This window comes from Anomaloglossus baeobatrachus, chromosome 2 (genome assembly GCF_048569485.1).
Source record: "Anomaloglossus baeobatrachus isolate aAnoBae1 chromosome 2, aAnoBae1.hap1, whole genome shotgun sequence".
Taxonomy (NCBI): domain Eukaryota; kingdom Metazoa; phylum Chordata; class Amphibia; order Anura; family Aromobatidae; genus Anomaloglossus; species Anomaloglossus baeobatrachus.
In genome coordinates this window covers 107,485,794-107,629,972 of record NC_134354.1, presented here as the reverse complement: position 1 = coordinate 107,629,972, position 144,179 = coordinate 107,485,794, and positions in this window count along the sequence as shown.

Sequence of the window (144,179 nt, the reverse complement as noted above, 5' to 3'; positions counted from 1 at the left end):
TGAGTTATAAATTTGAATTCCCAATTCCTTAATTAAACCATATATATGTTATGGCGACACACAAAGCCACTGTCACTTTGAAAGTATTCCAGAAATGCTCCTTTTCTAGATAAAAAGTAGGATACCTTTGCTCCTTTTTCAAGCAAGTGTTTCTAATGCAGTCTTGATGCTAGGAGTTCTGAAGCTTTTTCTGATAGTCCCAAATTATTCAACTCACGCTGGTCAAAATCCTTACGAACTTAAGAGATCTTCAATTTCAAAATTCTTCATCATTGCTGTCACTTTGTTCTTCACCATGATGCTGTTCTTTAAAAGAGGTTACTTCAAAGGAAAACGAAGACTGGGCCTTCAGCTGAATGAGACACTGGACATATAGCTGATGGTAGACTAGGATACTCTATTTTATGTTTATTTTTCTTGTTGTATCCTAAAATTTTGACTATACAAAAGTAACAGTCACTGGAATGATCTCTTGGCTCTCGTGAAACCATAGTTATACCAAATGGCACCTTATCACGTGTTCCCTTCTTCCACATACAGTACAGACCAAAAGTTTGGATACACCTCCTCATTCAAAGAGTTTTCTTTATTTTCATGACTCTAAAAATTGTAGATTCACATTGAAGGCATCAAAACTATGAATTAACACATGTGGAATGAAATACTTATGAAAGTGTGAAACAACTGAAAGTATGTCTTATATTCTAGGTTCTTCAAAGTAGCCACCTTTTGCTTTCATTACTACTTATAATAATATAATAATAATTTTATTCATTTATATAGCGCTCTTAATTCCACAGCGCTTTACATACATTGGCAACACTGTCCCCATTGGGGCTCACAATCTAGAGTCCCTATCTGTATGTCTTTGGAGTGTGGGAGGAAACCGGAGTACCCGGAGGAAACCCACGCAAACATGGGGAGAACATACAAACTCCTTGCAGATGTTGTCCTTGGTGGGATTCGAACCCAGGACCTCAGCGCTTCAAGACTGCAGTGCTAACCACTGAGCCACCGTGCACACTCTTTGCATTCTCTTGATGAGCTTCAAGAGGTAGTCACCGGAAATGGTTTTCCAACAGTGTTGAAGGAGTTCCCAGAGATGCTTAGCACTTGTTGGCCCTTTTGCCTTCACTCTGCGGTCCAGCTCACCCCAAACCATCTCGATTGGGTTCAGGTCTGGTGACTGTGGAGACCAGGTCATCTGGCGTAGCACCCCATCACTCTCCTTCTTAGTGAAATAGCCCTTACATAGCCTCGAAGTGTGTTTGGGGTCAATGTCCTGTTGAAAAATAAATTAAACCCAAACCGGATGGAATAGCACACCACTGCAAGATGCTGTGGTAGGCATGCTGGTTCTGTATGCCTTTAATTTTGAATAAATCCCCAACAGTGTCACCAGCAAAGCACCCCCATACCATCACACCTCCTCCTCCATGCTTCACGGTGGGAACCAGGCATGTAGAGTCCATCCGTTCACCTTTTCTACAAAGACACGGTGGTTGGATCTAATGATCTCAAATTTGAACTCATCACACCAAAGCACAGATTCCCACTGGTCTAATGTCCATTCCTTGTGTTCTTTAGCCCAAACAAGTCTCATCTGCTTGTTGTCTGTCCTTAGCAGTGGTTTCCTAGCAGCTATGTTACGATGAAGGCCTGCTGCACAAAGCCTCCTCTTAATAGTTGTTCTAGAGATGAGAAAGTGTGTCGACACTTTTGGTCTGTACTCTCGACACACTGCTTGCACACCTTGTGAGGAACCGAAATCCTATCTTGATCACCAAGTTTTACTTTGAAATATGCAAAACAAGCTTGTTTGACATACAGTTAGGTCCAGAAATATTTGGACAGTGACACAAGTTTTGTTATTTTAGCTGTTTACAAAAACATGTTCAGAAATACAATTATATATATAATATGGGCTGAAAGTGCACACTCCCAGCTGCAATATGAGAGTTTTCACATCCAAATCGGAGAAAGGGTTTAGGAATCATAGCTCTGTAATGCATAGCCTCCTCTTTTTCAAGGGACCAAAAGTAATTGGACAAGGGACTCTAAGGGCTGCAATTAACTCTGAAGGCGTCTCCCTCGTTAACCTGTAATCAATGAAGTAGTTAAAAGGTCTAGGGTTGATTACAGGTGTGTGGTTTTGCATTTGGAAGCTGTTGCTGTGACCAGACAACATGCGGTCTAAGGAACTCTCAATTGAGGTGAAGCAGAACATCCTGAGGCTGAAAAAAAAGAAAAAAATCCATCAGAGAGATAGCAGACATGCTTGGAGTAGCAAAATCAACAGTCGGGTACATTCTGAGAAAAAAGGAATTGACTGGTGAGCTTGGGAACTCAAAAAGGCCTGGGCATCCACGGATGACAACAGTGGTGGATGATCGCCACATACTTTCTTTGGTGAAGAAGAACCCGTTCACAACATCAACTGAAGTCCAGAACACTCTCAGTGAAGTAGGTGTATCTGTCTCTAAGTCAACAGTAAAGAGAAGACTCCATGAAAGTAAATACAAAGGGTTCACATCTAGATGCAAACCATTCATCAATTCCAAAAATAGACAGGCCAGAGTTAAATTTGCTGAAAAACACCTCATGAAGCCATCTCAGTTCTGGAAAAGTATTCTATGGACAGATGAGACAAAGATCAACCTGTACCAGAATGATGGGAAGAAAAAAGTTTGGAGAAGAAAGGGAACGGCACATGATCCAAGGCACACCACATCCTCTGTAAAACATGGTGGAGGCAATGTGATGGCATGGGCATGCATGGCTTTCAATGGCACTGGGTCACTTGTGTTTATTGATGACATAACAGCAGACAAGAGTAGCCGGATGAATTCTGAAGTGTACCGGGATATACTTTCAGCCCAGATTCAGCCAAATGCTGCAAAGTTGATCGGACGGCGCTTCATAGTACAGATGGACAATGACCCCAAGCATACAGCCAAAGCTACCCAGGAGTTCATGAGTGCAAAAAAGTGGAACATTCTGCAATGGCCAAGTCAATCACCAGATCTTAACCCAATTGAGCATGCATTTCACTTGCTCAAATCCAGACTTAAGACGGAAAGACCCACAAACAAGCAAGACCTGAAGGCTGCGGCTGTAAAGGCCTGGCAAAGCATTAAGAAGGAGGAAACCCAGCGTTTGGTGATGTCCATGGGTTCCAGACTTAAGGCAGTGATTGCCTTCAAAGGATTCGCAACAAAATATTGAAAATAAAAATATTTTGTTTGGGTTTAGTTTATTTGTCCAATTACTTTTGACCTCCTAAAATGTGGAATGTTTGTAAAGAAATGAGTACAATTCCTACAAATTCTATCAGATATTTTTGTTCAAACCTTCAAATTAAACGTTACAATCTGCACTTGAATTCTGTTGTAGAGGTTTCATTTCAAATCCAATGTGGTGGCATGCAGAGCCCAACTCGCGAAAATTGTGTCACTGTCCAAATATTTCTGGACCTAACTGTATGTGCTGATGTTCTTCCTTTGTGAATAGTGACACTATATATATGGAACAAAATGAATCAGGGCTGTTTAGGCACTTATGATGAGAAATAGCAGAGACAGACATGATCTGAAAGAAAGGAAATAACTGTAAATAAAAAAATAAATTCTGCTAACTCCCTTGTATACAGACTTTCAGAATATGTTTCACTATATAGTGACACAACCTTTCACCACACTGTCTCACATGTAACTGAATAGCCTAGACCAGGGCTGGGCAATAAATTTTCCCAAGTGGCTACATGAGACACCATCAGTGGTGTAGAGGGTCAAACCAAAAGGCTGAAATTAATTCTGCTCAATATTAATATTAAAATATTAATTATTATTTTATATTATTATTAATTGTATCATTTAATAGTGAGCAGAATTAAGTATGTTGACATCCCCCTATATACAGTATGAGTCCACACACAGCACCCTAAATACAGTATGATTCTCCAGATAACTCCCTATATACAGTCCGAGCTCCCCACATAGCTTCAAATATATCGTATGAGCTCACACACAGACCCCTATATACAGTATGAGCCCCCCATTGCTCATTATGCACAGTATGAGTCCCCCATAACCCCTTATACACAGTATGGGCCCCTACATAGCCCCTCTATATATACAGTGTGAGTCCCCACATACCTCCTCTATATACAGTATGATATATGATACCCACATAGCCTCTCTACATACAGAATGAGCCCGCGCAGACTCCTAAATACAGCATGAGCCCTACATGACCTCATATACTTTGTGAGCCTCCATATAGCCTCTTATATATATTATGAGCCCCACATAGCCTCCTATATACATTGAGCCCCACATAGCCTCATAGACTTAATGAACCCCCAGACTCCTTTATCAGCACAATCACATTGTTGACAAATAGACACATTGAAAAATTACACTCCAGGATTATTCATCTTTTTTCTTCTTGTCCACTGGCAGCGAAGGATTAACCCCTTCCTTTCCAGTCTGTAATGTTAAAGGGGTGGTCCACCCATATTTTTTATTGTCTAGTTCGATATTAAGTTGAGAAACAATGTTTCTCTCAAATACCTTGTGTGCTGCACACGTCACATCCATGCAGCTGGCTGCATTCTTCCAGACTCACTGAGCTGTGGGCGGTGTTTCACCGCTGTCACAGCCCATCTGCTCCCTCCTCTCTCCTCTCTCATATCTCACAGCAGAACGCTGCAAGCAAGAGACGTGACGCTCTGTACTGTGAGGGAGGGGGGAGCATGGAGCAGATGGGCTGTGACAGTGGTGAAACACCGCCCACAGCTCAGTGAGTCTGGAAGAATACAGCCTGCTGCACAGATGTGACGTGTGCGGCACTTGACGGTGACATCACTGCAGCGGGAACAGTGGTCTGCAATAGCGACTCTCACAGGCACTATTGCGAACACAAGGTATTTGAGAGAAACATTGTTTCTCAATATAATATCGAACTAGACAATAAAAAATATGGGTGAACCACCCCTTTAACTATTAATCTTTGGAACAGCTGACCTCTGGAGCTGGTCAATGGTTTCAAAAAAACCTCAGATGATTTCTTAGAAGAAAATAACATAAATACTCATGTAACTGTGTAAAAATCTTTTTATGAATATTGATCCAGTCGATCAACACTCGGGATCTGGAGAAAAAGTAGCTCATTAAGAGAGGATTGGTTCATGCATTAAAGTTGTACCTACAGTTGAAACCAGAAATTTACATACACTATCTAAAAAACCACATCTGCATGTTTTCTCTTGACTTGAAATCAGAATAAACATTTCCTGTTTTAGGTCAATTAGGAACCAAAATTATTTATTTTTTCCAAATGTCATACTAATAACAGAGAATGTTTTAAGGAATTTGTATGACTTTCTGCAAAGTCAAAAGTTTACATACACTAAAGGCCGCTTTACACACTGCGATATTGGTACCGATATCGCCAGCGTGCGTACCCGCCCCCATCGGTTGTGCGACACGGGCAAATCTCTGCCCGTGTCACACAACATCGCCCGGACCCGTCACACTACTTACCTTCCCTGCGACGTCGCTGTGACCAGCAAACCGCCTCCTTTCTAAGGGGGCGGTTCGTTCAGCGTCACAGCGACGTCACAGCAGCGGCACTGAACCGCCGCCCAATAGAAGCAGAGGGGCGGAGATGAGCGGGACGAACATCCCGTCCACCTCCTTCCTTCCGCATTGTGGCCGGGAGGCAGGTAAGGAGAGCTTCCTCGTTCCTGCGGTGTCACACGGAGCGATGTGTGCTGCCGCAGGAACGAGGAACAGCTTCGTTACTGCTGCAGTAACGATATTTGAGAATGGAACCCCATGTCACCGATGAGCAATTTTGCACGTTTTTGTGATGATGCAAAATCGCTCATAGGTGTCACACGCAACGGCATCGCTACAGCGGCCAGATGTGCGTCACAAAATCCGTGACCCAAACGAGATCGCTGTAGCGATCTCGTAGCGTGTAAAGCCCGTTTTAGAGTACTACTATGCCTTTAAACAATATGGGACAGCCCTTATGATGATGTCATGTCTTTGGAAGCTTCTGATAGGTTTATTGGCAACATCTGAGTTAATTAGAGACACACCAGTGGATGTATTTTAATGCACACCTGAAGCACACTGCTTCTTTGTGTAGCATCATGGGAAAGTCAAAAGAAATCAACCAAGATCTCAGGAAGAGAATTGTAGACTTGCACAAGTCTGGTTCACCCTTGGGTACAATTTCCAGATACCTGAAGGAGCCTAGTTCATCTGTACAAACAATTATACGCAAGTACAAACAAGATGGGAATTTCCAGCCATCATACCGCTCAGGAAGGAGATGGGGTTTGTGTACCAGAGATGAACTTGCTTTGGTCAGACATGTGCATATCAACCCAAGAACAAAAGAAAAAGACCTTGTGAAGATGCTGGTGGAAGCTGGAAAGATTGTGTCATTATCCACAGTGAGACGAGTACTGTATCAACATGGGTTGAAAGGCCACTGTGCCAAGAAGAAGCCATTACTCCAAAAGAAACATTAAAAAAAACAGATAATGTTTGCAAATGCACACAGAAGTAAATACCTTAATTTTTTGGACACCTATCCTGTGGTCTGATTAAACTAAAATTGAACTGTTTGGCCAAAATGACCATTGTTATGTTTGGAGGAAGGAGGGAGAAGCTTTGAAGAAGCCTAAGAACACCATCCCAACTGTGAAACATGGAAGTGGCAGTATCATGTTGTGGGGTTATTTTGCTGCAGGAGGGACTGGTGCACTTCACAAAATAGATGGCATCATGAGGAAAGAAGATTATGTGGCAATACTGAAGCAATATCTCAAGACATCAGCCAGGAATTTAAAGCTTGGGCGGAAATGGGTCTTCCAAATGGACAATGACCCGAAGCATACTGCCCTGATCTCAATTCTATTGAAAATTTATGGGCATAGCTGAAAAGGCCGGTGCGACCAAGGTTACCTACAAACATGGCTCAGTTATACCAGTTCTGTCAGGAGGAATGGGCACAAATTCCTTCCAACTATTGTGAGAAGCTTGTGGAAGGATATCCAAAACACTTGGCCCAAGTCATACAGTTTAAGGGCAATGATACCAAATACTAATGAAATGTATGTAAACTTTTAACTTTGCAGAAAGTAATAAAAATGCCTTGAGACATTCTCTCTCTCTCTCATTATTTTGGCATTTGGCAAATATAAATATTTTTGGTTCCTAATTGACCTAAAGCAGCAAAGATTTATTCTGATTTCATGTCAGATAGTGAGAAAAACTTGCAGATGTGTCTTTTTAGATAGTGTATGTAAACTTCTGATTTTAACTGTATATCCTTCCCTTCTTGCTCTCTCATCCCTCAGTGGAACTTGATGAACATATGCCTTTTTTTCGACCCTTCTATGTCACAAGCTATCATTATTCTACCACTGGACAACGGTGCATATTTCCTATATGTTTTGTCTACATTTTTTTCATACATCCCTATGGAGATAACGATTGGGTGTAAACATACTTTTTCATTTTTTAGAAATAAATATGTCAGTTCTATAGAACGATGTATAAACACTGTTTCTTATTACAGTTGCTACTTGAAATGTCAAAATGTGTGGGAATTGCATTATATATTATTCTTAAAAGGAAATACTTGATGTCCCCTTGCTGTCTATACATATTTAATGATAGTAATGTAAAGATATGTAATGATTGTAGCCAACTGATTCCAGTGATATATCACTTATTGGGCTGATTGCTGTAGTTTTGCTAAAATCATTGTTTTCTCTGCTGCAGATCTACCAGTTCTTTGAATACTGAGCTCTGCGTAGTCCCCGCTCACATCACCGATTAACGGCTTTTTCTGGTGTTCATTGTGCATAGGCAAAAAGCTGCCAATCAGTGGTGGGGGCTCATGAATATGGAAGACTACATGACAGCAGGCTTACTAGTCTTTTTGTGAAATTCTCCAGTGATTTTATCAAAACCACAGGAAGCCACCCTGTAAAGCAAGTGTCACTGTTAAGCCCGCTTTACATGCTACAATATATCTTACGATGTGTCGGCGGGGTCACGTCGTAAGTGACGCATATCCGGCATTGTAAGGTACATTGTAGTGTGTGACAGGTACGTGCGATTGAACGTTAAAACGTTCATCGCACGCACGTCGTTCAATTCCTAAAAATTGTCAGATTATTCATCGTACTCGGGATAGCACACATCGCAGTGTGACACCCCGGGAACGATGAACAGATCTTACCTGCGTCCTGCGGCTCCCGGCCAGCAATACGGAAGGAAGGAGATGGGCGGGATGTTTACGTCCCGCTCATCTCCGCCCCTCCGCTTCTATTGGCCGGCTGCCGCATGACGTCGCTGTGACGCCGAACTTCCCTCCCACTCCAGGAAGTGAATGTTCGCCGCCCACATCGAGGCCGTATGGATGGGTAAGTACGTGTGACGGGGGTTAATCGTTTGTGCGGCACGTTCAACAAATTGAACGTGCTGCACATACAATGGAGGCGGTTACGATCGCATACGATATCGTTTGCAAAATCGTAACATGTAAAGCAAGCTTAAGAGTGATGGAAAATGGAGGTCACGTTCCTATCCCTGAACACACCAATTGTGTCATGTAATGTAATGTGAATAATTTCTTGCCTCTTTTGTAAATATTGTGTAATATGAATTGTAATGAACGAATGAATTGTAATGTATTCTATTGTGATGTAGAGTGTGATAAGCATTAATAACGTGATATGTTCCTGTATAATGTATGTGTATTAGGATAACATGTATTGCTATATAACATGGTATGGGAGGCACGGTGGCTCAGTGGTTAGCACTGCTGTCTTGTAGCGCTGGGGTCCTGGGTTCAAATCCCACCAAGGACAACATCTGCAAAGAGTTTGTACGTTCTCCCCGTGTTTGCGTGGGTTTCCTCCAGGTACTCCGGTTTCCTTCCACACTCCAAAAACATACAGATAGGGACTCTATATTGTGAGCCCCAATGGGGACAGTGTTGCCAATGTATGTAAAGCGCTGTGGAATTAATAGCGCTATATAAATGAGTACAATTATTATTAATTATAATGCTTAGTGTATAATGTAGGATGTGATGGTGTAGTAATGTATAGTAATTTATAAGATGTAGCAGTGATGATAATGTAATGTAATGTAACTATTCACATGATAGTGTGAGGTAGCGTGGTCGGCTGCGCAGCAGAAGACACGGGATCCAGGCATTAAGGTTCACAGCACACGGTTTAATGTCCAAACAAAAGTCCACAACAATATACATGTGCCTCTCCAGCAGAGAACTCAGGGAGTTCTGTTCACTCCCTCACACCCGGCACACCTGCCCTTGTTCCTGATTCCATTTAACCCTTCCTTCAGCCTGTAGGGAAACAGCATTAACCCTAGAGTGGATTTACTTTCTATCATGGAGTGAGCACAACCGGGGCGAGACATACCGGCCGTCATAGATAACCCCGGTCACAGTCTCACATACCCCCCCCCCCTCAGTTCAAGCGTGCGGGGTTGAACTCCCGCCATCAAACACGGGCCGCGGGACAAGGCATCGGCGTTGCCCTGCAACCCACCGGCCCTATGTTCAACCGTAAACCGGAAGTTCTGCAGAGAAAGGAACCACCGGGTAACCCGGGCATTCCGTTCCTTGGCGGACCTCATCCAGACCAGTGGAGAGTGATCCGTCACCAAGCGAAACTGCCGTCCCAGCAGGTAATAGCGTAGGGGCTCCAAGGCCCACTTGATCGCCAGGCACTCCTTCTCCACTACGCTATAATTCCGCTCGGGAGGGGTGAGCTTCCTACTCAAGAAGGTGACGGGGTGTTACTCCCCCTGAACCACCTGAGACAGCACTGCCCCCAGGCCGACCTCTGAGGCGTCAGTCTGTACTATGAACTCCTTCCGGAAATCAGGGTGTACAAGAACGGGCTGTCCGCACAGGACCTCCTTCAGGGCCCGGAAGGAGTCCTCGGCCTGCGGAGTCCAGCGCACCATGACGGACTTCTTGCCTTTGAGAAGGTCCGTCAAGGGGGCTGATAGTCCCGCAAAATCCTTTACAAACCTCCTGTAGTACCCCACGATACCCAGGAAGGCCCTAACCTGCTTCGTGGTCAGGGGTCTAGGCCACTTCTGGATCGCCTCAACCTTGTTAATTTGGGGCTTAATCACTCCTTGGCCTATCACGTAGCCCAAGTAGCGGGCTTCCGTGAGTCCCAATGCACATTTCTTGGGATTGGCTGTCAATCCGGCTGTTCGAAGTGCGTCCACCACCGCTTGTACCTGTTCCAAGTGGGTCTGCCAATCGGAGCTGTAAATAATGATGTCATCCAGGTACGCTGATGCATACGCCTGGTGGGGTTCCAGCACTAAGTCCATCAACCTCTGGAACGTGGCCGGAGCGCCATGTAACCCAAAAGGCAAGACAACATAGTGGAAGAGACCCTCCGGCGTAACAAAAGCGGTTTTCTCCTTGGCGGACTCCGTCAGTGGCACCTGCCAGTACCCCTTGGTCAGGTCGAGCGTGGTAAAATATCGCGCCTGTCCCAGCCTATCAATCAGCTCATCCACCCGGGGCATGGGGTAGAGATCGAACTTGGATATTTCGTTCAATCTCCTAAAGTCATTGCAGAACCTTAAGGAGCCATCGGGTTTTGGTATTAGGACAATCGGACTAGCCCATTCACTCCGGGATTTTTCGATGACCCCCAGGCGTAACATTGCCTTTTCTCCCTCCGATATGGCTTGTTGTCGAGCCTCCGGTACCCGGTATGACTTCAGGCGTACCTTCAGGTGGGGCTCGGTGACAATATCATGTCGTATCAGACTGGTTCTACCGGGCAGCTCGGAGAAGACATCGGGGTTCTGCTGAACCAACCGTCTGGCCTCTCGCCTCTGAGTCTTGGTGAGGGCTTCTCCAATCCTTACTTCCGGTTCGTCCTCTCCGGAAGTCGCTGGAGCCGGATGTGAACGACCCGAAGAGGAGGGAGGTGGGGAAGAAACAGCCATCAGGCTTTCCCGGTCCTGCCAAGGTTTTAATAGGTTGACATGGTATATTTGTTCAGGTTTCCGCCTACCGGGCTGCAATACTTTATAGTTAACCACCCCTACTCTTTCCTTTATCTCGTAGGGGCCTTGCCACTGAGCCAGGAATTTACTCTCCGCCGTGGGGATTAATACCAACACCCGATCCCCGGGTTTAAAGGTCCGCACGGTGGCTTGTCTATTGTAGCGGCCGCTTTGCGCGGCCTGAGCCTCCTGTAAATGCTCCTTCACAATTGGCATGACCGCGCTTATGCGGTTCTGCATACCCAAAATGTGTTCAATCACACTTTTATGGGGGGTGGGCTCTTGCTCCCATGTTTCCTTTGCCAGGTCCAACAATCCCCGGGGATGTCGCCCGTATAACAATTCAAAAGGCGAAAACCCCGTGGATGCCTGTGGCACCTCTCGTATGGCAAACATCAAATAGGGAAGCATCATATCCCAGTCTTTCCCATCTTTTGAAATCACCCTTTTGAGCATGGTTTTCAGGGTTTTATTGAAACGCTCGACTAAACCGTCCGTTTGAGGATGATACACAGACGTACGCAACTGCTTGATCTGGAGTAGCCGGCATAGCTCTTTGGTCACTTTAGACATGAATGGGGTCCCCTGATCCGTAAGGATCTCCTTGGGCAACCCCACACGGCAGAACACAGCAAACAACTCCCGAGCTATAAGCTTTGCTACAGTATGTGTGAGAGGTATCGCCTCGGGATACCGGATGGCATAGTCAACGATCACTAGGATGTGTTGGTGCCCTCGAGCGGACTTTACGAGGGGCCCCACCAGATCCATCCCTATCCGTTCAAAAGGGACTTCTATAATGGGTAACGTTACCAACGGACTGCGAAAATGGGTCAGGGGTGCGGTAAGCTGACACTCCGGGCAGGTTTCGCAGAACCGTTTTACCTCCCCAAAGACCCCGGGCCAATAGAACCTTTGCAATATTCGCTCCTGCGTTTTCTTGACCCCTAGGTGGCCACTCATCAGGTGTTTATGAGCCAAGTTGAGGACCCGCCGGCGATACGGCTGGGGCACCACCAACTGTTCTACCCCCACGCCCCGTATTTCATCTACCCGGTAGAATAAATCTTGCTTAAGAGCGAAATGGGGGTACCTTACCTGGGCACCGGGCAGCTGTGCCACCCCGTCAACTACTGTCACCCGACTCCGGGCATGTATTAACGTAGGGTCCTGGAGTTGGGCTGTCCCAAACGTATCCGGGGACGCCTCCAACTCCGGGATGGGCTCGACCATCTCAGCCTCTCCTGCCAATACCTCTAGGGGTGACCTATCGGGTTCACACTCTGTCCCTATCATGGGGACCCTTACGGCAGGCGTCCCGGATTCAGGATTGTAGGGCTCAGGTCCCGGACTGACCAATATCTGAGGGGACTTAGGGGGTCCCCTCCATAAAGTCCAAAAATAGGGCAGATCCCTTCCTAGGATCACGTCATAAGGAAGAGTGTTAAGAAGTCCCACCTCATGTTGCACCTGACCGCAAGGTGCTGTGATGGTGACAATCCCCGTGGGATAGTCTCGGCGGTCCCCATGTATGCAAACCACCCCCACGGTACGTCCTGTGGCCTTTACTTTAGCCCTCAAGGTGGATCGCACAAGGGTCACTAAGCTTCCGGAATCCAACAATCCTGTAACCGGACATCCATTCACCTGTATTTGGCACAAGTGGGGCTCCGTCTCTGGGGAGACCAGGTCAGCGGTACACACCACCTGAGCATACATTGAACCCCGCCGGGTAACCCCACAATCCATGGGCTCCGTGGTGAGTGGACACTGGGCTTCCATATGTCCCACCCGCTGGCACCGCCAACATCTAATGGGGACGGAAACCCCCTTGACGGGTTGTCGTTTAGGGTACAGAACCTTCCGGACCTCAGGAATGGCGGCCTCAGACGGGACGGTAGGGGACTCCTGCACCGTTGTCAGCGGTGGGTCCTTGGCCCTAGGCTTGGAGGGGCCGGACCGATGGGCGGTACGCAAAGTCTCAGTGTCCCGTATCAAGTCCTGCGTAGCCACATGCCGCTCTACCAGGGACACTAATTGGTCCAGGGTACTCGGGTCACCCTGTCCTACCCACCGTTGAACGGTGACGGGTAAAGTGCGCACAAAACGATCCACTACTATCCTTTCCACCATTTCCGCCGGGCTCAGAGTGTCAGGCTGCAACCACTTTTTTACAAGATGCAACAAGTCATAGGCCTGGGAGCGTACGGGTTTGGCTTCCTCATAGAACCACTGATTTACCCGCTGAGCCCGTACATAGGTATTCACCCCCAACCGAGCCAGTATTTCGGCTTTCACATAGTCAATGGCGTCCTCGGTACAGAGGTCCAGGTACGCTTTGTGGGGTTCCCCCGTCAGATAGGGCGACAATACCTCAGCCCACTTGGGGGTCGGCAGCTTTTCCCGCTCGGTCACCCGCTCAAACACCGCCAGGAACGCTTCCACATCATCCCCCGGGGTCATCTTTTGCAACGCTTGTCTCACCGCTTTCCGGACGCTGCCGTCGTCATCCGGTCCCGGGGTTGTTGCTGCCGGTCCGGCACGGATCGACTTGGCCAGGAAAACCATCTGTTCTTGGTGCCTTTTTTCCTGCACTTGCAAGGATTGCTGCTGACGTTCCAAAGCTCGGAGCAGGTGTGCATTGGTCTGCTGCTGCTGTGCATTAGCCTCTTGTAGCTGTGCATTAGTCTGTTGTTGCTGTGCATTAGCCTGTTGTTGCTGTACATTAGCCTGTTGTTGCTGTGCATTAGCCTGTTGTTGCTGTGCATTAGCCTGAGCCAGCTGCTTTAGTATGTCCTCCATGGCGTCGCCGGGTTTGGATGCTACACCTCACCGGCTGTCATGCCCGCATTCTCCACCATATGTGAGGTAGCGTGGTCGGCTGCGCAGCAGAAGACACGGGATCCAGGCATTAAGGTTCACAGCACACGGTTTAATGTCCAAACAAAAGTCCACAACAATATACATGTGCCTCTCCAGCAGAGAACTCAGGGAGTTCTGTTCACTCCCTCACACCCGGCACACCTGCCCTTGTTCCTGATTCCATTTAACCCTTCCTTCAGCCTGTAGGGAAACAGCATTAACCCTAGAGTGGATTTACTTTCTATCATGGAGTGAGCACAACTGGGGCGAGACATACCGGCCGTCATAGATAACCCCGGTCACAGTCTCACAATAGTGTGAATCTTGAGAGTGGACGGAGACACGGGGTGTGAACAGTGTTGTGAGTAGAGACCGATCCTCGAATGGAGTGGCCCCAAACGATAGGAGATGAAGGAGGAAACCCTAACATCCAGGCCTCTTAACCGTCAAGCTACCGGGGGACTTCTACTGGTGCAGGACTCTAGTGTCTAAGCCCCTTTCCGATCATTATGGGACCCCTGAGTTAGACTAGATGTGGGACTGCAGAAAGGAGAGGTGATCGTCACAGTGTACACTATAACGCTGTACTGGGTTACACTGAGATTCACCGTCCCAGTTAGATTGGACACAACCCAGAGGGAAGCTGAAATGTGCCTGTTAATGTAAAGTGAAAATGTAATGTACTGGAAGATATGTGCCCACTTTCTTAGTGTAAAGTTGTTAACGACAATGAACCATCCAGTGAAGAGTTGTGATTTAACACTAGAACTACTGAGGTAGTCATTTTGACTACTTTGCACCATGTATTTCTATATAGGTGTCACGAGTCCAGTAGTTCTAGTGTTAAAGTGTACAGTTGGTCTTGTGCATGTGTTATCATCTGTTAATGAACAGATGACACCAGCGGCAGTATGCGGCTTACATGAGTTCCAAGCCCCCATGTAAGCCGCATACCGCCGCTGGTGTTATCTGGCAATGAACGGATGGTGACAGGTATTACATGTAGCATGCTGGGGCATCCGGATTTAATCTCTCGCCCTTGACTACAGCCAGGTGCTTCTCTACTTTTGGAGTAGTCGGTAGGATCAAGCTTTGCTGATGGAAGATTTGAGTGTTGCAGGGAAGGCACGATTATTCTGAAGATTGCGACTACAGTGAGATCAAAGATGGCGCTAAGATAGAGGATGGTGGCACACCTCTAAAAGGAGACCCTGCCTGTCTTGGGTGACAACGGAGCAGAAAGGAGCAAAAATCTGGCCAACCCTCAAAAAGCTACACCCATTAACAGGAGAATCACACTTGGAGATACCATAATAATGTATAAGATTTAGCAGTGATGATAATGATATTCATGCTAGAGATAAGTGTTAGTAATAATATGTAATGCATATCACTGTCGGTAAGGTATTAAAATGTTTGTATAGAACTGGGTAAAAGCTAAAGTTTGCGCAGCAGTAAACAGCAGGGACAGAAACAGTTAAGTGTTTGGAATAGCCTACCCTGAGAGCGGTCAGATGACAAGGAAAGTGATGGTTTATTCTAGAAGTGTCAGTGAAGGCTTGAATCTTGAGAGTGGCTGGAGACACAGGGTGTGAACAGCTTTGTAAGTAGAGACTGATCCGCGAATCGTGTGCCCCAGATGATAGGAGCCGGAAGACGAAACCCTAACATCCAGGCCCTATAGTTGTCTGGTCCCAGGTGGCTTCTACTGGTGTAGGATTCTAGTGGCCATGCCCATTAACCATCAAGGTATTGATTTAACCTCTACTAGCGTGTGACGTAGTCAACCAAACAAGCAATGTCCTGCTAGACGTTTGGGTGTGCAAATCTTTACTCCAGTCATTATGTGAGCCATTGTAATGCCTGATAGGAGCCACAGACTCAGACTGGTTGTAAGGGGAATCTAGTGAAAAGCCGCTCACAAAGCAGGACTCCAAGAACTCTGCAACCCTTTAACCCCTGTACAGGGATTTGGATTTACACAGAGCCTCAGAGATCGCTACCTGTGGTAGGTTGTAGTCCGTGGTCGTCAGGCAGGGTCAAAATCCAGGAGATGCAAAACAGGAACAGAATCGGCAGGCAGGCAAGGGCGTAGTGAGGAGACAAAGCAGAGGTCAAATCCGGAACTGGCATACAAGGTACAAAAACGACAGGCAGGAGGGTAGTCAAACACAAGCAAGGTCAGCGCACAGGAATCACAATACAAACAGCACATGAGCAAGGAGAACAGAACTATCACTGGCAGTGATCATGTGACAGGAGAGGGAATAAGAAGGGTGTGGTGTCTTCCCATAGGCTGCAGGTGAATGTTAGCCACTTCAGCCGGGAGACACACGCCACCTACAGTCAGCCAGTGGTACTGCAGGTTCCAGGGAAACCCAGCCTAGTGGATGAGCGGTGCCTGTGCTCCGCAGAGCCACGGGCACCGACTCCTCTCCCATCACCACCACTATCCATGGTGGGAACATGGCGTCATCTGGTGATCGGAGCAGAAGTCACAGGAGCGGACTCCGATGGGGACATGACAGCCATGTGAAGACTGGACCTGGAACTGCAGAAACTGAAGGTGATCGTCATGGTGTACACTGTAACGCTGGACTGGGTTGCACTGGAACTCATCGACCCATACAATTGGACACAACCCCGAGGGAAGTTGAACTATGTCTGTTAATGCAATGTGAAAATGTAACGTATTGGAAGATATGTGCGCTCTACCTGTGGAGTGTAAAGCTGTGGACGACTATGAACCATCCAGTAAATAGTTGTGGTTTAAAGTATACAGTTGGTCTTCTTGTGCGTGGGAGTCACCATCGTTCCTGGCCAGCTGATATCAGTGGCAGTATTCGGCCTCCATGGGATCCCAGTCCACAGGGCTGAAATCTACACACTCAGCCAGGACCAGGTATTTTATGTAGCATGCCGGGCGTCCAGAATCAGTCCCTCGCCCATGACTACTGCTTGCACTACTCTACAACACCACTGGAATCAGGGTCTCTGCTGCTACATTATGCTGCTCTCATATTAAGTAGCAAAAACCTGCTGAAAGATTCCCTCTAATAACACATAGTTTACAAATAACAATGTGCATTAAATGTAAAAACAGATAAAGGGGTACTTTCCACACTACAACATCGCAAGCCGATGGTAGCGATGCCGAGCGCGATAGTCCTCGCCCCCGTTGCAGCTGCGATATCTGTGATAGCTGCCGTAGCGAAAATTATCACTACGGCAGCTTCACATGCCCTTACCTACCCTGCGACGTCGCTCTGGCCGGCGACCCGCCTCCTTCCTAAGGGGGCGGGTCGTGCGGTGTCACAGCGACATCACACGGCAGGCGGCCAATAGAAGCAGAGGGGCGGAGATGAGCGGGACGTAAACATCCCGCCCACCTCCTTCCTTCCTCATTGCAGCCGGGACGCAGGTAAGGAGATGTGTGCTGCCGCAGGAACGAGGAACAACATCGTAACATCAGTCCTTCCGAAATTATGGAAATGACCGACGCTACACCGATCATACGTTTTCGACGCTTTTCCGCTCATGTAGTAAAAACGATTCACATACGCCGATGTCGACAGCGACGCTGGATGTGCGTCACTTTGATTTGACCAAACCGACATCGCACCTGCGATGTCGTAGTGTGCAAAGTACCCAAAACACTTTGTTAAGGATCAGGTATGCAGTTACATAATCACTGTTTGTCATCTTCATCTGGTTTCAGACCCCTCCTGACAAAATACTTAGAAAGGTGCCCAGGTGTATTTTTAGCATTTTGATTGAATGTGTTGTAAAATACATTTTGTTTAAAACTTTGCTCCTTTGAAAGACTGAAGCAATTAGAAGATGTCCAAAATCTTGAACATGAACAGCGTCGTTTTCCAATACAAATTAATAAACCAATATTTTGATCATTTGTTTGTGCTTTCTAAGCCACTTTTTTTATCAGACCTGACAAAAATCGGTGGAAGAAGACATCATGTGAACATAATCTTAAAACAGAAGATATTTCACATATTTTCTGGAGTGTTTCTGATCACTAAGGTGAAGAATAGGGAGGAGGATTTACCCTCTGAATTTCAATGGTTCTAGCCAATGTCAATACTTCATAAGAAAGGACATTGGAGGTGGAATACAATGGCGCCTTCAGAGGGCACTAAAAGAAACAAGTTATGACATGTTCAGGCCACAACTTGCTTGGAGCAAAGAAAAGCACAATGCCTGCCCCTGGGCACGCTGGTTTCACTGAGACAGCCAGTTTGCCTCTATCTAGCATGCGTGATATGTAGGAAGACAATAGACATGTTGTGTTCTGATCACCACCCCTATATCTCAGACAGGCACATAAACAATGAGGAAATGGTGCTTCAAAGCTCTTTGAGGCTGCAGATCATTTTCTACAGGTTGTCACTGAGTTTTCAGTCTGCGGCCCGGGTGCAGTTTCGTGACATCTCTGCAGTTTTGGTCCAGAATATATTGGCCAAATTTCAATAAAATATCTCCACCCCCTTCCGAGATCAGGGGTCGCTGTTAACGTTGTAAAATTATGCAGCCTGACAAAGGTTAAAGTAGTTTGTCGAATACTACATCTGCATATCCAGCATAAAATTAAATTTATTGAATATTTTGTAATTTGTTTTTTTTTTAGCTGGCATATGTGTCCCCCCTCCCCTAAAAAGATAGAAGGATACAGGTCAAGGAACATGGCTTCTGGACACACTTTATTAGGCAACCTGAACGGGTCCCAAATATATGACTAGTTGACTACCACTAATTATATAATAATAATAATATTTATTCACTTATATAGCGCCAGCGAGGAGAACATACAAACTCCTTGCAGATGTTGTCCTTGGTGAAACCAGGTCCCCAGCGCTGCAAGACTGCAGTGTTAACCATTAAGCCACCGTTTCGCCCATATGCACTTTATCACCAAACGTCCGTGAACACCTGAGCATCACCCCTAGGCGATCTTGATTGACATTTCAATAAAAAGATGTGTTAACATGGACTTGACTATACTCTTCTTGGAAGGCTTTCCCCAAGATGTTAGAATGTACCTGAGGGGGTTTGTACCCATTCAACCACAAGATCATTTTAGAGTTGGACATTGAAATTGGATAGGAAATTGGACTCAAAATATGCATTGCAATTTATCCCAAAGTCATTTGATGGGATTTTAGTTCAGGGCTGTGTGTGGGCCACTCAAGTTTATCAAAACCAGGGCTTCTCAAACATTTTTATAGAGACCTTGTAGCGCCCCTGAGGCCCTCAGGGCACTACAGGGAACTGCATCCTCTTGGGGATGCAGGACCTACCCCCTCGGAACCTGAAACACCAGTGCCAGCAACACACAACTTAACTCCAAGTTGCCACTCACACCAGGGCTAGTGGGAGGGCCACCCAGTGGGCAGAGCGAACCTCGAGACTAGACAACCTGGTGGGAGGGGGGCAGAGCAGTCTGTGAGAGAACAGGAAGCAGTCTGTCAGAATGTAGTGAGGACGGAGAGCAGACGTGCCTCTAGCTGGGTCTGTGTAATGGTGACTCAGGAGCACAGGAGTCAGATTGCCAGCAAGGGCAAGCGAGTACCTCTGGGCAGGAGTAAAGACCCCAGGGACGGTACGAGGGAGCCCCACTGGGATCTAGGCATGTACAGGGCACCTGGACCCTAGGTCAAGCGCAAGTTTTAGACTGGCAAATACCTGCAGTAAACTAGGATAGGGGTTCGGACACTTACCTCCCCGCAGAGTCCGCACTGCCAGCCAAACGGACGGACTGCTGTCTCACGCCAGAGGGATCCCCAAAGTTCCAAATTTCGGGGTCTCAAAAGAGCAACCTGAGTCACTATCTGGCACTGGCAATACAGGGACCGGAACCAGCAAGCCGAGGGTCCATATGAGTAGAGACTGTTAAAGTTAACCTGGTGTGGTCTCCATCATTATACATCATACATCTCCCAGACACAGTCCTACCTACGGAGAGCCTACCACCATAGCTGCCACTATCACCATCCCTGGGAGTACCCACGTTGAGCAGCAGCGGTTCTCCATTCTTAACCGCAACCCACAGGTGGCGTCACGGACATTAACTCTATTATCCCCTGTAAATATCCCCCTTTTCTTAAGCGTACTCAGGGCACAGGACCGGGCAATGGCCGCCTGAAGTGACATTCCCGTTTGCAACCGCCCGGAACTGAGTACCCCCTTCCCTGGGCGACACAACCTCACTAGACAGGGAATTCTTCACCAAATAGGCACAGTAAAAGCATTGGCATAACTACCTATTGTGGAAGTCCATGCCCTAATCTGAAATATTGCTCAGTTTACCTTTGGTTTGTCTCCTAAACACCACGTTAAAATGACTACAAAAAGAGTCAGTTGTGCCGGTAAACATGAGAGTGGTGCAGCCATATAAATGATTGTGCAGCATATCACTAATTCTGTGAATACTGCCTCTTTAACAACTAGGAAGTAGTGAAGCCCCCACAGTTTGGAAAGCACTACATTGCTCATGACATGTTTTATGGATCGCTGTGAGCACAAGGTCATATTCATGGTGGAACAGTAAATGAAGATTTTTGGTACTCACTGTAAAATCTCTTTCTCGCAGCATCATTGGGGAACACAGGAACCGTGGGTCTGTCTCCACCTGGAGAATGACACTACTAATGCTTTAACAAAAAAGATTGGCTCCTCCTCAGCAGACTGTATCTCACCTGCAAACGCAAAACTGCCACACTATGCATTCTGGTAGGTGTCATTCTCTGAGCAGCCACCTGAGTGTCTCCAAGGAGCTTAGCCATGTCCCTTCCTGTAATCACTGTTCTGTGTCAGTGGCTGTAAGACAACTGGCTGCAGCAGAAGACTACCTGCTGTACTCTGCAGGAGGATAAAAGATTTCTACACCCCTTCCCTTATTTAAGTATCAGATCCTCAATAAGCTATGAGCAGAATGTAGAACTAATCAACAGTAGGTGAACCCCTATGTTCATTGTAGGGTTTCTATATGACTGATTGCTGTAGGATCATGCAATACAACCCGTGGACATGTGTGGCACTGCTTTTGAAAGAAGGCACCTATGTTTTTCTAACCTTGACTATCCCTTTCAATATTCTTTACCCTCTCTTGTTATAATGTTCTTTTTAAGATGGTGTAATTAAAAGGACTTATTTAGACATCAGTGATATTTCTCATCCGCAAAAAGTCAGTATTTCATTGGTGTTCTTGATCAGAATTTGAACAGTTTAGTCAGAGGGTTAAAGGGAACCTGTTACCAAATTTGGTGACTATAAGCTGCGGCCACCACCAGTGGGTTCTTATATACAGCATTCTAGAATCTATATATATAATTGCCTTATTCTGTCTGTCTGTCTGTCTGTCTGTCATGCTCCAAAATTGTGTCCTTACGGTGACACAAAGCTGATTGGCCGCTGGGCTCGCCATGGCCCCGGCCCCCCACACGGATTGGCCTCTCGCCCTGGCTCTCTGCAGGCCCCGCCCCCCTCACGCAATGCACGCTCGCTCTGGCCCAACTGACACGGAGCTCCGACTCCCAGGTGAGTACACACACACACATCAGATCACACTCACTCTCACACACACCTCACACATCACATCCACACACTCACAACATCCTGGGATATCGCAGACATAACCTTGCGATGCTGGGATCTTGACGGAGCCCGTGAATGCTGGTAACCATTATACACATCGGGTAACTAAGGTCCCTTGGTTACCTGATGTGTATCATAGTTACCAGTGTACACCGGCTCCGTCACGATCCCAGTAGCGCCAGACATAACCTTGCGATGCTGGGATCTTGACGGAGGCCGTGAACGCTGGTAACCATTATACACATCGGGTAACTAAGGTCCCTTGGTTACCCGATGTGTATCATAGTTACCAGTGTACACCGGCTCACACTCACTCTCACACACACCTCACACGCACATCACATCGCATCCACATACTCACAGCATCCGGAGATATCGCTTGCTTCTCGGCCTCGATACTGTGCTGTTGTGACCTTCCAGGACCTGCCGGAGGATCACATGGCCAGAAGCATGTGGTATCTCCGGATGTTGTGAGTGTGAGCGTGGATGTGCGATATCGTCAGTGTGTGTGTGTGAGTGTATGCGATTGGGTGTGTGTGAGTGTATGCGATTGGGTGTGTGTGAGTGTATGCGATCGGGTGTGTGTGAGTGTATGCGATCGGATCTGTGAGTGTCGGCAGAGGAGCACGGCGTGCTGGAGGAGGCTGGGAGGAGAGAGGCTGATCTTGGGGAAGGCTGGGAGGGGGAGGCTGATGCTGGGGGAGACTGGGAGGGGAAGGCTGATGCTGAGGGAGGCTGGGAGGGGGAGGCTGGGAGGAGAGAGGCTGATCCTGGGGAAGGCTGGGAGGGGGAGGCTGATGCTGGGGGAGGCTGGAAGGAGAGAAGCTGATGCTGGGGGAGGCTGGGAGGAGAGAGGCTGATGCTGGGGAAGGCTGATGCTGAGGGAGGCTGGGAGGGGAAGGCTGATGCTGAGGGAGGCTGGGAGGAGGGAGGCTGGGAGGAGAGAGGCTGGGAGGAGAGAGGCTGATCCTGGGGAAGGCTGGGAGGGGGAGGCTGATGCTGGGGGAGGCTGGGAGGAGAGAGGCTGCTGCTGGGGGAGGCTGATGCTGGGGGAGGCTGGGAGCGGGAGGCTGATGCTGGGGGAGGCTGGGAGGAGAGAGGCTGATGCTGGGGGAGGCTGATGCTGGGGGAGGCTGGAAGGAGAGAGGCTGATGCTGGGGGAGGCTGATGCTGGGGGAGGCTGGGAGGAGGGAGGCTGGGTGGAGAGAGGCTGATGCTGGGGGAGGCTGATGCTGGGGGAGGCTGGGAGGAGAGAGGCTGATGCTGGGGGAGGTTGATGCTGGGGGAGGCTGGGAGGGGGAGGCTGATGCTGGGGGAGGCTGGGAGCACGATGGGGGGTGCGCAGCATGGGGGATGGAGCACATTTGGGAGTGCACAACATGGCAGATGGAGCACGTTTGGGACTGCGCAGCATGGCAGATGGACCACGTTTGGGAGTGCGCAGCATGGCGGATGGAGCATGTTTGGGAGTGCGCAGCATGGCGGATGGAGCACGTTTGGGAGTGCGCAGCATGGCGGATGGAGCACGTTTGGGAGTGCGCAGCATGGCGGATGGAGCACGTTTGGGAGTGCGCAGCATGGCGGATGGAACACGTTTGGGACTGCGCAGCATGGCGGATGGACCACGTTTGGGAGTGCGCAGCATGGCGGATGGAGCATGTTTGGGAGTGCGCAGCATGGCGGATGGAGCACGTTTGGGAGTGCGCAGCATGGCGGATGGAGCACGTTTGGGAGTGCGCAGCATGGTGGATGGAGCATGTTTGGGAGTGCGCAGCATGGCGGATGGAGCACCTTTGGGAGTGCGCAGCATGGCGGATGGAGCACGTTTGGGAGTGCGCAGCATGGCGGATGGAGCACGTTTGGGAGTGCGCAGCATGGCGGATGGAGCACGATGGGGGGTGCGCAGCATGGGGGATGGAGCACGATGGGAGGTGCACACCTCCCCCCAACACACACACACACAACACACCACACACACTGGGAACCACAAACACCGCCGTACACAGACACCCACACACACAGACAACGCTGCACACACACAACACCCAACACACAAACACCGCGGCATACATAAATATACGCACTTACCACGCAACACACACACATTGCACAAAACATACCTCCCCCCAAAACACACCACACCCACACAAACCGCGCAACACACACACACAACGCTACAAACACACAGCGCTCCACAAACAACGCAACACACGCAACACACATACAACACCGCTCTCACCCCCCGTCACACCCAGACAACACCCAGAACATGTACAGCGCCCTACACAAACACTTGGTAACTACATACAACAACATCTATATATATATATATATATATATATATATAACAAAAATCATACATTAACTACACAATACGTAAATTCTAGAATACCCGATGCGTAGAATCGGGCCACCTTCTAGTACTGTATATAAGAACCCAGGCCGCTATGTAGAGCGTAAAAATCACCTGAGCAGGGGAAATCAAAGTATTGTAGTGCGCATGCGCGGGACCTCAATGCTGGCCTGTGTGCATGACGTAGGACGCATTAAGTACCCAGGCTTATGAAGAAGGAGGACAAAGATGGCTGAAAGAGGAGGCCTCGGACCTGGAGAACGGAGACACCAATCTGACCAGTCGGCACCACACCGACCGTTTAGGTGAGTATTATAAAGTGATTTTTATGTTCTACACAGCGGCCTGTGTTCTTATATACAATATGTTAGAATGCTGTATATAAAAGCCCACAGGTGGAGGCCGCAGCTTATAGTCACCAAATCTGTTGACAGGTTCCCTTTAGTTTATACCATTTCAGTTTCAGCAATTTTTCTCATGTGCAAATAAAAACTGTTGAGGATTTCTCAAGCTTCGAATATAAAATAATCTGTAGAAAAAAAGGGGACAAAACACACATGGCATCTCAGTGTGGTCTAATTTTTTTCATGTACTCATACACTTGCATTGGCGAGTTTGAACCTTGACACTGATCAAAATCGAACATGTATCTGACCAACTGATCTGCAAAGAAACATACATGTGAAGAGTCACATGGAGTCTAATAGGTACAAGTTCTAGCTCTGAAAAACTGACATCTGAGTCCATACTGTTAGTGAACTCACAACTCAGGGATACCATTTTCATTAATTTTAAAGGGGTTGCCTACTACTACTACTAGGACAATACCTTCTGATTCCACGTTTCCCTCAGGCAATATTAAAAGCCTATACTCACCTCCGGTGCAGGTGTTGTTCCAGCGGTGCTACGGTTCGCGTTCCCGGGACTCACATGATGTTATGACGTCACATGAGCCCTGCGTTCAATCAGCTTCAGCTTCTGTCTCCCTGCCTGTGGACCAAATGAGTTAATCAATAGAAAGTGTGCGATGCAACTGTGCTCACTTCCTGTTGATAGCTTGTTTAGTCAGAAGGCGGGAAGACAGAAGTCGGAACTGATTGGATGCGGGGCTCACTTGACGTTAGAACATCACGTGAGCCCCGGGAACATGAATCGTGGAACCTGTAGAACTGCGCTGGTATGGGAGGTGAGTATATTCTTTTTTATTTTACTTAGGGGAAACATGTGGAATTAGAAGGGGTTGTCCTAGTAGTGGACAACCCCTTAAAGCTTTATGCAATGTAATGTATCCATCATAGATTATGTACAAAAAAAACAAACATAAAAAGATAGTTCATCAAGTTGCACCATAACCAAAAATAGTTAGATAATAATAGACTCCATTATAGTCAGTAGGATCCTTCTGCGATTTACTTCTATTATTTCACTGCTTCTTGTTGTTCTGTGGAATATACTATCTAGATAGCCTAGAGGATTTACCCTTATTTCAATAATGTATATTATTCATATGCTTTAAGTTGTCCACTTTGGAGGTTGCTGACAGTCCTCCGGGAGCTAGAAGTTCTCACACATCGAAATGAGTCACGGTATAATTTAGTTTGCGCCGTTATTAATTATATCGGTCCAAGTAAGCCAACATTTTAGAACTCTGTTGCACTGGGACAGACTGCTGAATACTTATTACATACGCTAGTCTGGTTCTTTTTATATTAATGCTAGGTGTAGTGGCAAGAGGCATTAATATTTTATCATATCTGTATTTATAAAGAATATATAGGTCAGTCCTGTTAAATACATGGTCCGTAGGGAATTTGTCACAAATCAGTTTTTGTGACTGTCAGCAGTTTTGAGATAATTGGTTGAAGCTCTTCTATGTAATAGAAGCTTATATAAATTGCATGTACATTATTTATCTATGACATATATACATATATCTCAAAAGCTCACACCTATGAGACGGCAATGCTACACCATAACAACTGGGGTTAATGTGCATCACACATACAGTGGGGAAAATAAGTATTTAATACACTGCCGATTTTGCAAGTTTTCCCACTTACAAAGAATGGAGAGGCCTGTAATTTTTATCGTATGTACACTTCAACTGTGACTGACAGAATCCCCCAGAAAATCACATTGTATGATTTTTAAATTTTTATTTTGTATTTTATTGCATGAAATAAGTATTTGGTCATCTACCAACCAGCAAGAATTCGGACTCTTACAGACCTGTTTGTTTTTCTTTAAGAAGCTCCTACTCTGCACTCATCATTACCTATATTAATTGCATGTGTTTGAACTCTTTACCTGTATATAAGACACCTGTCCACACACTCCAACTGCTCCACTATAGCCAGGACCAAAAAGCTGTCTAAGCTCAGGACACCAGGGACAAAATTGTAGACCTGCACAAGGCTGGTATGGGCTACAGGACAATAGGCAAGCAGCTTGGTGAGAAAGCAACAACTGTTGGTGCAATCATTAGAAAATGCATGAAACATAAGATGACTGTCAATCTTACTTAGTCTTAAGCGGGGTTTACACGCAACGACATCGCTAACGAGATGTCGTTGGGGTCACAGAATTCGTGATGCACATCCGGCCTTGTTAGCGACATCATTGTGTGTGACACCGCAGGAACGACCGTTAACGGTCAAAAATACTCACCATATCGTTGATCGTTGTCCAGTCGTTCCTATCCCGATTATCATTGCTGTTGCAGGACGTAGGTTGTTAGTCGTTCCTGCGGCAGCACACATTGCTACGTGACACCGCAGGAACGAAGAACAACATCGTACCTGCGGCCGCATGCAGTGAGGAAGGAAGAAGGTGGGCGGGATGTTCGTCCAGCTCATCTCCGCCCCTCCGCTTCTATTGGGCGGCTGCTTAGTGACGCCACATGAATCGCCCCCTTAGAAAGGAGGCGGTTTGCCGGCCACAGCGACGTCGCTAGGCAGGTAAGTATAGTGTGACGAGTGTTAGCGATGTTGTGCGCCACGGGCAGCGATTTGCCCGTGATGCACAACCGGTGGGGGCGGGTACGCTTGCTAGCGATATCGCTTGCGATATCGCTGCATGTAAATCCCGCTTTAGGCTTCATGCAAAATCTCACCTCATTGGGTAAGGATGATTTTGAGAAAGGTCAGGAATCAGCCCCAAACAGCACAGGAGGACCTGGTCAATGACCTGAAGAGAGCTAGGACCACAATCTCAAAGATTACCATTAGTAACACACTACGCCATCATGGATTAAAATCCTGTGGGGCTCGCAAGGTCCACCTGCTCAGGCCAGAACATGTTCAGGCCCATTTGAAGTACGACAGTGACCATTTGGATGATCCAGAGGAGGCATGGAGGAGGAGACCAAAATAGAACTTTTTGGTATCAAGTTCACTTGCCATGTTTGGAAGAAGGAGAAGGATGAGTGCAACCACAAGAACACCGTTCCAACTGTAAAGCATGGGGATGGAAACCTCATACTTTGTGGGTGCTTTTCTGCAAAAGGGACAGGACGACTGCACTCTATTGAGGAGAGGATGGATGGGGTCATGTATCACAAGATTTTGGCCAACAACCTCCTGCCTACAGTAATAGCATTAAAGATGGGTCGTGGCTGGGTCTTCCAGCATGGCAATGACCCAAAACACACAGGTATAGCAATTAAAGAGGGACTCAATAAGAAGCATTTCAAGGTCCTGGAGTGGGCCAGCCAATCTCCAGACTTGAATCCAATAGAAAATCTTTGGAAAGAGATGAAACTCAATGTGGCCCAGCGAAAACTCTGAAACCTGAAAAATCTGGAGATCTGTATGGAGAGTGGGACAAAATGCCTGCTGCAGTGTGTGTAAACTTCGTCAAGTTCTACAGGAAACATTTGACCTCTGTAATTGCAAAAAAAGGTTTCTGTAGCAAATATTAAGTTCTGTTTTTCTATTGTATCAAATACTTATTTCATGCAACAAAATGCAAATCAATTATGGTATTTAAAAATCATACAATGTGATTTTCTGGATTTTTTTTTTATTCTGTCTGTCACAGTTGAAGTGTACCTACAATAAAAATGACAGACCTCTCCATTCTCTGTAGGTGGGAAACCTTCAAAATCGGCAGTGTATCAAATGCTTATTTTCCTCACTGTAGGGGAGGAAGATGGAAGACATCCTAGTGGTATTTGGTGCATTGGTTGAGCAGTCACATTTTGTTGTTGCTGTGGTTATATACTGTAATAACTACACGGAAGTCACAGAACCGTATACATATTTGTTGGGAGAGAATTCATACAGTACTAAGGCAGACTAGTTTGAAAATGTATTAGTTTTCTGTCCTCATAAAAGTCCTATTGGATAAATTACAGTGCCTTGCGAAAGTATTCGGCCCCCTTGAATTTGTTGAGAATGAGACTCAAGCGGTCTCTCAGGATCTGACTGCTGTTCCAAATTATAAAGTCATGAGTGCACACGAGACTAAAATAACGGACTACGAGTCAGTTAGAACTATCTCCATGACAGACGCTGAGCAACTGGCTCTCTTTATTGTTTGAAACTTTATACAGTTCAGGAGAAGTAAGGGGTGTAGACAAAGTATAGTCCAATCAAGTATCGCCGGCTGGACTCAGGACGTATAGGAATTTGCATAATCTCTGTTGGATTGGTCAGTCTAAACTTTAGAAATTCTCCCTTGTTCATCATCTTGGGTGTAGACAGGATGTGGCAGCCATCTTCAAATTACATGTGCTGGTATATACTGTGTTAAGGAAAATCACTAAATATGCAATATACATATATACGTGTTAGTAAGAAACAAAAGCATTCATAAATATGTGTGTTAGTTTACATCTACTAAACTATATACCTGAGTCTATGAAATGGCTGAATTAAGTATTTCTGGTTACTTAATTCTTATCCCCAACAAATTTTTCAACCTTTTCACACATATCAGGCTTCAAACATAAAGATAAAAATTTGAAATTTTATGGTGAAGGTGTTGAAGTGGGACACAATTGTGAAGTTGAACGATATTTATTGCTTATTTTAAAGGAAGGACAACATCTGCAAGGCGTTTGTATCTTCTTACTATGTTTGTGTGAATTTCCTCCCACACTCCAAGGGCATTCTGATTAGGGAATTAAGATTATGAGGCCCAGTAGGGACAGTGGTGATAATGTCTAGTACAGTGCTGTGGAATTAATGGCGCTACATAAGAAAAGCATAATAATAATTGGTTTCCTTGGATTTCATATTAATAATCATATACTATGGTGCTGGTGAGGAAGTTCTTGATTAGCTGTCAGGCTCTATAAGTTCTAATTAGTACAGTCATAAGAAAAAGAAAGTACTTTTATTTAACTCTTGTTCTACATATGAAATAATAAAAAAAACCCTGGCCCTTACACGATCTTAAAATTAGATAAATATAACTTCAGATGAGAAATATCACACCACAAATCACACCGTCTAATTTTTATTTTTACAAAAGATAAAAGCAGCATTTGAAACATTAAGCACACCCCTGCTTCTTCCATACGAATTAAAGCAGCCAGGCACTAACAAACGTTCTTGACTTATCCACAAGTGTCACTGTCTCTAAAAAGGCAGACGTTTTGGCAGCTTCCTAAAACATTTAGGTGTACCAGAAAGGAAGGACTTCAGCAATGGTCTTAGAGATGCAATTATTGCTGAACATTTTCCCAGTAACCAGAATATACAAAGCTCAAATAAATAAATAAAAACCCCAAGAGCTACAGCTCAGACCCTAAAGGCATCAATTAGCATGTTAAAAATTGTTAAGTCCATGAGAGTGCAATTAGAAAAAGATTGAACAATTATGACTTGTTTGGAAGGGTTGCCTTGTGAAAGCTTATTCTAAAAAAAAAAAAAATTCCTTTATGGCTAAAGTTTGCAAAGCTGCATCTGAACAAACTGCAAGAGAAGTTAAAGGGAACCTGTTACCAGTTTTTTGGTCTATAAGCTGCGGCCACCACCAACGGGCTCTTATATACAGCATTCTAACATGCTGTATATAAGAGCCCAGGCCGCTGTGTAGAACATAAAAAGCACTTTATAATACTCACCTAGAAGGTCGCTCCGGTGCCAACAGTCAGATGAGTGGCGCCATTCTCCGGGACCGGCGCCTCCTCTTTCGGCCATCTTTTTCTTCCTCCTTCTGAAGCCCGTGCGCATGACGCGTCCTACGTCATACACACAAACCGGTATTGAGGTCCTGTGCAGGCACACTTTGATCTGCCCTTAGCAAGGCAGAGCAAAGTATTGTAGTGCGCCTGCGCGGGACCGGCGAGTGTGTATGACGGAGGATGCATCATGCACAGAAGCTTCAGAAGGAGGACGAAGATGGCCAAAAGAAGAGGCGCCTGCAACAACGGAGACGCCCATCTGGCCCAACGCCACTGTAATGCGACTGTTTTTTATGTTCTACACAGCGGCCTGGGCTCTTATATACAGCATGTTAGAATGCTGTATATAAGAGTCCAGTGGTGGTGGCCACAACTTATAGGCCGAAAAACTGGTGACAGGTTCCCTTTAAGAGAAGAACTAACCCGAATTGAAGTTGAAAGGAATGGGGAAAAACAATATAACTTCAGTGTGCGAATCGATAAATAGATATAATCACTATGAAATAAAAATACAAAGCAGGTAGTATTCTTGAGAAATTCTTAGAAATGGGTGACTTGCTCAAAAAATATGACATTTATGACATAATGTTCAATAAACAGGAAGGTGCAGCAGACCGGTGCATTCTTACAATAGCATTTTCGAGAGCTGTCTGTTACTACGCATCATATCTAACCTCCGTGGGAAATGGACTAATAATGACACCTTGAGAACTGGGAATGAGAGACAGTACAGAGAATTGTCTCTATCTACACTCAATAATCCTCTAAACATGCACGTCTGCAAAATAGACAAAACAAAGCCAAAGAGTCGAATGTGTTTAATTAGAAACTGTGACGTGATTGTAAATGTCACTATTATTTACTGCATCTAGTCTCAAGCTTTATCTTGACAGTTTATTTTTGTCTTCGGGTTCGGTTGTCAACAATCTTGTATCGAAAATGTATTTGTGAAGGTAAGGGACAAAGATGGGAGAAACAAGTCAAATGTCAAATCAAAGTCTGTTTTGAAGAATCCATTCTTGTGAATGGGTCACTGATGAGTACCTGCACATAGGATATTCTACTCCTGGAACCCCCCAACAATCAGTTGAAGTCTGGGACAAATCAGGCATCAACTTTCCTGTAGTGCCTCTAATTGGAAAATTAAGCATAAGGCTATATGCCCACGTTGCGTTGTCCCTGCAGAAATTTCTGCAGCGGTTTGAACAGCACACGTGCGCTTCAAATCGCTGCAGAAACACTGCGTAATGAAAAGCCAATTTCATACGCTTTGGATGCAGCCCCTCCCATAGACAGAGCGGGGGCTGCATCCAAAGCGCACAAAAGAAGTGACATGTTGCTTTTTAGAATGCAGCGATTTGGCAGCATGCAAATCGCTGCGTTCTAAAACGCAACATCCGCATGGATTATGCACAATCTTCATACATTGTGCTGGGGACACAGGACACATGCAGTTACGCTGCAGTGCAGAACGCAGTGTAACTGCATGCAATACGCACACATGGGCACAGAGCCTTACACAGTTACCATTGAAATAAACAGGCTGTCAGGACAATGCACAGACATGCTGGGACCTCCACAGCATGAGTTGCTAGGTGTAGCCTATGTTTGCTATGACTCCTATATGGGAGTCCTAAATGGGTGACCCCCCTATATTAACTCAGAATTTTCTTGTGGGGCATAATGGTTTCTAAACCAGACAATTCCTTATTGTCTATAGGCACATGATATTCCAACAATGTGACTGTAAGATAGCGAGAGACAGGGGGTTCCTATACTGTCCCTCACGCTAGGGGACCCTAGGCTATCCCTAACCTCCGGATTACCCATGATGGTGAAGATGCCAGAATCCTGTGCCTGGCTATTCTACTGACCAAAACTAAACTGTTTACCCACCCAGGGAAGGAAGGGGCAGGAGCGTGGTAGAAACACATATTAAAACAGGCAGGGAAAAAAACAAAACTCAGACACACTGCAAACTCACAACAAGTAAGAGACTAAGGAGAAAAGCAAGAGAACGAAGGCAGCAACAATAGGACAACAAGAGTTAACCTCACAACTACTCACAGCAACAAAGTACTACAACCAACAGTAAAGGGTGCTTTACACGCTGCAACATCGCTAACGATATATCGTTGGGGTCACGGTGTTTGTGACGCACATCCAGTGTCGTTAGCGACATTGCAGCATGTAACACCTCTGAGCGACCTAAAACGATCGCAAAAGAGGTAAAAATCGTTGGTATTGGAGATGTCGCTCCAACACCAAAAATCGTTGACAGGTTTGTAGCAAGGTTATTTGTCGTTCCTGCGGCAGCACACATCACTATGTGTGACACCGCAGGAACAAGGAAACTCACCATACCTGCATCCCGCCGGCAATGAGGAAGGAAGGTGGGTGGGATGTTTGGCCCGCTCATCTCCGCCCCTCCTCTGCTATTGGGCGGCCACTTAGTGACGTCGCTATGACGCCGAACGAACCGCCCCCTTAGAAAGGAGGCGGTTTGCCGGTCACAGCGACGTCGCTAGGCAGGTATGTGTGACGGATGTAAGCAATGTTGTGCGCCACGGGCAGCGATTTTCCCGTGACGCACAACCGACGGGGGCGGGTATGCTCGCTAGCGATATCGGTACCGGTATCACAGCGTGTTAAGTACCCTTTAGTCTAGATCACAACAGCTCAACAGACCAGTATAGAGAAGCTATAGCTGGCATTAAAGGAAGTGTCCAACCAGCATATATTGGTGCCGAGAGAATGTGGCTGGCTCCTAAACAGCATATGATCAAAGCAGATTAATAAGCAGATAAGCAGGGATTAAGGGGTACTTTGCACGTTGCGACATCGCTACTGCAATATCATTGGGGTAAAATCAAAAGTGACGGACATCCGGCGCCAGTAACGACGTCGCAATGTGTAAAGCCTAGATGCACCGATAAATGATTGCAAAAGTGTCGTAAATTGGTGATCTGTGTAGTGTCGGACATTTCCATAATGTCGCACCAATAGGAGATACGATGTTGTTCCTCGTTCCTGCGGCACATCGCTGTGTGTGAAGCCGCAGGAGCGAGGAACATCTCCTTACCTGCCTCCACCGCCAATGCGGAAGTAAGGAGGTGGGTGGGATGTTTACATCCCGCTCATCTCCACCCCTCCGCTTCTATTGGCCGCCTGCCGTGTGACGTCTCTGACGCCGCACGACCCGCCCCATTAGGAAGGAGGCGGGTCGCCAGTCAGAGCAACGTCGCAGGGCAGGTAAGTGCGTGTGAAGCTGCCGTAGCGATAATGTTCGCTACGGCAGCTATCACAAGATATCGCATGTGCGACGGGGGCGGGTACTATCGCGCTCGGCATTGCTATCATCGGCTAGCGATGTCGCAACGTGCAAAGTACCCCTAACTCTTGCTAGCCTGCCTATGAACTACAAATATATGGGTCAATGCCAAAAGCTGCCTGCCCTGATCACAGACTTCAGAGAAGTTAGCAGGCAGAGTGCCAGAATCTGTAGTCTCCACAGATCCTGACTCCACCATGACAGTTGGCGATGTTTGTAAAAACCTCCTTGTGACATAAGCCTTGAAAGAGTGTAATTCAAAGAGACTTTTAAATATAGAATTCCCCTTTAAGCCAACATAATAATGACTATTGTCCATAATTTGGTAATTAGGTGATGATAACTTCAAATATGTTTTTTTGGTTTTTGCCTAAAATCGGTGTTAGGTGACTTCATGCCCCCGATTGTAACTTATGACATATTCTGAGATCAAATCTTCAGATCATAAATAAATTAGTCTATGACGCAGACTCTGAAAACTTTAGATGATTGTTTTAACCCATTAACCACATCAGCATCTTACAGAATGTGTTATTGCATATCAAAGAGCCCCCTTCTTCTTCATGCTTCACTAATAATCGTCTTCGCAAACTGCTCAACTCTCAATTTTCTTAGCAAGCACATATCTCATTCTATCCCTCCAGCAATGTCAGTGTTATTTTAGCTTGTCTACGTGTCAGCCATTGGCTTCTCTGATCGTTATGTTGATATTTTCCCAAAGTGTAACTCTATCTTATCTGAAATCACCCGGCTGAACTTGAAGCAGCAACAAAGTTGAATGTGTCTTGACTGAACCGTAACACTAGATGGAAAAATACTACAGAACGCATCATAGTATTTATGATATTAACTTTTTTGGCGTGCATCTATCCCGTTGGAATTGAGTGACTTGACTATCTCTCAGCCATATAGACTTCATAGAGAGCCACTGCATGGATGATTGACTGCTGCTTTATTTCAGGCTGCTTTCACACATCCGGTTTTTGCAGTGCGGCACAATACGGCGCTTTGCAGAAAAAACGCATAGACTTTGCATTTTTCCGCATAGATTTGCATTAGCGCCATATTGTGCCGCATGGCCTTGCACTGTGTCCGTTTTTTGCCGGATGCGGCATATTTAGCCCATGCGGCGGCCGGATGGAACGTTGCCTGACACGTTTTTTTTGTGCGGCAAAAAAACTGCATCGCTCCAGATCCGGCGTGATGCGGTGCGATTTACAATTCAAGCCTATGGACGCCTGCGGCAAAAATCGGATACGGCCGCCGGATACGGTTTTTGCACTGCGCATGCTCAGTATCAAGCCGCATCCATCAAAAAACGGACGGGCCGCATGGAAAAACTTATGCAATGGATCCGTTTTTTTCACCGCATCCGTTGCATAGGTTTTTGAGCCGCACTGCAAAAACCGGATGTGTGAAAGCAGCCTCAGTGGAGTTAATGCAGCAAAAAAGGTCAACAGTCTTACCTGCCCAGGTCACAGAAACGAATGCACTAACAGGACGCAGCAATAAAGATGGAGGCACCACAGGTGCAAATACTGAAGAGAAAAAATATTTTTACCGCTTTCAAGTACAATATATGGCAGAATGAATGGTGCCAATCAAAAGTTCAACTCGTCTCGCATAAACAAGCCCTCATATGGCTATATTGATGGAAAAATAAAAAAGTTATGATTCTTCTTGGAAGAAATGGAGGAAAAGATGAAAAACGGAAAATCGCCGGGTGGCGAAGGGGGATAAGCAATACACAATTACACAATGTATTCCCTCCACTATGAAAAATGCTTCAAGCTATAAAGAATGCAGAGGTCATAACACTTTCTGGTCTTGTTTTCAAATGTCATTTTTTTTGTCTTTTTTTATTGTACAGTCTAAATAAAAGCCTATTTATTGCAGGGTTGGTAAAGATTATATAATTATGTATATAAAACATATTTTGTATCAACATAGTTTTTCTCAGTTTTTCAATTTACCAAATTCTTAGCAGTATCCAAGTATATCAGAAAATCTGTCACGCAGCAAGTCTGCAATTGCAATGTGTTTGCAGAGCAACGTATACAAAGTGCTGAATGCCCCCAGAGCACAAGGTGACAGCTGTCATCAGGAAGGTGTTGCCCTCACCGGACAGAGGCAACAGGAATGTTTTGCTGTTTTTACTAGTTTCTCCAGTTTGTGCTATTCACACTTTTTGTTTTAGTTTTGTAAACATCAGTGTTAGGCCTCTTTCACACGTCCGTGAAAAACCATGCACGTTTTTCACGGACATGTTAGAGGTGCGTTTTGCCCTCCGTGAGCCGTGTTTATGGCCTACGTGTGTTCTCCGTGCCTCATCCGTGATAACACACTCAGAACGGGAACTTTCTGTTCACCTGTCCCTGGCGTTGCTGTCCGTGGTGCTGATCTTCGGTCTCCGGTCCTGCCGACTCCCCGCTGCTGCGGTTTCCGGACGCAGTGAAGTGAATATTCAGTGAGCATAATGAGCGGCGGTCGGAAGCAAGTGACAGCAGCGGCAGAGACAGCAGGGCTGGAGAAGGTGAGTACAGTTTTTTTTTATTTTCTCAAACACGTGTGTTTTCTCCGGCGCGTGTCACACAGAACACTTCCGTGTGGTCCTTTTGTGTTCCATGTGACACCTGTGATGCCGGAGAAAAACGGACATGTTGCCGTGAGAAACACACGGACACACATATGTACAGAATGGACACATGTTCCGTGCGTAAATACATACGTGTGTCCAACTCCATTTGAAAACATAGTCCTACGTGTGTACGTGTCTCTGGTACATGAGGAAACGCACCAGACACGTACCGGAGGCACGGACGTGTGAAAAAGGCCTTAGACTGTATTTTCGGTCTGAGTGCTCTCTATGGAAAAATTGGTCAGCACTCGAACCGATAGTATTAGATGGGCAGTTCAGATTCCCATTTTTTTTTTTTTTACAATGTCGGATGTCAGTATGAAAAAAAATAACAGCATGCATTAGTCTCTTCAGGATTTTGGATCAAGTGTATGGGTGTGCAAAAAAAAAACTTGGATCCCATATGGATCAATCATATAGCGTCCGATGGATACGTTGCCATTAATAACATAGGAAACTGTTTTTGGTCTTGTAAATTCATTTTGCTTCTGATGAATAAAACCAAATGTAAAATGAATGACAATACAGATGACATACGGATGACAATACTAATATAAAATCATCCATTTTTTCTGGATGAAAATCAAAAAATGTTTATATTCTCATTTCTCATTCTCATAGCCGACAGCAAAAGTGTATAAAAGATTATCCAGTTTTCATAAGAAAAAAAATGATATTTTATCATCCATGAGTAGAGTTGAGCGGATCGGCTATAATCCGGGTCCGACGGATCCGGATCGGGTTGCCGGCGAAGTCCGGATCTGATCCGGAATCCGCGCCTATGTAAATGAATGGGGAGTCGGATCCGGGACGAGAGAGAGAGAAAGAGAGAGAGAGAAAAAACAAAACAAAAAAAACCTGAAAATTGGGGTGTGCACTATTATTTGGCCCCTTTAAGTTAATATTTTGTAGCGCCAACTGCTTTTTTATGTATCTCAAAACATCCCACCCTCCTATGATGACTGTCCACTCTTTATGTCCATAACTCATAGTTTGTGAGCCCCAATGCAAAATCTTTAACAAAGCCCACAACTATCACAGATCTTTAACCCCTTCAGCCCCGGGGCACTTTCCGTTTTTGCTTTTTTTGTTTTTTGCTCCCCTTCTTCTGAGAGCCGTAACTTTTTTATTTTTCCGTCAATCTTGCCATATGAGGGCTTGTTTTTTGCGGGACAAGTTGTACTTTTAAATGAAACCATAAGTTTTACCATATGGTGTACTGGAAAGCAGCAATAAATTCCAAGTGTGGAAAAACTGCAAAAAAAGTGTGATGGCACAATAGGTTTTGGGATATTTTATTCACGGTGTTCACTATATGGTAAAACTGATGTGTGGGTGTGATGCCTGAGGTTGGTGCAAGTTTGTAGACACCAAACATGTATAGGTTTACTTGTATCTAAGGGGTTAAAAAAAATTCACAAGCTTGTCCAATAAAAGTGGCGCATGTTTTGCGCCATTTTTCGAAAACCGTAGAGTTCTCATTTTTTGGGATCTATGGCTCAGTGACGGCTTATTTTTTGCGTCTCGAGCTGTCGTTTCTAATGGTACCATTTTTGCGCAGATACTACATTTTGATCGCCTGTTATTGCATTTTGCGTAAAACTTGCGGCGACCAAAAAACGTAATTTTGGCGTTTGGAATTTTTTTGCCACTATGCCGTTTACCGATCAGATTAATTGATTTTATATTTTGATAGATCGGGCATTTCTGAACGCGGCGATACCAAATATGTGTATATTTATTTTTTTAACCCTTTAATTTTCAATGGGGGAGAAAGGGGGGTGATTTGAACTTTTAGGTTTTTTTGTTTTTTTTTATTTTTTAAAACTTTTTTTAACTTTTTTTATTTTATTTTACTAGTCCCCCTAGGGGGCTATAGCGATCGCTCTTATCTATCTGCTGATCACAGCTATACAGCTGTAAACAGCAGATTCAGTCATTTCCTGTTTCTCTCTGCTCCCGGCCGTGGGAAAACGAAAGTGAAACTTCATAGTTGCAGGCGTCATCACATGACCCTGTGCTACGATGGCAACCACCGAAAGTCACGTGATCACTCACGTGACTTCCGGTGGGGGCGGCGGTAAGTGAAAATCTTCACCGCGCATATATACATCTCCCTGCCAGACTTTGGCAGCGAGATGTAAGGGGTTAATGTTACGGGTGGAATGCGATTCCACTCGTAACATGTAGGCACACATGTCAGCTGTTGAAAACAGCTGATATGTGTGCCGATCCACGCCGCCTGCCCGCGGCAGGGGGCGGGGCTTAACGGGACACGCTCCATGATGGATATATCCGTCCATGGTTGTGAAGGGGTTAAAAGGAATCTGTCAGCAGGACTTTTCCCCCAAATAACTTTACATGGCCAGTCTATTCCTCTGTTACTGAAAAATCTGCGTTTGAATTGACATGTAAATGAGACTGAAGAGCTGTGGTAGATTTGAAGCCTCTGTCACTCAAGCTCTATTCCCCTTCTGTGCTGCCTCCTCCTGCTTAATTGATGGCTCCTGTCCCTGAAATCACACAGCATAGAGGCTATGGCTATGACGGCACTTTGCGTCGTCCTACTTGCAGTTCTAAACGCACGTTTTTACCTTAATTGATTTGGCCAAAGTTGCCTTTTCCAGAAAATTAGCGCTAAAAACGCATGCGTATTTACCGCGTTTCAGATGCGTTTTCAGCGCTTTTTACCTGCTTTTTCACCTGCGTTTTGATAGATGCGTTTTGAACATCAAGACACTGCTAAATAAAGTTTACACAGTCAAACAGAATGAAAAAAGAGAAAAATAACCTATACATATATATTTTGTGAATTAATAATGAAAAAAGTTATATTTCATGAAATTATAGCGGTTTTATAATATTTAATGCTAAAATAGCAAGCAAATCATAATTTTCTTTAATTTAATTGTCGGATTATGTGTGTGTGTAAAGGGACATATGATTCCATTAATTTAATGTTAGAAAAGCATGCGTTTTGTTTGTCCAAAACGCATGTTTTCTGCACCTAAAAAGCAGGTAAAACGCAGGAAATTTGAAGTTTCTTGGTTTTTGCCATTTCTCATTGACTTCAATGTTAGCAAAACGCTGCAGAAATGGCAAAAACAATTGACATGCTGCTTCTTTGAACGCATGGTTTTTGCCACAAAATATGTAAATTAAACGCAGCGTTTTAAAACGCAAAGTGCGGTCTAGAAATCTACATTTTCCATAGACTATTATGGAAAAGCAAAACGCATGCCTTTTGGCATGAAAACGCTGCAGTTCAAAACGGACCTAAAAAGCAGCTGAAACACAGGTGGAAACGCAAAGTGCGGTCATACCCTATCAGTGAAGCAGGAGAAGGCGGCACTGTCTGAAGAATAGAGCTGGAGTGACTCAGGCTTCAGATTTCCTATAGCCTTTCAGACTCATTTGCATATCAATTAAAATGCTGATTTCTCAGTAATGGAAGAATAGACTGGCTATGTAAAGGTATTACTGGACTTGTCTTCAAACAGCTAAAAAACGGGGAAATTCTGCCGAGAGATTCTCTTTAATAGTAGTGATCTTCTCATGTGGACCAAAAAGATGTTTTTGGCTAGAGGTGCCCGGTTGTGACTGTAGTCCCGGCACGTACTAGAGGTATACCCCTGCTATGATCTCTTTAGGAGGCATATAAGAGCAGCAAAAGAGGTGAGGGAAATCCTCATAAAACGGACTTCCCTCTGGATACTTTCAGACTTTGGATACTTTCTGCAACAAATTTGATGGATGACCATACCCTTACATTATAGGTTTAACAAATTAGAGCAAGTTGTAGTGCACATAGAGCTACATGCTGGAAGCAGACCTCATGTTGAACATTTTTGCTATTCTTTGTGAGACAAACTCCAAGAAAGCACTGGAAAACTCCATTGTGCCTAGTGTTGTTACACTTCACCCTCCCTGGAGGAGTATTTATTTTTTTGCCTTAGTTCCATGTTAGTATTTTTTAGGTTGAAGATTAGGGTCCATAGTGTATCTGCAGTCTTAGCACAACGAGACATTTCCGCTCTGCCGATATTTTTGTTTTTGTCCAATAGTGTCCACAAATCGTAGATATTTTTAGTCTCAGGTGACCAAATCATTCCTAGTAGACAGCTTTGGTTTAACAGCAACCATTAATGTTAATAGCTTGTCTATGAGTGCAGCGCTTCTCCAAACTCCCAGAGGAAACAACTTATTAGTATAATTCCTGAGTTCTGCACTTTGGGTTTTCCTAGTATGTAGCCGTGTTAAAATCACAGATTGCCATTTTCTTTCCTCAGGGATGAACATAAATGCAGGAGAATAAATCTTACGTCGTTACTTATTATGAGCTATGCTCCAATGCTGTTCTCTCTAAAGGGTAATTAAAATGGAAAATTTCTATGTGTTCCATCATCTATGGGTAATCTATGGATACATTACTAAATAACTATTGATCACAGTAAATTCCCACAAAGCAAATATTCATATAATTATTTGTTAGGAATTTGAGTACTTGTAGGTCTCTTTCATTTATTGTGATATTAAAAATCCATTAGGAGAGGTATCTTTTGGAATCTATTTAGAATGGTGGTAAGTTATGGAGATTTATCATACTGGTAAATTATATGTTAGCCATTTATTCTAAATAGTACATTGTGCTCACTAATGATATTACCTGGAAACCTTACAGAACACATACACTCTCCAACTTGTCTCAAAAATCTATATAGTCTACTCTAGTGGTTCCCAAGCTTTCTGACCTTGAGATCCACATTCAGCTCTGAGGGAGGTCACAAGCCACAATCAGCTCTGAAAGGGGGTTATGAGCCACATTTAGCTCTGATAGGGGGTCACAAACCACATTTAGCTCTGAGAGATGGTCACGAGCCACATTCAGCTCTGAGAGAGGGGTCACGAGCCACATTCAGCTCTGATAGAGGGGGTCACATGCTACATTTAGCTCTGAGAGAGGGTCACATACCACATTGAGCTGAGAGAGGCGGTCACAAACCACATTGAGCTCTGAGAGGGGGGTTACAAGCCACATTCAGCTCTGAGAGGGGGTCACGAGCCACATTAAGCTCTGAGAGGGGGGTCACAAGCCACATTCAGCTCTGAGAGGGGGTCATGACCACTTTTAGCTCCTGCTCCTCACCGTAGTGACACCAAGAGCCCCCATTACCAGTATAATTACAGCCAAAGCTTTTCCACAGAAATAACCACTCTGAAGCAGTATACCAATATCCAGGGGTTCCTAGTTTACCTCCATTCAGCTCTGCTCTTCTGTGTGGGGCTACTTATGTACCGCCCCTGCAGCAGTCGGACTGCTCGGATCCAGGGTTGCTGTGGCTCGATGGTCACCGGAACCGGGGGCTTGCAGCCACTCAAAAATAAAGGGGGGTTATTTACAGGGGATAAGTGTTCATGACACCACCCATGGTTCGCGGTAAGGGGAGTACCGCCGCTGCCGATGGGAGTACCCGGGGAGATGGAGTCTACAGTAGTCGGGGGCAGTGGCGGGAGCTGGCATGGCCCTGTCGGCCATCATCACGTGCTTCTTGACCTCTAGGGCATACCAGCCCCGCACCCCGTAATGACGGGTATAGGAAACCAGGTCACCTGGTTCCAGGTTCCTGTCGGGGTGTCCCCTAGGGAGGTGTTCGGCTACATCCCTTCTGGAAACGAACACCCCAGTGGCAAGGCCCGGCTCGTCAATGAACCCCCAGCCCTTAATGGGGTCAAAGCGCGCCACTTGGCCATGGTACCGCGGACCTCTGACCCGGTAGGTGGCGTTCCTCAGGTGTTCCTTCTCCCGGTTGGTGTGCACGGCGAGTTCCCGCCGACGCTGCTCCCTGTTGGCAATCTCTGTGTGCAGCCGTTGCTGCTGTCTTTCCCAATAGGGGGCGCTGATGTCAGGCTCCGCTTCCTCTATGGGAACTGGCTGTAAATGGACTCCTGCGGCCCTGGCGTCTACCAGGAGGCCGCGCGGCGGTGGAACCGGCATCTCAACACGCTCCGCCTCCGCTGTGGTAGGTAAAGAAACCGGCTGTTCCACAGTCGGGAAAGCAGAGTCCGGGTGCTCCGTACTGAGGAACAGCCCAGTGATGCAGCCGGGTCTGGACGGGCCGATGATGGGATCGGAAACATTGCGGCCTGGTCTGGTGAGGCCGGAGGCATTGCGGACTGCTTGCTTTCTACTGGGGTTGGAGGTTCTGCTGCCGGTGTTGGGGGTAGTGGCTCGGTGTCCGCCGAGGGTGAGGGTGACGGTGCCTGGGTGATCACGGTGGCCGGGGGCAGACCGAATCCCGCAGCCGGGTCAACCGGGACTGGGTAGCTGCTTACCTGCTCCACGCGCGGGGCCTCCATCTCACGGGCCCGCACCGCCACAGCTAGACTCCTCATTTCCTTCCTCCAGTGGTCCAGTATGTAGAGGAATTGCGTCCGCATCCTCATGCAGAGCTGCTCGGTCTCTTCGTCAATCCAGGTCGCGGTCCCAGTAGCAGCACGCTCCGGTGACCAGTCCCTTGCTGCCGCTATCTTGCCTCTGCAGGTTCCAGGAACTTTATGGGCAGAGTCCTGGTGTCCCTGCTCCACTTTCGCTGTTACATCCCATTACGCCACCTTGGTTTTCGGCTGCCAGCTCTCCAGCATCCGGCTGCGCTCTCTGGACGAGGGGTGGAACTTCAGTTTCACGCTCTTTTGGCGGGTAAGATGGTGTTTAGGCGCCAAATATGGCAGAAAATGGCGGGAACCGAATTTTGACACCACAGCTCGGATTTTTCAAGGCACACGTCACTCAGGTTAGTGGGCCCAGTCCGATCCTGTTTGTGACGCCAATGTTTTAGAGGTGTACCACCCCTCACAGCAGTCGGACTGCTCGGATCCGGGGTTGCTGTGGCTCGAGGGTCTCCGGACCTGGGGGCTTGCGGCCACTCGAAAATAAAGGGGGGTTATTTACAGGGGATAAGTGTTTGTGACGCCACCCGTGGTTCACGGTAAGGGGAGTACCGCCGCTGCCGATAGGAGTCCCCGGGGGAGATGAAGTGGGGCAGCCAGATGACGTTCCTTCCCTCCACAGGTAGGGGTGGCCCCGGGACTCTGGATGGTGGAGGTGTAGGGAAGCGTGGTGCAGGCTACGCGGGTAGGACGCAGAAGAGAGCAGCGTACTCACTCAGGCCGTGTGGGTGTTGGTGCGACCATTAAACAGACTCTGACACAGGAGTAAACCAAGTCTCTGGGTACCGCTGCCACTCTAGGGGAGCTCGTCCGGGAATCCGTCCCCCTTGGTATTGCTGGTGGACTGTAACCTGCCTCCATGCACTTGTTTTTAGACATTTCTGAGTGATCCCTCAGCCTGGAGCTGTCGGGGTCCCGCTCCCTATAATTAAATAGAGAAGCTGTGCTCTCGATGGCTGACACTTGGGATTTCAGTGGTCCGCGTAAGCTGGAAAGCCCCATCCCCCCTTGTTGTGTTGGTGCCTTCGATCTCTGAGCTCTTGGGGAAAGTTCATAAAGAGACTATCCTTCACAGGTTAATTATCAAGTTGTGTGAAGCTACGCCCTGATCTGGAGTCCAGTACCCTGCCGTGCTCGGTACCAGTCCAGATACTAGATTTTCCGGGGCCGACCGTTCTCCAAAACTAAGTCTGGGCACCCTTCTCCAATACCCTGCGACCGGGTCTCCGACTCCTCCGGTCCCAGACCACCGTCTGCGACCTAGCCAAAGTCTCCCAGGGAGCTATAACTCCCTCAGCTCCTCACTCTCTGAGGACTACTTCTGTTATCACTATGTCCCTCCCACCAGTCTGCCTGACCCCTAGGCGGGTGGCCCTTTTCCAGTTAGACCACACACTGGTGTGCCTGACAGGGTGTGGTGTAAGGTGTGGTGTAAGGTGTGACTAGGATTTGAATGTTGATGGAAGCAATACCAACTGTTAGGATCCTAGAACCATGGAGGGCAAGTTCTGCCCCAAAAGAGAAAGGAGTGCAGTTCCCTGTGACACCCTGATTAGGTCAGGGGCATCACATTTACAAATGTCACCGTCTGGAGACCTGCTGTTCATAGCTGTTTGCAAGACTTGGTGTAAATGCACCCTGCAGGCAGACAGCCACGAGTCACACATTATGGGTCCACGAGCCACATGTGGTTCTCAATCCACTGGTTGGGGTTCCTTGATCTATACCTTACTTTATATATTTAAAAACTGATGTGAACACAAGGACGCATTCAGCGTTATATACTAAATAGAAGATTATTGTTTACGCTTGATAAGGGTCTAGTTGTCCAAAGCAACTAATCAGAGCTCAGCTTTCAATTTACCTCTGCAGCTTCAATGCTGAAAGCTGTGCTCTGATTGTTATAGAAAGCCCCAGTTACTTCTACATTGGCTAAATAGTTACATAGGTTGAAAAAAGACCTAGGTCCATCTAGTTCAACCTTCCTCCACCAATTTTATAGTTTGTCATTAAATCATTTATAACCGACAATGTTGTGTGCACTGAGGAAATCATCCAATCCTTTTTCAAAAGCTGTTATAGGCCATGTGCGCACTTACCGGATTTTGCCACGGATTTTTCGCGGATTTGCTGCATGTTTCGCTGCAGAAAATGTTCATAACATCTCTGCAGTGAATCACCAGCAAATCCTATGGAGAAAAAAAATCCTGTGCGCACTGGGCGGAATTTGACAGCTGCATGTTTTGCTGCGGGAATCCCGCAGCAAAAACAAGTGCATGTCACTTCTTTTCCGCACATCGCTGCGGGATTTCACTCCATTGACTCCAATGTTAATCATGAAATCCCGCAGGGAATAACGCAGGTAGCAAATTCTGTGCGGTTCACTGCGTTTTCCTGCGTTATTCCCTGCGGTATTTTGCGGTTTACCTCCGGTAATGTACATCGCCTGTCTGCGGGTTTGCAGGGAAGTGGTGTCATTACAGGAAGAGGAAGCCATGCAGAGAGTAAACACACACACAGATCACAGACACACACAGACATCACAGACACACAGACACATCACACTCAAACACACATCACAGACATAGATCACAGACACAGACACATAGAACACACATAGAAAGAAAACGGAAATATAGGAAACAAAGAACGTGGGCTCCGCTGCATATTTACCTTCCAGCCGAGGTAAGCACACAGCGGCGGCCCGGTATTCTCAGGCTGGGGAGGGAGAGGGGCAGGGGTAATGTCCCCCGCCTCACTCCCCCTCCGGCAGCCGAGAATATCAGCCGCAGCTGCCCCGGGACTGTCGCATGCATTATGCGGCAGCACCGGGAGTGTCCTCGGCTCTTCCTGCCGCCATGTAGCAGTGGCGGTCAGGGTAATAAGGGGTTAATGGTGGTGGATCACCGCCATTAACTCCAGGCTTGATCATGGCAGCGTCTATGTGACAGCTGACATGATCAACCCGTAAGTAAAGTGAAAAAAACACAGACACCGAAAAATCCTTTATTTTAAATAAAACCAACAAGCCTCGTTAACCCTTTTATTAACCCCTCCCGCACCAAAGCTCCGGCATAATCCACAGGTCCTGTGCTGCTGACATCCAGCCGCGATGTGTCACAGACACAGCGCTGAATGAATGCAGCAGACAGCAGAGGTAATTACCGGTCATTTCCCACGGCCGGTAATGTGAACTCACTGCCGACCGTGGGAAATGCAGCGATCTGTCATCTATCTATCTATCTATCTATCCCTCTATCTGTCTGTCTATCTATCTATCCCTCTATCTATTCTTCTGTCTATCTATCTACTATCTCAGAATTAAATGACTTTTTTTTTTTTTTTCAATGTGCTTTATTGCATTGAATGCAATAAAGCACATCCCAACCCGCACGCGGCAAAACCGCGGCAATACCGCGAACAATACCGTGGTGAAACCGCAGCAAACCGCGGCAAGCCGCATGCGGTTTTCGGGTGCGGTTTGCCGCGGTTTTTTACCGCGGGTGCGGTAATCTTTGAGAGCATGCGGAATTTTCTCAAGAAAATTCCATTTCCCAGTGCGCACATAGCCATAGTGTCTGCCATTACTACCTCTTGTGGTACGGTATGGCACTATCTGACTACTCTAACTGTAAAGAACCCTTTCCTATTTAGCTGCTGGAATCTCGTTTCTTCCACTCGCAGTGTATGCCCCCTGGTCCTTAGTATTGTCTTTCGAAGGAATAAGTCATGCGCCAGTCCTTTATATTGACCACACATGTATTTATACATATAAATGAGATCTTCTCTGAGACGCCTTCCATTCATTATAGTAGTCTAGTTGCCCGCCTTTGAACTGACTCTAATTTCTAAATGTCCTTTTTAAAATGTAGAGCCCAAAACTGGATCCCATATTCTAGATGTGGCCTTACAAGTGATTTATAGAGGGGTAACAATACGATGGGATCCCGGGATCTAATCTCTTTTTATTTAAAACAAACAAACAAAAAACACTCTTTGGCCAATCAAACGATTGAATCCCAGTTTCGGACAGAAAGATGCGTTCAGCATTATATAGCAAATATATATCTACATAACAATAACAATAAACGAAAGTGTCCCATTGTGACTTTGGGTTCTCATCACATATAACAATCAATTATATGACTATTATCATTTTCAGCTCAGAATTGAAAAGAAGTGATCACAAGTTTTTGGATATTGGTATTAATACCAAAGTACTCTGCACTAGTTTCAAGTCTACTTTTGGTACTGTAGTGGTTTGAAAGGCTTCTTACTGTCACCACTTCAAGAAACCGGAAATTTTCACTTACCAATAAGTAATTTTCTTGGGGGCTTATTAGAGGTTCTGTAGTAGTTCTGTAAATAACATCCTGTGAATATAGCACATAAAAGAGTAAAAGAGCATAAAACACACAAAGGAAAGCAAAAGTGTATGTTCTCCACCACAGTCATTGTCACACCTCCTGTCATGGTCTTATTATTTCAAAGTCACAGGAAATAAAAGGGACACCCAGCGGAGGGCTACCATCATACAGCAAAGGAAAATTGTACCATAGGTGTAATGAAGAGTTCATTGTCTTAGCTGTAAGGCCGGAGTGCCCAATGAATGTTACAGGAAATAGATTCATCAAAAAGTAGAAAACAGATTTGGTATACCAAAAAAATATTCATTTACGGAGTCTTTCCATCTATCCTAGAACTAATGAAGAAAAATATTTTGATGAGCTTCTTCTGGGCCTTAAGACTAGAAACAAGTGTTTAAAAAAATAAGTTGGCAATCAGCTGCCCATCAGCTGTAGTAAAACGGCGCCTGTTAGATTGCAGTTTAAGGGTTCATCTGGGTTTGCCTTCTATAGCCTCAGTTTTTCAATTTTCCTATCTGTTCCATCTGGCACAGACTGCCTTGACGAAATCTCCAGTCAAGAGTCGTCTGCAGAATTTACAACAAAGACACATTTTACTTCTCACATTTCCAGCACCATTCCCAACCTGCACAAACTCCTCATCCTGCAGATACCCCACTCCCGAACCGCTGCTGCCACATGTATCCCTATTACTTCTCCTGCTGTGTGGTACAAAAACAGTGCTCCTCCTACTGCTTCACATAACTATGCTCACAACCGTGCCCAATACAAAGTACTATGCCTATTTTGGACCCTCTAGATAGGAAAACTGACACCTAGAATATATTAATGCCCTGTGCAAGTACCCTAGAAAACAGTGCTCACATTTTGCCCCTAGAAAGTAAACATTTTCCATGTGCACCTTTGACAATCACAAAACCCTGAGTGCCCCTATATAACAATAACAAAATGTACCAACTTAACATTTAATATCCCTTGAGGCCCCCCTGTACAGCTCCCTTCTACATGGTATGATGTCCCCACAGCTCCCTTCTACAGATTATGAAGTCCCCACAGCTTCCTCTACACAGTATGCTGTCCCCACAGGTGCATTATACACAGTATGATGTGGCGCCCCTGGGCTTCAGGGGCCACCGGGTATTACACTACTTTTCAGGGGTAATATCTATCCTGGGTCAGGAGGGGGTTAACTGTCGGTGCCTCCACAAAACATACACATACAACAGTAAGGGGCCTTCCTACAGGGGTTGGACTAAGGCAGACAGGGTAGTTAGCCATCACGAAGCATGGGACTTCCCCCCCCCGTCGCTAGGACAACCACTGGGGGGCAGCACCACTTGGGGTAGAAGTAGGCGCAACCATCACACTTAGAGCAGACCTTCCCAGGTACAGCTTTGGATAACATCTAGCACTGACAACGGGAGTTAGTGTTCCTCTTTCCTTCGTGGCCCTGTGGCTTGGAGCAGGAGGCTCGGCCCGAGTTCCGGATAGCAACCGAGGGACACTTCACTAAAAGACTTTCACGGGCACCGGCGGTGACCACTGATTATCCGGGATCGGCTGGAGCCCATCGAGGCAGAGATCGGTAGTCTGGGGCAGCGCCTGAACTACTTGTGAGTAAAAGACCTAAAGACCTGGAACCGCAGCTCCTGCATCTATCTCTGCTTTACCGGCGCCATCGCCCAGCGCTTTGGCACCGACGGGAACTACCACCACTCCCGTCTGTCCTCCATCATCCTCCACGGGGTAATCCCGCTCCTCCTGTGGGGAGCGACACCATCCCGGCTGTGACCCTCACCATCAACCCCGGAGAGCAGCACCCGCAGCGGTGGCCCCATCCCTGGCCGCATACTACAGGTGGCGTCACGATCATATAAAAGACTTTCCTAACCGTCACTACCACCCTCATCCTCCAACTACCTCCCTCCATCCTCCTTTCTGTACGCCTCAGGGTAACAGAACCGGGCCAGGCCAGCTCGTGAAATCGCAGAGGATCTGCACCCCCGGCCTGGCAACGAGTAGGTTAAAACACCTGCCCCGTGGGGCGCTACAATGATGTTCCCACAGCTTCCTTTTACACAGTACAAAGTCCCAACAGCTTCCTATACACAATATGATGTCCCCCACAGATGCACTATACACAGTATGATGTCCCCACAGCTCCCTACTACATAGTATGATGTCCCTATAGCTTCCCTATACACAGTATAATGCCCACACAGCTCTCTATACACAGTATAATGTCCGCACAGTTCACCTCTACACAATACACAAAGCCCACACAGCTCCCAATGTTGAGCTGATGCTGTCATGTGTGTCCCTATTACTTTACCTACTGTGTGGTTCCAAACAGTGCTCCTCCTAGTACCCCCACATAATAATGCCACCCATGAGCCCCTTACATAGTATAGTAATAATACCTCCTTTGTGCCCTCTAGATAATAAAACAAACCTCTGGAATATATTAATGCCCTGTGCAAGTGCCCTAGAAAACAGTGCCCACATTTTTCCAGCTAGAAACTAATAATACCCAGTGTAATCCTTGGACAGTCACAATAACCTGAGTGCCCCTATTGCATAACTGCCCACTTAACATTTCATAATGTCCCATTAGTCCCCCCTGTACAGCCCCCTATACATAATATGATGAGTCTACAGATCCCCTATATACAGTATGATGCCCCCATAGCTCCCCTCTAAAAAGTGGAATATCCCCACAGCTTCCTTATACAAAAGTATGATGTTCACACAGCTCCCCTCTACACAGTATGATGTCATTGCTTTTGTTACGACTGAGTCTTCCCACTCACATGGGGATGAACAAATCAGGGGAGATGTTAACCACAGGTCTCTATACAGACTAGGAGTACCCTAAACCTGACCCTGTTTTGTCCATGCCTGACCGCAGAGGTTTGCACATTAAAGTTACGCAATGGTGCCCCCATTCAACGATGGCTAACCCTGAGTGTGCTTAACTGTGCTCTCAGCTATAAACCAAGTGTAAAACAAGACATCAATAAACCTAAAAGAAGTGCACACAGGCATAGGGTGAGGCAAAGGGACAAAGACGTGTTCACACAGTCATACAGAGAAGATAGAGGAAACTGAAAGAAACCCAAAAAGACTTAGGGAATAAGTGGAACCCCTCCAAATCCTAAATTAAACAGAATAGGAGAATGCTGGAAAGGGAAAGACACAAACAAATTGCAGGGAAAAGCAAAAGTTATAACTCAACAAGATTATCCTAAACTGAGGAGCAGGGACTCCCGAAATCCATCAACCTTGGAATATAGTCAGCACTGAAGGCATGTGAACAGCGAGAATACTGTAAATAGCCCCTCCCAAGATGTGATAAGGCAAACAAAACGAAGACGTGAACACACCTCAATAGAAATAAAACTGAAAGGCAAGGCAAAGGAAAGGAAAGACAAGAGAACTAACAGCAGTTGCACTTAGACAAAACAGGATATGGTCCAACAGAAAGGGAAACTGACCACACAACCAAATGTCAACAGATTGCGCCCCGGAGTTGAGCCATGACAGCTCCACTCTACACAGTATGATGCCCCCACAGCTCCCCTATATATAGTATAATGCCCCCTAGCTGTATAATGCCTGCACAGTGGTCCCCTCACTGTATTACGGGCCCCACTGTAGCCTACATACTGTATAATGTCCCGTTAATAGCCCCCACAATGTCCACTATACATGATAGCTCCCACACTATATGATGGCCCCTCTTTAGCCTCCACATTGTATCATACCCCACATGCTATGCAATGGTCCCAGATTAGTTGCCACACTGTAAGATGGCTCACTTAGTAGCCCCCACTCTGTATAATGGCCCACTCAGTAGACCCCACACTTTATGATGTCCCCCTTACTAACTTCCACTCTATATGAGAGCCCAATTAGTATATCTCCCACTGTATCATGCCCCACACTATACTATCGCCCCCTTAGTAGCTCCCATGCTGTATGATTGCCCCCTTTGTAGCCCCCAAGCTGTATCATGACTCCTTAAATAGCCTCCACTCTTTATAAAAGTCTAATTAGAAGCCTCCACTCTATAGGAGGGCCCCCGTAGTAGCCCTGCCACTGTATCATGGCCCCTTAGTAGCTTCCATGCTGTATGATGTTCCTTCTTAGTAGCCTCCACTCTGTATAAGGGCCCCCTTCGTAGCCCCCACTGTGTATGAGGGCCTCCTTAGTATCCCTCACTTTGTATGAGGGCTTCCCTAGTAGCCCTCACGCTGTATGATTGCCATGTCAGTAGCCCCCTCTATGGATGAGGGCTCCCTTAGTAGCTCCCATGCTGTATGATTGCCCTGTTAATAGCCCCCACTATGCATGAGGGCCCCCTTAGTAGAACTCACAATGCATGAGGGCTCTTTTAGTAGCCCCAACTATGTATGAGGTCCCCCTTAGTAGCCCCCACTATGTATGAAGGCCCATTTAGTAGCCCCCTCACTACTATATCATGACTCTCACACAATATTAAAATAAAAAATAATCATATACTCACCTAACCCTGGAATGTCCAGCAGCAGACCGACACAGTGATGTCATCATGCAGGGACTCTGTTATCCTGTGTATGACCCAACGTGATGATGTCATCACCGCGCTCTGTTTGTGATCCGCCATTCTGGCAGGCCACAGGTCTAAAGTGACCTCTCTGTAAACCATGTCGCCTCGTTCTATTGTGTAATTTAAGTCTGCCCTGTGGTAGCTACACTGCTGAGGAACAGGTGTTGTTATGTTTTTGTAAAGAGGCAGACATGTTTTTCCTCATTTTCCACAACCCCTTTAAGAAATATTGTTCCTCTAATACATGTTTTTTTATCATTTTTTTTAATGTCTCTTTATGACAAAACATTTCGAGAAGGAATGATGTCTGCATTTGAAATCCTACTTATCTCATGGTCTCGGAACTTCAGAACTAATATAATGAGAGTGAAATCGAGAACATGGCCTGGAAACCGGCAGTTTGTTGCTTTTAGACTAGAGAGAAAAGTACACAAGGTTTAAAGGAAACAAAGCTGAGCCGTGTGAAAATGTGGAGTAGTTATCATAAGCTTTACTGTGTGTCAGCTTCTTTGTACGCCCAGGGTCACTTTCTCTTCATATCAGTGGCATAGCTATCCTATCTGACACCTCCAGCCGGACATACAGGAGGAGTTGCCTGTAAGACACTATTCTGTGAGAATGGTCCAGGCATTGGGCGAAGATGTTATTCATAGCTGCTGGCACTAATTTCTAAGGGAGATTGTGTGCAGCACATAATGGAACAACTATTGCTCAAAAATAAAAAAAAAAATGCATTTCATTTTGTGTTTTATGGTTCCTTAAATGTTTACATGTTGTTTTTGTTATTATTGTTTTCCCCACAAGAGTGGAAAGTTGTCAGGCTACCACCAGGGGGAGCTGGAGCCTTGTAGGAAAAGACACTACACAGAGCTGAATCAGCATGGAGGTGGACACGCAGTGTGTGCTGGAGCACTGCCCTGCAGAGTCAGCCAGAATACAGAGGCCACAGGACGTGCGTGGGATGGTCAGGCAGGCCAGGCCATAGACAGTATGGTGAGAAAGAAGACTTGAGGAACGAGCAAAAGCGGGGTCGACGTCAGGCCGAGGTCAGTACCAGAGGAAGCAACCGAGTGGGGAGGTAAGAGAAGGGGGAACCACTGGGGCTATTGTGGGAAGGAAAGAGGTGGGATGGAACACACACAGAGCACAGGGGAAGGACGGATCAGGAAACACTTACAGGGACCAGCAATCACAGGCAAAGCAGTGCTAAGCTTATAGCTGGCGCTGGTTCACCAGAGATGACAGAATTTAAAGCATCCAAGCTCTGGAAGTGAGGCCCGAGAGAAGGCTCCGGCCTCTAGCCATGTGGACGGGGAGGTGGAACCATGACAAAAGGGTTGTCTGCTCTTGCTAATCCCTTCATATTCTCTCTGATAACACTCTATAGCCCTTTATATCTCTTTTTCCTTTTGAATCCACTTTTTGCTAAAAAAAAAAAAAATAAACTTGTTCGTGTGATTTCAACTTGAGGTACAAACAAAATGATCACTACCTATATTTATAACCAAAATAGTGCCGGAAAATGTCATAAAGAAAACCTTACCTAAACTGTGGGAGACAGTTATTTCTGTACTGGTGCCAAAAATCTTTTTACATCTGCATATAACAAATTTATCAATGTTTTACACCATTGAATACAATTTTTTAGTATTTATGACAAGATTTAAGAAATGAGGAGTTTAAAATGTTGTTAATAGTGTACTTAGTAATGGTGTTTCTATTTTTGCAAATGACACCAAGCTACTGTATGTAGTATAGTGCGGTCTGTGGAAGATCTTTGTAAGTTACAAGCTGTTTGGACATCCACTGACAGATGAGGTTCAATGTGGTCAAATATAAAGTTATACACATGGGCAGTAATAACTTACAGGCACCATATGTTCTAGGGGGAGTAAAACTAGGAGAGTCACTTGCTGAGAAGGATCTCGGTGTACTTGTAGATGACAGAATAAAATTACAGCATGCAATATCAATCAGCAGTGTTTAAGGCGGGCTTTGCACACTACGACATCGCAGGTGCGATGTCGGTGGGGTCAAATTGAAAGTGATGCACATCCGGCATCGCATGCGATATCGTACTGTGTAAAGCCTAGATGATACGATTAACGAGCGCAAAATCGTCGTAATCGTATCATCGGTGCAGCGTCGGCGTAATCCATAATTACGCTGACGCGACGGTCCGATGTTGTTCCTCGTTCCTGCGGCAGCACACATCGCTGTGTGTGAAGCCGCAGAAGCGAGGAACATCTCCTACCGGCGTCACTGCGGCTTCTGTAGGATATGCGGAAGGAAGGAGGTGGGCGGGATGTTTACATCCTGCTCATCTCCGCCCCTCCGCCGCTATTGGCCGCCTGCCGTGTGACGTCGCTATGACGCCGCACGACCCGCCCCCTCAGGAAGGAGGCGGGTCGCCGGCCAGAGTGACGGTCACAGGGCGAGTGAGTGCATGTGAAGCTGGCGTAGCGATAATTTTCGCTACGCCAGCTATCACACGATATCGCACCTGCAACGGGGGCGGGGACTGTCGCGTGTGACATCGCAGCATCGGCTTGCGATGTCGCAACGTGCAAAGCCCGCCTAAGGCCAGGATGACATTGTCATGTGTTAGGCTAGTTTTACACTTGCGTTGAACGGCATCCGTTGCATTGCGTTGTGTGACGGATGCAACGGATGCATTGCATATAATGCCACAACCGATGCAACAGATCGTACAAAACAACGGAAAGCTTTTTTTTTTTTTATTTAATTTTTTTTCTTTTTTACAGTTTTACCGGCAGCAGACTATTGTGAACAATCAGCCGATCACCCGGCGGCCGGGCGCTCAGCTGAGAGCTCTCACATGCCGGCTGCCGGGCGCTCAGCTGATCGCTCTCACCTGCCGGGCGCTAAGCTGAGCACTCTCACATGCCGGCGGCCGGGCGCTCAGATGATCGCTCTCACATGCCGGCTGGCGGGCGCTAAGCTGAGCGCTCTCACATGCCGGCGGCCGGGCGCTCAGCTGAGAGCTCTGACATGCCGGCGGCCGGGCGCTCAGCTGAGAGCTCTTCATGCCGGCGGCCGGGAGCTCAGCTGAACGTTCGGCCACCGAGAGACAAAATAAAGTTTCTGTGATTAAAAAAAAAAAAAAAAAGATGAGCATGCCCAGTGAAAAATAGAGGATTCCGCCGCTCAAAAAACGTTACATGCTGTGTTCTGTTAGGGCCAGGTGGTCGGGCAGACCCAGGAGGTGGATCCACTGGGCCGAACTCCTTGATGATGGTAAGGGGTCCGGTAGCTGGAGCACTATAGGTAGCAGAACAGTCCGTGCACAAGAGTATAACGGAGAAGTCCCTGGGACCACGGAGTCACTGATGGTAGTCCGGGTGACGGAGCTCAGGTTCGGAAGCCGAGAAGATGTCAGGCGGGGTCCGGAACCTTTGGAGCGAGATGACGGGTCACCGCAGGGATCCGAGATGGTACGGACTGTCAGGATGGCAGATAGGCAGCGTTCGGGGTTCGGGATTCGGCAGGACCGGATGGCGAGGCAGGCTCGGCTCTAAAAGAGAGAGAGGTGAGAATCTCACAGGAACACAAGGAGACCTGACTCCTAGCTTGAGAAACACGAAGATCAGGCCCCGCCCACTTGGACATTAAACCCTTTTATACCCTGTACCTGTGTGCTTCATTTCCTGTCAATGGACGCTGGCCCTTTAAGAAAGGGTCAATGACCGCGCGCGCGCCCTAATGAGCATGCGCGCGGCCCGGGTGCCAGAAGCCAGAGCAGGAAGCTGAGAGGAGGAAGCAGCAGAGCCGGGCTGGGGCTGAGAAGCCGACGGGCGCCGGGAGCGGGGACCAGGACGCCTGGGACGCGCCGGCAATGGATGCTGGAGAGCGGGGAGCGGTGGAGACCGGACCGAGGAACCGGGGAGCGAGGCAGGAGAGCCGGGGAGTGTGACAGGTGAGCCGGGGAGCGGCGCAAGGGACCCGGGGAGCGTGACAGTACCCCCCCCACGCCCCCCTCCCCGCAACCGGGACAGGAAGGCACGGATCAGCGGAGTGCCCACATTCTCCCGGGGCTCCCAGGACCTATCCTCTGGACCATACCCTGCCCAGTCCACCAGGAAGAACTGTCGACCCCGTACGGTCTTCATGGCCACGATATCTCTTACCGCATAGATGTCGTCATCGGCAATAGGGGGAGGAGCCGAACTGGCAGCAGCGGAGAAGGGACCAAGGACAACCGGCTTGAGCAGGGAGACGTGGAAGGAGTTGGGTATCCTCATCGTGGCCGGGAGCTGTAGCTTGTAGGAGACCTCATTGATCTTGTTGAGGACTTTAAACGGCCCGATGTAGCGAGGACCCAGCTTGTAGGATGGTATCTTCAATCGGACGTACTTGGAAGCAAGCCAGACTAGATCTCCAGGAGAGAAACACGGAGGGTCCAGACGTCTCTTGTCTGCGTGTCTCTTCATCCGCAGGGAAGCACGCCCAAGGGACGCCTTGACAGAGTCCCAAATGGTTGCAAAGTCACGGGCTACAGCATCAGCAGCAGGGACATCCGAAGAAGGGGATACAGGCAATGGGACGGAGGGCTGAAGTCCGTAAACGACATGGAAGGGAGAGCTGGAGGAGGACTCACTGACGTGGTGGTTATGGGAGAATTCAGCCCATGGAAGAAGCGTGGACCAGTCGTCGTGATGGGCGTTGACGTAGTCTATGGATCAATTAATGGGATGCTGCGTCCTGCATGAAAAAGCGAAGACCAACCAGGGAAAAAAAACCCCATGCATAGGAGACGCGCAGACCCAAAAATAAATATATATATATATCACAGGGATCCTCAAAATAGTAAAGATTGATATAGAATTTTATTGAAACAATCAAGGTGACATTTGTCACCTTGATTGTTTCAATAAAATTCTATATCAATCTTTACTATTTTGAGGATCCCTGTGATATATATATATATTTATTTTTGGGTCTGCGCGTCTCCTATGCATGAGCTTTTTTTTTTTTTTTTTTTCCCTGGTTGGTCTTCGCTTTTTCATGCAGGACGCAGCATCCCATTAATTGATCCATAGGCTGTGCACCCGAGGTTTTTCCAATTTCAAATTACTTGTCCCTGTTACAGGGTTCTTGTCTTTTGGGTAGCACGCAAATATAATTAATTATTGGTTACTTCATATATTGTTCTATATAATATATATATAAATACCTTGTTGTCACCTTGATTGTTTCAATAAAATTCTATATCAATCTTTACTATTTTGAGGATCCCTGTGATATATATATATATTTATTTTTGGGTCTGCGCGTCTCCTATGCATGAGCTTTTTTTTTTTTTCCCTGGTTGGGCGTTGACGTAGTGACGTAAGAAGGAGGTCAAGATTTGATTGACCCTTTCCACTTGGCCATTAGACTGAGGATGGTAGGCAGAAGAAAAGTCCAGAGTCACTCCCAGATGTTTGCAGAGAGCCCTCCAGAAGCGGGAGGTGAACTGAGTTCCTCTGTCGGACACGATGTGTGATGGAAAGCCATGCAAGCGGAAGATGTGATGTATATAGGCGTCCGCGAGTTCCTGAGCAGAGGGCAGTCCAGCCATAGGGACGAAATGAGCCATTTTAGAGAACCGATCCACCACGACCCATATGACTGTGTGTCCGGAGGACAATGGCAAGTCCGTAATGAAGTCCATCGCAATGTGTTGCCACGGAATTGAGGGTATAGGCAGAGGCAGCAGACGGCCATATGGCAGGTGTTTGGGAGTCTTGTTCCTGGCACAAGAGGGGCAGGCAGAGACAAAAGCAGCGACGTCCGTGCGAAGGGATGGCCACCAGTAATGACGTACAATCGCACTCCATGTTCTCTTCTGACCAGCATGACCGGCTGTTTTCGAGGCATGGCCCCAGTGTAACACTTTTTGCCTGTCAGTCTCAGAGACATAGGTCTTCCCGGGCGGTATCTGGGCCAGGGTGACAGGGGCCACCTGAATGATTTTACTAGGACAGATGATGGGTTGGGATGTCTCCTCCTCCTGCTCCATGGGCATGAAAGACCTGGACAAGGCATCAGCGCGTACATTCTTGTCCGCGGGTCGGAAATGGAGCTGGAAATCGAACCTGGCAAAGAACAAGGACCACCTGGCTTGCCGTGGGTTCAGTCGCTGAGCGGACCGCAGGTATTCCAGGTTCTTGTGGTCCGTGTAAATGATCACGGGGTACACTGCTCCCTCCAGAAGGTAGCGCCATTCCTCCAGAGCCAGTTTGACTGCCAATAGCTCTCGGTCACCGATGGTGTAGTTGCGTTCAGGCGCAGAGAAGCTCTTGGAGAAGAAACCGCAAGTCACCATCTTCCCGGAGGAGGACTTCTGCATGAGCACTGCTCCGGCTCCCGAGGAGGAGGCATCCACCTCCAAGGTGAACTGGCGGTTTAACTCCGGACGGTGGAGTACAGGCGAGGAGGCAAATGCCCGCTTCAGAGAGCCAAACGCGGCGTCGGCCGCAGGTGACCAGTCCTTTGGGTTAGCCTCCTTCTTGGTCAAGGCGGAGAGAGGAGCAGTCAGAGCAGAGAAGTGAGGGATGAACTGGCGGTAATAGTTGGCGAATCCCAGAAAGCGTTGGATTGCCTTCAGTCCAGAAGGAGGAGGCCAGTTGAGAATGGAGGAGACCTTCTTTGGATCCATCTGCAGTCCGGAATCGGAGATGATGTAACCCAGGAAGGGAAGAGAAGACTGCTCGAAGACACACTTCTCGTACTTGGCGTACAGACGATTCTCTCTGAGTCTTTGTAGAACCAGCTGCACGTTCTCTCTGTGGGTCTGGAGGTCCGGAGAGAAGACAAGGATATCATCCAGATACACCACCACACAGACGTAGAGAAGATCTCGGAAAACGTCGTTCACCAGTTCTTGAAAGACTGCTGGTGCGTTACACAGGCCGAAGGGCATCACGCAGTATTCATAGTGCCCATCGCGAGTATTGAACGCGGTCTTCCATTCGTCCCCAGAGCGGATGCGGACCAGGTTGTAGGCACCCCGAAGATCCAACTTGGTGAACACACGAGCTCCTCTCAGCCGGTCAAACAATTCGGGGATGAGTGGCAGAGGGTACTTGTTTTTCACGGTGATTTGGTTCAATCCCCGGTAGTCTATACAAGGGCGTAAGTCGCCCTCTTTCTTCTTGACGAAGAAGAAGCCTGCTCCAGCAGGAGAGGAGGATCTCCGAATGAATCCCCTTGCCAGGCTCTCTGTGATGTAAGTAGACATGGCCCTTGATTCGGCGGGAGACAATGGATATATCCGTCCTCGAGGTGGTGTTGTGCCCGGGAGCAGGTCAATGGCACAATCGTACGGACGATGTGGCGGAAGTACCTCAGATTCCTTTTTATCAAAGACATCCGCGAAGGACCAATAGGCCGAGGGCAGTCCCGGTAGGTTCTCTGGCACCGGAGGTCGTCGGATGGGTTGTATGGTCTTCAGACAGTTCTCATGGCATGAAGAGCCCCATCGGGTGATTTCACCAGTGCCCCAGCTGACTGATGGTTCGTGTGTCCGTAACCAGGGAAGTCCCAGCAGGATTTGATGGGACATGTGTGGGAGGACGTAGAGAGCGATGTTCTCGGTGTGCAGGGCACCGATACGCAGTTCGACCGGCCTGGTGATCCAGGAGATGGTGTCAGAGAGGGGTCTCCCATCCACAGAGGCAATCACTAGGGGTTTGTCGAGTGGTGTAACAGGCAGCTGGTACTTGTCCACCGTGGCCTGCTGGATGAAATTGCCTGCTGCCCCAGAATCGAGGTACGCCTCAGCCGTGAACCGCGTCTCTCCCGTTGTCACTTGCACAGTCCACGTAACCGGGTCTGAGAGAGTCCCAGCACCTAGGGTGGCCTCTCCTACCAACCCTAGGCTTTGGAGTTTCCCGGCCTCTCTGGACAGGAGCGTAGCAGGTGTGTGCCTTCTCCGCAGTAGAAGCAAAGGCCCTTAGCGAGCCGCTCTGCTCGACGTTGTTCAGACTGCCGCACACGGTCGATCTGCATGGGCTCGTGGACGGAGACACCAGATGCCGTTGACTGAAGTACGGAGGGCTTCTGCGGAGGAGAGGAATGCCGTACCGGACGTCTCTCACGGGACACCTCTTTGGACCGCTCCTGAAAGCGAATGTCCACTCGAGTCGCTAGGGTAATCAGGGCGTCCAGGGTGGACGGTACGTCACGACCAGCCAGCTCATCCTTAATTCGACCCGAGAGTCCTTCCCAAAAGGCGGCGGTTAGGGCCTCGTTGTTCCACCCGAGTTCCGAAGCCAAGGTGCGAAAACGGATTGCGTATTGACTCACCGTCAGAGTCCCCTGACGTAACCGGAGAAGAGATGAGGCAGATGCGGAAGCGCGTCCGGGCTCGTCAAAGGTGCCACGGAATGCCTGCAGGAACTCCTGGATGTTCGTGGTCACAGGATCCTCCTTCTCCCACAAGGGGTTCATCCACGCCAGTGCCTCACCCTCTAGATGGGACATGATGAAGGCGACCTTGGCTTGGTCGGAGGCAAACAAATGCGGCAGCTGCGTGAAATGGAGGGAACATTAGTTTATGAATCCCCTGCAGGTCTTGGGGTCTCCGGCGTACCGGGGTGGTGAGGCCAAATGAAGTCTGGAAGCATCCGAAGAAGCCGCCACGGGAGCTGGGGCCGTGGATTGTCTAGTGGCAGCCCGGGATGCTGAAGACGTAACTGACGCTTGTAGCGTGTTCAGGCGGGCGTCCACAGACGACATGAATTGCAGCATGCGGGTCTGAGTCTCACGCTGGCGTGTGAGTTCCTCCTGTACAGCTGCTAGTGCTTCAGCGGGATCCATGGCCTGATCTTACTGTTAGGGCCAGGTGGTCGGGCAGACCCAGGAGGTGGATCCACTGGGCCAAACTCCTTGATGATGGTAAGGGGTCCGGTAGCTGGAGCACTATAGGTAGCAGAACAGTCCGTGCACAAGAGTATAACGGAGAAGTCCCTGGGACCACGGAGTCACTGATGGTAGTCCGGGTGACGGAGCTCAGGTTCGGAAGCCGAGAAGATGTCAGGCGGGGTCCGGAACCTTTGGAGCGAGATGACGGGTCACCGCAGGGATCCGAGATGGTACGGACTGTCAGGATGGCAGATAGGCAGCGTTCGGGGTTCGGGATTCGGCAGGACCGGATGGCGAGGCAGGCTCGGCTCTAAAAAAGAGAGAGGTGAGAATCTCACAGGAACACAAGGAGACCTGACTCCTAGCTTGAGAAACACGAAGATCAGGCCCCGCCCACTTGGACATTAAACCCTTTTATACCCTGTACCTGTGTGCTTCATTTCCTGTCAATGGACGCTGGCCCTTTAAGAAAGGGTCAATGACCGCGCGCGCCCCCTAATGCGCATGCGCGCGGCCCGGGTGCCAGAAGCCAGAGCAGGAAGCTGAGAGGAGGAAGCAGCAGAGCCGGGCTGGGGCTGAGAAGCCGACGGGCGCCGGGAGCGGGGACCAGGACGCCTGGGACGCGCCGGCAATGGATGCTGGAGAGCGGGGAGCGGTGGAGACCGGACCGAGGAACCGGGGAGCGAGGCAGGAGAGCCGGGGAGTGTGACAGGTGAGCCGGGGAGCGGCGCAAGGGACCCGGGGAGCGTGACATGTTCCTTCCGCCCAGCGGAAGCAACGCAGGTACTTTTGGCACAATCCGTCATCCATGCAAGTCTATGGGAAACAGCGGAATCTGTTAACGGATTCCGCTGATTTCCAAAAAGGCGGATTGTGAAGGAAGGAAATTAACGCAAGTGTGAAAGTACCCTTAGATGAGGCATGGACTTGCGGGACAGGGGCATAATATTATCACTTTCCAAAATGTTAGTGCAACCTCATCTGGAATAGAGGATCTTAGTTATCAGAGAAAAACTATAATTACATTTATATAGTCTTGAGAAGAAACATCTAACGGGGAACATGAATATGAATAACAAGTACAAATACATAAATAGTATATGCAAAAAATATGGTCAAAAGCTGTTTATGTAAATCTCCCTGAAAAGACAATGAGGCACTTTTTCAGGCTGGAGTTCAATTTCCAGAGGAGACAAGACTTTTTTACCAGAAGAACTATCAGGCTGCGTGCACTCGATCAGGGTTCACAGCATTTTGGACACAGTGTGTTTTCGCTGTGTCCAAAATGCTGCATTGAGCAGTACAAGCACAATGGAAAAGATTGCTAACAGTGTAAACTAACATGTGATGCGGCTTCCTGAGCTGCAGCATGTCAATGTCTTCAGGGAGAAAAGAGAGAAAGACTGATCACGGGCACGCTCTGCTGCGGTTTCCTGCGGAGAACGCTTGCGGCCCCGCAGGAGAGAACATGCTGTGTTCTGGACGCAGCGTGTCCGGACTGTGGGCATGTAGCCTTAATCTGTGGAATAGAATCTGTGGAACTTCAGGTGCTGATCACTGCAGCAACCATTTGTTTTAATAAAGGCATGGATGCTGTTTTAGAATAAACTAACATGAATAATTATGTAAATGCCTACATATTTTTTGGGGAAGCTTTAATCCAGGTGATGGATAATTGGGATCAAGAAGGAAAGATTAGCTCTTTTTGGCCAAACTTTTTTATTCATTATGGTTTTGCATGTGCCCTCTTCTTTTATCAACTTCATGCCTCGGGTTGTCATATTGAGATTTTTGCAAGCATCGCCAACTGTTGTGGCAGCGTCAGGATCTGTGGAGACAACAAATTGTGGCACTCTGCCTGCTAACTTCTCTCATGTCTGTAATCAGCGCAGGGAGACTCAGGTGTTGAACCACAGACTTGTAGTTCATAGGCAGGCTAGCAAGAATTAATCCCTGCTGGGCTGCTTGTCAATCTAGTTTGATCACATGCTGTGGGGGAACCAGTCACATTCGACCCCCTCCAATATGTGCTGGCTGGACAATACCATTAATACTAGCTATAGCTAGCCTATACTGGTCTGGTGAGGTGTTGTGATCCAGACTTATCGGTGGTTGTAGTACTTTATTGCTGTGAGCAGTTGTAATGCTAACCCTTGTTGTCCTTTAGTTGCTGCCTTACTTCTCTTGTTAGTCTCATACTGTTTGTGTCAGTGAATTTGCAGTGTGTCTGAGTTTTTGTTTTTCCCTGTCTATCTTTATCTGTGTTGCCATCACACTCTTGCCCCTTCAAATAATGCAGAGAAAAATGGAAGTAGCACTCACCATGCTTAAATAAAATTCTTGTACTTTATTAGTTCATCCTTAAAAAAGAACAAAGGGAGCATCTAGGAACATTATGGACTACAGCCATTTTGTGTGAAACACCTCAACAGGTCCCTCACACGAAACGGCTGTAGTCCATAATGTCCCTAGCTGCTCCCTTTGTTCTTTTTTTAAGGATGAATTAATAAAGTACAAGAATTTTATTTAAGCATGGTGAGTGCTACTTCCATTTTTCTCTGCATTATGCCGGGGCCACATGGGGACTAATGCGATCCTCGCATGACACTCGGCTCACGCTGGCAGTACAGCAGGAGCCAAGTGTCATGCGAGTGTCACTGCGACTGAGGTCCGATCATGCGATCGGACCTCAGCTGCAGGGGGACGGGCCGGCGCTGAGGAAAGGCGGGCCAGCATGGAGGAGGAGAGGGAGGGATTTATCTACCTCTCTCCTCCATAGCTGGCTATTGCCATTCTCACCCTGCACTCGCGGTACACCGGTGTACCGCGAGTGCAGTGCGATCTTTCTCTCACCCCATAGACTTGAATGGGTACGAGAGAAAGAGTCTCGCATTACTATCGCAGCATGCTGCGATTGTTTTCTCAGTCCAATTGGGACCGAGAAAATAATCGCTCATGGGTGCTGGGATATAGGTTAATATTGGTCCGAGTGGAATGCGATGTTTTATCGCATTCCACTCGGTCCAATTTTCATGCCGTGTGGCTTAGGCCTTACTTGAAGATTTCTGAAGTATCTTTTCGAAGTTTAGCACCAATAATCCTTGGAGTTGATGGGGATATCTTTGTTCCATTTGAGTGGTGCCGGATTTTTTTCTCTGAATACTATGACACTCTTGCCCCTTCCTTTCCTGGGGGATGGGGGAAACAATCAGTTGTAATCAGGAGAACAGCCAGGCACGGGACTCAGGCATCTCCACCATTAGTGGTAACCCTGAGATCCCCTAGCATGAGGAACAATATAGCAGCCCCCTCGCTATCCTGCAGTCACATCATAGCACAGGTGAACTTGATGAACATTTGTCTTTTTTCAACCATAGTGTCCATGTAACTATGTATAAGGGCATGGTTAACCTCTTGATATGAGGTTTGTCATATTTATATTTGCATATAAAAATTGCAAGAAAGTTGAATATTCTAGACAGACCAAAGGTATATTAATAAAAGTGTTGAACTTATACATTTATGTTCCAACCTTAATTTTTATCATGCATAAAAAGTAGCAATAACAACTGGTTTCCAGTCTGCAACCAGTACATAGACTCCCTGCCCCTTTATCTTGATTGCAACTCTTTTGTGCGCTCCTGCGTGAGAGTCGTCAATCAAGACAAAAGCTTAGACAGTGCGGAGTACAGAAGAGGGTCTGGCCCGGCCCTGATCGGGAGCTCTCATGGAGAAACTTGCATATTTGATAACACTTCATTTTCTTTCTAATCATATCATACTTTGCTGCACAATCATAACGATATATTTGCAAAAAAAACATTCACATCCCTACCCAGCGCTGTAATTAGTGTAATGGTGAGAAGGTATTGAGAGATCCAAGCAATTTAGGACATAATGTTCTTAAAAAAAAAACCGAAAATATGAAAACTATTTTTATCTTTTGTACATTTCTCCTATAATTAATGGCAGATCTGCATAGAAAACATAACTAATTATTATGCTAAAAAGCATGTAGACATATTCAAACCTAGTAAAATTGTCCTACTGTGACTTGTATATGGGAACAATTAGTTCTGCCATGGGTAGAGATATTTGGAAAATCGTCCCTTTGTCTCACTGGAATGCATTATTAAACAGAACCGAAGATTCATTGTCTGCTCTCCAGGACATATTGCTTCAATAAGAACATTGAATGTTTCAGTTTATTGTGCGGCTTTCAGGAACAATACATTAGACTCGCTCAGGATGGATATATAAGGACATGTGGATTTTGAAGAAATGCTGTTTATCGATATAGAGACCACAATAGATACTCGGGCCATTACACCGGAAATCGTGGAAAATATGTTACATCCTGTATATAAATTCCTTCGTAACATGTTGGCGAGCAACTGACTGACATTGTAAGCGCTGCCTGTATACTACTCCCTATTTTTATTATTGAAAATGTTGGGTCACATGCTATATGTTCCCAGGGGCTTAAACTATTTTTACATTAGCAATTTATGTACAGTAAATCTAAGGAGATTACCAGTGTCACAGTTTCTTAGACCATAATTGTATTTTAGGCTCTTACACTTGGAAAGGCAGAGGCATAACTCATAGCTCATGGGATCCAATGCAAAATCTTCACTAGGTTCCACAAATAAAACTTGGATTTATATCATTGGTCTTCTCATATGGGCCAAGGGGACCTTTTGGAGCCCTTAAGCTCTAGGGTCCAGGTGCAACTGCAACCCCTGAATCCACTATACAGTATATTACAAAAGTGAGTTCAACCCTCACATTTTTATAGATATTTTGTTACATCTTTTCATGGGACAACACTGCAGAGATGACACTTTGATACAATGTAAATTAGTCAGTGTACAGCTTGTGTCCTCCAAATAACTAAATTCACAGCCAGAAATGTCAAAGCCACTGGCAACAAAAGTGAGTACATTCCTAAGTGAAAATGGCCAAATTGTGGCCAAAATGTAAATTTTTTTGTGTGGACACCATTATTTTCAAGCTCTGCCTTAACTCTTTTGATCATGGAGTTCACTAGAGCTTCACAGGAGCCGCTGGATCCTCTGCCATCCTCCATGACAACATCACAGAGCTGGTGGATGTTAGAGACCTTGCGCTCCTCGATCTTCCATTTGAGGAGGCCCCACAGATGCTCAATAAGGTTAAGGTTTGTGAACATGCCTGGCCAATTCAGCACCTTTATTGTCAGTTTCGTTAGCAAGGCAGTGGTTATCATGGAGGTGTGTTTGGGGTCGTCATGTTGGATTACTGCCCTGTGGCCCAGTTTCCAAAGGGAGGGGATCATTCTCTACTTCATTATGTCACAGTATATCCTGGCATTCATGGTTCTCTCAATGAATTGGAGCTCCCCACAGCTGGCAGCACTTATGCAGCCCCAAACCATTACCCACCCCCCACCATGCTTGACTGTAGGCAGGACACACTTGTCTTTGTAGTCCTCACCTGGTTGCCGCCACAAACGCTTGACACCATCTGAGCCAAGTAAGTATATCTTGGTCTCATCAGACCACAGGACATGGCTCCAGTAATCCATGTTCTTAGTCTGCATGTCTTCAGTAAACTGTTTGCGGGCTTTCTTGTGTATTAACTTTAGCTTCCTTCTGGGATGACAGCCATACAGACCAATGGGATGCAGTGTGCGGTGTATGGTCTGAGCACTGACAAGCTGATCCACCATCCCTGTAACGTCTGCAGCAATGCCGCAGCACTCATAAGTCTATTTTGAAAAGACAACCTCTGCACTAAAACTCATTGGTCAACTATGGTGAGGCCTGTTCTAAGTGGAACTTCTCTTGTTAAACCGCTGTATGGTCTTGGCCACCATGCTGCAGCTCAGATTCAGGGTGCTGGCAATCCTCTTTTAGCCTAGGCCATCTTTATGTAGAGCAATAATTCTTTTTTTACAGAGAATTCTTTGCCATGATGTACCATATTGAACTTCCAGTGACCAATAAGAGAGCGTATGAGAGCGATAACACCAAATGTAACACAACTGCTCCCCATTCACACCTGAGACCTTGTAACACTAATGAGTTACATGACAGCGGGGAGGGAAAATATCTAATTGCACATCAGCTATGTTTCCTATCAACAGAAGCATAAATGGAACCTGCAAAATGTGTAACCAGATTTCCAATTGACTTTTGTGCCATGCAAATGTACTAGTGACTGGTACTGTGGTAGAAGGACCTTTGTACCTTCTCAGGCTTTAAGCTCCATGTACCACCTATATTGTAGTTACCTCCTCTCTAGAATTGGCTCAGGTTCTCTATTTGAATAGTGAGAGGTAGAGTGGCAGCTACCAGGCATCTCTGGCACCGCATAGCTCTCAGGGTTTAGACAAGCTAAAATCCACCCTGTCTTATCCTTGTTTTACTTGACAGAGTACGGTTGGGCTGCACCCATCAGATTGTTGACAGATTCCCCGGAAATAAGCAGATCCATCAATAAATGGGTAATCCTAAAGGAATAGATCCAAAAATACTCCAACTAGCATTCTTGTACAAATCCTTTGTATCATGGAGAAGATGCATGTTTCCATCTTATAACTTGTAATATATTAGTGACAAGAACAATGCAGCTTTATTATCTAAAATATATTTATATTTTTAAAAATATTTGTTACTGTTAAAAAAAAGAGATGTGTTTCACTCCAACATGAAGCCATTAAAACTCCACCAGTGTCACCAGGTTTTGGCTGTCCCACCTGAGAGCAGCATCAAGTAGGGGCAGAAACCCTGATTGAAACCATGGATGACCTGTGAGCCTTTTGCTGCAGTTCTGATAACACACTGTTTTATGTGCTGCAGCTTTGCTAGTCCTCTCAGTGATACGTTCCTGCTGTGTAGTCAGGGTCGGACTGGGGTGTCTGGGGCCCACCAGGGGAAATAACTCTAGGGGCCCACACCACAGCTACATGCAAATATCTATTAGCTGCTATGCCCGTTATAGTGGAGCGCTGACTGTAAAGCACAGGCGGCTCCTGCACATCTCCTGTGCACCCACAATAACTAATGTACAATTACAGTAGTTTGCAGTAAGGGGGATCTTTGGTGACAAGTTATCACCGATCCACAGGATCCACAGGTCCGGTAGGTGATAACTTATTGATCAGTGGAACCAGACCAATGGAAACCGCACCGATCGGAAGAATGAGGAACTTTTATCCCTGACAGGGCACTTATATTCCCATTATACAATGCAGCGGTAGTAGGTCGGATGTGTGACCGCAGCTCCATTCATCCAAATGGGGCGGTCAGATAAAAAAAAAGCACAGCGCTCGCAGCCACTGAGGGAATGAATGGATCAGGGGTCGAGTCGGTCATGAGCTCTAGTGTAATGGGGATAAAAGTTGCACATTTTCCCGATCAGTTCGGGTCCCAGCAATCAGACCCCACTGATGAATAAGTTATCACATGCTTAGGCCACATTCACACTTTCAGTATTTGGTCAGTATTTTACATCAGTATTTGTAGCCAAAATCAGTAGTGGGTGAAAAATGCAGAAGAGGTGCCCATCTTTCTATTATACTTTTCCTCTCATTTTACTGATTTTACAATTCCTGGTTTTGGCTTCAAATATTGAGGTAAAAAAACTCACCAAATACTGTGTGCACGTGGCCTTAGTAAAGGAGATTACTTGTTTTCACTGGAGAACCTCTGTAAGTGCATATTTGCTGCACTGTAATAGTCACAGGACAGCGAGGGGTTAAATATTCAAATATTTAAACTATTGGAAATAAAGAATTTTCCCCATATTGATAGAGAGAAAAAGTGACCTCCAGACACAACACAATCCACTATACCAAGACCAATAGTACCACAAACAAGAGGGAAATACCGCCACATCGTGACCAGACAACATATTACCACCACATAGTGACCGAATACAATCACATACAAGAGAGTAATACCGCTACACCATGACCAGATAACATATTAGCACCACATACTCTAGTGACCGAATACAATCACATACAAGAGAAATACCGCCACACCATGACCAGATAACATTACCAATACATAGTGATCAAACACAACCACATACACGAGAGTAATACCGCCACACCATAATTAGACCACATAGTAAACAAATATTACCACATACAAGGGAGAAATACCACAACACTATGACCAGACTACCAAATAATACTACATACAAGAGACAAATACCACCAAACCATGACAAGACCACATATTACTACTACACAGTGACGACTACTACAAGAAATGATCATGAATAAAAAACACAATACTAAATAACATTAATATTATCATCAGTGCCATTATACACAGGAGCTCTGTATATAGTGTCAGTGTACAGGTAATACAGTGATCACCAGTGACTTTATAAACAGGAGATCTGTATATAGGTAATACAGTGATCACAGATGACTTTATAAACAGGAGATCTGTATATAGGTAATACAGTGATCACCAGTGAAATTATACACAGGAGCTCTGTATATAGTATACAGTGTCTGTGTACATGTAACACACTGACTTACCAGTGACACCTCTAGCTGAGGTTATTCATCTTCACTTTTCCTCTTTAGCCAGTACTGACCGTTATCAGTTCTTCCTGCCAGAACATGCCTCTGCAGAAAATAACACAGTCACCTATAGCCGATCACTCCCAGGGCACATTCCACACTGTTTCCCCAATTTCTACACTACATCAGAATTTTGTTCCCCCATTGGAGACAGTATACTCAAAATCAACCTATATTTCATCGGTAATAATGCCCCCTAATTTGCCCCTACAGTAATTATGCCCCACGTGCCACCATAAACCAATAATGTATGTCCCTCATCCTGGACCCTTTTATTTAATATCGGGGGGAACAAGTGGAATCAGAAGGGTTGTTAATTGCTTTCTGCACAAAATATCCCCCCGCACACTGCTCCTCTCCAAAATAGGGCCACAATGTGCCCCTTTCCATAATGTACCCCCATAACTTGCCCTTTCTATAATATCTCTCTGCATAAATTCCCCCCGCTCCTCCGTATACTATGCTGCCTTTCACAATTTTCTTCCTAATTGCCTCATAATGATCCTCATTTCCCCATAAAGTCCCCACTGCCCCATAATATCACTTGTAAAGTAATACTGCTCCTCTCCAACCAAGGCCCCCTCATCTCAAATTACCGTACATACTCAAGTATAAGCCGACCCGAGTATAAACCGAGGCCCCTAATATAACCACAAAAAACGCATTGGCTCAAGTATAAGCCGAGGGTGGGAAATGCAGCAGCTACAGGTAAATTTCAAAATTAAAAATAGACCCTAATAAAATGTAATGTGCCCCCTTGTAGTAATGTGCACCTCCTTGTGCCGTGTAGCAACGTGCCCCCCATCCTTGTGCCGTGTACCAACGGAACCCTCATCCTTGTGCAGTATAGCAATGGTCCCCCCATCCTTTGCAGTGTATGAATGGCCCCCCCCCCATTCTTGTGCAGTGTATGAATGGGCTCCCCATCCTTGTGCAGTGTATGATTGGCCCCCCATCCTTGTGCAGTGTATGAATGGCCCCCCCATCCTTGTGCAGTGTATGAATGGCCCCCCCATCCTTGTGCAGTGTATGAATGCCACCCCCATCTTTGTGCAGTGTACAAATGGGCTTCCCATCCTTTGCAGTGTATGAATGCCGCCCCCATTCTTGTGCAGTGTATGAATAGGCTCCCCATCCTTGTGCAGTGTATGAATGGCCCCCCATCCTTGTGCAGTGTATGAATTGCCCCCCCATCCTTGTGCAGTGTATGAATGCCACCCCCACCTTTGTGCAGTGTACAAATGGGCTCCCCATCTTTGTGCAGTGTATGAATGGGCCCCCCAGCCTTGTGCAGTGTATGAATGGGCCCCCCAGCCTTGTGTAGTGTACAAATGGGCCCCCCATCCTTGTGCAGTGTACGAATGGGCTCCCCATCCTTGTGCAGTGTATGAATGGGCCCCCCAACCTTGTGCAGTGTATGAATGGGCCCCCCAGCCTTGTGCTGTGTATGAATGGGCACCCCAGCCATATGCAGTGTATGACTGGGCCCCCCAGCCTTGTGGTGTGTATGAATGGGCCCCCCAGCCTTGTGCAGTGTATGAATGGGCCCCCCAGCCTTGTGGTGTGTATGAATGGGCACCCCAGCCATATGCAGTGTATGAATGGGCCCCCCAGCCTTGTGCTGTGTATGAATGGGCCCCCCAGCCTTGTGCTGTGTATGAATGGGCCCCCCAGCCTTGTGCTGTGTATGAATGGGCACCCCAGCCTTGTGCTGTGTATGAATGGGCCCCCCAGCCTTGTGCTGTGTATGAATGGGCCCCCCTTCCTGTCCCCTATTATGCCGTTGTTCACACACACACACACACACGTTATTCTCACCTGTCCTCCGTCCCTGCGCTGTCCTTACCTTATCAGTCCGCAGGCTCATAGACCCCTCGGTGATCCCGTCCTCTGCACGGAGCTGCTGCCGCAGGATGCCATCATGGCTTTACTGCAGTTAAATGCTTTGCGGCGCCGTAAAGCATTTAACTGCAGTAAAGCCATGAATTCACCTGCAGCGACGGCTCCATGCAGAGGACGGGATCACCGAGAGGTCTGTGTCCTGCGGTCTGGAAGAAGCAGCTGGAGTACCGCGGGAACGCAGGAATGCGGTTGAGTCCCGACCTTCAAGGTCAGTGAGGTCCTTGATGGTCCCCTCACTGTGCAGATTTTATCAGGAGCGCCTGGAGCTTTTCATTGACCTAGGATTCTGTACCCCGTTGGTGCGTAGTTCCAGGATCACTCCACCGGCAACTAAACGCCTGGGCCCTTAGGTCACTGTTAACTCCTGTCAGCACATCTGCTCACTTTCACAGTCACTGCTCAACTCCTCACACCGGTCAACTAGTGGACTGGACTTGCTCCTCCTCTAGGCGGCCATCCATTGGTCCAACCCTAGCCTTGTACCATTCTATGGGGGATAATTGGGGAAAACCAGGATTACCTGGAGTGTTTGTGTGTTACCGGCACTGGTCTTCTGGTTCCCTAGGGGGTAGGCATTGCATCCCGTTGGGGATGCAATACCTTGTAGCTCCGTGATGGCTTCAGGGTCGCTACATATGCCTATATCAATAACTAACAAAAATGCAAAAAGGGCGATAGATTCCCTTAAAAGGTCCCCTTAAATATCAATTACACTTCTCCATAGCACTTTATCAGCACTAACTGTCATCTCCTGTCTCAGTAATGGAGAAATTGAACTGAAGACAGATTTTTGAGCATGATTGATCAGTATAGGAGGGGAAATAAGTGGATTTCTCTAATAAAATATGTTACAATGTTTCTTATTTTCAGGTATACTATTGATTTATGGAAAAAAAAATATATAATAAATGATGGTTACTTTATGAAACTGGCTCTATATACCTCTGTACTTCAATTACATAATGGACTGGACAAAAGAATAAAAGGGTAAGTCAAGATACATAATAATTACATGCAATGTATAAAATGAGATACTGTTACCACTTTTATAAGAAAGTATTCTTGCTGATAAACTACAATTGATTCCTCTTTGTACAGAGCTTCAACCTTGGAAAGGTCATGACAGTACAGAAACCTATTCAACCACTGCAAAGAACCCTCTTATACATTTACTCCCATCTTCTATTATCACTTCACCGCTACAATTGATACTTGCATGTAATTCACTTAAATGAAAAATTGTAACCTTGGCTCACTGCAAAATGTATCTCAATTTTGACGCAGCAATTCCTCTATTCAGGATGAAGTGGTTGAATGCGCTGACCCCTTATAGCCGGAGTGTAACTTAATCCAGATGTAGGAGGGGCTGCTGATAAGTCTTTGGCTTTGTGATCTTTCTTTGTTTTCATGGTAATGAATGTTACATCACATGAAAGCCTCATGTGTCATATGTTTTCAAAATTTTTTGTATATTGCTTATGGCAACAGTGTTTTACGGTTCTACGCACGCAAGAAATCAAAATGGCGGTGTCTAATGCGATATTCACAGCAACTGAGAGCAGAGGAGTGATAAAATTCTTGTTTCTGCAAGGAAAGTATGCGAAAGATATTCATGGTGATATGTCGCAGACATTGGGGGATCAATGCTTTTCCTATTCCATAGGTAAGATCTGGGTTGCCAAGTTTAAAACGGGCCACTTCAGCACCAATGACGAGGATTGTCCTGGACGACCGAGAGTGGTTGTTGTTCTGGAGATCATCGATGCTGTGCACAACCTCATACTGGAGAATCGACGGATTTCAGCTAAAGCAATAGAAGACATCATGGGGATTTCCCGGGAACGTGTTTGTGTCATTATCCATGAACATTTGGCCATGTCATCTGCAAAGTGGGTCCCCAAATGTTTGACAACAGATCAGAGAAGCATGCAAGTGAAAACTTCCAGGTCCATTTGTCAGCGTTTCTGGACTGATAAGAACTTCCTGGATCGAATGGTCACTATGGATGAGACCTGGATTTACTTGTATGACCCTGAAAACAAGGAGGAGTCAAAAGAGTGGAGGCACAGTGGTTCTCCTCATCCAAAGAAGTTCAGGTTGCAAAAATCAGCCACTAAGGAGATGGCGTCTGTGTTCTGGGATAAGGAGGGCGTGCTTCTAGTGAACTACCTTCAAAAGGGTTCCACCATCAATGCAAGGTATTACATTGAACTTTTGGCCCAATTGAAGGCAGCTCTGAAGGCCAAAAGGTGCGGCAAACTGTCCAAAGGAATCTTGTTCTTGCAAGACAACGCTTCCGCTCACACTGCACAAGCAACCACAGCAAAACTGTCAGAGCTGGGCTTCCAGCTGGTTGGCCACCCACCTTATTCACCAGATCTAGCTCAATCCGACTATCATCTGTTTCCACACCTGAATAAACACCTGAAGAGGACCAAATTTCACACCATTTCTGATGCCATGGCTGCTACTATGCCTGGTTTGAGGCACAACTGAAATCCTTCTTTTTGCTAGGCTTACAGAACTTGGAATACCGATGTAAGAAGTGTGTTGCCATCAACGGAGAGTATGTGGAATAAATGTAGAGTTTATCATCCTATCTCGTTTCTTTCTGGGTAAAGCCAAAGACTTATCAGCAGCCCCTCGTAGAGTACGCTGAAATCCAGCCAGACTATCAATAGTATATAAAAAACATAGATACAGTTGAAACCAGAAGTTTACATACACTATCGAAAAAGACACATGTGCAGGTTTTTCTCACTATCTGACATGAAATCAGAGTAAATAAACCTTTCCCCGTTATAGGTCAATTATGAACCAAAATTATTTATATTTGCCAAATGCCACTGTATATGGGTCACCACTGGATCATGGCAAGGAATTATGACACTTAGTGCATGCCTTTAGGTAAGAGCGAACCTTGGTTGCCAACCATCCAGAAATTTCTGGACAGTTCGTAAAAATGGGGCACTCTTTTGCCCTGAATGTAAAAAAAATTAATAAAAATATCAGTAGTGGGAATGCCCCATTAATACCTTTACTTACAGCATTTTGCTTTGTGGACTTTTATTCAGCAAAGAAGCATCCTCTGGTTATGTATCTTGAAGTCCATAGACTTCAATAGGCTTTGTTACATCTAAAAAAGTTATGAAACTGTCTAGAAGGAAAACTTTCCCAGTACAGCTTTCATTGTCTGCTTTACGCTCAGAACTCTCAGAAAATGCAATGAAAAGAGCCACACATGCATGTTCACCTCTTTACTTATACCAGCAATGAGAAGGGGAACCTTATATATTGGCGCGGGTCTGCATCTATCAGACACTTATGCCATGTCCTTCAGATATGGCATAAAGTGCTGTTATGCGAATTCTCCTTTAAAGAACCACAACAGCTTTTTTTTATTGCACCATTGTAGGAGTGCTTCAATTGTAAGTCCCTTGCCTTCAGTCTTATACTCACTTTCTGGCGTCTTCTTCTGTTACCAGAATCTCTCCATTGGTCTTTAGTGGTTTGTGAAATGCCGGCAGCTCTAGTGTTTCATGGGGCACACCGGACATCACAACTCAATACAAGTCTATGAGTGCCATGTTCTGACTCCCATAGATTTGTATTGGGAACTAGTGACGTAACTTCTGATTTCCGACCAGTTAGAAGCTATGTCAGAAGATGGAGCCAGGGAACCAGAGCGGCACTGAAAACCAATTAAGCCGCTGAGGGATGATTATAAGAACAGGAGCGGGGACTTATGCGGGCGTCACACTAGACGAGCTATCACGTGATGCATCGTCGGGGTCACGGTTTTCGTGACGCACATCTGGCATCGCTTGCGACGTCATGAGTCGTGTACTCGTCGCTTATTTTTAAAAAATTGTTTATTTATAATGGCGCCGGTTGTTCATCGTACCTGGGGCAGCACACATCCCGGGAACGATGAACACAGCTTACCTGCGTCCCTCGGCTCCCGCCGGAAATGCGGAAGGAAGGAGGTGGGCGGGATGTTTACGTCCCGCTCATCTCCACCCCTCTGCTTCTATTGGCCGGCTGCTATGTGATGTCGCTGTGACGTCGAACGTCCCTCCCATTCCAGGAAGTGGATGTTCGCCGCCCACAGCGAGATCGCTCAGCAGGTAAGTACGTGTGACGGGGGGTTTAACGACTTTGTGCGCCACGGGCAACTAATTGCCCGTGACGCAGAAACGCCGGAGGCGGGTACGATCGCTCGTGCAATCGCACGGTACCGTGTGAAGCCCGCATTAGATTTAAAGCACCACTCCAGGACTGAAAAAACTGTTGGAGTGGTGCTTTAATGTGTGTAAAATCCTATGCTAAGATTATTTTCATATGTGGCAGTATTGGTACAGTAACAAGACAAAGCATTACTACACCACAAAAAAAAACACCAAGAATTCTGTAGTTGTCTTGGTTTTATGGTTTTTTATATAAAACTGTTTCTATTTAAAAATGCAAAGTAATATCAAAAATAACTACCACAAAAACCGCTTCTAAAGATGTCATTCTTTCTGGTGTGGAACATAGTTTAGTTGTTTTGAAAAACAAATGAAAAGCGAATGATTATACTTTGCCAATTAAACAATGTATATATTTTGCATGTTATGTGATTTAACCATTTGGTACATCTTTTAACCCTTTAGTGACGGAGCTAATTTTCACCTTAATGACCAGACCAAATTTTGCAATTCTGACCAGTGTCACTTCATGAGGTTATAACTCTGGAACGCTTCAACGGATCCCGGTGATTCTGAGACTGTTTTTTCGTCACATATTGGACTGCATGTTAGTACCAAATTTAGGACAATATTTTTTGCGTTTATTTATGAAAAAAATTGAATATTGGCAAAAATTTTGAAAATTTAGCAATTTTCAACTTTTGAATTTTTATACCGATAAACCAGAGATTTCTGTGACACAAAATAGTTAATAAATAACATTTCCCACATGTCTACTTTACATCAGCACAATTTTGGAAACAACATTTTTTTTTGTTAGGAAGTTAGAGGGGTTCAAAGTTTATCAGCGATTTCTCATTTTTACATCAAAATTTACAAAACCATTTTTTTAGGGACCACATCACATTTGAAGTGACTTCAATAGGCCTAGATGACAGAAAATACCCAAAAGTGACACCATTCTAAAAACTGCACCCCCCAAAGTACTCAAAACCACATTCAAGAAGTTTATTAACCCTTCAGGTGCTTCACATGAACAAAAGCAATGTGGAATGAAAAAAAGCAAAAATTAAATTTTACCTAAAAATGTTGCTCTAACCCAAATTTATTCACTTTTAGAAGAAATAACACAACAAAATGGACCCCAAAACTTGTTCCCCACTTTCGTATGAGTGCGCCGATACCCCACATGTGGTCAGAAACCTCTGTTTGGACAAATGGGAGGGCTCGGAACAGAAGGAGCAATATTTGAATTTTGGAAAGCAAATTTGGCTGAAATAGATTGCGGGCACCATGTTGCATTTACAGGTCCGCTAAGGTACCTAAACAGAAGAAACCCCTCACAAGTGACACCATTTTGGAAACTAGACCCCTCAAGGCTTCTATCTAGGGGTATAGTGAGCATTTTAGATCCACAGGTACTTCACAGATTTTGTTAACGTTACGTTGTCATATTGAAAATTTTAATAATTTTCTCAAAAATGTTGCTTTAGCATCAATTTTCTCACTTTTTCAAGAGGTAATTCCAAAAATTTGACCTCAAGGTTTGTTAACCACTTTTTTATGAGCGCGGTGATACCTCACATGTGGTCTGAAACCTTTGTTTGGACAAATGGGAGGACTTGGAACGAAAGGAGCAATATTTGAATTTTGGAAAGGAAATTTGGCTGAAAAAGATTGCGGGCACCATATCACATTTGGAGGACCCCTAAGGTACCTAAACAGCAGAAACCCCGCACAAGTGACCCCATTTTGGAAACTAGGCCCCTCAAGGAATTTATCTAGATGTTTGGTGAGTACCCTGAACCCCCAGGTGCTTCACAGAATTTTATAACGTTGAGCCATGAAAAAAAAAAAAAAAATTTTACCACAAAATTGTTAGTTCAACCAGGTAGCTTTTTTTTTTACAAGAGTAAAAGGAAAAAAGTCAGCATAACATTTATTGTGCAATTTCTCCTGAGTTTGGCGATACCTTATATGTGGTGGAAATCAACTGTTTGGGTGCATGGCAGGGCTCGGAAGGGAAGGAGTGCCATTTGACTGCAAAATTGGCTGGAATCAATAGCGGACGCCAGGTTGCATTTGGAGAGCCCCTGAGGTGCCTAAACAGTGGCGGTCCCCCACAAGTGACTCCATTCTGGAAACAAGACACCTCAAGGCTTTTATGTAGGTGTATAGTGAGCAGTTTGAATCCACGAATACTTCACAGAATTTGATAAGCTTAGGTTGCCATATTGAAAATTTTCATTTTTTTTCACAAAAATGTTGCTTCAGCATCAAATTTCTCACTTTTTCAAGAGACAACAACAAACCGTGGACCCAACAGGTTGTTATCCAATGTCTTATGAGCACAGGGATACCCCACATGTGGCCAAAAACCTCTGTTTGGATAAATGGGAGGGCTTGGAATGGAAGGAGCACCATTTGAATTCTGGAAAAGTTGAAATAAATTGCGGGCACCATGTCACATTTGCAGGGCCCCTTGGGTACCTATACATTAGAAACCCCCCACAAGTGACTCCATTTTGGAAACTGGATTTTATTCAGGAGTATAGTAAGCATTTTGAATCCACAGGTACTTCACAAAAATGTTCCTGTAGCAACAAATGTCTCACTTTTAGGGCGGCTTTGCACGTTGCGATATTGCACGTGCGATGTCGGTGGGGTAAAATCGAAAGTGACGCACATCCGGCGTCGCAGTCGATATCGCAACGTGTAAATCCTTTTTGATACGATGAACGAGCGCAAAAGCGTCGTTATCGTATCATCGCTGCAGCCTCCGACATTTCCATAATGCCGGTGCAGCGACAGGTGCGATGTTGTTCCTCGCTCCTGCGGCAGCACACATCGCTGTGTGTGAAGCCGCAGGAGCGAGGAACTTCAACTTACCTGCCGCCGGCTGCAATGAGAAGGACGGAGGTGGGCGGGATGTTTACATCCTGCTCATCTCCGCCCCTCCGCTTCAATTGGCCGCCTGCCGTGTGACGTCACTGTGACGCCGCACGACCCGCCCCCTAAGGAAGGAGGCGGGTCGCCGGCCAGAGGGACGTCGCACGGCAGGTATGTGCGTGTAAAGCTGCCGTAGCGATAATAATCGCTACGGCAGCTTTCACTAGATATCGAACGTGCGACGGGGGCGGGACTATCGCTGCAGCATCGGTAACACATTGTTACCGATGTTGCAACGTGCAAAGCCCGCCTTAGGCTATGTGGCCATGATCCAGCGACACGGCGTCTAGTACACAGTGTCAGCCTCCTGCAGAGATGTGAGTGTTGTCCACGGGAGAACGCAGCTGCCCATGCCCACGATTTGGGTTCAGGCTGCTGTGGAGCTCTATGCTACCTGCAGAGAACACTCATCTCCGCAGCATAAATTGACATGCTGAGGCTCGGGAAGCTGCGCCACAGGTCAGTTTATGCTGCGGAGAAAAGAAGCACAGTGGGCAAGCACATTGGGCATGGGATTTCTAAAGATCCTTCCACTGTGCTTCTACTGCACAACGCAGCGCTATGGACACAGGGACACACTATGGACACACTCTGCGCCCAAAACGCTGCAAATCCCGATTATGGGCGCACAGCCTAAAATGCTACAATGGATGAATGGATAGATGTCAAACATATATAACGTCCCACCCCCTGCATATTCTAAGCTGGCGCCCTTTAGTGCCTTTCATGTGGCACTAAAGGGTGCCTAGCCTTGTATTTAGCCCCCCAAAAAATTAATAATTAAAATAAACGACGTGGGGTCCCCCCTATTTTTGATAGCCAGCTAGGGTAAAGCAGACAGCTGTAGCCTGCAAACCACAGCTGACAGCTTCACCTTGTCTGGTGATTAATTTGGAGGGCTCCCCAGGCGTTTTTTTTAAAAAAAAACAAAACGTGGGGTCCCCCCCAAATTAGATCACCAGTCAAGGTGAAGCGAACAGCTGGGGTCTGGTATTCTCAGGGTGGGAAGAGCCATGGTTATTGGACTCTTCCCAGCCTAAAAATAGCAGGCCGCAGCCGCCCCAGAAGTGGCGCATCCATTAGATGCGCCAATCCTGGCGCTTCGCCCCAGCTCATCCCGCGCGCTGGTGCGGTGGCAGACGGGGTAATATATGGGGTTGATACCAGCTGTAATGTCACCTGGCATCAAGCCCTGGGGTTAGTGATGTCATGGCATCTGAACAGATACCCGACATCACTAACCCAGTCAGTAAAAGAAAAAAATAAAGACAAAAAAAAATTTTATTTGAAAAAACACTCCCCGAAACATTCCTGTTTCCCCAATTTATTGAAAATAAAGAAATTCCGGTCGCTGTAATCCATTTTGTAGGTCCCACGCCGACTCTGGATCTTCTAGAATATGGGGGGCACGTTCAGGGAACGTATCCCCCATTTTCTGGAAGAGCAAGCTCTCCATGAGCAGTGTGGGTGCAGTAATCTGAGAATACTGCACTCACACTGCCCCGGTCCAACTTAGAGCAGAGTGACCTGCAGTAACCTCATTCCAGAATGAGGGGCACGCTCACAGAACGTACCCCCCATTTTCTGGAACAGCAGTCTCTCCATGTGAGGAGTGTGGCTGCAGATTACTGCACTCACTCTCCCCCGGTCCACAGTGGAGCAGCCTGTGCAGCAGCGACGTCAACGTCCCTGCTTGCAGGGATCCAGCTGACAGCCGCTGTCTGCGCATGCGCCGCCAGCATTCAAGAAGGAGGCGGCGTGATCGCGGGACGGATCACCAGACAGGTAACGTAAGACCGGGGGATCGTTTGATCATGTCAGATGAAAAAGAAATCAGTTTTACCGGCCATTTCTTTTTTTTTCATGTGTTCGTCGGTATACAGTGTATACTGCCAATCACATGATCGGGGTCCAAAAAAAACACCCCGATTCATAATCTGGGGGGTCTCAGCTACCCCCGGTAGCTGAAACCCCCGAGATTTTCGGTCGCTGGGGGGCGCTGCAGGGTTTTTTCGGGCCGCCGCTTTAAAGCGGCGGAACAGAATAAGTACCCTGTTTTGCCGCCGCTTTAAGTCGTACGGCCGTCGTTATGAGGTTAAAAGCATTATATAAAGCTTTTAGAAGACACAAGCTAACTTCTTTTCATACTATGCAGTATTTGAAAATTCTTGCAAAAAAAATAATTAAAACTCAAGCATTTCATCCATTTTCAATGAACTTTTTACAAGAGTTTTTGGTGACAGGTTTTATTTTGTACATGGATATAACAAATTCCATTCCAAGGCAGGCTGCATTTTAACAATAATGCCACTGACTTAAAAGTGCACCAAAAATCCTCTTAAATCAAACCATCCTTAAAGGGAACCAAACATCAGGATTTTGGTATATAAGGTAAAGCCAGTGCAGTACTGGCACTATCAGGCACAGGCTGTACATACTATTAGTGGGCAGCTCGGATGTTTAGGCTGTGAAATCCAAGTTTATGAAGTTTGAAAATTCATCCACTTTTTGATTGACGTGTGCACTTCTCCAGATAATATCCGGGCGGGTTATGCACATGATTCCCGCCCCCCCCCCCATCCCCGCCGCCTGTTCCTCCCTCTCTCTGGCTGTATGCAAATTTCTCTCTTCAATTACACTTTTTCAAAGTTGGCGCTTACGCATAGTGCATATCTCCGGCACCATGTTTTTGAAGCCCACATTACCCAGTTTTGTGTCTGAGAGGGCGGCGCATGCACCCTCCATTGTCACCACGGGAGCACGCGCGGTCACAACAGGACTGGAGAACAACTGATCTTACCGATTATCTGCAGCAGACGATATCGTAGCAGACGTCTGCTGCAGCTAATTGGTAAGATCAGCTGATCTCCAGTCCTGTTGTGACCGCGCGCGCTCCCACTATCATAAGGAGATCTGAAGAAGCAAAGGCGCATGCTCCGTCCTCTCAGATGCAAAACTGGGTAATGTGGGCTTCAAAAACATGGCGCCGGAGATAAGCGCTATGCGCAGGCGCCAACTCCGACACCTTGTTACTGAATAGAGAAATTTGCATACAGCCAGAGAGAGGGAGGAACAGGCGGTAGGGGGTGGCAGGAATCATGTGCATAACCTGCCCGGATATTATCTGGTGAAGGGTACAAAAAGTGGATGAATTTTCAAACTTCATAAACTTGGATTTCACAGCCTAAACATCCGAGCTGCCCACTAATGGTATGTACAGCCTGTGCCTGATAGTGCCAGTACTGCACTGGCTTTACCTTATATACCAAAATCCTGATGTTTGGTTCCCTTTAATGGGAACCTGTCAGGTACAATATGCAGCCAGAACCACGAGCAGTTCTGGGTGCATATTGCTAATCCCTGCCTAACCGTCCAGCGTCTAGTAGCATAGATAAAGGAATCTTTAGAACAGTATTTCTAAAGATTCTTTATGATATGCTAATGAGGCCAGCAACTAGTCACAAAGGCGTTACTTCCTTTGGCTAGTCGGTCCCCTTAGCATGTAAGTACGGCCCTGAGGGTGTGCTAACATGCTAATCAATGTGCAGCGTCAGAGGCATGGTTGATCTCACCGCTCTCTGCTGCCACTGCACCCAACGCTGGATTTTGGCTCAGTGCGCAAAAAGTCCCAGACTTCCAGTCATGCGTACTATGAAACCAGGTGTATGATTTCCAGCTTTAAACTGATATAGTGCGCATGACCAGAAGTCCAGGAACGATCTGATCGTGTGCACTGAGCCGAAAACCAAACCAGCAGTAGCAGCAAAAATGAGAGCGACCATGCCTTTAACGCTGCGTATTCATGCTAACATGCTAAGGGGGGCCGACTAGCCAAGGGAACTAACGCCCTTGCAACTAGTCCCTTGCCTCATTCAGCATGTTTACACTGTAGCCATTTAACAGACATGACCCAAGATAGAAACAAAATTAGCATATACCCTGCTGTAGGTTAGTAAGTAAATAGTAATAGTACATATAAATAACATGGGGTGATTATTAACGCTGTCTTTGATCAAATAAGCAGGAACTCCATCCCACTGCAACAAGGTGTACCCAAATCGGGATGGTCCTATCCTCTGGTATTAAAACTTCACCTTGAGTGAGACAACCTTAATGTAGTTGGGGCAAAACAGGAGCGGAGCCCGATTGCTCAGACACCTGCCCATGGGCAGCTATATACGGTAAACTAAATGCCTAGCTCAAAGTATTGAGTACCTCTTTAGGGTACTTTCACACTTGCGTTTTTTTTTTTTTGGCGCAATCCGCTGTCTTGAGAAACAGCGGAATCCATTAACGGATTCCGTTGTTTCCCATAGACTTGCATTGATGACGGATTGTACCAAAAGTACCTGCGTTGCTTCCGTTGGCCGATGCTCCATTGCTTCCGCTGAGCGGAAGCAACGCAGAATGTAACGTTAAATGCTGGCGTCAAAATGACGACAACCAACGGATTCCGTTGGTTCCGTTAAAATTTATAATGGCTCCCTATGGTAGCGGATTCCGTTGCTAAGTGCTTAACAACGGAATCTGCTGCTAGATTCCGCTAATTTATTCTGAGCATGCCCAGAATGAAAAAAAATAAAAAAAGAAATAAAACAGAGCCGACGGATTCCGTTAGACGGACGCCTAACGGACACCAAACGGATGCAACGGTCCGTTATTTCACAGGAATCAGCTAACGGATTCCTGTGAAATAACGGACCCGTTGCATCCGTTGATACCACAAGAATAACGGATGCGTAAAAACGACGCAGCAACGGACCCAGCGGATTCAACCCAACGCAAGTGTGAAAGTACCCTTACACAGAGTTTATGAAACTATAGCAAAACCAAAGACATGAGCCGGTGTATAAGATGGTATACATGCATCGCATAGGACCATGTTCACACTATGGCCATTTAACTAACAAAATCCAAGATTGGGTTTTGTCCTGCCAAAAGGAATGCAACATGCAAGCAACATCCAAACAAATAAAATAAGATCCACTAAAATATTTTTTTGAAAAACAACAAATAAGTTGCCTTTCTTTAAAAATGATAAAAGTTCAGTGAACCGACATACTGCCCTATGAGCGGAAGGAATTGCATTGTTGGTTTAACATAATCCCGTGAGTCACATCAAATCCAAGCGCCTGGTTAAAAAGCCAAAACAAGTATTCTCTGCAAATATTTGAGTTCCTCAATACATAGGAGGAAATATGTTCTGGGTGCTGCTACATTAAACAAATAATATTAGACTAATTCTTTAAACCACCAACATTTATACTATTTACACGTCACCTGCACGCCGTTGGTTCATACAGTTTGTAAACTCTTCTGATCCAAACACTTTCCAGTAGCAGTAGATGATACACAATTTTATCTCATTTCTGATTTTGCATATTGTAAGGGGCACTTTGCACACTGCGACATCGCAGGTGCGATGTCGGTGGGGTCAAATTGAAAATGACGCACTTCCGGCATCGCATGCGACATCGCAGTGTGTAAAGGCTGGATGATACGATTAACGAGCGCAAAAGCGTCGTAATCGTATCATCGGTGCAGCGTCGGCGTAATCCATGATTACGCTGACGCGACGGTCCGATGTTGTTCCTCGCTCCTGCGGCAGCACACATCGCTGTGTGTGAAGTCGCAGGAGCGAGGAACGTCTCCTACCGGCCTCACTGCGGCTTCCGTAGGATATGCGGAAGGAAGGAGGTGGGCAGGATGTTTACATCCTGCTCATCTCCGCCCCTCCGCTCTGATTGGCTGCCTGCCGTGTGACGTCGCAGTGACGCCGCACGACCCGCCCCCTTAACAAGGAGGCGGGTCGCCGGCCACAGGGACATCGCACGGCAGGTGAGTGTGTGTGTAAAGCTGGCGTAGCGATAACTTTCGCTACGCCAGCTATCACCACATATCGCTGCTGCGACGGGGGCGGGCACTATCGCACTCGGCATCGCAGCATCGGGCTGCGATGTCGTAGTGTGCAAAGCCCGCCTAAGAGGTTAATGTCAAACTAAAGGGGGCTTTACACGCAACTACATCGGTAACGAGATGTCATTGGGGTCACAGAATTCGTGACGCACATCTGGCCTCATTAGCGACATCGTTGCGTGTGAAACGTACGAACGACCGCTAACGATCAAAATTACTCACCACATCGTTGATCGTTGACACGTCGTTTTAATCCTAAATATCGTTGCTGTTGCAGGACGCAGGTTGTTCGTCGTTCCTGAGGCAGCACACATCGCTACATGCGACACTCCAGGAACAAGGAACAACACCGTACCTGCGTCCTCTGGCAACGAGATGGGTGTCACTTTCTTTTGTCTGCTCTCCGCCCTTCCGCTTCTATTGGACGGCTGCCGTGTGACGTCGCTGTGACGCCGCACGAACCGCCCCCTTAGAAAGGAGGCGGTTCGCCGGCCACAGTGACGTCGCTAGGCAGGTAAGTCTGTGTGACGGGGACTAGCGATGATGTGCGCCACGGGCAGCGATTTGCCCATGACGCACAACCAACGGAGGTGGGTGCTTTCACCAGCGACATCGTTAGCGATGTCGCTGCGTGTAAAGTAGCCTTTACTCCTTCTGTGACGCCCTGGACAAGCCAGGGGTCACAGGTAATGACATCACCACACCCTACACCCCGGTTAGGCACATCAAAGCTAGACCTCAAAAATCCTTGTTGCCTTCCTCCAGGGGCTGATGTTCACACCAGGGGGTGGGCCAGGCGGTTGGTCCCGCCCACCGAGGAGTTCACAGTCCTGGAGGTGGGAAAAGAGTGGAGTTAAGGTAGGGAAGTGAAAGTGGAAGGAGTAAAAGTGAAGTGGAGTAGAGCAACTGACGGAGAGCGTCCGGGTGTGTGCCCCGGACAGACAGCAAGGTTAGCAGACGGCGGTGACCGTCTGCAGGAGTGGCCTATCGGAGTTGCCGTAAGGACCGTGGACGGGCGGTGGCCCGGCGGTACCGGACTGGTACACAAGGAGAAGCCAGCACCATTGGCAGGGGCCTTTCCGACCCCGGCAAGGCTTGGAGTCGCCATGAATTTACCAAATCCGTCAGTGAAGGGGACCTCCGGGTTTCCAAACAACTAAGTCCCGATTGAAGGCAACAGTCCAACCAGCAGAGAGAGACACCGCCACCGCCAAGGCACCAGTTTCTCAGGGCCAGCGCCTGCGGGCAAAGAGGGGCTCCTCCGGCCCATATCCAAGCCGGGGAGCGGGTTACCGGTGGGACCCCATTGGAACCAACAGAAGTACTAGGTGCAGGGAAAGAGACAGTCACCGTTAACTACCGGGGAAAAGCAACAGCAGCCGTCCGTGGGAACCGTCTTTCCAGCCGTGTGTTTTACCGAGAACTGTGTCATCGTCTCAGGCTGAGTGAGTACCACCGTGCCGTGCGGCACAGCGCTGCCCCCGCGACCCTGCACCTCATCAGGCCCCGCAACCGGCCTGCCATCACCCATCCTCCACCCCATCACTGGGCCCCGGGACAACCAACTCCTACCCACGGAGGGGAGAACTAACAACTCAGCTGCTCCCTGTCACCACTCCCGGTATCCCCATACAGAGCAGCGGTGGTGTCACCAAAAATCACCACAACCGTGGGTGGCGTCACGGACAATAACCAAATCCCCACCACCAATACACCCCTTTCACTCACGGGCGAGGAGCGCCGCTCGAGTCCCCGGGATCCGGCACACCGCTCGAGCCACCACCGAGCAGCGGCAGCCGCAGCAGCGGCCAGACCCGAGCAGTGGGAGAGCGCGGTGTCCCCTCCTCCGCCCGCGACACTTCCACACACTGCAAATATTGGATCTGTTTCACATGGTTCTATGGTGACCTAAATTGGGTTCTGTAGAGGTGGTAAATGGACTCTTGGGGTAAAACACAGCATATAGGAGGCACTGTGCACCTATGGGCACAGGAAACTATAGATATTGCGTTGTAATATTGGTGCATACAGGATATACTTAATATAATGTTGGTCTTTTATGAATGCAAAGCTCATTTGGATATATACTTCAATAGCCTGGTTGCTCAGGGGTACCTTGCAACGCTAGAGTCTTGGGTTCAAATCCCACCAAGGAGTTTGTGTCATGGGTGTGCACCACTCTGGGGGGGATCTCTGACAAGTCTGGGACCAGAATGTCACAGTGCCTTTTTGTGCGCAGGTCTGCATCTTATATTTATATGTATTTGCTTTCCTTTGGTGCTGTAGGGGTTAAGGACTCTTTCCTATCTGGCTATCCTTTCCTATAGGGCTATTCTAATCCCATTTGCAGCTCTTTGTGACCACTCGCTTTTGCTATAAATAATCACGTGTCTTAACAACATGTAATGTCAGTTATAGATTCTCATATCTAAAGCCTGCTTTACACGTTGCATTTTCACATATGATATCATATGCGATTTGCAACGCCCCCATCGTATGTTCAGCACGTTCAATTTGTTGAACGTGCCGCACAAACGATTAACCCCCATCACACGTACTTACCTTCCATACGACCTCGATGTGGGCGGCGAACGTCCACTTCCTGGAGTGGGAGGGACGTTCGGCGTCACATCGACGTTACGCGGCAACCGGCCAATAGAAGCGGAGGGGCGGAGCTTAGCGGGACGTAAAATCCCGCCCACCTCCTTCCTTCCACATTGCTGGCGGGAGGCGCAGGACGTAGGTAAGATCTGTTCATCGTTCCCGGAGTGTCACACACCGCGATGTGTGCTACCCCGGGTACGATGAAGAATCTGATGTGGAATTCTAGAGAAAGGTACGATGTGTATGCGATGAACGTTTTAACGTTCAATCGCAATCGCACGTACCTGTCACACACTGCAATGTACCTTACGATGCTGGATGTGCGTCACTTACGACGTGACCCCTCCGGCACATTGTAAGATACATTGCAGCGTGTAAAGCAGGCTTTAGTTGTCCACTTTGGAAGTAGGCTGTCTCTGGGAGAAGCTGAAGTTTTGTGACAATTGCAGCTGTGGTGTTAGCTGCATTGAAGTTTCTTAGAGTGTTTTCCTTTTGTGTCTTCCCCGTCTTCCTAAGCTTCTGTTGGATTATTGCAGTGGTGAGAATAGTGCTCCTGCCGACCTTCTCACTACCAGGTTGGGTTCAGGGAAGCGAGGGCCTAGGCAAGTGATCGGTGACGGGATGAAAGAACCTATATAGGAACGTTAGGGAGTGCAGGCAACAGCCTGAGATAAGTTGAAGGAGGTGACCCCACTCCCCTCTCCCTAGCACCAGGGCCCACTATTGTATATTGTACCCTATTTGTTGCAGCATTTGCTGGGTTTTCCCTTATTCCTTATGGAACCCCAGTAGTCACTGTGTGATAGTTTATGTTTTCCCCATATTTGTGTGGGTTTGATCCCACGCTCCAAAGACATACTGATTTTAGATATACTGAAATTTAGATTGTGAGCCCCAATGGGGATAGTGATGAAAATGTCTGTAAAGTGCTGCGGAATATGATGGTGGTGTATAAGCAATGCATAATAATGGTACAATGTTTTCCAGCTAGTTATATAACTTTTAACTTATTTGACAAAAGTGACTCATTCCTAACTTATAAGTCACTTCTCTTCCCCCATCTCCTGCATTGATCATTCATTAACAAAAAAACCCAAATCAAATCTATCTTCAAATCAGTTTTTGCTGGGGTATTAGATTACTGCAGTTACTTACCTATAGCAATCTATGAAGACAGGTGAAGGAGAGAGCTTGAAAGAGAGAGAGAACAAATGTTCCTAGGAACACTTATTTCACATTAATCATACAATGTAAACAGGCTACCGATCACCCAATGAATAAACAAAATTTATTGACTGGATAAAATGTACTCAATGTCAAGCAGCAGCTGCAAAAGCTGGTGGGCCTATCTAGGCTGCACAAAACTGATCTTCCTACAGAGTGTTCATCCATCAAGTCACCATGGCTCGAGATCGAGCTATAAGCTGTTAAAAAATAAATAAAAATGTATCTGTAACACCCCAGGGTCGAGGGGTATTCACCCGACTCGTCCCCGAGCCAGGGGTGCAGATCCTCTGCGTCGTCATGGGCTGGTCTGGCCCGGTTTCGTGACCCCGAGATGTACAGGAAGGAGGGAAGGCGGTGGACGGGAGGAAGGATGGAGGATGTGGGTGGTAGTGACAGTGAGGAAAGTCTTTTTAGATCGTGACGCCATCTGTGGTCCGTGGCCAAGGATGGGCTGCCGCTGCGGGTGCTGCTCTCCGGGGCCAATGGTGAAGGTCACAGCCGGGATGGTGTCGCTCACCACAGGTGGAGCAGGGTTACCCCGGGGAGGATGATGGAGGACGGATGGGGGTGGTGGTAGTCCCCGTTGACGCTGCAGGAGAGGCAGAGGCTGGGGCTGCGGTTCCAGGTCTTTTACTCACTGGTAATTCAGGCAGTGCCCCAGAGTACCGGTTTCTGCCACGATGGGCTCCAGCCAATCTCGAATCCGTGGAAGGTCAGGTCCAGTGTGTGTCAGCCTATGGGCCTTTCCTCCTTTGATGCGCTAAGTATTGGATCCCCATGGCGTTAAGCACTTGGGGGTCCCGGTGTCAGTAAAGTGTCCTGTTCTGTATGCTGATAGTGCGGTTCCGCTGTGGGGCTGGTCCAAGACCTCAGTCCCGGATCCTATATGCTATTTGGCTCCAGAAATAGTGGGACAGGTCCCGTGACTTTTCTAGCCATTCCCACGACCCTTGCAGAATTGGTAGACAACGTGAAGTATGCCTGCCCTAGGGTTCTGTAGCCCGACAGCGCTGGCCCTGTGGAAGCAGCTGCCTGCTTCTCCCCAGTGACCGTGTTGAAACGCCTCGGCTCACAGAGCTGCCTCATGGCACGTCCGCTCTGCTTGGTGTCTGTAGCTGTTTTCCCTTTTTGAGGTTGTGTTGTTTGTTCCAAGCTGTTTCCCCCAGCCGCTGCCACCGGCTGGTGCACTACTCTCACTAGGTCAACCTGCTTTTCCCACTGTGTGCTTTTCCCACTGTGTGCTTCTGACCCCCCCCCTAGTGGTTGCTCCTCCCTGACCTTGAGTCTTAACTCCAGTGGATCGGGGAGCCCCCGGTGCGGTGGTGTCCTGTAAACCCAACCGCTCTGGTGACCCCCTTCTGTGACCCGACCCTGGCCCGGTCCCCATTGGGGAGGGCAACCCACTGTAAATGTGTGTGTATCAGTTGGTGGAACCGGTACTGACCTTCCTTGGACCCAGGATAAGTACTACATCCTAAAGGAGGTGCAGTACCCTGTGGCGCCTGAAGCCTCAGGGGCGCCACATTCCCCGGTGGCAAATGGTAGCACTCCAGGGCTGTAACATTTTACAGGGATCACCGCATTTTGTTATGTAATTAACCAAACAATATTTCTTCCCTTTATGGGAGGCCTCATCTGCTGGGTCAGGCGCAGCACCTCCGCCTCCAGGTCCTCCGGTGTCCACATGCATAGGTGCACCGGTGTGCCCTCTTGGCAGCCTGGTTCTGCAATCCTGAATACTCCTCAGCACATGAAGTTAAGGTGCGACCATGGAGCTCCAGGGCAGACTTCTCTTGGTCATCTCTCTGGCTCTCTCCTCTAGTTTCGTTTCTGCAGTCTCTCGACATCTGGGCGGGGCTTTATTTTTCGCACCACTCCATCCCGCCAAGATCGGGAATCTTCCCACCAACTGGTGTTCTGCAATGGTGGCTGGATCCAGATTTTAAATAAACAGTCTCATTTCTATGAGGCGCACAGTACCTGATTGTTGCGGGCACAATGATGGAGGACGGACGGGGGTGGTGGTAGTCCCCGTTGGCGCTGCAGCGCTAGGCGCAGGTAATGGAGAGGCAGAGTCAGGGCTGCGGTTCAAGGTCTTTTACTCACTGGTAGTTCAGGTACTACCCCAGAGTACCGGTCTCTGTCACGATCGGCTCCAGTCGATCCTGAATCCGTGGAAGGTCAGGTCTGGTGTGTATCAGCCTATGGGACTTTCCTCCTTTAATGCGCTAACTATCGGATCCCCGTGGCGTGAAGTACTTGGGGCTCCCGGTGTCAGTAAAGTGTCCCGTTCTGTATGCTGTTAGCGTGGTTCTACTGTGGGGCTGGTCCAAGACCTCAGCCCCAGATCCTATATGCTATTTGGCTCCAGAAATAGTGGGATAGGTCCGATGACTTTTCTAGCCGTTCCCGCGACCCTTGCAGAGTTGGTAGACAATGTGAAGTATGCCTGCCTTAGGGTTCTGTACCCCAACAGTGGAAGCAGCTGCCTGCTTCTCACCAGTGACCATGTTGAAACACCTTGGCCCACAGAGCTGCCTCGCGGCACGTCCGCTCTGCTCAGCATCTGTAGCTGTTCTCCCTTTTTGTAGTTGTGTTGTGTGTTCCAAGCTGTTGCCCTCAGCTGTTGCCACCGATTGGTTCACTACTCTCACTAGGTCAACCTATGTTTTCCACTGTGTGCTCCTGACTCCCCCTGGTGGTTGCTCCTCCCTGACCCTGAGTCCCAACTCCTGTGGATCGGGGACCCCCAGTGCGGTGGCGTTCTGTAAACCCAACCTGTTGTAAATGTTAGTTATGTTTTGGCTGCTGGGAGGCTCCCTCTGGTGGCCAGGAATGGTTTGGACTTGGACCAGGTGTGTTGTGCAATGGGCGTTTCCTTTGCTAACTCTCTGCTTATTTAAATCCTCGTCTGATAGCTGGCTGTGCCGGATGTCAGTTGTTCTTTGTATCACCAGCCTGCTTCATTCTGCTCCACACCACATCTACCCCAGATAAGTGCTTGCTCTTTATTTATTGTTTGGTTCTTTTGCTCTTATCTGGGTCTGTCATTTTCTGTGGTTGTTTTCAGTTTAGTTGCATGCAGGGATTTTCCCCTCAGTGGCTTGGCTGGGGAACTCCCTGCAGTTCTGTTTGGAGTATAGCTCCTTTGGGTCCATGTGTTTGTGGCTTGTTGAATTTGTTATGATTCTTGTTTTCTGTTCATTGGTATGACAAAAGCACCTGGTATAGGACGGAGTTCAGATCGTGCGATCTGAGGGCCTTTTTGTACTATCAGGAATTTGGAATTTTGCAGGGTTTTACTCTGGCCACCATCAGTCTCTTTAAATTTGTTGGGCCGGATGTACTGTTATGATCCGGAACCATGGAAGACCACCACAAATCATTGGTAAAAGGTGACAAGAGCATTGGCAACTAATCTGGCCGCCATCCCCTTACTAACCATCACAACTAGAAGTAGCCGAGGGGTGAACTAACATCCTGTGCACCGCGAACCCAGCCGGAGAACTAGCTATCCTAAAGGAAGGAAAGATGAATAACTATCTGCCTCAGAAAATAGACAAGAATAGCAAGCCCCCACATTCAAAGACTGCGGTGATATAGGAAAAACACAATACACAGATAGATGACAGGATTAGCAAAACATGAGGCCCCCACTGACTAAAATAGGAAAGGACAGGAAAGGACTGATGGTGGCCAGAGTAAAACCCTGCAAAATTCCAAATTCCTGATAGTACAAAAAGGCCCTCAGATCGCACGATCTGAACTCCGTCCTATACCAGGTGCTTTTGTCATACCAATGAACAGAAAACAAGAATCATAACAAATTCAACAAGCCACAAACACATGGACCCAAAGGAGCTATACTCCAAACAGAACTGCAGGGAGTTCCCCAGCCAAGCCACTGAGGGGAAAATCCCTGCATGCAACTAAACTGAAAACAACCACAGCAAATGACAAACCCAGATAAGAGCAAAAGAACCAAACAATAAATAAAGAGCAAGCACTTATCTGGGGTAGATGTGGTGTGGAGCAGAATGAAGCAGGCTGGTGATACAAAGAACAACTGACATCCGGCACAGCCAGCTATCAGACCAGGATTTAAATAAGCAGAGAGTTAGCAAAGGAAACGCCCATTGCACAACACACCTGGTCCAAGTCCAAATCAATTCCTGGCCACCAGAGGGAGCCTCCCTGCAGTCAAAACATAACTAACATTCACAACACCAACCGCTGTGGTGACCTCTTTTTGTGACCCGACCCTGGCCCGGTCCCCATTGGGGAGGGCAACCTACTATAACTGTGTGTGTTGGTGGAACTGGTACTAACCTTCCTTGGACCCAGGATAAGTACTACATTCTAAAGGAGGTGCAGTACCCTGTGGTGTCTGAAACCTCCGGGGTGCCACATATCTATATAACCATGTGTAATGTCCTGGTGGTGGATTCACTGGGCCGTGCACCGGACTCCTCCAGTGAGGCAACCTGGAGCTAACCCCTATACAGGGACTGTCCAGTCACCCTGCCAGAGGGCCTTGATGCACGGTAGCCGGAACACTGGGGGTACGAGTACTTCAGGGGTCTGCAGGGAACGTCTCTGAGTCTAAAGGCACCATAGGCAGGACGGATGACTGGAACCGGGTTCAGGTACCGGGTAGGAACAGCAGACGGGGTCCGGATCCAGCGAGACGCGCAGGCAGATGTACCAGGTAGAGTCGGGGATCGGTGACGGGTATAGGCTGATGAAAGATGGCGGGATCCTCAGAAGACGGTCACCGGGACACTTCCTGGAGAACCAGTAGTCAGGACCAGCGGACGGACTCTGCGGACGAGACAGTGTTAATGGAGAGACAAAGCACAAGGGGACCTGAGCACCTAGCTCTGGGAACACGTTGAACAGGCACCGCCCACCAGAAAAGGGAAGTCTTATATACCCTGTACCTGTATCTTGTCATATCCTATTCCCGGGATGCTGGCCCTTTAAGACAAGGTGAGTGAGCGCACGCGCGCCCTAATGCGCATGTGCGGGGCCCGGGTGGAGGAGGCCAGTACAGGACACTGTGAAGGAGATGCAGGGGAGCTAGACATGGTGTCCTGGATCGCAGGGAGACATTAGGGCCGGCGGACGGGAGGCACGGAGGACACAGAGGAGGGGGAGTGAGAGGAGCAACCGTGGGCAGGAGGACCGGGGACCGGAGCGGTGAGTGGCAGGCGGCAGCGGGGACTGGGGAGCGTGACACCATGCAATATAAACAGGCTGCAAATCACCCAATGAAGAAGCACAACTCATTGATTGGGTAAAATGATCTTTTGCTCTGCTCAAAAGACAATCTTCAGCTGCACAAATTTTTATGTAAACAGGATTCGTGCTGTCGAGAACAATGGCACCCTATATGCTCCGAGCCATCTATTACAGATCATTCAGTGCACATCGATATGACACACCCACCAGGGCCGTGGGGCACTCGGAACTGGGCCGGTTCTGTTAGAAGGTCACGGCGGCAGGGCCCGTCTCCGTGACCCTAGTGGTGTCGTTTTAAATGGGGGTTAATATATTTACAGGGGATAATGAGTCGTGACGCCACCTGTGGTATTCGGCAACATATAGCCGACGCTGCTGGCTGGGACCGCTGGGGCTGATGGTGAGGCAGCTAAGATGGTACAGCTCCCCACAGGTGGAGCTGGGCCCCAGGGCAGCCATACATAGTCTATGATGGAGGAATGTTTGTGTAGTGCGGGGCTGGCGGCGCAGACAATGATTCCAGGACACAGCGGGATGCAGTCATTAGCTGTATACTCACAGTTGGCAGTTCCAGGTTATCACGGCCGGCCGGTCAAACACCGCCCTTGGATGTTGAGTCCTGCGGTGACGGGATCCAGTTGATCCCCTAGCAATTCGGAGTCACAGAACCAGTGTCCCTTTCTGTATCCCTTTCCTGGTCGTCTTCCTGGGCTGGCTTCGCCCTCCTGCCCTGCGCCTCACACGCAGTGCCCCATGCCGATGTCCGCGGACCTTGCTTGGGAGGCTCTTCTCTCCTTGTTCCCTAGCCCTCTATGGTCACCGTTTTGGCGGATTTGTGTGTGGCTATGGCTTCAGCACATAAAGACACCTCAGCCTACGTTTGCTAGATGACTCTAGTTGTTCTCCACTAGGTTAAGACATGCAAAAATGTTAGCAAAATATTCCAACAGGTGACATTTAAACTTTTCATCCCTTTATAGGAGGCACCATTTCTTGAATGTTACAAACAAAAACTTTATAATAAAATATAACATCTGTATTAGTAACATTTTGTACAGATTTCGAGGAGTCCATGGTGATCCACTCTCCGAGTGTTCCTTAAACCACTCCAAGTACATGCAGTCGCAAAATGGGGGGGGGGACCCTTCACCAACAAACCCCCAACGTAGGCTCTAGGCGTGGCAACAGAGCATCGACTGACTACTTTTTTGGTTCTTCGGCTATGCCAGAAGAGTTTTGCTTTTGTGGTCTGTTAAATCTACTGGGGAGCACTCTAACCGGTGCTAACTATTTACAACAAGTTCAGTTGTTCACCGTCCACAACTTAAAAGTCCTGGTAAACTTCCTAATCTAATGAACTTTACGGTTATTCTATATAACATGACTTTACTATTTAAACTTTACAGTTCCATCTATGGTGTCTGGGTTTCCTGGTCACACCGAACCTTTCTACGGGCTGGTACGGCGCCAGGTCTGGCACTGCTGGCGTATGCTCCATATCCGGTTCCTTACGCTGTTGGCGCACTATTTTCACATGCAGAGCGTACCATCCCCTTTCACCTTCTTGCCACGTGTACCTGAATATGTCACCCTGGTACAAGTCATGGTTTGGGTGTCCTTCCAGCAAATGTGACTCCACGTCCCAGCGGGTAACAAAAATGTCTGAGGGCAGGCCGGGTTTCTTGATGAAACCCCAGTCCTTCTCCAATTCAAAGCGGATCACTATTCCACGTCTCAGTGGCCCCTGCTGCGCAGGACTGGACTTGCGGAGTCTCTTTTTTGCCTACAATTTTCTGGCCTCCATGGCATCCCACTGGGCCCGGCGTTCCTCCTGCTCCGAGGCCAATTTGGCCAACTTCTGCTGGCAAAACATCTCCCTAGTGTGCCTCAGGCTCCTTCTTTTATAAGTTCTTCACTAGGGATCCCGCAGTCTTCTCCTTCCGCACCCTGGGGTACAGTCGTCGGCTGTAAAGGGGTAATTAGTCTTTCCCTACTGCTGGACTAGTGGTGTAGCTATACTAAGAGTGTATGTGTGAACAACGGCCTGTGACCTCCTTTTTACCAGGGAATGGGGCACCAGACGTCTGGATAAGGTGTAGTACCTCTGTGACGACTGGACCCTCAGGGGCGCCACAGATATGACTGTAAAGGTGGTGTCACACACAGCGACGACAACAACGACGTCGCTGCTACGTCACCATTTTCTGTGACGTTGCAGCGACGTCCCGTCGCTGTCACTGTGTGTGACATCCAGCAACGAGCTGGCCCCTGCTGTGAGGTCGTTGCTCGTTGCTGAATGTCCTGCTTCATTTTTTGGTCGCCGCTCTCCCGCTGTGACACACACATCTCTGTGTGTGACAGCGAGAGAGCGACGAAATGAAGCGAGCAGGGAGCAGGAGCCGGCCTCTGGCAGCTGCGGAAAGCTGTAACCACTGTAAACATCGGGTAACCAAGGGAAGAACTTTCCCTGGGTACCCGATATTTACCTTCGTTACCAGCCTCCGCCGCTCTTCCTGCTAGTGCCGGCTCCTGCTCTGTGCACATGTAGCTGCAGTTCGCATCGGGTAATTAACCCTATGTGTACTGTAGTTAGGAGAGCAAGGAGCCAGTGCTAAGCATTGTGCGCGGCTCCCTGCTCTCTGCACATGTAGCTGAAGTACACATCGGATTAATTAACCCGATGTGTACTGTAGCTAGGAGAGCAAGGAGCCAGCGCTAAGCAGTGTGCGCGGCTCCCTGCTCTCTGCACATGTAGCGACGTTATGATCGCTGCTGCGTCGCTGTGTTTGACAGCTAAGCAGCGATCATAACAGCGACTTACAAGGTCGCTGTTACGTCACAGAAAATGGTGACGTAACAGCGATGTCGTTGTCGCTGTCGCTATGTCTGAACCCAGCTTAAGATTGGTTTGCCGCTATAGACAGGCGATTAAATGACTGCTGATCGGTAAATATTTACTGATTGTCTTATTATATGGCAAATCTGTTAATAAAAACCCACCTTTACAATAAAAATGTATACTATATATAGAAAGACAAAGAGTATTCATACTGATGTTTTCTGTGATGAGGCAATGGTAGGTGATTAGCGTAGGAGGGATGGGACCACACCTGCTTTTTGTTTACAAAGATAAAGATTTAGCTGCAAATCCTTGTACTGTTCACTGCTTCAAGCGTGTAAATCTTGGCTGCATAGGACTTTAAGAATGATGTGACCCATTTCTGCTTGAGAAAAACACAAAGATTTCTCTTGCTTCCTTCCGAGCCCATCCTTCCATCCTCTGTGTTGTCTTATTTACCCGTTAGAGTGGCATATTGGCAGAATAGATGTGTACATTCATCTGGAGCCTGGAACTTTGTTAGGGGGGCTGCACACCAAGTTCCTGGCATTTGTGTGAAGCCACTCTAAATTTTACCAGGACATGCCAGTGCTTTATGGGAAAAAGGTGTAATTATGAAGACAATTAAAGAACCACTCCAGCATTTTATTTTTATTTCAGAGCTGGAGTGGTATTTTAAATGTGAGCCCCTTACCCTCTGTTTTATACTCACCTGCTACCGTCTTCACTTGTTTGAAGGGTCTCTCTGGTTGGTCTCAGGCGGCTTGTGACCTGTCGGCAGCTGCAGTGTTTCAGGCCTCCATCACAGATCCGTGCCTCTGGTACGTGTTTGCCATTTTTTACACGTACTGGAGACACATACATACGGGGACCTAGGTAATCCCAATGGTTAGGAGACACGTAAGTATTTAGGAACGAAACATGTGTCCGTTTCGTACTTACATGTCTCCGTGAGTTCCATACGCTGACATGTCCGTGTTGCTATGGCAGCACGGGTGTCACACGGCCCGCACACGTACCACACGGATGTAGTGTGGATGCGGTTCCGTGTGACACGCGCCGGAGAAACACACATGTCAGGTTAAAAATAAAAAAAGCACACACTCACCTCCACGAGCCCTACAGTATTTGCCGCGGATGTCACCTGCATCCGCCCCCCAGTGAATTTGAACAACGCATCTTCTTCACTGGGGGCCGGAAGCAGCGTCAGCGGGGCGTGGCCTGTGCAGGACGCTGTCATTCAGCACCACAGACAGCTCCGGAAGAATCAGGTAAGGCGGGGCTTTCCATTCTCCGTGTGTTATTACGTATAACACACGGAGAACACGTACGTGCCATAAACACGGCACACGGGGAACAAACCACCCCTTTAACACGAACGTGACAAAAACGTTACGTTTTGTCACGTAAGTGTTGCAGAGGCCTCATAGAATGCCGAAGGTCACAAATCAATGCATCTCAATGAGAGCCTTATTCTGGCCTTGTTCTGGCTCTCATAGTGCTCGTATTGAGCACTTGTGACGTAACTTCTGACTTACAGGCAGTCAGAAGTTACTGTCACAAGATGGCACCGCTGGAACAGAGCAGCAGCAGTATGGCAGGGGGCATAGCGTTAAAGTGACATTCCAGCTCTAAGAAAAAACAAAACTATGCTGGAATGGTGCTTTAAATAATGCCTAAGGCCCTGTGTGCACTTACCGTTTTCTCCCGCGGATTTCCTGCGGTTTTGCTGCATGTTTCGCTGCATGTTATGTTCATAACATCTCTGCAGTGATTCACCAGCAAAACCTATGGGGAAAAAAATGCTGTGCGCAATATGCGAATTTTGACAGCTGCATGTTTTGCTGCGGGATTCCCGCAGCAAAAACAATTGCATGTCACTACTTTTCCGCACGTCGCTGCGGCATTTCACTCCATTGACTGCAATGGAATCGTGAAATCCCGCAGGGAATAACGCAGTTTGACTAAGGAGAATAGAGTCTTTATATTTGCTAAGGAATCAGTAGAATGCCTGAACAAGCGATATTAGAATAAGTATAATTTATTAGACAAAAAAAATGTAAGGCATAACAATAAATACATACACGTAGTGCAGTGAACAAACCAGAGGGGGAGCTGTGCTGAAGGGAAAGGAGAAACCCCAAGTGTCCCAGAGAAAGGAGAGGCCAATTTTCCTACTCCAATTGATCCTAAAGGGATTATAAATAACCACCTAAATATGATGAGTAGCTGCATCAGAGTAAGTATAAAGCTCATATGTAGCATGCATACCACCATGTGTAGATATAATAATGGCAGTATTACTCACCAACCTGGATCACAAAGCCTGGGATATAACACGTGGGGACTGACGTCCCAACACGTGTTTCGCTTGAGATGTGTTTCGTCGGGGGCTTTTTTGTCTAATACATTATACTTATTCTAATATCGCTTGTTCGGGCATTGTACTGATTCCTTAGCAAATATAAAGACTCTATTCTCCTTGGTCAAAATGTTTTGAGTTGTTGCTCCATTAGTCATGCGATCCTATATTGGTCCTTTTTTGGTTTTAGGGAATAACGCAGGCAGCAAATTCTGTGCGGTTCATTGCTTTTTCCTGCGTTATTCCCTGCGGTATTTTGCGGTTTCGGGACATAATGTTCATCACTGCCCTGTGTTTTGCAAGGAAGTGATGTCATTATGACTGGAAGAGGAAGCGGAGATGAGAGTAAACACACACATCACAGACACAGACATAGAACACACAGATCACACTCACACACAGACATATAGAATACACATAGAAATCAAACGGACATATAAAAAAAAAAATACGTGGGCTCCGCCGTATTTTTACCATCCAGATGAGGTAAACACACAGCGGCGGCCCGGTTTTCTCAGGCTGGGAAGGGCGAGGGACAGGGTTAATGCTCCCCCCTCCCGCAGCCGAGAATATCAGCCCGCAGCTGCCCCGGGACTGTCGGATCCATTATGCGGCAGTCTCGGAGTGTCCCCGGCTCTTCCTGTTGCCGTGATGCGGTGGCAATCAGGGTAATAATGAGTTAATGGCAGCGCATCGCCGCCACTAAGTCCAGGCATTAATCGTGCAGCGTCTATGAGACAGCTTTCATGATTAACCTGTAAGTAAAGTCAATAAGCACACACTGAAAAATCCTTTATTTTAAATAAAACACAAAAAAGCCCCTCTTTCACCATTTAATTAACCCTCCCAAAACACAGCTCCGGTGTAATCCACCGAGGTCCCGCGTCGCTTGCATCCAGCCGCGACTGACACTGTACTGAATGCAGCCTCGTAACGAGCCTGCAGAAAGGTAACCACAGGTCATTTCCCACGACCGGTAATGTGAACACACTACCGCTGGGGGAAATGCAGTGTGTCCATTGATCTGTCCTCTATCTATCTATCTATCTATCTATTCTCTCTATTTATCTATTTATTTATCTATCTATCTATCTACTATCTATCATAGAAGGAAATTACTTTTTTTTTCTTTAATGTGCTTTATTGCATTGAATGCATTCAACACATGTACCAACCCGCGGCAAAACCGCGGTAAAATTACCGCGACAATACCGCGGTAAAACCTCAACAAACCGCAGCAAACCGCATGCGGTTTTCGGGTGCAGTTTGCCACGGTTTTTTACCGCGGGTGCGGTAATCTTTCAGAGCCTGCGGAATTTTCTTAGGAAAATTCCGTTTTCCAGTGCACACAGGGCCTTAAGCTGGCTCTATGGTAGAAAGTTTGGTTGTTGATTGTCAATAGCAAATTTTCCTTTACTTTGTATTTTGCCAATTTTCTAAACAGTTCTCAAGTATATGAGATTAAGGACACCTACCAACCAAGTAAATTAATAGTAAATGAAAGCATCTATAATAAAAATTAACTTATATGATTTGCATTATAAACTCCTGCATGTACATAGCTCCTATGCAACTCTGGTCTCTTTATGGTAACAGAATACAAGTAAAGAGTGCTTTACACGCTGCGACATCGCTAGCGATTGCTAGCGATGTCGTGCGCGATAGCACCCGCCCCCGTCGTACGTGCGACATGTGGTGATCGCTGCTGTAGGGAACATTATCGCTACGTCAGCGTCACATGCACATACCTGGTCAGCGACGTCACTGTGACCGCCAAACAATCCCTCCTTCAAGGGGGAGGTGCGTTCGGCGTCACAGTGACATCACAGCGGCATCACTAAGCGGCTGCCCAATAGCAGAGGAGGTGCGGAGATGAGCGGCCGGAACATGCCGCCCACCTCCTTCCTTCCTCATTGCCGGTGGACGCAGGTAAGGAGATGGTCGTTGTTCCTGGGTGTCACACACAGCGATGTGTGATGCCGCAGGAACGAAGAACAACCAGCGGCATGCAACAGCAATGACATTTGGAAAAGGAGCGACGTGGCAACAATCAACGATTTTTGCCATTTTTCCGATTGTTGCTCGTCGCTCCTAGCTGTCACACGCTGCGATGTTGCTAACGGCGCCGGATGTGCGTCACAACCACCGTGACCCCGACGATATATCGTTAGCGATGTCGCAGCGTGTAAAGCACCCTTAATTCCTGTATAGTCTGATCCTGCAGTTATACTCCGTTATATCTGTCCCTTACTACTTATTAATATATATTAATATAGGTCGCTATGTGTCTCCCAGAATATGCTTGGAGACCTTGTGAGACCTGCTGGAGTGTGCTGTAGTCACAGTCACTGCTGTGAGTGCAACACAAAATAAAAAAGTGTGAACTTGGTCAAGATATTTGACCAAGTATTTTGTTTAAAGAAACCAGTTAGGGCTTTTATTTTTTTAAAGTTCTGTAGGTTTGTCAGTGGGATGGAACTCTCTCTCCAGTCCGGGTTCTGCAACAGGCTCATGTCTGGGGAAATACATTTAATCCTGCAGAGCACAGCAGGGTGTGTCTCACATGGGATCCAGGCTGTTGGAGCAGCAGGTGCTGTGTGAGCTGGCTGTGTAGAGCAACCTGGACATTCTAAGCGGACCCAAGCCAAGATCTCAGGAAGAGAATTGTGGACTTGCACAAACCTGGTTCATGCTTGGGTGCAATTTCCAGATACCTGAGGGTTTCTCGTTCATCTGTACAAACAATTCTACTCACGTACAAACAAGATGGGAATGTCTAGCCATCATACCGCTCAGGAAGGAGACGGGTTCTGTGTACTAGAGATAAACATACTTTGGTCAGACATGTACATATCAACCCAAGAACAAAAGCAAAAGACCTTGTGCAAATGCTGCCGGAAGCTGGTAAAATTGTGTCATTATCCACAGTGTAACGAGTACTGTATCAACATGGGCTGAAAGGCCACTGTGCCAGGAAAAAGCCATTACTCCAAAAGAAACATAAAAAAGCCACATTAATGTTTGCAATGCACACAGGAACAAAGACCTTAATTTTTTGAGACATGTCCTGTGCTCTGACGAAACTAAAATTGAACTGTTTGCCATAATGACCATTGTTATGTTTGGAGTAAAAAGGGAGAAGCTTTGAAAATGAAAAACACCATCCCAACTGTGAAACCCAGGAGTGGCAGCATCATGTTGTGGGGTTGTTTTGCTGCAGGATGGACTGGTGCACTTCACAAAATATATGGCATCATGAGGAAAAAGTTTATGTGGCAATAGTGAAGCAACATCTCAAGACATCAGCCAAGAACTTAAAGCTTGGGCAGAAATGGGTCTTCCAAATAGACAATGACCCGTAGCATACTGCCAATCTGGCTACAAAGTGGCTTAAGGATAGCAAAGTCAATATTTTGGAGTGGCCATCACAAAACCCTGATCTCAGTCCTACTAAAAATTTATGGGCAAAGCTGAAAAGGCCGGTGCAAGCAAGGCGACCCACAAACATGGCTCGGTTACACCAGTTCTGTCAGGAGGAATGGGCCCAAATTCCTACCAACTATTGTGAGAAGTTTGTGGAAGGATATGCAAAACGTTTGACCCAAGTCATACAGTTTAAATGCAATGGTACCAAATACTAATGTAATGTAGATAAACTTTTGACTTTACAGAAAGTAATAAAAATGCCTTAAAACATTCTCTCTCATTATTCTGGCATTTGGCAAATATAAATAATTTTGGTTCATAATTGACCTAAAACGGGAAAGGTTTATTCTGATTTCATGTTACATAGTGAGAAAAACATTCATATGTGTCTTTATAGATACTGTATGTAAACTTCTGGTTTCAACTGTAGCTACCTAAGTGAGCCGACCAGTATGCAACAACATTGGGAATGTGTAGAAGAGACCTGGGATCATATTTTGGTTGAGACATGCTGAATCTGATTGAGAGCATGCCCAGAATGATTCAGGCAGAGTTGAAAGCCAAAGGTGGATTTACAAAGTACTAGCAAAATAATACAAATTTAAATTTAGATTTTTAGAAGTAAAACAGTAACAATGGATTGACATAACAAGAATCTCCAAAATGCATCATATGCTAATTAGTTACAAGACAAATTTATGTATGAGATAGCCAAGATGATTTCCTATAAAATAAAGGTAGGTTTACGCTCAAAGCTTTAGAGGATTGTGAGATATGAAGCCTGAAAGTCAAAACTTCAAAACATTTTTACCCTTTTACTTGTCAGTATATATAGTGTGACAAAAGAAATGTGACAAGAAAATCTAAAGCTAGACATGTACATGTGTTGCTCCTGAACAGGCCAATATGTGGGTGGCATGTAGTTGTGTAATATGGGCACCCGAAAATATGCAAGACTGTACTGCGGCACTTAAATGCCACTGTGTGCTATTGTCAGCAATATTTAGAAAGTTAAAAGCAGTGTTTAGTTATACAGGTTATTTTCCTTTGTGTGTATTGGAACAACATAATAAAACAGAAAAAAAGGCAAGATGGACATAGTTTCACACAAAATTAGAAAAAATTGACCGGACAAAATTGTTGGAAAGTTAACAACTTTGTTTCACCTGTGACAAGTAACAGGTGTGGGCAATGTGAAAATCACACCTGAAATCAGATAAAAAGGGGAGAGGTTGATTCAGTCTTTGGAATGTGTATATGTGTGTGCCACATTAAGCATGGAGAACAGAAAGAGGATAATCGAACTATTTGAGGACTTGAGAACCAAAATTGTTGAAAAATATCAACAATCTGAAGGTTAGAAGTTCATCTCCAGAGATCTTGATGTTCTTTTGTCCATAGTGCACAAGATAAGCAATAATTTTACAACCCATGGCACTGTAGTTAATCTACCTGAACGTGGAAGGCTGAGAAAAATTGATGAAAGGTTGCAACGTAGGATCGTCCAGATGGTCGATAAGCCACTCCAATTAGGTTTGAAAGAAATACAAGTTGTCCTGCAGGCTCAGGGTGCATCACTGTCAGTGCAAACGATCTGTCCACATTTTCATGAAATGAAACACTATGACAGGAGACCCAGGAGGACCCCATTGCTGACACAGTGATATATGAAAGCTAGACTGCAGTTTGCCAAAATGTACGTGAGGAAGCCAAAATTCTTCTGGGAAAGCAACTTGTTTATAGAAAAGAACAAGAGAGAGCTTTCTGGAAAAGCACATCATTCTACTCTTTACATAAAAGGGAAATAAACATGTGTAGAACAAAATGTGCAATCATAATAATTTTCTGGGAGAAATAATTTAAATTAATAATTAAAGGCTGTCAACACTTGACATGACTGTAGCCGGCATTTTCCCGATGTGGAGTAAGCGTTGCTCTTGAGTAGAGATGAGCGAACCTGAGGTTCAATGTTCGAAGTTCTGGTTTGGAAACTGACTTCCAAAAAAGCAAGGTTTGGGTTCCAAGTTCAAGTGAGTGATGAGTATGAACCTCTCAAGTGAGAGTGTCTGTATTTTAAATCATGTCTGTATTTTCATTTTTTTTTTTTTCTTCTTTGAGTGGTTTCTACCTGTTAGTAATTCTTTGCTGTGCCCCACCCCTGCTGGTCAGCTGATGTTCATCTGGGTCAATGAGACATGTATATAAGTATTGCACTCGGTCTATGACCGTGGTCTGTGTGCGTGCCTCTGGATAAGTGCCTCATAAGTGTCAGAAATATAGCAGAAATGACCAGAAGGTAAAATTCAGCTCTTTCTAACTAAGTTTGCCACTGACACAATCTATTTGTTAAATCCAATATTTACCACATTACTCCCACCATGTTCACCTATGCCCTCACAGTCTTTGCTCCACTCCTCCTTACTCTCCTTCGCTATCCCCACACCCCAGCACCCTCTAAACATATATTCATCTCCCCTTCCCTCCTGCCTTCTCATCTGTCCTCATCTGCTGACCTACTCCTGAACCTCAGATCGCTCCAACTATCACGCAGACCATGCCGTCCACTCTCTTTCTCTCACCTGCTCTCCCTTTCTCTACTCCTTCTCACTGCTGGTGACATAGCCCCCAATCCTGGCCCCCCATGGTTGGTTCACCCCTCTTTATCACCCACCAACCACTCTCCACATACTAGTAACTACCGCAATCTATCCAACATAAAAACTATTCCCCTCTCACCGACTCCGCCGCCCCCTCTCTCTGGTGCGCTTTGGAACGCCCGTTCAGTGTGTAACAAACTGCACATCATTCATGATCTCTTTACCTCCAGCAATCTATCCTTTCTGGGCATCACCGAAACATGGCTGACACCCTCCAACTCTGCCTCCCCAGCTGCACTATGCTACGGTGGCCTGCACTTCTCCCACACTCCTCGCCCTGGCAATAGACAGGGTGGAGGAGTGGGCCTCCTTCTTTCTAACAACTGCAGCTTCACCACAATCCCACCTCTTCCCTCCCTTGTCCTGCCTTCCTTTGAAGTGCACTCTGTCCGAATCTATTCTCCCTCCAACCTCCAAGTGGCTGTCATATACAGACCCCCGGGCCCTACCACTGCCTTCCTCGACCACTTCTCTGCATGGCTTCTACACTTTCTCTCTGCTGACATTCCCACCATCATCATGGGTGACTTCAACATCCCCACTGACACCCGCCAATCAGCTGCTTCCAAACTCCTCTCCCTCGCTTCGTCTTTTGGCTTAACTCAGTGCTCCACCTCTGCCACCCACAAAGATGGACACACACTAGACCTTATCTTCACCCGCCTCTGTCCCCTTTCTGACCTCACAACTTCCCCCCTCCGGACCTACCAGCACCTAGCACATCCCCGCAGAAACCTTGCACACCTCAACATGAACACCCTCGCCGACTCTATCCTTCCACTGTCCTCCATACCGTCCCTCCACGACACAGACAGTGCCACCACTTTCTACAACACCACTCTCACATCAGCTATTGATTCAGTCGCTCCCCTTGTGCATGGCAGAGTGAGACGAATCAATAGACAGCCCTGGCACAACAACCTCACTAAAAAACTTCGGCAAAGGTCTAGGGCTGCAGAGCGGCAGTGGAAGAAAACGCACTCCCAGGAAGACTTCACCACATTCAAAAATGCAATTCACACATTTCGTTCAGTCCTCACCTCTGCTAAACACGATTACTTCAGAAACCTCATATCCTCTCTAACACACAACCCCAAACAGTTATTCAACACTTTCAACTCCCTCCTTCACCCACCACTGCCCCCTCCAACCTCCCTCATTTCTGCAGAAGACTTTGCCACTTATTTCCAAGAAAAAATCGACCTAATAAGGCAAGTCTTCTCTGCTCAGCCACCACAACCCCTTCATATAACTGACCACTGCCCCTCTCCCATAAACTTCCTCCCCACCATCACCGAAGGAGAGCTTGCACGTCTTCTCTCAAAAGCGCACCTCACCACCTGCGCACTTGACCCCATGCCATCCCACCTCCTCCCCAACCTCACCACCATCCTTATTCCAGCCTTAACCCATCTCTTCAACCTATCTTTAACGACTGGAACCTTCCCCTCTGCCTTTAAACATGCAACTGTCACACCTATCCTAAAGAAACCTTCCCTCGATCCAACCTCTACTACCAGCTATCGCCCCATATCACTACTCCCACTTGCCTCAAAACTCCTAGAACAGCATGTCCTTGCTGAACTTTCCACCCACCTCTCCTCTAACTCTCTCTTTGACAACCTACAGTCCGGCTTCCGTCCACATCATTCTACCGAAACTGCCCTGACTAAAATTACGAATGACTTGCTTACTGCCAAAGCGAACAAGCACTTCTCTGTACTCCTACTTCTAGACCTGTCCTCAGCCTTCGATACCGTTGACCACTCCCTCTTATTACAGACCCTCTCTTCTCTTGGTGTCAGAGATCTTGCCCTCTCTTGGATCTCTTCATACCTCTCAAATCGCACTTTCAGTGTCTCCCACTCCCACACAACCTCTTCATCCCGCCATCTCACTGTTGGCGTCCCTCAAGGCTCTGTCCTAGGACCCTTACTTTTTTCTATCTACACATTTGGCCTGGGACAACTCATAAACCCCCATGGCTTCCAGTACCACCTATATGCCGACGACACCCAGATCTACCTCTCTGGCCCAGATGCCACATCTCTGCTGTCCAAAATCCCGAAATGTCTATCTGCTATATCCTCCTTCTTCTCCTCTCGCTTCCTAAAGCTCAATGTGGCCAAAACTGAACTAATCATCTTTCCTCCGTCTCACCTACACACTCCACCTGATCTATCTATTACAATAAATAACACCATGCTCTCGCCAGTACCCAAAGTTCGCTGCCTCGGAGTTACCTTTGACTCTGCCTTATCCTTCATACCACACATCCAATTCCTCACCACCTCCTGCCGTCTTCAACTCAAAAATATTTCCAGAATCCGTCCTTTCCTCAATTCGCAATCTACTAAAATGCTAGCGCATGCCCTCATAATCTCCCGCCTCGACTACTGTAACATCCTCCTCTGTGGCCTCCCTGCCAACACGCTCGCCCCTCTCCAGTCCATCCTTAACTCTTCTGCCCGACTGATCCACCTCTCTCCTCAATACCACCCTGCTTCTCCTCTCTGCATGTCCCTCTGTCGCGGGCGGGGAGGAGGGTGTCAGCACACCGCGCTCACCCCTTCTGCTCGGGTCCGGCGGCTGCTGCTCAGTGGTGGCTCGAGCGGTGGGCCGGATCCCGGGGGTTCCTCGAGCGGCACTCCTCGCCCGTGAGTGAAGGGGGATTTGTGGGGTGTGGGGATGATTATTGTCCGTGACGCCACCCACGGTTGTGGTGATTCCACCACCGCTGCTCTATACGGGGCTCCCGGGGATGGTGATGCAGAGCAGCCAGGTGTTGTGTTGCCCCTCCGTGGGTAGGGGTTGGTGATCCCGGGGCCCGGTGATGGGGATGGAGGTGCAGGGCCTGGTGGGCGCAGGGACGCGGGGGCAGCGCTGTGCCTTGCGGCACTATGGTACTCACTCAGCCTGAGACGTGACACAGTTTTTACGGTAAACCAAACGGCTGGATAGACGGTCCCACGGACGGCTGCACTTGCTCTCCCAGTAGGTGACGGTGATGTCCCTTTTCCTTGCACCTTGGTGTACTTGTTGGTTGCGATGGGTCCCCACCGGTAACCCGCTCCCCGGCTTCAAGCTGGACCGGGGGAGCTCTACTCTTTGCCCGCAGGCGCTGGCCCTAAGAAACGGGTGCCTTGGCGGTGGCGGTGTCTCTTCTATACTGGCTGGGCTGTTGCCTTCAATCGGGACTTGGTTGTTGGGGGATCTACGTCCCCTTCACTGACGGATTCGGCAAATTGTGGCGACTCCAAGCCTTGCCGGGGTCCGAGAGGCCCCTGCCCTGGTGCTGACTGTCCTTCGGAACACTGCTCCAGACCGGCGGGCACACAGCCAACGGGGTCCTTCCAGGAACTTCCAAATGGTCCCCCTCCAGACAGTCACCGCCGTTGCTGACCTTGCTGACCTGGCCCTACACAAAGCTGGACCCTTCAGGCTTTCCTTCCTTCTTGTCACCTCACTTGCTTTCCTCCTTTTCCACTTTTCTACTTTCACTACTTTCACTTAGATGTTTACTTAAGCTCGTCCCTGAGCTATCTCCGTTGTTTACTCCTTCATGTCCCTCACTGGACTCAACTGCCTGGTTTCTCCCGCCTCCAGAGCTGTGAACTCCTTGGTGGGCGGAGCCAACCGCCTGGCCCACCCCCTGGTGTGAATCATCAGCCTCTGGAGGAAGGCAACAAGGATTTCTGGTTAGCTGTGGTGTTCCTAGCTGGGATGTAGGGTGTGGTGGTGTGTGACCTGTGTCCCCTGGCTTGCCCAGGGCGACACATTCCCCCTTAGCAAAATGCAGACCGTCCGCGGGCTGCCGTCCAACACCGGTTTTATTTTTCTGAAAAAGATAACATAATGATATAAGATATTTACATTTTTAATAATAACTCTTCCCAAGACGGGAGGCACATTTCTTTTAACGTTGCATAACGGTTTACGGTTACGGTTTCCGCTCTCTCCCACCCAAGCAACCTGGCCCTGATGCTGCCCCTAAAACCCAGGCAGCACTCCTTGACCCACAGTCCAGCACACGGTACCCGAGCGGGATCAGTCCTTCCCTCCAGAGGGTAGCCACCGGTTCCTTTGGTGGCTGGGCCCCAGCCTGCTCTGCTCAGGGCCCTCCCTCCAACCTGCCTCTCCGGAGGCGGCATTGCGGAAAACGGTAACGGTAAACAACATATTTACAAGCCACTAACGTTTGTGGTTGCCCTGCAAGTTCACGGGCTTGTCCATGGATAGTTCCCATGCAAAACAATTTTTTAACGGTCCCCACGGGGACAACGGTGCCGGCTCCAGCCGGTTGCAAATCACGGTAAATCAGGTAAGGCACTCGGTCATCATCATTTTTCTTATCATTCTTTCAAACTTTTTAAACTTTTCAAACAACAAAACACAATGGTGGTCCCAACGGGGACTGCTGCTGCGGGCACCCGCTGCCCTACTCGTACTTTTCTGTTGAGGTGGACCCGTCCTCTGCCACCGGCACATCAAACATGCACTGACATGTCTGCGGTGACAGGGGCACCCGGTACCCATTTCCACCGGCACGCGGGGTATGCACAACCACGGGGTCTCCTACATAGCGGGAACGCTCACTTGCCTCTTCAAACTCAGCAGCAGACCCGGGACTAGGGCCGGAGTCGTCATCTCGTGCTTCTGCGTCAGGCGGGTTGCCGCCAGCTGTCGCAGCCTCCTGGCCTCCAACATCCAGCACTTCAGCCCCTTCTGCGGTAGCACGGAGCAGCAGATTTGGCGAGCTGACATTAAGGCACCTCATAAGTAACGGCAAGGGCGATGCATAGGCCGAGACTAGGCCGGGCCCCTCAGCCGCAGTGGCCGGTCCTGGTAGGACATAGGGACGTGGGTCACCAGTCGGTTCTGCTACATCCATTCCCCCTCCGTACCTCGGGGCAGTTGTAAGCAGCTCCTCCACCTCGTTGGTCCACTGCTCCATCATCCGGAAGATTTGATCCTGCTGACGCTGGTGGAATTGCATCACCCGGGCCTTCATCCAGGCCACGGTCTCGGGCTCAGGGTCTGGCACAGTCTCTATTGGGACTTCCGGCACCATGCTGTAAAGGGGTCGCGGTCCCAGCGGTTCCCCCTGGTATGCTTCAGGGACATCCCGGACATCTGCAGACGGCTGGTCCGCCGGAGCGGCCTGGCAGGGTATCGCTACCGGTTGGGCAGGTAGCGGGCCTAATGGCGGGGCGGCAGCAGCTACTACGGGTAGCAGGGAGAGAGGCTGGGTGAGCGGAAGCCGGCCGGGCCCCTCAGCTCCAACGGCCGATCCCTCAGGAATACAGGGGCGTGGGTCGCTTACCCGCTCCTCCAAATCCTCTTCTGCCTCGCGTCTCCACATAGCAGCCACCACGTCCGCCATGTCGGTCTCCCACTCCTCCAGGAGGAGTTGCATATGGGCCTGCAGACGATTACTCAGCGGGACAGTCCGGTCCCTCAACCACGTCGCCGTGCCGGGCGCGGGGGCTTCCTCGTTGTGAGCAGGGTTTTGCATCTTGATAACGAGGTCTTCCAGGAACCCAATATCGCTGCAGAGTCCTGGCGTCCCTACTTTTATAGCTGCAGCTACATGCGTCCAGCCGCCATCGCATCCCCCTTAGCTCTTTCCGGCCCCTCCTCTCTCGGGGCGGAGTTTTGGCCTTCGCGCCTCTACTGCTCGAGAAGACGCTCGAGCGGGAACTTTTCGCGCCAAAGATGGCGGCTTCTGAAATTTTTCTGCCGGATGCCTCCGGCGGTAACAAGGCGCACCTCTACCAGATGGCAGAGCGGTAAGATCCTGTTCGTGATGCCAAGTTGTCGCGGGCGGGGAGGAGGGTGTCAGCACACCGCGCTCATCCCTTCTGCTCGGGTCCGGCGGCTGCTGCTCAGTGGTGGCTCGAGCGGTGGGCCGGATCCCGGGGGTTCCTCGAGCGGCACTCCTTGCCCGTGAGTGAAGGGGGATTTGTGGGGTGTGGGGATGATTATTGTCCGTGACGCCACCCACGGTTGTGGTGATTCCACCACCGCTGCTCTATACGGGGCTCCCGGGGATGGTGATGCGGAGCAGCCAGGTGTTGTGTTGCCCCTCCGTGGGTAGGGGTTGGTGATCCCGGGGCCCGGTGATGGGGATGGAGGTGCAGGGCCTGGTGGGCGCAGGGACGCGGGGGCAGCGCTGTGCCTTGCGGCACTGTGGTACTCACTCAGGCCCCTGCCCTGGTGCTGACTGTCCTTCGGAACACTGCTCCAGACCGCCGGGCACACAGCCAACGGGGTCCTTCCAGGAACTTCCAAACGGTCCCCCTCCAGACAGTCACCGCCGTTGCTGACCTTGCTGACCTGGCCCTACACAAAGCTGGACCCTTCAGGCTTTCCTTCCTTCTTGTCACCTCACTTGCTTTCCTCCTTTTCCACTTTTCTACTTTCACTACTTTCACTTAGATGTTTACTTAAGCTCGTCCCTGAGCTATCTCCGTTGTTTACTCCTTCATGTCCCTCACTGGACTCAACTGCCTGGTTTCTCCCGCCTCCAGAGCTGTGAACTCCTTGGTGGGCGGAGCCAACCGCCTGGCCCACCCCCTGGTGTGAATCATCAGCCTCTGGAGGAAGGCAACAAGGATTTCTGGTTAGCTGTGGTGTTCCTAGCTGGGATGTAGGGTGTGGTGGTGTGTGACCTGTGTCCCCTGGCTTGCCCAGGGCGACACATTTCCACTGGCTCCCAATCTTCCACCGTATCCAATTCAAACTACTTACACTGACCTACAAAGCTGTGCATAATCTTTCTCCTTCATATATCTCCGAACTACTCTCACACTACACTCCAACACGTCACCTCCGGTCCTCCCAAGATCTCCTTCTCTTCTCCTCTCTCATTCGCTCCTCACGCAACAGACTCCAAGACTTCTCCTGAGCATCCCCAGTCTCCTGGAACTCGCTGCCTCAACACGTCAGACTATCCCCTACCCTTGCAAACTTGAAACGGAATCTGAAAACCCACCTGTTCAGAAATGCCTACAATCTACATTGAACTCGCTGCCGCCCGACCACCGTGTGGAGCTGCCGCCCGACCACTGTGCGGAGCTGCCGCCCGACCACCGTGCGGAGCTGCCGCCCGACCACCGTGCGGAGCTGCCGCCTGACCTACACCCCACCTATTGTCTCCTCCCCATAATCCTATAGAATGTAAGCCCGCAAGGGTAGGGCCCTCTTCCCTCTGTGCTAGTCTGTCTATTGTAACTTGTATATGTGTTCTGTATGTAACCCCCTTGTCATGTACAGCACCATGGAATCAATGGTGCTCTATAAATAAATAATAATAATAATAATAATAATAATAAAGTGAGCAGCTGTGCTTGGGTATGAGTGGTGCTCAGCCCTGCCCTGTGTGAGCTGCATGCAGTGTTTGAACGGTTTACATTTTAGGTAAAATCAAAGTGATCAGATATAGAGTGTACACAAAAACTACAAAAATATTTTTTTAAAAACCCTGCACACCCTCCCCCAGAAGTATTCTGCTTATGGCTGGCTGCATGTGGGTGGAGCCACAAAATGCCCAATTACTGACTTCTATCAAGGTTCGGATCAAGCGGGATCAAAAAAACTGAATATTTTAAAGGTTTGAAAATACATGGTGAACCAAACCTCCAAAGGTTCGCTCATCTCTACTCTTGAGACCACTTGAAATAGCCTAACACTCCATGACATAGTAAAACATCATGCAACATTCAGCATTTAAAATGTCCCCCACCTAATTTGTAGAACATCAAGAATTAAAAACTATGGACTAATTAAAAACTATGGACTAATTAAAGTGCTAAACTGCAGTATAACATGGATAAATCAATTCACAATTACAGAAAATCCAAAAGTCCTGCACCTCTCTATCACTTAAATTATTATTCACAGACTGAGACTACAGTATCATTTTCTATGTTATTTTGCACTGTAGTAGTGCACCACGCTTTGATTTTAAACAAAAAAAGGGGGAAGTTTTTTCAGCTTACCATACAATGTGTCAGTCAGAGTGAAGCATAGGTGAGTCCTTTGTACTGCACAGAGAGGAGTAGAGAATCCTGTCTTCAACAAGTAAAAGAAACCAACAAAGCAGAATCCAGCGGAAATCGTAAGGTGTCTCGTGCTCAAACATATTTAAAAAAGAGCTTTATTAATCCGCTTTAAAAATCCATTCCAGTTTTCTAGGCAGAGCAATTAGGGAGAGCTGTGCAATCTAGCAACGACAACACGTTGCGGCACTATCTGTGCGAGTTCATCATGGTCTGGATGAAGGCGTGCAGATAGCACTGAAACGTATTGTCGCTGCTAGATTGCACAGCTCTCCCTAATTGCTCTGCCTAGAAAACTGGAATGGATTTTTAAAATGGATTACACTTTGATTTGGGCTTTTCTATCCCTATCTGTGTGCCCTGACCTCTTATCCCTAGACTGTAAAATCCTAAATTGGCCACTGCTTTCCTTGTCTCACCTTTTTATAGTGGCTGTGATAGTCCCAGCTGATTAGAGGCCCTCTATAGACCATGTGATGTAATAACTGCAAGGGATGATGGGGAAGACCAAACGGCTGCGCCTGACATCATGTGAGCTGATGCAACGAATTAAGTGACACCAATCATTTTTTTAATAATCCACAGAAATCAAATTACAATTTGCTCAAATCCAGTAGGACCAGCAACTTTCACGAACTATGACTCGAGGTCTCTTTGCAGTGGATCGATTCGATAATCTCTAGAAAGCACCAAAATGGAAACATTTAGATGAGTTGAACTAACTTATCACCATCATTACTGTCAGTGTATAAATGTGTCATATCTCTGATACATGGTATTAATATGTTGCTATTTGTGTGTTTAATACAACTTAGCAGTTATTGGTCTTCTAATTCTATAATGTGCTGAAATATTGGACAAGAACTGGGTAACATTTACTGAGCAATAAGAAACCAAAAACTCAAGCCAACATCTGTATAGAGGGATTCTGCTTTGAAAGATGGTAACTTTGCTCCAGTTCTGATCTGATTGATCAGGGGATAAGACTGTTAGGCAACAATAAGAATGCCTAAGGGGACAATTTTCTGTTTTACTTAAAAGTGAGCATTTTTTTCAAAGGTAATGTCCATATTCCTTGCCAACTTGGATAATCCTGTTGAACATGATAGGTTATTGTCAAAATGACATTGACAGCGTGTTTGAACATTAAGTTAATAGAACAAAGGAAAGAAATTGTCATCGGGTGATCTACCTCCTACTGTATATCACTGGTGCCCCAATCCTCATATATTCCCCCGGTTCCTGAATTAGGAAGCTCTTTTTCCAGTTTCTGCTCGGCACAGATGGCGATTCCTGTGCCGCATTTCAGCCCTATCTGTGATATCAGCGCACATCTCATTCAGGAAAGATGATGTGCAGATACCGGAAATACTGTCCTGTGCCAGGAGGAGGTAGAGGCAGACACAGACTTGTAAGTTCTTCTGAAAGAAGTTACATTTCTCTATAGAACTCTATGAGCACAAACTGTCATCTCCTATCTTAGTAATGGGAAAATCTATATTCACTAAGGATAGATTTTACCCATTAATTAAGAATTTTGAGAATTGAAGTATTAGTCCAGGAGAATAAAGAAGCAGATATTGCTAATAATATGTAAAAGTAAAATGAAAATAACGTTTATTTTCACATTTACCATTAATTTATGGGGGGCAAAAATGCAAATAATGGCTTCTCTTCAAGTATATATTTTTATAAATTGTACAACCCCTTTAACGACTTGACCCTCTTCAGGACAAAGCAACACTTCCTATCGCTGGTGGTTTGACTGTTGGCTAAAAAATAACCTTAAAGAAGGGTCTTTAAAAAGCTCCTCCTGTAACTGTTCAACTATGGGTTACTTTGTTTTGTTTTTACTGTCTGTACATGCACCCATTTAATTGTAAAGTGCTGCGTAATATGTTGACACTATATAAATAAACTTTATTATTATTTAATCATAGGAAGTCAAGCAAAGCTCCGCTCCTTTCAGACAAGCCCCGTTCTTGAGACCATAAGGGTATGACCGCACTTTGCTATTTACCTGCTTTTTTGCTGCTTTTTCAACTGCAGCGTTTAATGCCAAAATGGTTGTGTTCTGCTTTTCAATCATAGTCTATGGCAATTTGGGTTTCTTGTGCGCACTATGCTGTTCAAAATGCTGCCTTTTTGTGGCAGAAATTTGGGCAAAAACTCAGCTTTTCAAAGAAGCAACATGTCAATTGTTTTTGCCATTTGCGTTTTGAACTGCAAAGCAGAGTTTTTGCCCAAATTTCTGCCTCAAAAAGGCAGAATTTTGAACAGCATAGTGCGGACAAGAAACCCAAATTCCCATAGACTATGCTTGAAAAGCAGAACACATCTATTTTGGCATTAAACGCTGCAGTTGAAAAACCAGCAAAAAAGCAGGTAAAAAGCAAAGTGCGGTCATACCCTAATGGGCCCTTTGCATACTACGACATCACAAGCCGAGGCTGCGATGCCGAGCGCGATAGTACCCGCTCCTGTCGCAGCTGCGAAATCATGGTGATAGCTGCCATAGCAAACATTATCGCTATGGCAGCTTCACACGCACTTACCTGCCCTGCGACGTCGCTCTGGCCGGCGAACTGCCTACTTCCTAAGGGGGCGGGTCGTGCGGCGTCATAGCGACGTCACACGGCAGGCGGCCAATAGAAGCGGAGGGGCGGAGATGAGCGGGACGTAAACATCTCGCCCACCTCCTTCCTTCCGCATTGCCGGCCGGGACGCAGGTAGGAGATGTTCCTCGCTCCTGCGGCTTCACCCACAGCAATGTGTGCTGCTGCAGGAACAAGGAACAACATAGTAACATCGGTCTTTCCCAAATCATGGGAATGTCCGATGCTACACCGATGATACAATTACGACGCTTTTGTGCTCGTTAATCGTATCAAACATGCTTTACACACTACGATGTCGACAGCGACGCCGGATGTGCGTCACTTTCGAATTGACCCCACCGACATCGCACCTGCGATGTCGTTGTGTGCAAAGTGCCCCTAAGGGTCAGATCGCCAGCAATCATGTAGCTATCCACGTTCCTTTGATAGTAATTATCAGACCAGTAATACCCCTAAATAGGGGATGTGACAGGCTCTAAGATTATTTCTGCACTGTGTGCTCATCAATATTGTATGAGTGCAGGCGCTGACTGCTATTACGGTACAAGCTGCAAAGTTTTCAACATCTCTAAGGCCGCTTTCACACACAGTCTACTATGTCTGGGTGTCCGCCACTAATAGGCGTATATGCCTAAAAATGGTCCACGACAGAGCACATAGTGACAACATCTGTACCATTATATTCAATGGCCCCATTGGCGCATATGTCCAAAACCCATTTTGTGGGGGATTTAGACAGACGACCCGACGTGACCACTAAACGGGGATCGGAATGCAGTGTGAAGAGGCCTAACAGAACGTTGCACTGGCACATGGACTGACAATGATCAGTGATCTGTTAGTGTGCACTCACTCCGCACTCTGAATGAAAACCCAGCAGTCTGAACAAGGTTTCTCATTGAGAATTCCTTTTATCCGAAATGAGTTTTCACATTCTGATGTGATTTTGGTTTGACTACCACTTGGTTCCTCATTTCTTTATAGTTTTACATTCACAGATAATTGTGAAGACGTTGAAGGAAAGGTGTTCTCTTCTTTAGGATGCTGAACTTCTTTTTTTGGGTTGATTTTGCCATTAAAAAAGTCTTGGAGTAACCTTTCTATGTGTGATGTTGTGTTTCCATTTTGAGCTTGTCCTTTTGTGGAAAGGAGATTTCTGTGCTTTGCTTTCTCTAGTAACTTTTTACAAAGGGATTCCAGAAATCAAATTTGTTAAATATAACAAACATCATGTAAGAGTTTGATGACTTTGTTTCAGAATGAATGGGAAGAAAATGATAAATCAAAACTAAAAGAAGATATCAAATACTCTCCTTATGACAACTTCCTAACTTTGCATGGTTTAAAGGGAATCTGTCCAAATGATTCCACCTCCCCAAACTTCAGTATTTATATGTGCATGTAGTTTTTTCAATAAAGGCCACGTCTCACTAAGCAACATCGCTAGCAACATCGCTGCTGAGGCACGACTTGCTAGCGATGTTGCTGTGTGTGACATCCAGCAACAACCTGGCCCCTGCTGTGAGGTCGCTGGTTGTTGCTGAATGTCCTGGGCCATTTTTTAGTTGTTGCTCTCCCGCTGTGAAGCACAGATCGCTGTGTGTGACAGCGAGAGAGCGACGAACTGAATGTGCAGTGAGCAGGGAGCCAGCTTCTGTGGACGCTGGTAACCAAGGTAAATATCGGGTAACCAAGAAGCCCTTTGCTTGGTTACCCGATATTTACCTTCGTTACCAGCGTCCGCCGCTCTCACGCTGTCAGTGCCGGCTCCTGCTCTCTGCACACATAGCCAGACTACACATCGGGTAATTAACCCGATGTGTACTCTGGCTAGGAGTGCAGGGAGCCAGCGCTAAGCGGTGTGCGCTGGTAACCAAGGTAAATATCGGGTTGGTTACCCGATATTTACCTTAGTTACCAAGCGCAGCATCGCTTCCACGCGTCGCTGGGGGCTTGTCACTGGTTGCTGGTGAGATCTGCCTGTGTGACAGCTTACCAGCAACCCGTGTAGCGACGCTCCAGCGATCCCTGCCAGGTCAGGTTGCTGGTCGGATCGCTGGAGCATCGCTTAGTGTGAAGGTACCTTAAGTCCAGCAATACCTTTACATGGCCAGTCCATTCCCCTGTTACTGAGAAATCTGCGTTTGAATTGATATGCAAATGAGGCTGAAGATTTATTGGTAGATCTGAAGCCTCCGTCACTCCAGCTCAACTCCTCGCACAGTGTCGCCTCCTCTTGCTTGACTGACAGCTGCTTTGCCTGAAGTCATACAACATGGATGGACGCTATCTGTCAAGCAAGAGGAGGCACCGCTGAGTGGGGAATTTCCATTTGCATATCAATTCAAATACTGATTTTTCAGAAACAGAGGAATGGACTGGCCATGTAAAGGTGTTGTTGTACTTGTTGGTACCCTTTAAGTATTAGAGAGTATTGAGACATATGCACCGAAGTGTTATTTTGGCGATAGGGATAGAAAAAATTCAGAACTCGTTTGTGCTAGTTAGAATTTACCCCAAATCAAGTTGTTTTGTTTTTTTCCACTAAGCAGACATAGCTATCCTGAAACTGAAAGCTAGTGTCCCTCAGGTGGGTCACCACCATCAGTGCTTTGAATAAGTGTACATCAATATCTTACTCGGGGTTATCAAGGTTTTCAAATTTTCATGTATAAATATGTTTAGGTATTGATATACAGTCATGTCCAAAAAAGAGTTGCGCCCATGAAAATGTTCTGGGCAAAGAGGTTTTTCTCCTAGAAAGTTATTGCAATTACACATATTTTGTTATACATGTTTATTTCCTTTTTGCGTATTGGAACAATACAAAAAAAAAAAAAAAAAAAGGAAAAAAATGCAAATTGAACATAATCTCCACAGATGTTGCAGTTCCTTTGTCCACAGTGCGCAACATAACCAAGACGTTTACAATCGATGGCACTGTAGCTAATCTCCATGGATATGGACAGCAAAGAAAAATTGATGAAAGGTTGCGACGCAGGATAGTCCAGATGGTAGATAAGCAGCACCAATCACGTTCAAAGAATTTCAGGCTGACCTGCAGGCTCAGCGAGCATCAATGTCAGTGTGAATTATCTATCCACATTTGAATTAAATGAAACTGTGGTGGAGACCCAGTAGATACCCACCGCTGACACAGAGGCATAAAAAAGCTAGACTGCAGTTAGCCAAAATGTACATGAGTAAGCCAAAATGCAAATGCTTCTGGGAAAGTAGCTGTTGGACAGAAGAGATCAAGATAGAGCTTTTTGGTAAAGCACATTATTCTGCTGTTTACTGAAAATGGAATGAAGCCTACAAAGAAAATAATACAGTACCTACAGTCAAATATGGTGGAGGTACCAAGATGTTTAAGGGTTGCTTTGCTGCCTCTGGCACTAGATGCCTTGACTGTGTGCAAGGCATCATGAAGTCTGAAGATTAGAGTTGAGCGCGGTTCGCGGTTCTCCAGTTCGCGGTTCGAGTGATTTTGGGGGGTGTTCTAAATCGAACTAGAACTCGAGCTTTTTGATAAAGTTCGATAGTTCTAGTTACGTTCGAGAACGGTTCTAGCAGCAAAAAGCAGGGCTTTTTACAGCTACAGTGTGCAGGGAGCCATCGCTGGCAGCCTGCCAGAAGCTGGTAACCAAGATAAACATTGGGTATCCAAGCAAAGCGCTTTGGTTAGTAACCCGATATTTATCCTAGTTACGTGTGCAGGAAGCCCACACTTCCCCGTTCAGCTCGCTCCGCCCCCTCCTGCACGCGGCATGTACACACACACACACACACACTCACCTGTCCCCAGCCAAGCAGTCCACGACACTGACGTCCTCAGCGCCACATGACCCCGCTAGGCTCCACCCACTTCGCACTCCGCCGCCAGCACACATGGCTCCGCCCACCTGGCACTCTGCACACATGGTCCCGCTAGGCTCCGCCCACCCGACACTCTGCACACATGGTCCCGCTAGGCTCCGCCCACCTGGAACTCTGCACACATTACCCCGCTAGGCTCCGCCCACCTGGCACTCTGCACACATTACCCCGCTAGGCTCCACCCACCTGGCACTCTGCACACATGGTCCCGCTAGGCACCGCCCACCTGGCACTCTGCACACATCGTCCCGCTAGGCTCCACCCACCTGACACTCTGCACACATTACCCCGCTAGGCTCCGCCTACCTGTCACTCTGCACACATGGTCCCGCTAGGCTCCGCCCACCTGGCACTCTGCACACATTGCCCCGCTAGGCTCCGCCCACCTGTCACTCTGCACACATTAACCCGCTAGGCTCCGCCCACCTGGCACTCTACACACATTACCCCGCTAGGCTCCGCCCACCTGGCACTCTGCACACATGGCCCCGCTAGGCTCCGCCCACCTGGCACTCTGCACACATAGTCCCACTAGGCTCCGCCCACCTGGCACTCTGCACACATATTCCCGCTAGGCTCCGCCCACCTGGCACTCTGCACACATGGTCCCGCTAGGCTCCGCCCACCTGGCACTCTGCACACATGGTCCCGCTAGGCTCCGCCCACCTGGCACTCTGCACACATGGTCCCGCTAGGCTCCGCCCACCTGTCACTCTGTACACATGGTCCCGCTAGGCTCCGCCCACCTGGCACTCTGCACACATGGTCCCGCTAGGCTCCGCCCACCTGGCACTCTGCACACATGGCGCTGCTAGGCTCCGCCCACCTGACACTCTGCACACGTGATCCCGCTAGGCTCCGCCCACCTGGCACTCTGCACACATTACCCCACTAGGCTCCGCCCACCTGTCACTCTGCACACATGGTCCCGCTAGGCTCCGCCCACCTGGCACTCTGCACACCTTGTCCCGCTAGGCTCCGCCCACCTGTCACTCTGCACACATTACCCCACTAGGCTCCGCCCACATGGCACTCTGCACACATTACCCCGCTAGGCTCCGCCCACCTGGCACTCTACACACATGGTCCCGCTAGGCTCCGCCCACCTGGCACTCTGCACTCATGGCGCTGCTAGGCTCCATCCACCTGACACTCTGCACACATGGTCCCGCTAGGCTCCGCCCACCTGGCACTCTGCACACATTACCCCGCTAGGTTCCGCCCACCTTGCACTCTGCACACATGGCGCTGCTAGGCTCCGCCCACCTGGCACTCTGCACACATTGCCCCGCTAGGCTCCGCCCACCTGTCACTCTGCACACATTACCCCGCTAGGCTCCGCCCACCTGGCACTCTGCACACATTACCCCGCTAGGCTCCGCCCACCTGGCATTCTGCACACATGGTCCCGCTCGGCTTACCTGCGGTGATGAAGTCCCGACCTCAGCGCTGTCACTGTCCTCCATGGCCGCCGCTTGTCACATCACCTTCTCTCGCTTCCGACCCGAGACTGACTAGCGGTGACGTCACGGGCCGCTCGCGATATTTGGCTGTGAAGATGATTGAAGTCAGTGTGCAGGAGATCAGCGCAGGTAATGTACCTCGCTGACAGCAGCACTTGTCATCCCCTGCAGTGACCTGGGCTGACCCATTGATGTTAGCTCAAGTCACTGCACTGCTCTCCCAGCCAATGGGGAACATTGACTGGAACAGTGTGGATCGTCATGGGAACCCCTTGGATTACACCAGACCTGGATTTGTTTTTCTTTCTAATAAATTGGTTAAAGAGGGAATGTATTGGGGAGTGTTTTTTCAAATAAAAATGTGTTTGTCCTCTATTTTTTTTTATTACTGACTGGGTTGGTGATGTCGGGTATCTGATAGACGCCTGACCTCACCAACCCCAGGGCTTGGTGCCAGGTGACATTACACATCTGGTATTGACCCCATATATTACCCCGTTTGCCACTGCACCAGGGCACGGGATGAGCTGGGGCGAAGCACCAGGATTGGCGCATCTAATGGATGCGCCACTTCTGGGGCGGCTGCGGCCTGCTATTTTTTAGGCTGGGGAGAGTCCAATAACCATGGACCTCCCTAGTCTGAGAATATCAGACCCAAGCTGTCTGCTTTACCTTGGCTGGTGATCCAATTTTGGGGGGACCCCTACGTGTTTTTTTTTTAAACTATTTATTTAATTTAAAATAACAGTGGGGGGTGCCTCAGTTTTGGATTACCAGCCAAGGTGAAGCTGCCAGCTGTGGTCTGCAGGCTGCAGCCGTCTGCTTTACCCTAGCTGGCTACAAAAATAGGGGGAACCCTACGTCATTTTTTTTTTCATTTTTTTGGCTAAATACAAAGCTAAGCACTCCTTAGTGCCACATGAAAGGCACCAAAGGGTGCAAAATTACAAAATACAGGAGAGTGGGACATTATGTGTCTTTCTGCCATTATCATGACAGAAAAGACTGATATGAAGTGCACAAGCACAAGAAAATCACCAGAGCGCTCTACGCTGTGAAAAGCAGTAGAAAATGGCACCGGAGTGAACATGTGACCGCCTCATGTAGGATGAAGCTATGGATCCTGGGTAAATTTATGTATTTTACCTCCTTCAGTTTTTTTGCAGTACGCAAAAAAAACAGAAGGCACACGGATGACAAACAGACGACATACGGACCGTCTACGGAACGGAAACGGATGCCACACGGATGCACCCGTGAAAAAAACGGACTGTTTTTTGCAGACTGCAAAAATGGATCGGTCGTGTTAATGTAGCCTTATTCTGATCTGCCGTTTATAAACAGCAGGCAGAAATAAGTGAATAACGCCCCCCAGCGTCAGAAAATCTCCGGGGTTTCAGGGCTAGCTGAGACCCTGGAGATCATGATTCTGGACGGTTTTTCCGGTCCCCGCTCACGTGATCACAGGTATACACCGTACACCGATGATCACGTTACAGTAAATGACAGCGCCGGTAAAAAATTATTTATCTCCCATCTGGCATGAACAAACATGATAAATCTCCTCCCCAGTCCCCCGGTGTCGCCAAAGTGCCCCCCCTGATGCCCTCCCAGAAATCCAAGATGGCCGCGCGCACAGCAGCGCGCCGGCCGCATTCACCCTACTCCTCTGATTTCTGTCGCATGTGCCATGACACATGCGACAGAAAACTCCTCCCCAGGCCCTGCCAGGTCACCCCCTATAACCCCACCGGCGTTCCCCGGTGTCCCACGGTGCCTGTGCAGCGTTGATCCCCCGCGGACCTCTCCTTCACAATAGACGCTGCCGCATGCACAGAGCGGCTGTCAGCTCAAGTTCCTGTGTTCAGACACAGTGAGTGGTGGTTATGCACCTGTAAGCTAAATGGGCGGCACGGTGGCTCAGTGGTTAGCACTGCAGTCTTGCAGAGTTGAAGTCCTGGGTTCAATTCCCACCAAGGACACCATCTGCAAGGAGTTTGTATGTTCTCCCCGTGTTTGCGTGGGTTTCCTCCCACACTCCAAAGACATACAGTTAGGGAATTTAGATTGTGCGCCCCAATGGGGACAGTGTTCCCAATGTATGCAAAGCGCTATGGAATTAATAGCGCTAAATAAATGAATAAATTATTATTATTACTGCAATGCCCTGCTCATGAGGTAAGGAACATAGTTGATCAGGAGAGCTATATACTACATTTCCAAATGGAGGCATTTGATTTTATAGTTGCCCTGCTGAACGACTACCAAACATGAGTCCGTTATACACCACAAGAAAACATCTAAATAGTGAGCTCTGTTGTTTAGTATTCATTCAGCTGGATAACTGGACTTAAAGGGGTATTCCATCTCCAAGATCCTATCCCCAATATATAGTAGGTGGAATAGCAATAATATCAGCAAATACCAATATTTGGAAATGTAGAATAGTTCTCCTGATTAGGCATGCCCTTACCTCATGAGCAGGGCATTGCAGCTTTGATAGCAACCGTTACGACATGGACTCTGCTGCTGTGGACCCGGGGAGAGTGGGTGCAGATTCATTGCACCCACACTCCTCACATGGAGGGTCTGCACTCCTAGAAAATGGGATGCGCCACGTCTGGTGTGCCTGTGGCCTGCTATTTTTAGGCTGTGAAGGCCCAATAACTATGGACCTTCCCACCCTGAGAATACCAGACCACAGCTGTCCGCTTTACCTTGGCTGGTGATCCAATTTGGGGAGGACCCTACTTTTTTTTTGTAATTATTATTATTTATAAAATAATTATAAAAAAAGAGCCTGGGGTGACCTCCACATTGGATCCCCAACCAGGGTAAAGCTGCCAGCTGTGGTTTTCAGGCTACAGCCGTCTGCTTTACCCTAGCTGGCTATCAAAAATGGGGGGACCCAACATCATTTTTTTTTTAACTATTTTTTAACTAAAAAAAATTAATGGGCTTCCCTGTATTTTGATTGCCAGCCAAGGTAACGCCAGGCAGATGGGGGTGGCAACCCGTAGCTGTCTGCTTTATCTGCACTGAGAATCAAAAATACCGCGGAGCGCTACGTCATTTTTTTAAAAGATTTATTTTTACAGCACTGTCATGTCAGGCAATCAAAATACATGGAAGCCCTTTTTGTTTTTAGTTATTTAAATAAATAATTAAAAAAAATATTTATGGGCTCCCGCTGCATTTTTTGTATTGCTAGCTAAGGGTAATCCAAGCAGCTACTGGCTGCTAACCCCCACTGCTTGGTTACCTTCACTGGCAATGGAAAATCCAGGGAAGCATTTTTTATTTTTTTTGCCAAAAAACTACAAAAAAAATGACGTGGGCTTCGCCATATTTTTATATGCTAGTCAGGTACAGCAGGCAGGTACGGGCTGCCCGTAACCCCCAGCTGCCTGTTTGTACCTGGCTGGTAACTAAAAACTATAGGGAAGCCTTTTTTTAATTAATTCATGAATTTTATGAAATAATTAAAGAAAACAACAAAAAACGACGTGGGCTTCGCCCCATTTTTGTGTCCAGCCGGGTACAACTAGGCAGCTGGGGATTGGAATCCACAGCACAGGTTAGCCCGAGTTTTCTGGGCCCCTCTGCTGTGAATTGCAGTCCGCAGCTGCCCCAGAAAATGGCACTCTCATAGAAGCACCATCATCTGGCGCTGTATCCAACTCTTCCAACAGCCCTGGAGCCGGGTGGCTTGTTGGGTAATCATGAGTTAATACTGGCTTTGTTTTACTAGCCAGTATTAAGCCAGAGATTCTTAATGTCAGGCACGTTTGACCCGGCCATTAAGAATCTCCAATAAAGGGTTAAAAAAAAAACCACACAGAAAAAAAATACTTTAATAGAAATAAATACACAGACACATTAGACACTCCATCTTTATTACCCCCTGTCACCCCTCCACGATCCTGCTCTTCTGTCTTCTTTCCCCTTCAACACATGCAGCTCTGTCTGCTCCATCAGACAGCACAGCTGCATGGGGGAAGACGCTGTGCTCCGTGCAGAAATCACTCTGTGAGCGTGACCACAGGATCCCGGCTGTAAGCGGTGGCACGGGTTGCCATAGCAACCCTACTCCGATCACGTGATTCCGGTGCCGCTGCGTGCTGGTATCGGGACGTCCCCGTCACCGCTACCAAGCGCGTTGCTATGGCAACGGTGATCTCCGTGATTGACCGGCTGTGTCAGCCGATCAGGAGCCGGCTTCTGCGGACGCTGGTAACTACGGTAAACATCGGGTAACCAAGAAGCCCTTTCCTTGGTTACCCGATGTTTACCGTAGTTACCAGCGTCCGCCGCTCTTACGCTGCCAGTGCCAGCCCCCTGCACACGTAGCCAGACTACACATCGGGTTAAATTAACCCGATGTGTACTCTGGCTAGGAGTGCAGGGAGCCAGCGCTAAGCGGTGTGCGTTGGTAACCAAGGTAAATATCGGGTTGGTTACCCGATATTTACCTTAGTTACCAAGCGCAGCATCGCTTCCACGCGTGCTGCTGGCTGGGGGCTGGTCACTGGTTGCTGGTGAGATCTGCCTGTGTGACAGCTCACCAGCAACCCGTGCAGGCATCCAGCGATGCCTGCCAGGTCAGGTTGCTGGTGGGATCGCTGGAGCGTCGCTTAGTGTGACGTTACCTTAAGGGAACGGGGAAGCAGAGCGGGGAGTCGAGCTAGAGCATGTCGCCGGTACACGGCAATACACAAACGTGCACCGTGTAACAGAGAGATGCAATGACAGGTCCTACATGACGCGTCGTAGTCAAGTGACCAATCTGTAGCCAATGAGATAACAGGCAAGTGACTGGTCACATGGCTATTTTTCACGTCACGATAGGTCCTGCATCACTGCTGGCAGTGCTGGTTACCGGGAGGATTCAGCGATCATCAGATGGAATAGCAGCAGGAGACAGAGTGCAGGAGGGATCGCGGGGACCGGTAAGTGTTATGGCAATGTTTATTAACTGTATGTGTACATTTATAATGTGTTTTTATGTGTTTGTGATTGCCTCCTATTGTTTCCTATTCGGTTCGAGTTTGGTTCGTCGAACGTTCACCGAACCGACCTCGAACGAGACCTCTGTTCGGCGAAATGAACTCGAGCCGAACCACGGCCGGTTCGCTCATCTCTACTGAAGATTACAAAAGAATTTTGGGTCACAATGTAGTTCCCAGTGTTAGAAAGCTGGGTTTGTGTCCTAGGTTATGGGTCTTCCAGCAGGACAATGACCCCAAATATACTTCAAGAAGCCCCCAAAAATGGATGAAAACAAAGCGCTGGAAAGTTCTGAAGTAGCAGCAATGAGTCCAGATCTAAATCCCACTAACACCTGTGGAGAGATGTGAAAACTGCTGTTGGGAAAAGGTGCCTCCAAATATGAGACCTGGAACAGTTTGCAAAAGAAGAGTCTAAAATTCCAGGTGAGAGATGTAAGAAGCTTGTTGATGGTTATAGCAAGCGAGTGATTTTATTTATTCCAAAGGGTGTGCAACCAAATATTAAGCTGAGGGTGCCAACAATTTTGTCTGGCCCATTTTTGAAGTTTTGTGTGAAATTATGTCCAGTTTGCATTTTTTTTTCTCTTTTGTTTTCTGTTGTTCTAGTATACAAAGGAAATAAACGTATAACTGCAATAATTTTTTGGAAGAAATACTTCATTTCTGGAACAATTTCAAAGGTGCCAACAATTTCGGTTATGACTGTAGTTTGATGAGGCATGATAAGCATATACAGTATGTACAATTCATATTTGGGCACAAAGAGTGATAAAGTATGTGAATTCCTGCTCACTTCAATGAACCGATTGAATAAGACTGACGTTGTTGCACAGTAGCTTTAATGATCGGAATTGCTGGATAGGATCCGTCACTAAAGTAGTATAAGGGTATGTGCCCATGATCAGAGCTCACTGCGTCCTGGACACAGCAGGTCCTGACCTGCGGGTCCGTGAGTCTCCTCCGCAGGAGAATACAGGAGACAGCAGCTGCTTGTACCCACGATCAGGGTTCAGTGCGCGGTGGTCTCTTGCTTGTGCTCTCCCTACGGAGGAAGCATGCAAATCCGCAGTAAACAATTGACATGCTACGGTCTGGAAAGACGCACTGCAGGTCAGTGTTTGCTGTGGAAAAAACAAGCACAATGGGCACGGGATTTCTAGAAATCCATCCTCTGTGCTTGTACTGTACAACACAGCTTTTGGAAGCAGCGAAAACAAACTACATACAAAACGCTGCAAACGCTGATTGTGGGCACACACCCTAAAGGCTGCTTTACACGCAGTGACATCACTAGCGATGTCACTCGTGAAAGCACCCGTCCCCGTCGTTTGTGCGTCACGGGCAAATCGCTGCCCGTGGTGCACAATATCGCTAGGACCCGTCACACATACTTACCTTCCTAACGACGTCGCTGTGGCCGGTGAACATCCTCTTTTCTAAGGGGGCGGTTCATGCGGCGTCACAGCGATGTTACACGGCAGGCGTCCAATAGAAGCGGAGGGGCGGAGAGCAGCCGCATGAAAGAAAGTCACGCCCACCTCATTGCCGGAGGACGCAGGTACGGTGTTGTTCGTCATTCCTGGGGTGTCACACGTAGCGATGTGTGCTGCCTCAGGAACGACGAACAACCTGCATCCAGCACCATCAACGATATTTGGGAAATGGATGACGTGTCAACAATCAACGATTTGGTGAGTATTTTGCATCGTTAGCGGTCGCTCGTAGTGTCACACGCAACGATGTCGCTAACGAGGCCGGATGTGTGTCACGAATTCCGTGACCCCAACGACATCTCGTTAGTGATGTCGTTGCGTGTAAAGCCCCCTTTAGTGTTGATGAATTAGATGGGTGGGCCTAGCTACACCCAGTCCCACCTATTTTGTCAAAGCTTTATGTGACTGGTGTTTAAAGTCAATAACTCTTTCTGCAACTTTGGGTTGCGTAAAAATTTTTCTACATTTGAAGGGCCATCGGATCCAATCCCCTGCAAGTGCTGAACTTTCTGCGGCTAATGGCGGCAAAGCTGTTGCAGAAATGATGAAGATGATAAAAAAAAAACGCCTGAATGTTATTCCAAAAAGTTGATGTTTAGACAGTGCGGGGGAAAACATCCATTGGATAACATCACACCAGACTGCAAATACAAGTCTTCTTGCAATCTCTCTGATTTAACCTCTGTTTGTTCACAAATGATGAAGTCACAATTTATAAAGATTTTATTAATAATAATAAGATTCGGACAAAATTATGGCATAAATTTTTAGCCTCGTATGACATTAATTAGAAGAAGGATTATAGCATAGACTTGAAGTGCAAGGCTGGATCTACCCAGGAGTCGGACAAGATGAGACAGGTTCCTGCCGGCTGTAACACTATCAAATCAACAGACTGTGAAAACTTCACTTGTCAAAAAGGTATTAAGTAACTGCTGCAGAATAATAAATATGTATTGTCCATTCAACCCGTCTGCAAATAAATGTCTATTGCCAGATATTAGAGATTCAACACACGTATTGGCATGGTTGGGATTACATTTGCAGATAGAGATTATGCATTGAGCTGTATTTTGGCTCTTTTCCACCATTCAACTGTACAGAGCTCTATTATATTAGCATTAAAGGGGTTAATCGAGACTTTTGTATTTTCTTTCTTACTTACAGTCAGGTAGTTGCTAACCTGCCTACCTGCCTGTCCTGCCCAGCGTCATGAGGCTGGAAGGAATGGTCCGTTACCGTGTGAGCCTGCAGAAAATTGGTGCCAGGCAGAATAGGCAGGTAGTTATCAACTACCTTCCTGTACGTTCTTAGTCCCATAAGAAAAAAAATACTAAAGTCCCAGAAAATCGCTTTAATAAGCCCTAAAGGGTGCTTTACATGCTGTGACATCGCTAACGATATATCGTCGGGGTCACGGTGTTTGTGACGCACATCCGGCGTCGTTAGCGATGTCGCGGCGTGTGACAGGCTGGAGCGATCTAAAACGATCGCAAAAAAGACAAAAATCGTTGGTGTTGGAGAAGTCGTTCCAACACCAAATATCGTTGTCTGGACAGTAGCGATGTTGTTCGTCGCTCCTGCAGCATTGCTGTGTGTGACACTGCACGAACGACAAACATCTCCTTACTTCCGTCCACTGGCAATGAGGAAGGAAGGAGGTGGGCGGGATGTTATGTCCCGCTCATCTCCGCCCCTCTGCTTCTATTGGACGGCTGCCGTGTGACATCGCTGTGACGCCGCACGAACCGCCCCCTTAGAAAGGAGGCGGTTCGCCGGCCAGAGCGACGTCGCAGGGCAGGTAAGTCCGTGTGACGGGTGTAAGCGAGGTTGTACGGCATGGGCAGCGATTTGCCCGTGTCGCACAACCGACGGAGGAGGGTACACTCGCTAGCGATACCGATATTGCAGCGTGTAAAGTACCATTTACTCTACCCTCATGCTCTGATTTCATAAAGAGCCACACAGGGTTCAAATGGGATTCAAAAGAATAATAAATTGCAGTCTGTATCTATATGTAGCATTGCTTCTATGACAAAACATCTCCGTAATTTGGTCCAGTATAGAAGCACCATATAGTGAAACATGGAAAGCTTGCTACTAGTGATGGGTGTACCTCGCTGTAAAAGTCCAGATCCGTGTGGGTTCAAAAGTACCTGCGCGCCAGGTCCAGAATTCTCAGGGAACTCCAGGTAACGATCCGGGTGTGGCCACTCGGGTAATAAAAAAAATGTAAAGGAAAAATAAAGAAAATAAGAATAAAGCAGGCATGTTACATTTTCTGGTCTCCAGCGCAGCTGTAACTGCTTCCGGAGCCACTCATTCTACTTCCGGGGCCGCTCATTTACCTTCATACATATTCACTGCTTCCCCTGCCCACCGGCAGTCCCCGCATCTCTTGTTGCAGTCACATGCACCCCCAGCCTGTGTGACAGAGTGTCTGACTGCTTGCAATCACAGACCTTGTCTGCGGGTCTATATCGTGGTATCAAAATAAACAAAAAAATTGGCATAGGGTCCCCCCATATTATGATACCCAGCACAGACAAAGCATATGGCTACAGGCTGTAGCCCCCAGCCATGCGCTTACCTTGGCTATATATCAAAATAAGAGGAACCACATGCAGCTTTTATTTTAAATAATTTAAAAAAAAAGTTGTGTGGTCCTCACCAATTTTGATGCTCTGCCATGATAAAGCTCTACAGTTGGGAGCTAATATTCTCAGGCTGGGGAGGCCTTGGGTCTCCCCAGCCTAAAAATAGCAGCCTGCACACGCCTAGGATTGTCGCATTCATTAAATGTGAAAACCGTGGCACTTTACCCGGCTCCTCCCGATTGCTTTGGTGCATTGTCAATCGGGGTAATAAGGAGTTAATAACAGCTCACAGCTGCCACTAAGCCTTAGATTAGTAATTGTGAGGCGTCTATAAGACCCTCCACTACTAATCTGTAAGTTAAAAGAAAACACCAAAAAAATCCTTTATTTGAAATAAAATACAAAAAACACCACCCTCTTTGACTAATTTATTATCCCCAAACACCAAGGTCTGACGTAATCCACAGTAGGTCCCATGATGATTCCAGCTCTGCTACATCTGAACTGACAGCAAGCAGTCATATAACATGACCGCCCGCTGTGAGCTTCAGGCATAGAATGAGCTGTGCGATGAGCAGTTATGTCACTTAGGTTCTTTCCGATCACAGCTGGAGGTTCCCACGATCCTCCACCTGTGACCGCAGGTACCCTGACCTCAGGTGACCTCATTGAACTGAGTGACCTCACCTCAGTTAATCCTACGCCAATTTTTTTTTATTGCTTTTTATATTTTTATACCATGATATTGACTCTTAAATAGGGTCTATGATTGCAAGCAGTCAAACACGTTGTCACACAGGCTGGGGGCGCGTCTGACTACAACCAACCATAGACACCAGGACTGCCGGTGGGTGGGGGAAGCAGTGAATATGTATGAAGATAAATGTTCAAAAGTACAACTCATCCTGCAAAAAAACAATGGCTATATTGATGGAAAAATATGAAAGGTATGGCTCTTGGAAGAAGGGGAAGAAAAAACAAGAAATGGAAAATCGCCTGTGGGTGAAGGGGTTAAAGCACTGTTTAGTTTAAGTGAAGCTATGCAGATAATCATTGCATTGATTAAATTGGATTTGTTTAGGCTAAATTTTAGGCCTCATTCAGATGACAGGATTTTTCATACAGAAAATGATACCTGTGTCATCAGTGTTTCATCAATGATTTTGAAGGATAGATAAATAAATTACCTCCGACGCACATCCAGCTTAAGCAAGGCAGGGACAGGGGACGGTGGGCCCCCCTACCACACCTGGCGATCTTCAGCTCATGGAGCGCCTACCTTTCCCCGCTGGATGGTGTGTCCTCGCCATCTCTGTGTTGCCGGCAGCAGTGTGATGAGGTCGCAGACTTATAACCTCATCACGCTGGGCCGCGGGTTGACGTGCTGGCACCCTACTCTTCTCTAATTGCCTTGCTTCTGGCCACATGGCTAATTTGCATGTGATGCCTTAGCAGGGCTTTGCATGCAATTTAGTTGTGTGTGCAGTGGCTGAAGCATCACCGACGGGCCTGTCTGCTGTGGCTGTGACTGGGGCCCAGTAAAGAGGGGGGCCCGGCCAGGGTATAATAAAGCTAAGTAAGTACTTTAAGCCGGGCACCCTCTTCACTGGGCCCTATACACCAGTCATGGTTGTAATGCCCTGATGGCGGACCTGCCCATAGATATGTATTCATACTTTTCATCCATGCTACTGGAAAGAAAAACAAATATGCCTCCATAATTTTTGTACAGACAAACAATCCTCAAAAACATGGACATGTGAACAGCCCCATAGACTGGGTGCATATTTCATCCGTGAAAAACATGGATAGAACATATACAGCGAGTGAATGTGTGGATTGGATGGGTTGTTACCGACATCTGGTGAGGAATTCATATCATTAGCACCTTTAGAAATATATTGACTTAGAAAATTGGTGACGTGTTCAATACTTATTTCTTTTGCTGTAGGTACAACATGGACATCTGTATGAATCCTAAAATAAAATCATTTTATGACACATAGCACAAGTTTTCAAAATGAAAAAGGATTAAAATATATGAATGAAAAAGCTTGATGTTTTTGTCTTTTATTAATTCCCAATCCTAGATTATCTCTAATTCCATTAGTGGTTACATTTTCCTCCACATTTAACACCAGATGTGGCCTGAGACGCTCACAGCTCAGACCCTGGTAATAATTTTGTCAGTACAGTGCTAATTAAACATTGATCTGGTCGGTCTGATCAGCCCCTCAGTGGGGAAAATGTCTGACGGTCATGGATGGAGCTGCTGGGATCACAGTGGGATAGAAAGGTACAGAGATTCACACAGGTGGAACACTAACAGCAAGAAATAAAAAAAAAAAAAAAAGCCTAAATGGAAACTCTTGTAAAGACACCTATCCATTAAGCTCTGTACTTTCGGAGATTATGACAGACAGGGTTAGCTGTCTGGACCTCTGTGTGGAGGCCATTATAGGGCCGGGCTTGTGATATATTTATGTAGCACAGGAAATGACTGAGGAAGAGCAGTTTTACTACTTATTTTAGAGACTCTTACATAACCAGGTGCTTGCAGCTATCTTCATATTTAGGCCTCTTTCACACATCAGTGATTCTGGTACGTATGTGACACTTTTTATACGTACCAGAGTCACAGACGTACGCAGACCCATTGAAATCAACAGGTCTGCGCACACATCAGTGATTTTCCACTGACCTGTTTCTGTGCGGCGTGATTTCCACACGGAGACATGTTTGTTTGTTTCTGGCATCACTGATTTCACACGGAACACACTATGGTGTGATCCGTGAAATACGTACCAGAAAAACACGTACATTTAAAATAAAAAGTTTTTAAACTCACCCGTCTCCGGCGATGCCTTCTTCAGCTGCTGCTCTCTCCTGCTTCCAGCTCAGCTAATTATTCTCATGAATATGGAGTTATGCACTGCCCAGCTGACCCGGAAGTAGCTGCAGAGGGTAGACAGTGGCGGCCGGACATAGGAGAGCCGGAGATTCAGCACCACGTACGGCAGCAGAGGGAACAGGTGAGTTTGGAATACCTGATCTCCATGTGCTATCTGTCACGCTCCCCGTGTCCCAGCACCACTCCTTACCCACTGATCCAATCCATGTGTCCACCAGTCATGGCTGCCGCTCCCGCTCCTGCTCCCCTGAGTCCTGCTCCTGGTCTCAGGAGTCTGACCTTGAGTATTGGCCTCAGGATTCTGTATAGGACCGGGCCGCGCCCACTCTCCTGGTCTTATAGGCCCAGCACACCTGCAGCAGGAAATGACATGAGGCTGTGCTGGGTATATAAGACTTGCCTTTCCTTAGGGGCGTTGCCTGATCAACGTGTCCTTTAGCTTGTCTTTAGAGCTAGATGCTCAGGTCCCTTGTGCTCTCTCCTGTGACTCCTTGTCTTTGCTCCCTGGTACCTGTGCCTGTTTTCCTTACCGTCCTAAAGAACTTTGTGACTCTGCTGACCTGGTTGTACCTGTCCCTGCCACGCCAGTGCTCCGGCTGCCGTGTACCCTGCCCCCCGGTGGGATACTCGGTCCAGTGGATCCACCTCCTGGGTCTGCCCGACCACCCGGCCGTGACAGATTGATCAGGCCATGGATCCCGCTGGAGCGCAAACATCAGAGCTGGCTGAGCTGCGCCAAGAGCTGGTGCAACAGCGTGACACCTTACACCGGATGCTGAAATTCCTGGCGTCCATGGACCACCGGTTATATACACTGCAGACCGCTGCCTCGTCTGAGTCCACGCAGCAACCAGCCTCCGGCTCCGAACCAGTTTCCGCCACGGCCTCGCAACTTCGCCTCGCTGCTCCGCCTCGCTATGCAGGGGATCCCAAGTCCTGCCGCGGCTTCTTGAACCAGTGCTCCCTGCACTTCCAGTTGCTCCCGCACTTGTTTGCCTCAGACCAGGCCAAGGTGGCGTTCCTGATGTCACACCTGGAAGGCGAAGCCCTGGCCTGGATTAACCCCCTGTGGGAAAATGAGGACCCGATGATCACCGACATCCAGGAGTTCCTGCGAGCCTTCAGGGGCACCTTCGACGAACCCGGACGAACTACCGCAGTGACCTCTTCGCTCCTCCGGCTACGCCAAGGGACCCAAACAGTCGGCCAATACGCCATCCAATTCCGCACGCTCGCTTCGGAGCTGGGCTGGAACAATGAGGCCTTAACAGCGGCCTTTTGGGAGGGTCTCTCTGGTCGTATTAAAGACGAACTAGCCGGCCGTGATGTCCCTCACACCCTGGACGCTTTGATTTCCCTGGCCACCCGGATTGACCTCCGCTTTCAGGAGCGTACCAAAGAAAGAGTCCGGGAGAAGCAACCACCTTGCCATGCCTTGCCCCCGCAGAGACCTACCGCTCCCTCGTCCCTGCCTTTCCGTGACTTATCGCCAGAACCCATGCAAGTGGACCGTCTGACCCAAGCCAAGCAACGCCATGCAGAACGGCTCGCCCGGGGCCTGTGCTTCTATTGCGGAGACGGTTCACATATGCTCCGTTCTTGCCCGGAGAAACCAAGTAGACCCCAGGTCCAAGGGATGGTGGGAACCGCCATCCTTGCCACCGACATCCCTTTGGTTCCAGTTAAACAGACTGTCCGGGTGACGACAGAGGGGACCCGGTTTTCAGCCGAGGCCCACATCGATTCCGGGGCAGCAGGCAACTTTATTCACCAGGCCACGGTAGACAAATACCAGGTCCCTGTCACCCCGCTGAAGAAGCCTCTCTGGTTCGCCTCAGTGGACGGAAAACCACTCTACAAACCTGTCCGGTTTACCACCGAACCCGTGAACCTCCAGGTTGGCGCTTCGCATACCGAGACTATAGCCTTCTATGTCGTCCCAAGAATGGCTCCTGAGCTCCTGCTGGGTCTGCCCTGGCTTCAACTACATGACCCTGACATCAGTTGGCGCTCTGGGGCAATCTCGCGCTGGAGTCCCTCGTGCCATGATACCTGCCTACAGCCTGTTCCTCGGTCCCTGTCGCCTGACCCTATCATGGCACAAGAAGAGGAGAATCCTACGCAGTCCTGCGGTGTACCACAGCTCCTGGCACTTGTGCCTGTGGTGCCACCAGAACCGGAAGTGACGACGCTCTCCAGCGTCGTTCCACCGTCCCTGACGATTGAGACTCTGATGCCAACGGCTGCCGGGGATGAGTCCCTGTCCTGTGTCCGGTCCGAGACGCCCGGGCCGGTTGTCCACGCTGCCAGTCCTGTTTCTGACGTTCCTCCTCTTCCCGTTGCCCCCGTTGCCACTGCTGGGAGATCGGCTAAGCGCCGTGCAGCTAAGAAGGCGGTACGGGGTCAGCGGTCCTTCCCCGCCTTTGCGTTGGGTCCCGATCCGGTGTCTCGATCCGGGGTGCCCCTGGGGTTCTGTGCTCGGAGGGGGGGGCTTAGAGGGGGGGGTACTGTCACGCTCCCCGTGTCCCAGCACCACTCCTTACCCACTGATCCAATCCATGTGTCCACCAGTCATGGCTGCCGCTCCCGCTCCTGCTCCCCTGAGTCCTGCTCCTGGTCTCAGGAGTCTGACCTTGAGTATTGGCCTCAGGATTCTGTATAGGACCGGGCCGCGCCCACTCTCCTGGTCTTATAGGCCCAGCACACCTGCAGCAGGAAATGACATGAGGCTGTGCTGGGTATATAAGACTTGCCTTTCCTTAGGGGCGTTGCCTGATCAACGTGTCCTTTAGCTTGTCTTTAGAGCTAGATGCTCAGGTCCCTTGTGCTCTCTCCTGTGACTCCTTGTCTTTGCTCCCTGGTACCTGTGCCTGTTTTCCTTACCGTCCTAAAGAACTTTGTGACTCTGCTGACCTGGTTGTACCTGTCCCTGCCACGCCAGTGCTCCGGCTGCCGTGTACCCTGCCCCCCGGTGGGATACTCGGTCCAGTGGATCCACCTCCTGGGTCTGCCCGACCACCCGGCCGTGACACTATCACAGATAGCACATGGAGAACACATGTGTGCCATGAAATCACGGCACACGGAGAGACATATCCGTTTTTAACACATCCTTGAAAAAAAATCTGTGTTTTTCACTGACGTGTGAAAGAGGCCTTAAATAGTAGTTTCCGCTGTGTTGCCCAATGGCTCTGTAATTCCCGAGTACTAATGTCTCTTAAGCTCACACAATTTGTCTTTGTTAAGCCTTACAATTTTCCGAGAAAAAAAGAGCTTTTCACTGGTAATCATAGGTTACACACCCGCGCTATATACCTGCACCTACACAACCTGCTTCACTGTTTATATTTCACTTCCTGCAAAGATTGACAGCAGCTTACTTCTGTACAATAAATGCTCAGAATGTGTGTCAGTATGGGAAGGTATTACACTATTAATTGCCTTACTCTGTATCAACTTAAGCACCGGCATTAAATGGTCACTGTCCTTGATGGCAGTCCGCCAGTGACCCATGTCGCTTCTCCTTTACCTACTCGCAAATCCTTGAAAAAGGCTCCAGTAGCCGAAGCATCGGGTGTTTTGCTAATTACTTTTTTGCAGATTATCAAAAAAATACTACAAAAAATATTCAAAATTACCATATTTGTCTACTATTTGAGTGCTGGGGTTCTTACTTCTTAAGGCCCCGTCACACTAAGCAACATCGCTAGCAACATCGCTGCTAACGAACAACTTTTGTGACGTTGCTAGCGATGTTGCTGTGTGTGACATCCAGCAACAACCTGGCCCCTGCTGTGAGGTCGTTGGTTGTTGCTGAATGTCCTGGGCCATTTTTTAGTTGTTGCTGTCCTGCTGTGAAGCACAGATCGCTGTGTGTGACAGCGAGACAGCAACAACTAAATGTGCAGGCAGCAGGAGCCGGCTTCTGCGGAGGCTGGTAACCAATGTAAACATCGGGTAACCAAGAAGCCCTGTCCTTGGTTACCCGATATTTACCTTTGATACCAGCCTCCGCCGCTCTCACTGTCAGTGCCGGCTCCTGCTCTGTGCACATGTAGCTGCAGCACACATCGGGAAATTAACCCCATGTGTGCTGTAACTAGGAGAGCAGGGAGCCAGCGCTAAGCAGTGTGCACTGCTCCCTGCTCTGTGCACATGTAGCTGCAGCACACATCGGGAAATTAACCCCATGTGTGCTGTAACTAGGAGAGCAAGGAGCCAGCGCTAAGCAGTGTGCGCTGCTCCCTGCTCTGTGCACATGTAGCTACAGCACACATCGGGAAATTAACCCCATGTGTGCTGTAACTAGGAGAGCAGGGAGCCAGCGCTAAGCATTGTGCGCTGCTCCCTGCTCTGTGCACATTTAGCTGCAGCACACATCGGGTTAATTAACCCGATGTGTGCTGTAACTAGGAGAGCAAGGAGCCAGCGCTCAGTGTGCGCGTAGCTGCGTGCGTTGGTAACCAAGGTAAATATCGGGTTGGTTACCCGATATTTACCTTAGTTACCAAGCGCAGCAGCTTCCACGCGGCGCTGGGGGCTTGTCACTGGTTGCTGGTGAGCTCACCATCAACTCGTGTAGCCACGCTCCAGCGATCCCTGCCAGGTCAGGTTGCTGGTGGGATCGCTGGAGCGTTGCAGTGTGACATCTCACCAGCAACCTCCTAGCAACTTACCAGCGATCCCTATCGTTGTTGGGATCGCTGGTAAGTTGCTTAGTGTGACTGGACCTTTAGGTTTCATGAACTGTCCACTGGACCAGATCCTGCAAGTCGATTGCACCATGCATAATTGTGAATTTGTTTGCAAATGTAATTTTCTGTTGTCCTACTTGAATGGAGAACAAATCTTGGTAAGTGAATAAGAGTCCATTCACACACTGCAAAAACCAAGATATGAACAAAACATGTGATAAGACTGTAAGAGAATCTGTCAGCAGTGGTGGGTCTCTTAAGGCCACGTCTCACTAAGCAACATCGCTAGCAACATCGCTGATGAGTCACGCTTTTTGTGACATAACAGCGATCTTTCTAGCGACGTTGCTGTGTGTGACATCCAGCAACAACCTGGCCCCTGCTGTGAGGTTGCTGGTTGTTGCTGAATGGCCTGGACCATTTTTTGGTTGTTGGTGTCCCGCTGGGCCACATGTCTGACACCATATCAACAACGAGCAACTTAGTTGGTGACTCAGAATTCAGCGATGCAGGCGTGGTTTAGCCTTTTCTTTACAACGCCCTCTTCAACTCTGATTGGTGGTCACAACTACTGCTTTAGGCAACAAGGTCTCACTTCTGTCCTTTGTTCACGAGCACATACTGTTACAAGCACACAAATAGCTTGCGAGTAGAGAAGCATGACTGCACTGTCAAATAGGGATCTAATAGCAGACATTGAGAGAAGTGTCCTATAAATAGAGTAAAAATGGAAACGCAGTTGAGATCCCTAAACGATGCCCAGTCGAGAAACGTGGAAGAACAACAGATGAATCGATATGGAGTCACAGCCCGGAGGACTCTACTGTGATCTGCAATCCAGAACCTTTGGATGGAAGCAAGGCAAGGCCGCCCAGTCACAACGCACTTATGACCATCAATAGGAGCAGGGGGGGTGCGAAAAAGGCAACGTAGATGCACGTCTATATGTTGCTAATCGTTCAATGTGACAAGGTCTCAGTGACCAACGATGTTGTTGTACAAGTTGTCATGGATCGCCGGATCGTTGGTGCGTCGTTGGTAAGGTCTGACTGTGTGACATCTCACCAGCAATCTCCTAGCGACTAAAGGTCCAGTCACACTAAGCAACTTACCAGCGATCCCAACAACGATAGGGATCGCTGGTAAGTTGCTAGGAGGTTACTGGTGAGATGTCACACTGCGACGCTCCAGCGATCCCACCAGCAACCTGACCTGGCAGGGATCGCTGGAGCGTCGCTACACGAGTTGCTGGTGAGCTCACCAGCAACCAGTGACCAGCCCCCAGCGCCGCGTGGAAGATGCTGCGCTTGGTAACTAAGGTAAATATCGGGTAACCAACCCGATATTTACCTTGGTTACCAGTGCACGGAGCTACACGTGCAGAAAACAGGGAGCAGCGCACACTGAGCGCTGGCTCCCTGCTCTCCTAGTTACAGCACACATCGGGTTAATTACCCGATGTGTGCTGCAGCTAAATGTGCACAGAGCAGGGAGCAGCGCACAATGCTTAGTGCTTGCTCCCTGCTCTCCTAGCTACAGCACAGATCGGGTTAATTACCCGATGTGTGCTGCAGCTACATGTGCACAGAGCAGGGAGCAGCGCACAATGCTTAGCGCTGGCTCCTTGCTCTCCTAGCTACAGCACACATCGGGTTAATTAACCCGATGTGTCCTGCAGCTACATGTGCACAGAGCAGGAGCCGGCACTGACAGTGAGAGCGGCGGAGGCTGGTAACAAAGGTAAATATCGGGTAACCAAGGACAGGGCTTCTTGGTTACCCGATGTTTACATTGGTTACCAGCCTCCGCAGAAGCCGGCTCCTGCTGCCTGCACATTTAGTTGTTGCTGTCTCGCTGTCACACACAGCGATCTGTGCTTCACAGCAGGACAGCAACAACTAAAAAATGGCCCAGGACATTCAGCAACAACCAACGACCTCACAGCAGGGGCCAGGTTGTTGCTGGATGTCACACACAGCAACATCGCTAGCAACGTCACAAAAGTTGTTTGTTAGCAGCGATGTTGCTAGCGATGTTGCTTAGTGTGACGGGGCCTTTACCAGCGATCCCTATCAGGTTGTATCATTGTCGGGATTGCTGGTACGTTGTTTAGTGTGACGGTACCTTTACTGTGCTTCTTGCTTTAGTTGTGTTAATCACCGGTCTATCTGCAGCTCTGCTAGCCTTCTCATTGATAAGCTCGTGCTATGTACTGTAATTCTCGATATTTATGAGCTCTGGTAGGAAAAACCAAATGCACAAAAAACAAAAATTTGCCCTGTTGAGAAGTGGTTAAGCATTCCACGATAAATCACTATAATAATAGTCGGTTTTGTAAGATATTATAATTTTAGCAATTTATTAACAATTTATGGCATGTGATCTTGCCTAGCATTACAGACCCAAAGCCTAAAAGTTGCCTCTACACATATGTGTAAACTTGTCAAATCAGATAATTTCAATCAAACGAATTTTTGTAAGGTGAAAAGTCGCTAACACGGACACAGGCAGAAGAGGGCACTTTGCAGTCCAAAAGCTCATGACAATTCCCAATTCCACCTGTTTTGAATACAGAAATGGGCCCCTTCCCTCTAGGGCTCATTGATGTGCCCACCCTAGACAATAATGAATGATATTTTAGCCATTAATGACAGACTGTAAGGGGACAAGGTTGACCAAATGTAAAGTTTTCAGAGCTTTCCAAGAAAAAATGTTCCAGGAACATTCCCAGAAAGGCCATTTGTCCTTTGCCAGATGGAATTTAACATGTAAGGTCAGCTAGAGGGGTTGTATTAGCCAATGTGGACTAAAATATGATTTCATGCGTCAGCTTAATGATATAACGGTATATAAAACAATTGTTTGGTTCATGAACCTATTTCTATGTAATGTGTATGGCCAGAGAGATTCAGGTGACTTTTCCCATGTTCCTAATTTATGTCAGTTTTATCATAGAGACCTTGTGTGGATTCAGATTTTTTTTTTGTTTTTTTTCCACATATACACAAGTAACATGCAAATTTGGGCATGTCCTACCTGAAATTGTTGGGTTTAAAATGCTTCTATTTTACCAATGCCCATGTTTGTTGGCATACTTTTCAACTGTATAGGCTTAAGGCCCCGTTACACTTTACGATTTATCTCGCAATCTCATAAACGATGCGACACGCCCAGATCATGGATACGATTTGGCGAGATCGCACATAGGTCGTTTATTTGCGGTCACACATACACATCTCACCGACGCAACAGCGATCAGCGATATATTGTTTGACCAAGACGGTCGTTTGAATGTTGTTAGTCGTTGGCAGGGAATCCGTGACCCCGACGACATATTGGCAGATAAATCGTAGCGTGTAACGCCGCCTTTATAATGACATGTCTGTTCATAAATTAGGTGAGATCATCTCAGATGGTCCCCCAACAAAACCACACGTTTTAGAACACACTTTTTATGTAAAACAAATGACAGAGCTTTAAATTTAATATTTTACGATTCTGGTCGTACTAATCTAAACATTACACAGAATACAATACTTGGTGCAATATTGTCTTTTGCGTGGTAGAACATTTGTGTCTCTGTGTGAGTGGTAGTAAAATGTAATTTATCTTATAATATTCCAAAATTGTGCAACTACACATAATAAATGTCTTCTATGTGTTACTCATGAAACTATCAATGATTTCCGTTGTTTTTGTATAAAAGGGTCTTGATTTAATCCAGAGGTCAAAAGCGGAACATCACATGATTCAGTCTGCACATTCATAGTTTTCCAGGGGTATTTTCAGGAATGTATAGTAAAGAAGAGACGATTTATAATGCAATTCAAGTACAGAATTACTCAATAATATCTGCTCTCATCACATTTTCAGGTCAGGAAACCGCACAAATATGAGTGGAATGTTCAGCAACTTCCATAGTCAACTATATGAGACATCAAAATATGATTGTACCATGTATCATCCCTAGTATGCTACGTACTAGTATTTCATAAACATCGACGTGGAAATAGGACTTTTTCAAAGATACATCTTTTAGTCTCCTTTCCAGGGTGTGGTCACATGGCGATATAACTCAGACTGGCCGTCGGCTCTCCTGACCGGACTGTGACAGCATGTCTTTCTAAGCTGATGGCCAGCCCGAGCATTGCGATGCGATCCTCAGACGAGTTATACGGCCGTGTGACTGCGCTTGCACAATTTGACCGGAGGGCTGTTTGACATTAAGCAGCAATGAATCCAGACTTCCTTGCGACCATTGATTAACAGCAGCGGTTACATGGTTATCCCTGCCAAAAGAGGAAGCAAAGGGAGTGACAAAGGATCAGCGCTACAGAGAAGTGACAGTGGATCGCTAGGTGAGTATACATATTTTCTTATTTTTATACCATGTTGAACCCAGTTTTAGAAAAAAAATAGGGGTGAACAATCCCTTAAAAGGCAGTTTGTCACCCTCAAAAAATTCATTTATACTGCTATTCAATTATTCAGGGGACTTAGCTCCTATAAAACACATCCATGTAGTTTTTACTTGGCTAATCTCTTAGAAAAAAAGCATTTTTTTTACCCCATTAAGGGCACACAGTGCATCCTTGGTACAGCTAATAAATCAATGCACTGTTCTGCCCCTCATTTACTGAGCTACACCTGTGCATTTTTCCCTGTAAAATTTCCGCACCTACTGCAAGTGGCCTAGTATGTGAACACTCTGCAGGAAGTGATTGCACACATCACCAAGATGACTGATGGAGAATACCAGAGTCTTGGACCACCGGACGAGGTGCTAATAGAGTAGATAATTGTGATTTAAGGGTTCGTTAAGTAAGACAGACCCTAAGGGAACGTTCACGTCATAACCCAAATATAAGCTTTCTGGAGGGTGGGGTGGAAGCTACTATTCGGGAGCAAGAGGCACCAGCTATGACAGATGTGGTTCAGAGTTATCAAGTCGTCACCTCAGCACTGCCCTACGTTGAGCCAGGTTGGGCCTGTGAATTGCAGCAGGCAGTATGAAAAATCACAGGAGAATTATGCAAAATGCAAAGAACCCTTGCAACTACCACAGAACTGAGCGCTGCACTCTAGTATGAAGAAAGGCTAGAATGGGGGTATCCCCCATCAAGAGACCAGAAGTACTAGACGCATTGCACAACTGAAGATCATAGAGTTACATTTTGGACCTGTGGGGGTAAGGGACACCTATCTAGGTACTGCTCTAATTGAGAAAATCAATAGCAAAGGAAGGCTCTGCACATCGTGGGCATCGAAGAAGAGAAAGGACCCGAAGATCCGCCTAACCCTCCAAAGGTTGCACACATTGGGGCGAGTGCCGCACCCAGACCTGTGGTGAGTGATGCCCGTCCCTGTAGAACAAAGTGGAGAGAGAAGTGCCACCCATTGCAAACTGACAGCGAGAAACAGATGACCTGGAGAGAAAAAATGATCAGTTGGAAGAGACCTCAACTTGTATTAATTGGAGCTGTGACGAACAACGACTAGAAGTGAGGGAGACGGTGTCCTTTGCCTGCGGGAAGACGTATTCAGTACCCTGGTGTCTGAAAGTGACTTGGGTGGTGTCAGTGCGTGCCACTGAAGTCAAAGATAAGAGCGACTCCCAGAGAAGGAATTGCATCATGGTCACATAGAGTGTAATGTACGGATTATATATATATACTGCATATATATCTGTGTATATATATACAGTACCTTGCAAAAGTATTCGGCCCAATTGAATTTTTCAACCTTTTCCCACATTTCAGGCTTCAAATATAAAGATAAAATTTTTTAATGTTATGGTGAAGAATCAGCAACAAGTGGGACACAACTGTGAAGTTGAACGAAATTTATTGCTTATTTTAAACTTTTTAAAAAATAAATAACTGAAAATTGGGGCGTACAATATGATTCGTCCCCTTTAAGTTAATACTTTGTAGCGCCACCGTTTGCTGTGATTACAGCTGCAGTCGGTTGGGGTATGTCTCTATCAGTTTTGCACATCGAGAGACTGAAATTCTTGCCCATTCTTCCCTTGCAAATAGCTCGAGCTGAGTGAGGTTGGATGGAGAGCGTTTGTGAACAGCAGTTTTCAGCTCTTTCCACAGATTCTCGATTGGATTCAGGTCTGAACTTTGAATTGGCCATTCTAACTCCTGGATACATTTATTTGTGAACCATTCCATTGTAGATTTTGCTTTATGTTTGGGATCATTGTCTTGTTGGAAGACAAATCTCCGTCCCAGTCTCAGGTCTTTTGCAGACTCCAACAGGTTTTCTTCAAGAATGGTCCTGTATTTGGCTGCATCCATCTTCCCATCAATTTTAACCATCTTCCCTGTCCCTGCTGTAGAAAAGCAAGCCCAAACTATGATGCTGCCACCACGTTTGACAGTGGGGATGGTGTGTTCAGGGTGATGAGCTGTGTTGCTTTTACGCCTAACAAATTGTTTGACATTGTGCCCAAATAGTTCGATTTTGATTTCATCTGACCAGAGCACCTTCTTCCACATGTTTGTGTGTCTCCCAGGTGGCTTGTGGTACACTTTAAACAACACTTTTTATTGATATCTTTGAGAAATGGCTTTCTCCTTGCCACTCTTCCATAAAGGCCAGATTTGAGCAGTGTACGACTGATTGTTGTCCTATGGACAGACTCTCCCACCTCAGCTGTATATCTCTGCAGTTCCTCCAGAGTGATCATGGGCATCTTGGCTGCATCTCTCATCAGTCTTCTCCTTGTTTGAGATGAAAGTTTGGATGGACGGCCGAGTCTTGGTAGATTTGCAGTGGTATGATATTCCTTCCATTAATATGATCGCTTGCACAGTGCTCCTTGGGATATTTAAAGTTTTGGAAATCTTTTTGTAACCAAATCTGGCTTTAAACTTCTCCACAACAGTAGCACGGACCTGCCTGTTGTGTTCCTTGGTCTTCATGATGCTCTCTGTGCTGTAAAGAGAACACTGAGACTATCACAGAGCAGGGGTATTTATACGGAGACTTGATTACACACAGGGGCTTATATTTATCATCATCAGTCATTTAGGACAACATTGGATAATTCAGAGATCTTCAATGAACTTCTGGAGTGACTTTGCTACACTGAAAGTAAAGGGGACGAATAATATTGCACGCCCCAATTTTCAGTTATTTTTTTTTTTTAAAAAGTTTAAAATAAGCAATAAATTTTGTTCAACTTCACAATTGTGTCCTACTTGTTGGTTGATTCATCACCAGAACATTAAAATTTTCATCTGTATGTTTGAAACCTGAAATG